At 58.7% G+C, this 132,163-nt stretch overlaps 10 protein-coding genes across 20 annotated transcripts in view; 7 read left to right on the top strand and 3 right to left on the bottom strand.

Moving 5' to 3' along the window:
- The first annotated feature begins 1,739 nt into the window (after positions 1-1,739).
- PLCD4 (phospholipase C delta 4) lies at positions 1,740-8,058 on the top strand. Its single transcript, XM_062004842.1, has 15 exons — positions 1,740-1,784; positions 2,072-2,246; positions 2,668-2,896; positions 3,093-3,222; positions 3,518-3,749; positions 4,137-4,338; positions 4,645-4,789; positions 5,248-5,400; positions 5,722-5,862; positions 6,224-6,380; positions 6,726-6,842; positions 7,118-7,296; positions 7,463-7,598; positions 7,682-7,831; positions 7,952-8,058. Exons 1-15 carry the CDS (start codon positions 1,740-1,742, stop codon positions 8,056-8,058), a joined length of 2,298 nt encoding a protein of 765 aa, XP_061860826.1.
- A 632-nt stretch (positions 8,059-8,690) lies between these two features.
- On the bottom strand, positions 8,691-19,036 carry ZNF142 (zinc finger protein 142). 2 transcript variants are annotated; one of them, XM_062005097.1, is made up of 8 exons: positions 18,352-19,036; positions 17,172-17,786; positions 16,649-16,909; positions 15,386-16,198; positions 14,965-15,142; positions 10,591-13,810; positions 9,631-9,736; positions 8,691-9,284 (listed from the first exon to the last, which is right to left on the bottom strand). In XM_062005097.1, the coding sequence occupies exons 1-8, from the start codon at positions 18,632-18,634 to the stop codon at positions 8,785-8,787; spliced, it is 5,976 nt and encodes a 1,991-aa protein (XP_061861081.1). In that variant the 5' UTR covers positions 18,635-19,036; the 3' UTR covers positions 8,691-8,784. The 2 variants fall into 2 exon arrangements, with proteins under 2 accessions (XP_061861081.1, XP_061861080.1); XM_062005096.1 differs by having other exon boundaries at positions 16,649-16,912.
- A 274-nt stretch (positions 19,037-19,310) lies between these two features.
- Positions 19,311-31,234, top strand: LOC104550580 (mitochondrial chaperone BCS1). Of its 2 annotated transcripts, XR_009819451.1 has the most exons (9): positions 19,311-19,393; positions 20,280-20,656; positions 21,475-21,614; positions 21,705-21,899; positions 22,233-22,296; positions 22,540-22,709; positions 23,186-23,303; positions 24,225-24,697; positions 31,217-31,234. XR_009819451.1 is itself a non-coding variant. In XM_062004765.1 (8 exons), exons 2-8 carry the CDS (start codon positions 20,337-20,339, stop codon positions 24,475-24,477), a joined length of 1,260 nt encoding a protein of 419 aa, XP_061860749.1. In that variant the 5' UTR covers positions 19,311-19,393; positions 20,280-20,336; the 3' UTR covers positions 24,478-24,863. The 2 variants fall into 2 exon arrangements, 1 of the variants encoding a protein (XP_061860749.1); XM_062004765.1 differs by lacking the exon at positions 31,217-31,234 and having other exon boundaries at positions 24,225-24,863.
- Positions 26,011-33,130, bottom strand: RNF25 (ring finger protein 25). The gene is made up of 10 exons (XM_062004763.1): positions 33,083-33,130; positions 32,902-32,976; positions 32,704-32,806; positions 32,548-32,615; positions 31,760-31,829; positions 31,577-31,648; positions 30,777-30,917; positions 29,925-30,014; positions 29,130-29,264; positions 26,011-29,013 (listed from the first exon to the last, which is right to left on the bottom strand). Exons 1-10 carry the CDS (start codon positions 33,118-33,120, stop codon positions 28,321-28,323), a joined length of 1,485 nt encoding a protein of 494 aa, XP_061860747.1. The 5' UTR covers positions 33,121-33,130; the 3' UTR covers positions 26,011-28,320.
- A 137-nt stretch (positions 33,131-33,267) lies between these two features.
- On the top strand, positions 33,268-46,274 carry STK36 (serine/threonine kinase 36). 4 transcript variants are annotated; one of them, XM_062004665.1, is made up of 26 exons: positions 33,268-33,540; positions 34,363-34,503; positions 35,141-35,218; positions 35,610-35,740; positions 35,973-36,222; positions 36,610-36,703; positions 36,967-37,136; positions 37,270-37,469; positions 37,548-37,674; positions 37,784-37,927; positions 38,193-38,372; positions 38,587-38,687; positions 38,984-39,089; positions 39,476-39,617; positions 39,902-40,029; positions 40,624-40,728; positions 40,959-41,057; positions 41,259-41,353; positions 41,660-41,723; positions 41,905-42,012; positions 42,145-42,214; positions 43,254-43,430; positions 43,829-43,976; positions 44,612-44,771; positions 45,027-45,773; positions 45,861-46,274. In XM_062004665.1, the coding sequence occupies exons 1-26, from the start codon at positions 33,457-33,459 to the stop codon at positions 46,065-46,067; spliced, it is 4,056 nt and encodes a 1,351-aa protein (XP_061860649.1). In that variant the 5' UTR covers positions 33,268-33,456; the 3' UTR covers positions 46,068-46,274. The 4 variants fall into 4 exon arrangements, with proteins under 4 accessions (XP_061860649.1, XP_061860650.1, XP_061860651.1 ...); XM_062004666.1 differs by lacking the exon at positions 40,959-41,057; XM_062004667.1 differs by lacking the exons at positions 40,624-40,728; positions 40,959-41,057.
- Positions 46,275-46,364: 90 nt separating this feature from the next.
- TTLL4 (tubulin tyrosine ligase like 4) lies at positions 46,365-75,792 on the top strand. Of its 5 annotated transcripts, none has more exons than XM_062004637.1 (19): positions 46,365-46,440; positions 56,594-57,856; positions 58,463-58,572; positions 58,980-59,043; positions 61,238-61,362; positions 61,746-61,856; positions 62,813-62,889; positions 63,478-63,672; positions 63,754-63,836; positions 64,892-65,020; positions 65,414-65,536; positions 66,966-67,064; positions 67,596-67,730; positions 68,378-68,515; positions 70,318-70,420; positions 70,972-71,182; positions 73,401-73,471; positions 74,053-74,135; positions 74,890-75,792. In XM_062004637.1, exons 2-19 carry the CDS (start codon positions 56,616-56,618, stop codon positions 75,053-75,055), a joined length of 3,264 nt encoding a protein of 1,087 aa, XP_061860621.1. In that variant the 5' UTR covers positions 46,365-46,440; positions 56,594-56,615; the 3' UTR covers positions 75,056-75,792. The 5 variants fall into 5 exon arrangements, with proteins under 5 accessions (XP_061860621.1, XP_061860620.1, XP_061860622.1 ...); XM_062004636.1 differs by lacking the exon at positions 46,365-46,440 and adding an exon at positions 46,786-52,376; XM_062004638.1 differs by lacking the exon at positions 46,365-46,440 and adding an exon at positions 46,786-52,376 and having other exon boundaries at positions 74,914-75,792.
- A 1,375-nt stretch (positions 75,793-77,167) lies between these two features.
- Positions 77,168-81,875, top strand: PRKAG3 (protein kinase AMP-activated non-catalytic subunit gamma 3). Of its 2 annotated transcripts, XM_062004704.1 has the most exons (13): positions 77,168-77,200; positions 78,051-78,090; positions 78,378-78,622; positions 78,706-78,787; positions 78,873-78,931; positions 79,194-79,239; positions 79,343-79,397; positions 79,495-79,621; positions 79,713-79,878; positions 80,051-80,088; positions 80,306-80,452; positions 80,539-80,708; positions 81,836-81,875. In XM_062004704.1, the coding sequence occupies exons 1-12, from the start codon at positions 77,168-77,170 to the stop codon at positions 80,653-80,655; spliced, it is 1,155 nt and encodes a 384-aa protein (XP_061860688.1). In that variant the 3' UTR covers positions 80,656-80,708; positions 81,836-81,875. The 2 variants fall into 2 exon arrangements, with proteins under 2 accessions (XP_061860688.1, XP_061860689.1); XM_062004705.1 differs by lacking the exons at positions 77,168-77,200; positions 78,051-78,090 and having other exon boundaries at positions 78,512-78,622; positions 80,539-80,632; positions 81,836-81,858.
- Positions 81,876-83,249: 1,374 nt separating this feature from the next.
- LOC104560122 (sterol 26-hydroxylase, mitochondrial) lies at positions 83,250-88,604 on the bottom strand. The gene is made up of 9 exons (XM_062004789.1): positions 88,368-88,604; positions 86,132-86,322; positions 85,600-85,799; positions 85,317-85,514; positions 85,016-85,176; positions 84,569-84,735; positions 84,208-84,289; positions 83,917-84,117; positions 83,250-83,814 (listed from the first exon to the last, which is right to left on the bottom strand). The coding sequence occupies exons 1-9, from the start codon at positions 88,602-88,604 to the stop codon at positions 83,653-83,655; spliced, it is 1,599 nt and encodes a 532-aa protein (XP_061860773.1). The 3' UTR covers positions 83,250-83,652.
- An 8,936-nt stretch (positions 88,605-97,540) lies between these two features.
- On the top strand, positions 97,541-110,703 carry WNT6 (Wnt family member 6). The gene is made up of 4 exons (XM_062004911.1): positions 97,541-97,617; positions 105,933-106,153; positions 109,095-109,396; positions 110,242-110,703. The coding sequence occupies exons 1-4, from the start codon at positions 97,541-97,543 to the stop codon at positions 110,701-110,703; spliced, it is 1,062 nt and encodes a 353-aa protein (XP_061860895.1).
- Positions 110,704-121,938: 11,235 nt separating this feature from the next.
- The window catches only part of WNT10A (Wnt family member 10A), a 16,145-nt gene continuing 5,920 nt past the window's right edge, over positions 121,939-132,163 (top strand). The window contains exons 1-2 of the mRNA XM_062004834.1: positions 121,939-121,997; positions 124,583-124,845. Coding sequence (XP_061860818.1) covers positions 121,939-121,997; positions 124,583-124,845 — 322 coding nt within the window. The remainder of the gene's footprint in view (positions 121,998-124,582; positions 124,846-132,163) is intronic.

A 132,163-nucleotide genomic window follows, 5' to 3' on the forward strand; every position in this document is an offset into this window, starting at 1 on the left:
AGCCGTGTCCTTGCATCCACACTTCTAGGATCCTCCCTGCCCTGGGAGGGATCCTCTCTGCTTTGCTGCGTGTGTGGGGAACCTACAGCTCCATGGCTGGGGCAGGGCTGGGCACACCTGGGCTGTGCTGGGGACTCAGTGGGCTTGAACCAGCAGAGAGTTTAGCTGCAAAATCTCAGTGTGGTTACAGGCCTGGGGGCTGCAAGCATCTCTCTTGCTTGTTGCCACCTTTCATACATGTATGGCAAGGTGCAGAGAGGATGGACCTAATGGTGGTACTGAGCCCATCTCTGTCCCAGACCAATGTCTCTCCATGCTTCTCCAGCCTCTGTGGCTTGCCCTTCCTTCTGGCATCTCCAGACCATCCCCACCTCCATCCCTTTGCCTTTTGCTGTAGAGGAGCCACAGGGCAGGTGCGCACCTGGAGCTGTGACCCTGTGAAGTGTCTGTTCTGGGTTGGGTGCTGCCAGGAGGCAGGAGGCTGCAGACAGACAGGTGTCTGGGGTTGCCCTCTCAGTTTCCTGCAGGCTATGGGGTGCAGGGGGCTGAAAGCACGCTGGGGGAGTGCAGGGCACCCCTGGGGCTGTGCAAGCAAACACATGGGTATCAGGGAACACACGCTGCAGGGCACTGCTGGGAGGCAGCTGGGATGGTACCCCAGCTACTCCCTGTCTCCAGCAACACATGAGGTCTCCAAAAGCATGGATGGACAGTCCCCACGTGCTCTGGGGACAGCTGAACAGCCACTGCCAGCCCCACACCTGACGTGTCCCCAGGAGTGGGGGCCACAGGGGATCTGCCCTGCTGTCCTCACACCGAGCAGGGGACAGCCACAGAGCCCACGAGGCTCTGGCAGTCGGGCTGGGCAGCTGCCTGCACGCTGACGGCACCGGCTATTCCCGGCCCCCGCATGGTCACTGGCTGTGCTGAGTCAGGGGCCTGGGGTACAGCTGCTACTCCTGTGCCCCGGCACAGAGCCCTTTGGCCCCATGGATCCCCGAGTCCCCTCCTGCACACAAATCCCACCCTGCTGGCTGTGGCATCTTCTCCTCGAGGGTTCTGCTGCAGTGCTCAGGTGACAGGCACATCCAGCGATTTGTCAGTCTAATTAAAGCCTCGAGAGCCTAATCAAAACGTATTGTCAGTCCAGTTGTATTTATAGTGCCACTCATGGCAGTGTGCTTCCCGCACGGCTGCCGCTGCCGCCGCGGCCTCGGGGTGCTGATGTTCCCCAGGGAGGAGGAGCTGAGGGTCACGGCTCTGCTCCCTTTCCTTGCTCTCACAGCCTTGCCTTTCCCTTGCTTCTAAATTTGCCGGTGGGGAGCCATTTCCCAGGCAGCGAGAGCTGTTCTTGAGCACTCCCATGGCCGTTTCTCCTGGGAGCAGCGACCTGGGAGCAGCAGAGCTCCGCTGCCCGCCGGGCTGGCAGGATGGCCGCGCTCCCAAGTTTTTCTGTTTTCCTCTGACACCTTTTGAGCTCCGGCTTCCTGGTAATGCAGATGAATATTTCATGAGCACAGCGGGGTGAACTCGACACTTAAGGAAAGCAATGACCCAGCAGGAGCAGGCGCAGGTGCGCTCGCACACGGGCAGGGGCACACGCGCCTCGCACACGCGTGGGCACGGCCGGAGCCCGCCCGGCAGGACGTGGGCGCAGCTGGGGGCTCTGTCCCGGCTCCCCCCCAGCCGCCCCTCTCTCTTCTCTCCCCAGCAGCCGCCAGCGCGGAGGAGGCAGAGCCATGGCATCGCTGCTGTGCAACGCCCGTGAGTGCCCCGGCGGAGGGGTGGTGCAGTGCAGGGCACCGGGCGAGCCGGATTTACGCCAGGGCAAATCTGGCCCGAGGGCTGAGCTCACCTTTGCCGCGCTCGGGAGCATTCCTGCCCTCCCCGCGCCTGTCGGGACTGGGCTTGCCAGCGCCCAGGGCGGGTGGGAAGGGTGCATGAGGAATTTCCTTCTACTCCTCTTGTGGCAAAGGGAGTTTGTTTGGGATCTGTCCCTCCTCTGTCCCAAATGGGAGCAAGGTACCGGGGCACAGTGCCTGGATACCCCTGCCTACCCTCAGTGATGCAGCCCACGCTGTCCCCAGGCATCCAGCTCACAGACACCCTGGAGCAGATGCAGCAAGGGACGCTGATGCGCAAAGTCAAGTCCAAGAGCTGGAAGAAGCAGCGTTACTTCAAGCTGCAGGATGACTGCATGACCATCTGGTACCAGTCCAAGAGGACAGGCAAAACCGAGTCTGCCTGTGAGTACTGGCTGTTGTGTGTTGGCCGTGGCACCATCAGTAGGGTTCAGAGAGAACAGGGGTGTGAATGTATGGAGATTCTTGGAGCCATGTTTGCAAAGGGTGCTGGGGCATTTGAGAGAGGCTTTGTGTGCATTTGGGGACTCTTCTCACCCACACCTCTCCATGAAGCATCCAGCTGCCAGTAGGGTCCATGGGCCACAAGTAGAAATTGCAGCTGATAGAAGTGGAAGCTCTGACATGCTGTCAAAGGAGTAGGCAGACAAAGAGGTGCAGATGGATGGATGGATGGATGGCTCAATGGTTCGATGGGTGAATGACTGGAGAAAGGAACGGCTGGAAGGACAGATGTCTGTGGGCAGTGCCCCCTGCCCTGTGGTCCTTGTCCCCCACAGACAGGTCTCCCCTCCCTCTGCCCCAGTCTCCATCAGCGATGTGGAGACCGTGCGGGAAGGGCACCAGTCGGAGGTGCTGCAGAGCCTGGCTGAGGAGTTTCCCCCTGAGCGCTGCTTCACCATTGTCTTCTATGGGCGCCGGGGCAACCTGGACCTCATTGCTGGCTCAGCGGAGGAAGCGCAGTGCTGGGTCCAGGGCTTGCGCCAGCTCATTGAGGTGGTCACCAGCATGGATCAAAGGGAGAAGATAGACCAATATCCTTCTTATGGGCACCACTCTCCCCTACTTCTTCCCCAATCTCGAGCTTTGTCCCAGCATGTGCTTGGTTCTTCTGGGTCTCACCATCTGCATTAGGGCACAGAGAAGGAAAAAGAGGCCTTCTGATGCTCCCCAGCTCCATCTCTCTTAACCAAAGTAATTTCCCTTAACACCTGCCCTGGTTTCTTGCACGTGGATTCGTGACTGGTTCCAGAAAGCTGACAAGAATAAGGATGGGCGCATGAACTTCAAGGAGGTGCAGCGTCTCCTCAAGATGATGAATGTAGATATGAATGAGGATCATGCCCTGCGGCTCTTCCAGGTAAGCACCGTACCTGAGGGCCTTGAGGAGCTTTCAAAAGCTGGGGACATTCAAAACCCACCTGGATGAGTTCGTGTGTGACCTACTCTAGGTGGTCCTGCTGTGGCAGGGGGGGTGGACTGGATGATATTTCGAGGTCCCTTCCTACCCTTAAGATTCTGTGATTCTGTGTGATGCTCACCACTGCTGCTCGTGTGGAGTCTCTGTGCCCTCTACTAGGGGTGGGAGAATATCCCCCCCAGCCCCGTGGGGTGGCCAGGACATTGCCCCAGCTGCTGAATGAGCTCCCTTGCAGGCTGCTGACAAGTCTGAGTCGGGGACGCTGGAAGGGGAGGAGTTTGTGCTGTTCTACAAGGCCCTCACACAGCGTGAGGAGGTGCTGAGCCTCTTCCAGGACTTCTCTGAGGATGGGAAGAAGCTGACGCTGCTGGAGCTGGTGGATTTCCTGCAGCAGGAACAGCTGGAGGATGAGGGCACAGAGGAGCTGGCCATGGAGCTCATTGACAAGTACGAGCCATCGGAGACAGGTGAGAGCCCAGACCTGGCTGTGCTGTGCACGGGGGAAGGAGGGGTGTGGGTGGGCACAGGGGGAGGAAGGGGTGTGGGTGGGCACAGGGGGAAGGCTCACCATGATGTGACCTGGGTGCAGTTCCCCTTTCTTTGGTGCATCCCTGGACCATTTTGAGGTAGAAGGTTGACCAGCCAAGGGGTGCAAGCTCCAGCTGTGGGGTCTGCTGCCCACTTTCCCATGGCTGCTACCCTGAAATATGCCTATTTCTTCTCTGTGCCCCAACTTCTGCCAGCAGCTGTGCCCACCAGGCTGGGGATGCCAAGAGCCCCCAGCAGCCCCGTTTGCCCCCATCCCATGCCCTCCACGTCCCCAGCTGTCACTGAGCCTCCTGCTCTGCCTGCAGTCCGTGCTCTCCATGCGCTGAGTGCCGATGGCTTCCTCATGTACCTCTGCTCCCCGGAGGGCTCCATCTTCAACCCCCAGCACCGGGCGCTGTGGCAGGACATGAACCAGCCCCTCTGCCACTACTTCATCTCCTCCTCCCACAACACGTACCTGATAGAGGACCAGATCCGAGGCCACAGCAGCATCGAGGGCTACATCAGGTAAAGAGGTAAAGGGGCTGCTCCCTCCCGGCTGCCCCCTAGCACCCTCCTACCCCAGTGCTGTTCCCCAAGCAGCTCCATGGGGGAAATATAGAAGCCCCTTTGCCTCCTCTATGGTCCAGCACCCCTGGGTGGTGCTCAGCAAGGTGGACACTGAGCCCAGTGCTGCCTGCCCTCCATGCAGCAGCATCCTCAAACTTGGTGGCCGTCCTCTGGTCCCTGTAAGGGGTGACACGCACACGGGCAGAGGGGAGGACAAGGGGCTGGTGCCCTAGCTGGGTCTCAGGGGCGACAATGCAACCTTAGGGCTCTGAAACGGGGCTGCCGGTGCCTGGAGGTGGATTGCTGGGACGGGCCAAATGGGGAGCCCATGGTGTACCACGGCCACACTTTCACCTCCAAGATCCCCTTCCGGGAGGTGGTGAGCACCCTGGGGAAGTACGCCTTCAAGGTAGGGCACCCTGCCTCGGGTGCGGGGTGTCGTGGGTGGCCCTTGACGGGTGGAGGAGGAGACATGGCTGTAATTAGGGATGGTGCTGGGTTTCTGGAGTGGTGCTGGGGCTCATATATCTGGTGCTACTGCCAGCTCTGCCCACACCATGGATGAGGAGGGTGGCTGGGCGCCTTCCTGGGGTGGGTAATACTGAGGGGTCTGGCTCACAGCCCTGTGCTGGGCCATGCCAGGGGATAGGGGGTCACACAGGCACGGTCTGATAGGGGTGTAGGGTTGACATGGTGCCTGGGGCTTGTGGGGCTGAGGTAGGTGTGGGAAAACGCTGAAGGGTTGTCAAGGTCTCAGGGGGATGGATACAAGTGGGCACAATGGGCTCCTTCCTGGCACTGCCCGGAGGGGAGAGGGCTCCCCAACCCCACCGAGACTTATCTCCAGCCCCGCACACTGCTCCCCAGACCTCGGACTACCCAGTGATCCTGTCCCTGGAGAACCACTGCAGCATGGAGCAGCAGGAGGTGCTGGCCCAGCAGCTCAAGACCATCCTGGGGGAGCAGCTCCTCACCTCCACCACCGATGGGCGCATCCCCACCCAGCTCCCGTCCCCAGAGGTAGGGACAGAGCACAGCCACGCTGGGCACCGCTCTCCTGCCTGGCAGTAGTGGTGGCTCTGCTCTCCAGAGAAAGGCCACTCCTGTCCCAACATTATCCTGCTTTGCCGGAGCACTTGGGGACCCTGGAGATACTGCTCCTCATGTTCAAAGCTGTTCCCAGTGTTGTCCTCCCCTGCTCGGATAGCAGACTGGAGCTGTCCCACTCTGTCCCCTCCTGGGTGCTGGAGGGAGCTGGTGGTGCTGGCCCCCAGCAGTGCGGGGTTGCAGGGCACAGCAAATCACCCTGAGGTGCCTACCTCTCTATCCCCAACCCTGCAGGAGCTGAAGCACAAGATCCTGCTGAAGGGGAAGAAGATCGGGCGGCTGGAGGACACGCTGGATGGGCCGGAGGACGAGGCGCCTGACGTGTCTGATGATGACAACGGGGCTGAGGCAGAGGAGGAGAGGAGGAGGGCGAAGGTGGGTGGATTGAGCTGGGGACCAGCTGGGAGTGCTAAGCCCCCAGTCACAGCTATGGGCAGTGGTGACATCCCAGTGCTGAGAGGCAGAGGTTGCAGGGACATCCCCGGGCAGGGGAATAGCCCTTTCTGCCTCTGGCCATGCCATCCCCCTCTCTGCACAGCATACCTGTGGTGGCACCATGTTGGGGGTCTCTTGCTTGCTCTGCTCCTGGCAGGAAGGCTGCCCATGGCGGGGAGGCTGCCGTCCCCAGCACAACCCTGGCTGCTCTTGGCTGCCCCTGCTCTACAGTCCCTCTGCTGGTTGAGCGCTGGGGACAACGCTCCTGTCAGGAGGGACCCAGCCTGGCTCTGCCTTGCAGAAGGACAAGGAGAGTCTGGCGCAGGAGTTGTCTGACTGTGTCATCTACTGCAAGAACGTGTCCTTCCGAGGCTTCCAGGAGGCCCGCAGCCACTCCCGGCCCTCTGAGATCTCCTCCCTCTCCGAGGCCAAGGCCAGGAAGCTCATCCGGGACGCAGGTGAGATGGAGGGGACAGAGGCACCGGGGCATCAGGCCAGGGTGGAGGGAGCAGGTGGCTTCCTCACATATAGATCTAGAACTTCAAGACAGCAGAGTTCCCTCCCTATCTGTGGGGAATGGGGTCCAGCAGGGCTCTACCCTGGTTTTAGGCTCTGGTAGGTGAGGGGGGTTTAGTGGCTTAGAAAGCGAGGCAGGATGCCTGGTTTCCATGGAGGGGAGAGCGACAAGGATTGGTGGGCGGGTGTGTGGATGAGTACACAGGATGGATGGATGGACAGACAGGCAGCACATGAGGGTGATTGTAGGAATGACCCCAGCAGTGCCCCTCACATTCCATCCCCAGGGAACGAGTTTGTCCGCCACAACGCCTGGCAGCTGACTCGCATCTACCCCAGCGGGATGCGGACTGACTCCTCCAACTACAGCCCCCAGGAGATGTGGAACGTGGGGTGCCAGATCGGTATGGCTGGGGGCATCAGGGCGGTGGGCTGGGGAGATAAAGGCCCTGGGTCCTAGAACAAATGGCACCATCAACACTCATGTTTGTGCCAGCTACAACCCCAGCTAGAACCAGGTCTGGCTGCAGGCTCTTGCTGTGCCCTGAGGAGCCCAGTGCCTTGTCCCTCTGTGCAGAACCACAACTCTCTGGCCTCAGGGACAGGCTGGTTCTCAGCTCCAAGCAGGGCACAGTGTCCCTCAGCTGCCCTGAACCCTTTCCCTGTCACCTTCCTGCAGTGGCCCTGAACTTCCAGACAGCTGGCATGGAGATGGACCTGTGTGATGGGCTTTTCAGCCAGAACGGCCGCTGTGGCTACGTGCTCAAACCACCCTTCATGAGAGACGAGGAGACGCTCTTCAACCCCAGCGACCTCAGCAGCCCGGAGGGCCCCGGCCCCATCACCCTGACGATCCAGGTACCGGGCCAAGGAGAGGCCCTGGGGAGCCATCACCGTGTCCTGGGGTTCTGTTGGTCCCTGGTGGCTGGGGACATAGACAAGCAGTGTACTGGGGCCCAGCAGCCTCCCCACAGCTGGCTTCAGCTGCTCCCTGGTTCATGGGATACCTTACCCTTTCCTACAGGTGATCAGTGGGCAGCAGCTGCCCAAAGTGGCCAACAGCAAGGAGGGAGCCATCATCGACCCGCTGGTGCGCGTGGAGATCCACGGGGTCCCCGCAGACCAGGCACACCAGGAGACCAAGTACATTGAGAACAATGGTGAGTCCCAGGGTAGTGGCAAGGCCCTGCTGCCCCAGGTGCTGCCCTCCCCAGCCCTTCTAGCATCTGGTCACCCTTCCCAGGCTTTAACCCTCGCTGGGACGAGACGCTCCAGTTCCAGCTCCATGTGCCTGAGCTCGCCCTCGTCCGCTTCGTGGTGGAAGATTATGACAAGACCTCCAGGAATGACTTTGTGGGCCAGTTCACCCTCGCCTTTGCCAACATCAAACCAGGTGAGCAGCTGCTTGCTCAGTGGTGGGAGGATGGGCACCCAGGGCAGCCTCACAAGAGTGTCTGGGACTCAGTGGTGTGGGGTCTGTCAGTCAGCCAGAGCCTCCCTCTCCCCCCTCCAGGCTACCGCCACATCCATCTCCTCTCCAAGGACGGCACGGGCATCCCACCCTCGTCGCTCTTCGTGCACATCCGCATCACCCATCCGCCTGGCCCAGAGCAGGACTGAGCCCCTGCGGCGAGCAGGACTTGGATAGAAGCCATAGGGCCGGCTCCCAGCAGCTGGGGCTGCAGAGCCAACCCCTCACCTTCTTGTTGAGCTGTGTTGTCCTCGTGTTGTTGTCGCTGCTGTGCCCCTGTAGCCACCAAGGGCTGGGAAAAAGCACTGACCTCTCCTTCCCAGGGTTGGGATGCTGCCTCCCACGCATGAGCGTGGGGTCTGTGCTGGTGCAGCCTCCTGCACTCTCGCTGTGGATCTTGCCTTGACCCAGTTGGCCTCAGGGAGGAGGAAAAATGGTGCATGACCCCGGCTCTGCCACAGGGGCTGGTCCCCCCTGGGCCGGGAAGCGAGGCTGAAGCTGAGCAAAGCCCAAAGTTGGGCAGAGCTGGCCGAGGAGTCGGTCCTCATGCCCCCCCAGCATAGCCCTTCCTAACCCTTCTCTGTGTCCCCTCTCTGTAAGCCACCCAATAAATTGTTGAGTGACAGGCAGTTGAGGTCGGGGTGCAGTGGTGCTGGGGACTCAAGGAGCTGGGCTTATGCTCTTTCCCTGTGAGCACTAGGCCCACACATCACCCAGGGCTCCCAACAGCTCCAAGAACCGACAGTAAAAGGAGCTGAGAGATTCCTTTTATACAGCTGCCTATTTTACAACCCATATACATATATGCCTGTACACACACAGACAGCTCTGCAGCAGGCCTGTCACTGGCGCTTTAAAGCAGTCAGGATCTGGCCTCACTGTGAGGTGCCATCCTTCTCCCCGGGCCCCCCTCCTTCCCGCTCCATCCCAGGGAGCCCCTCTGCCCGGCTCTCCCTCTGCACGGCGTGGAGGTGGACAGTGGGTGTGCTGGGGTCCTTGCCTACCCCCTGGCTGGGGTCGCCGGCCCCGCTCTCGGGGTGATGCCTCTGGATGTGTTTGATGACCTGAAATTTCTGCTTGGCCTTGTAAGGGCAGTATCGGCAGAAGAAGGGGTGCTCGTTGGTGTGGGTCAGGTAGTGGTGGCGCAGGCCGGCCGCCCAGCGGAAAGCCCGCCCGCAGGCGTTGCACACGTAGGGCTTCTCCTCGCTGTGCTTCTTCAGGTGGGTCTTGAGGAGGAAGCGGGTCTTGAAGGCCTTGCCACACTGCTCGCAGATGAAGGAGCGGGCCTCCCGGTGCCGCGTCTCCTTGTGCACGCGCAGGGCGTCCGCGCGGTTGGTGCGGTACTCACACTCGTCACAGCAGTACGGCTTCAGGCCTGGGGCAGCGGGCAAGGGGATGGCACCGGGCTGAGGGGACGGTGTCCAGCACCCTACAGGTCTCGCACCAGTCCCCAGGGACTCCCCACTACACCCCATCATAGCAGCAGGTACCCCAAGACCTCCCATTTCCAAGGCACCGCGGGGTATCTGCAGTCCATACCACCCCCAGGGCACTGTCCATAACCCACCAGCACATCAGAATGTGCTGTTCTTCAAGTGCTGGAAGTCCTCCCTGCTTCCAGCTAGGCCACCGGTAGCAAAGGAAGCACAGAGCTGGGGTCCCCACAGCCCCGACACCCTCCCTGGTGCCCCACAGCCCTGTCCCCAGCAGAGAGCACTCACCCGTGTGCTTCGTCATGTGGTACTTGAGCTGGTTCACCCACTTGCACTTGTAGCCACAGTCAGGGCAGAGGTATTTCCGCTCCTCCTTGTGGATCCGCATGTGGTACTGGGCATAGGGCAAGAGGGCAGGGTGAGGCTGTGTCCCATGCCCTGAGAATGTGCAGGGCATTGGGGTGCCAGCAAGGGGCTCAAAGACAGTTCTGCCCTCTCAAACTGTGTGGGGCAAGGAGGGCTGTCTGCTTTCCCGACACACTATGAGCAGGGGGAAACCACAGTGGGGTCAGTATGGCACAGGCTTTTCTCTCCAGTTTGGTATTTAGGGCAGAGTCCTGGTTAAAGCCCAGCCCAGCAGAGCTGGGCCTGAGCTAACCACGTGGCACAGCCTCACCCAGGTGGCCCCAGAGGGCTCCAGCTCAGCCTGGCCATTAAAAAAGTCGATATTTCTTCTAGTAAAACCAAACCATTTTCCCCTCCATTTACCCCACGCCTGGCCCTCCTGTTCTAGGAAAGGCCCTTTACCACACATGAGGATGCTAATCACCTACAGAAACGAGGGCAGGCTCTGGCTGTGCTTGCAGGGAAGCTGAGGTTTCCCCACACTGTGTCTCACTGGTGCCACAGAGCACTCTGTGATCCTGCGGGCAGCCAAGCTCAGCTTTGAGTGGTGTGAGGCTGTATCCAGAGCACCCCAGAGAAGTTAGCGGGAAGAGGAGGAGACTTGGACAGCTGCCCACCTTCTTGCTTTGCTACAAATCCCCCCTTCCCCTTAACATGCAACAGCAGGGAGAGGGGAAGAAACATTGCACCCACCCCAGTTTTATCTGCTCGCCTGTGTAACGGCCACTGAAGAGGACAGAGGACAAAAGCTTCGAGTTTCTTCTTCCCCACACCCCTGAGTCTGGCTGATCCCCTCCTACCCTGTGCAGAAGCAGCGGGACATTACCCAAGCAGGGCTCTCACCTTGAGACGCGAGGGGTCGGCACAGGCGTATTGGCAGAGGTGGCACTTGTAGGGCTTCTCGCCAGTGTGGATGCGGATGTGCCACGTGATCTTCTGCCTGTTCTTGGTGGTGTACTCACAGTCGGAGCACTTGTACATGCGGGTGCTGCCGTGGCCCTTCATGTGCTGGTCGAAGACGAGCTGGTGGCGGCAGGTGAAGTCGCAGAAGGGGCACTGCAGGGGCCTGTCCTGGGGGGCGGCCGGCTCGTGGCTCTCCACGTAGTGCAGCACCAGCTGCTGCCGCTCCTTGGCCGCGAAGCTGCACAGCTCGCAGCGGTGGCTGAAGTGCTGCCTCCTGTGCTCCTCTAGAGCCTCCCGGGTGGCGAAGGTCTCCTTGCAGGTGCCGCACTCCAGGTGCGGGTGCTGCTTCTGCACGTGGCACTTGAGGGTGGCCTCGCTGTGGCACACGAAGCTGCAGCGCGGGCAGCCGTAGGACACCTTCTCCTCATGCCGCCGCAGGACGTGCTGCTTGAGGGCCGTCTCGGAGCTGAAGCGAGCCTCGCAGCGGGAGCAGCCGAAGTTGAGCTCACCGTGGTGGCAGCTGTTGACGTGGCGGGTGATGTCATTCTGCAGGTAGCTGCTGTAGTCGCAGAGTGGGCAGAAGTGGGTGGGCGTCTTCTCGTGCACCCGCAGGCGGTGGATGCGGAGCTTGGAGTTGGTACCAAAGGTCTGGCCACAGACGCCACAGGCGATGCGCCCCACGCCAGTGTGCAGGGACTGGTGGGCTTCCAGGCGGTAGCGCCGCGTCGTGCTGAACTCGCAGTAGCGGCACTTGTGCGGCTTCACCCCCTCGTGCTTGATGCGGATGTGCTGCCGCAGGCAGCGGGCCTGCTTGCAGGTAAACTCGCACTGGCGGCACTGCAGCTGCGGCCGCTTGCTGTAGTGCTTGCGGTGCAGCTTGCGGTGCAGCCGCAGGGCTTTGGCCACCTTGGAGGTGAAGGGGCAGGAGGCGCAGCGGAATTCGCCCAGCACCACGCAGCCCCTCTTCTTGTGCGTCTTCATGGCCCGCTCCTGGTGGCAGGTGAAGGGGCAGGTGGGGCAACAGAAACGTCTTCTCTTGGGCAGGGATGCCTTTGGGGGAGCTGCGTCCAGTGGGAACTCATGGGGCTGGCCTGTCTCGACACAGCCTGGGTCCCCCGCAGGGAGTTTGGTGCTTTGGGGTCCATCTTCCTTGGGATGCGTGACGTGCTTCTCGGCACAGTGGCTCCTGAGGGCCCGCTGGGAGCGGAAGGCTTCAGGGCACAGGGCACACCAGAATTGTTCCAGGCTCCGGCACCCATCCTCCACATGAGAGGTGATGGTGGAGAGGCGTGAGCACACGAAGGAGCAGGAGTTGCAGTGCAGCTTTCCCCCCTCCAGCCGGTATTTCTCTGAGGGTTTCCCAGGCTGGGAGGGACAAGCAGCTCCACTTGCCTCAGCTCCATCTGCTTGCTGCGGAGACACTTCTGCCACCTCTGTGCTGTTGCCTGGCTGGGATTTCTCAGGGGCAGGACAGCCCAGTTGCCCAGCCAAAGGACTGCCTGCTGCCTGCACTTTATCAGGGAGCAGCTCAGCTTCCCAAGGGCCCTCCATGTCTCCAGACTCCTCTGAGACTCCATTCTCCCTCTCTGCTGGTTCTGTACCACTATCACCAGGCTGGTCAGCAGGTTGGCACAACCCACGTGGCTCCTGACCAGCTGGTTTGAGGATCTTGTTCTTCTTCAGGAGGATGGGGCACTTCTTGATGAGGTGGGTGTTGAGCCCTCTTTGCTGCTTAAAGCTGGCGCCGCAGTCGCGGCACACGAGTGGGGCCCGGCGGCTCTGGCAGCTGCCTTTGGAGTGCAGGGACAGCGACTTCTCCTTCCGCGTGACATACGAGCACTTCTCACACTTAAACACCTGGCTCTCTGACTGCACCACCAGCATCTGCACCCTGCCCTCCAGCACCAGTGTCTCTGCCTGCTCCTTGTCCTGCTTCCGCAGAGCCTTCAGTACTGATTCTGAGCCACCCCTGGCATCCTCACCCGAGGTGGCCACATCCCCTGGGCCTAGCGGCTGGCTCTGCTCAGCCACCTTCAGCACGCTGAGCCAGGCCTCCGGCAGCTCGGCTTGGCAAGGCTCCCTCAGCTCTGTGTGTGACACCACCTTGTGGTGCTCCGAACATGACCCCTCATGGTGGGCCGTGCCCTGCCTCAGGGAGTCTTTTCCCTGCCTGTCTCCTGCCACTACATCACCCTCCAGCCTCACCGCCTCATCATCCTCCCGTACATCTGTTTCCTCTTCCTCAAAGTCTTGGATGTCTTCGAGTGTATTATCATTGTCCTCCAAGCCAAGGTCATCCCGGGAGCTCAGCATCTCATAGGCTGCTGAAGGCTCTTTGCAGGGCAGCATTTCCACTCTCTCTGGCTGTGCCACGCAGCCTTCTCCAGTCAAATGCTCCAGGAGGGGGTCAGATGAGACATTCAGCTCCTCCAAGTGCAAGGTGCAGCTCTCAGCCACATTCCCAGAAGCAGTGAGCTGTGCTGAGCCTGTAGCAATGTCTTCTGGCATGTGGTCATGTCCAGGGGCATCCTCAGCAGCAGGATGGCGCTGATCCCCCTCACCCACATCCTTCTCTGCCTCACTGCTGCTCTCCAGTGGTGCAGTGTCCTGCCCGACCAAGGGCACCTCTACAGCTTTCTGGGGGCCCTCTTCCCCCTCAGATGGCTTTGCCTTTGCCCGCTGCTCCTTGCTAGCGAGGGGGAAGCTAGCATCGACACGCAGGGCTGTGCCGAGCTCATAGCCAAAGAGGGCCTCGGATGAGCTGATCTCCAGCTCCCTGCTGGCATAGTTTTCCAGCCAGTCCTTGTCACCAGGGACATAACCGTGAGTCTTGCGCTTGTGGAAGAAGAGGCTGGTGTTGCTGAAGGTGCAGTAGGAACAGAGGGCACAGCGAAACTCCTTCTGCTTGGTGTGCTTGCAGTTCTCGTGGTTCAGCAGTGCCTGCTTGTACTTGGTCTGGTAGGTGCAGTACTGGCACTGGAAAACAGGCACCTGGTAGTTCTGCAAGTGCTTTGCCTGCATGTGCTTCTGCAGCTCATGCTTGCGCTTGCAGGCGAAGCCACACACCTCGCAGATCAGGCTCTTGCCCTGGTGCCGCAGCTTGTGGCTGCTCAGCTGGTCAGCGCGGTGGCAGCGGTACGAGCACTGGTTGCACTGGTACCTGTGGGGAGAGCAGAATTGGGCAGGCAGTGTGAGGAACCAGGGCCTTATTCAGACACGCTGAGCTCTGCTCCCTGCCCCAGACAGAGCAGGGGCATTGTTCAGTTAGACAGATCTGACCTTTGCCGTCCAGGCAGCTCTTACCACAGGCAATTCCTCCCTGCCACAGCCATCGGCACTGCTAGTGCTTTACACCTCCAGACCCTCAACATGTCACACAAGCAGCACCTTCAGCAGCCCTGGAGGCTGTACTCAGTGCTGGTGATGCCACACTGAGAGTACTGCGTTCAGTTCTGTGCCTGTCACTACAAGAGGGACATTGAGGTCCTGGAGTGTGTCCAGAGACAGGCAATGAAGCTGGTGAAGGGTCTGGAGCACAAGTCTAATGAGAAGCAGCTGAGGGAGCTGGGGGTGTTTAGTCTGAAGAAGAGGCTGAAAGGAGACATGATCACTCTCTACAACTACCTGACAGGAGGCTGTAGTGAGGTAGGGGTCAGTGTCTTCTCTCTAGTAATAGATGATAGGAAATGTGCTATCCTTAAGCTGTGCCAGAGGAGGTTTAGATTGTAGATTAGGAAGAACATTTTCACTGAGGGGGTTATTAAGCACTGGCACAGGCTGCCCAGGGAGGTGGTGGAGTCATCACCCCTGGAGATATTTAAAAGATGCATAGATGAGGTACTGAGGGACACGGGCTAGTGGTGGGCTTGGCAGTGTGAGGTAAGTGGTTGGACTTGATGATCTTAAAAGTCTCTTCCAACCAAAATGACTCCATGGTTCTATGAGACAGGCTAGGCCCAAAGGAAGTGATAATACACAGGTGAAAAACATGTTTTGCCAGAGTCCTGCACATGCCTGAGTTGATCTTGGCCCCACAAACATCAGCAGAGCCCATGAACCCCAGCTCAGAGCTGCGCTGATGTGGTAATGCACCTTCTTGGTGGCACAGAGACATCAAAAACATCTTTGTATCCCCAGCACCATGCTGGTGACAACCCACAAAGCCCAAAGGCTGCACGTCTAACATGCCAGATAGAGCAGGCTGCAGCCAACCCCCCAAGCACAAGAGAGTGTGGCACACGGTGCAGCCTGGAGCAGCGGGCCCCTGCAGATGGCTCTGGGGAGCTGGCAGGCCAGCAGTGCCGAGGCTCATACCGGAGGTCTCCAGTGTGCTTGCGCATGTGGACGTTCAGGTAGTGCTTCCACTTGGTGATGTACCCGCACTCAGTGCACATGAAGTTCTTGTCATTGGAGTGCGTCAGCATGTGCTTGGACAGGTAGCTCACATCCCGGCATGTGAAGTCGCAGAGCTCACACTTGTGAGGTTTCTCTCCTACACACAACACAGGAATGCCCTCAGATAAAGCCTCCCTCCATGAGGAAACCAGCTCAGCAAGAGCTGGGGTGACAGCAGAGATAGGGGCCATGCCACGACTTCAGCCAAGTGACGCTAGGGTGGCAGAGCTGGTGATGGGACCCAGGGGCCCTCACCCAGCCCTCCTTGCCCACCCATAGCCAGGACAGGACCCTTCCCAACCCCAGCTGGGCTCTCAGGCCCCCCACAGTGGGCACCCACCAGTGTGCAGCAGCATGTGCCGGATGAGGACCCTCTTGTGCGCGGTGGCAAAGGCACACTCGGTGCACTTGTGGATCTTCTCATTGGCGTGCATCTTGCCCACGTGGTCGTGAAACTCCACGGGGTTGAAGGTGGCGTAGGGGCAGAAGCTGCACTGGAGCTGCTCGCTGCCTGGGTGGCCCTGCTTCTTGTGCTTGCGGAAGACGTGCTTGTTGGAGCAGATGAAGTCACACTGCTGGCAGTGGAAGGCGTAGTGGGTTTTCCGGTGAGCCTCCATGGCCTCAGCCGTGCCAAAGAGCAGAGAGCAGGCGTGGTACTTGCACTCCACCGCCTTGATGCTGTGAGCATCCTTCAGATGACGGACAAACTCCTTCCGGTCCTCCGCGCAGTAGTCGCAGCCACCCTGGAAGCAGCTCAGCCTCTTGGGCTCGGCTTTGTGAGTCTTCAAGTGCTCTTTGAGGGCCTGGCTGAGCCGAAACTTCTCGTTGCAGACGGGGCAGGAGTAAACGTCAGAGTAGAAGTTGGAGATGTCCTCGTGCATGCTGGCCATGTGGCGGTTGAGGGCGTTCTTCTCCACCGAGCTGTAGTGGCAGAGCGGGCAGCGATGGGCCTTCTCGCCTGTCTCTCGCATCATGTGGATTTTCAGCTTGCTTTTGCTGGTGAAGTACTTGTGGCAGTTGGGGCACTGCAGGCTGGGATCAGGGAAGTGCAGGTGAAGGTGTTCCACCAGGTGTGTCCGCTTCTTGAAGCACCGCTTGCACTCGGGGCACATGTGGGTCTTGTAGAGGTACTCGGAGCCCTCTGCGACATCCCCTTGTGAAAGCAGGAGGGGAAGCCATCAGCAGGGAAGAGACAAGAGAGCACAGACAGATCCATCTGTGCCAGGGTGAGGGCTTATACACACATGCAGTCATGCAGAAGCTATCTACTCAGAGGGACTGTCCCTACATGGTTCAGGTCAGCTCTTTCCAGCTCAATGCTGGCAAAACGAAGCCTCAATCAGGCCTGTCTGTGCACTCCCGATCCCCAAAGCCAGGCAGACTTTTGCCTGAGCCTGGTAGTAGTTGTGGATGGGCAAAAGAAGGGATGTGTTTGCTCAAGTAGAGGGCAAGGGCAACAGCACACTGGTATGTGAAGGAGATGCGGGGCTGCTGGAGGGCACGGGACCCCCAGGCCCCACCAGCCTGGACCACATCTCCCCTTCTGTGCTGCTTGTTCGTAATCAAAGGCCTGAGCAGCTCACAGAAGGGCCCTGTGTCCTACCTTTGAAGTGCTGTGCTTGTGGCACTCTGGCTTTCTTGGGAGTCACCTTCCCATTCTCTTTGGCCTTGCCTTCGCAGGTGCTCTCGCCATCCTCCTCTGGCGACTCCTCCCCACCACTGCCCGAGTCCTCTTCTCCAGCTGATGCTCTCTGCCCCTCCAAGATGCTCTCCCCAGTGGCTGTGGGCTTCGCTGGCCTGGCTTCTGCCATGGTGGCTTCCCAGCCAGGGTGGCAACTCCCCACCTCCTCCTGTCCTTCCGTTGCTGCTTTAGTAGGGAAAGACAGAGATCATCATTCTTCAGACAAGAGAAGGCCAGCCCCTCTCACCCACACATGTGCAAAAAAACCCTCCTGGCTGAGATGGGGGGCAAAAACTGTTGCACAGGGAGAATGGAACACAGAGCTCCCTGGCCCTTCAGTGGTACGGCCTCACTTGCTACACCTACCAGTTTTAACTGGGATGCAGGGACACACTCAACCCCTGCAGCACCCAGAGGCCCTGGCCCTCCCCTGGCCCATCCATACCGGCTGGTGGGATGCAGCGCTGCTCCAAGGTGCGGGTGCCCGAGCCAGGGGAGCCGTCTTTGCCGGGTGCCTCAGCGGTGTGGCCCTTCCTGTGCTGCCAGAAGAGCTTGGCATTGGCTGTGACGAAGTCGCAGCGGCCGCAGTGGAAGGGGAAGTGTGTGCGGTGATGCCGCTGCATGGCCGGGCGGCTGGGGAAGAGCAGCGGGCAGGCGCGGCAGGCGCAGGGCACGGGGGATGCCCCATGCAGCCGGCGCAGGTGGCCGCGCAGCTGCTTGCGGTCCTCTGTGGCGAAGGAGCAGCCTTCCTCGGGGCAGGGCAGGGCTCCCGGTGGGCCACGGTGAGTCTTGAAGTGCTCCTTGAGCTCCCCAGGCTGCACAAATGGCTCCTGGCAGACGGGGCACAGCAGGCGCTCGGGAATGGAGCCTTCCTGTGTGCTGGCTCTGGGCAGCTCCGAGCCCCTTGGCTCACTGGCAGAAGTCAGCAGTGCCCCTGGCAGCTCCAGATGACGCGGGGGGGCCAGCAGCAGGCAGTGGTGCTGGGACAGCAGGGAGGCCTCTGAGAAGCTCTGTCCGCACCTCTCACAGAAATACAGCTCCACCACTTTGACCAGCACCTCTGCAGAGAGCGAGGGGTGAGCATTAGAAAGGGCTTTTGCCAGTCCCAGAGCTTGGGACTTGTGGTTCAGGTCCAGCTGCAGGTGAGAAGGACAAATCCCTGTTGCCCCATAGTACAGTTTGGAGAACCACAGCCCCTGGGTATCCCAGGACACCTGCCATAAAAGAAGGAACACCACCAGCACCTGGGTGACCACAATGACCGAGTCTATCCCGTGGCACCTTTGAGGCATGCAGAGATACGAGGCCTGTTCCTGGCAGGCTATGCCCACACTGGGTGCAAGTGACAAGTATGCTGGGGTCGGTAGTCTGGGATGGAACTCTCCATCTGGTCCATACTGACAGCCCGGAGCAAACCCCTCACCGGCACACAATTTCCACAGCCAGCCCTCCCCATCCACACACTCAGCTCTTGCCAGGTCTGTGCTGAATGGTGGCACCAGACTCATGATGCATAGGGGTTACAGACACCAGGGCACTGTGGTGTCCCCAGGCTGGCCTTGGTCAGACCTCTCTCCCTCCATCAAGTGCTACAGGGCCCACACTGCCCACCCTGCACCCCGTACCTGTGGCATTGGCTGCGTTGCTCAGTGTCACATTGCCAGCCACTGCTTCGATGAATATTTCCACGTTGCTTCCTTCAGCGTGAGCCCCTTCCCCAGGTATTGATGCCTCTGCCAGCAGCAAGTCCTGGCTGGTGGTCAGCGGGGGAGCCCCAGCCAGGCTGGTGCTGGCCACACCGGGGCTTCCCACGGCTCCTGCCTCTGCCGGTGCTGGCAGGAGCAGCTCCGAGCACAGGGCCTCCATCTCCCTGCTGCCACCCTCAGACACAGCCCGTTCTGCGCTCATTACTACCGGGTGCTGGTTTGGTGTTGGGCAGGAGGGCCTCTCACCCCAGAACAGAAGAAAGTGCTTTGAACGAGGGAAAGCCCAGAGGTCCTGCAGGGTTTTGAGGGGCAGCCTGCGGCGCCGGTCCCCGGGCAGGGATGTGAAGCGGGGGGAATTTCACAACCGGCTCCTTCCTGCTGGCCAAGCCCACTGCCAGAGAGGAGGCGGGGGCGCAAGGACCCCTGAACTCTCCCCAGAGCGGCCCGGGGGCAGTCTCTCCCTGATCCCAACAGCCAGTGCCGCCTCCTCACACCCAGGCGGGCCCAGACCCGGGCCCAGGCCCGAGCCCAACCCCCAGACCCGGGCCCAACCTCCAGCGAGGAGGAGCCCACCGAAAGCCCCAGGCCCCTTCGCCGCGCAGCCCCGCCCTGTCCCCGCCACCGCGGGCCGGACCGGGGCGGCCGGCTCAAGCGGGGCCCCGGCGCCTGCGGCCCCGGCACATCTCGGCGGTGCGCACCGGGCGGGAGAGAGGCCGCGTCGCCCTGTGTGCAACTCCGGCCCCGGCCCCGGCCGCTCGGCCCGGCCCTGCCGCCGCCCCGGCCCGTCTCTATGGTGCCCGCCGGCCGGAAGCCACGCGCGGCGGAAGTGGGGCGGGGACAGCGCGAGCGGCGCGGCGGGGCCCGGGCGGTGAGGGGCGGCGCGGCGGGGCCCGGGCGGGGGAGAGCGGCCGAGTCGAGCTCTGCGCCAGGCCGGTTGGGGCCGGGCTGGCCGGAGGGGCAGGTGGGCTCCTGGCGCGGGGCTGAGGCGGGGCGGGGGGCAGGGACCCTGCCGCGGGCTCCAGGCCTTCCTCTGGGGCGAGGGCATGCTCTGCCCTGGGAAGGAGCCTTGCTGTGGGGTCAGACTTTGTTCTGGGGAGGTGGATACTGCTTGAGCGAGGAGAGCGTGTCTGTGTGTTTTGAGGGAGGCTCCCGCTTATCCGCTACATCTGACAGGCAGCTGATGAGGGAACTGGGCAAATCCAAGCCCTCTGAGCGTCTGGCTGGTGCCCATTATCCAGACGTGGAGATGCTGCTTTCACCACAGTCGTGTGCCCATTTCCAGCAGCAAAGAATGGGCTCTCAGCTGAGCTTGGGGATGCCCTTCAGCTCCTTCACAGAATCGTAGAATGGTTGGGGTTGAAAGGGACCTCTAGAGATCACCCAGTCCAAGGCCCTGCTAAAGCAGGTTCCCCTCGATGAAGTCACACAGGAGCGTGCCCAGGTGGGTTTTGAAAACCCCCAGAGAAGGAGACTCCACACCCTCCTTGGGCAGCAGGTGCCAGGGCTCCCTCACCTGCCTTGTGTTTCAGTGGAACTTCCTGTATTCCAGCGTATGCCCATTACCCCATGTCCCATTACTGGAAAAAAGTGTTACCCCATGCTCCTGACATCCACCCTTTAGGTATTTGTAATGCTTGTAATGTAGGTTCTGTAAATGAGGTATTGATTCCTTATTTTACAGTTAATTTTTTAGCTTATCTGACCGAGGCCAGAGATGGGCTAGAGACACCTGTTTGCCTTCCATTTTCTATCCTTTATGTTTCTTCCTCTAGCCATGGCAGTATCCTTTTGTCTTTTGTGGTTTTCCTTTCAGCTCTGGCACATTTAGCCCTTCTCTTTCCACGCAGGTTTGTTTCCAGAGCACAGAGACAATGCTGAGGAAAGGAGCTGCTTAACCTCTCACAATGCCCTTTTCTGACTTTGTCTTGGCACTGAAGGACAACCCGTACTTTGGGGCTGGCTTTGGCCTCGTTGGGGTGGGCACAGCCCTGGCACTGGCCCGGAAGGGGGCTCAGTTTGGGCTGGTGGCCTTCAGGCGCCATTATATGATCACCTTGGAGGTGCCCAGCAAGGATAAGAGCTACCAGTGGCTGCTGAACTGGATCTCCCACCATGCCAAGCACACACAGCACCTCAGCGTTGAGACATCATACCTGCAGCATGAAAGCGGGCGCATCAGCACCAAGTTTGACTTTGTCCCCAGCCCTGGGAACCATTTCATTTGGTAAGGGAGGGCAGGGGAAAGCGGTCTGGGGGCTGACTCTCATTTTGGCAAGGAAACTCCAACCTAGGGGGCTTGTGGAGGCAGCAGAAAGGAACCTGCTGTCTCCTTAGGTCTGGGTTAGGGTGGGAGATGGAGAGTAGCAAGAGGAGTCAGTATTCACCGGTGTGAGATGATATCTTTATCTGAGATGAATCACAGAGAGGTCGGGGTTGGAAGGGACCTCTAGAGATCCTCCAGTCCACTCCCCCTGCCAAAGCAGGTTCATCTCAGTCAGATCATACAGGAATGTGTCCAGACAGCTTTTAAAAGCCTCCAAAGAAGGAGACTCAATGCCCTCCCTGGCAGCCTGTGCCAGGGCTCCCTCACCTGAAAAGGAAAGAAGTTTTTGTTTGTGTTCAAGTTTGCGTTGCAGCTTATGCCCATTACCCCTTGTCCTGTTGCTGGACACTACAGAAAAAAGTGTTGCCCTGTGCTCCTGACATCCACTCTTTAGGTACTTATAAGTGTTGATGAGGTCTCCCCTCAGTCTTCTCCAAGCTTAACAGCCCCAGGTCTCTCAGCCTTTCCTCGTAAGAAAGATGCTCCAGTCCCCTGATCATCTTGGTGGCCCTCCACTGGACTCTCTCCAGCAGTTTCCTGTCCCTCTTGAGCTGAGGAGCCCAGAACTGGACACAGGACTCCAGATGAGGCCTCACCCGGGCAGAGTAGAGGAGGAGGAGAACCTCCATCAACCTGCTACCCACACTCTTCACCTTGATGCATGGGTGCAGCTGAGTGGTGCTGGACCATCCTCCCCCAACCCTGTCTTCCCGCTCCAGGTATCACAGGAAGTGGATTCGCATTGAGCGCAACAGGGAGAAGCAGATGATGGACCTGCACACAGGGACCCCCTGGGAGTCTGTCACCTTCACTGCCCTGGGCACCAACCGTGAGATCTTCTTCAATATCCTCCAGGAAGGTGTGTGGAGCAGCTGCATGGGGTCCCGCTGGGAACAGCCTACTCCCTGGAGACACCCGTGGCCTCACGGGAGACCCTTTGCCTCCGCAGCCCGGGAGCTGGCGCTGCAGCAGCAGGAAGGGAGGACCATCATGTACACGGCCATGGGAGCAGAGTGGCGGCAGTTTGGCTTCCCTCGCCGCCGGCGGCCGCTCAGCTCCGTGGTGCTGGAGGAAGGTGTGGCGGAGAGGCTGCTCCAGGACGTGAAGGAGTTCATCGACAACCCCAAGTGGTACAGCGAGAGAGGCAAGGCTCGAGTGGGGCATCCTCTGTAACGTGCCCAGCTGGGCTTCTTGCCCTGCCACGACACTGGGCACGGCCTGGAGATGAGTGAGCACAGGGGCTGAGGTCAGGTCTGGGTCTGCCAAGGGACAAACTCCCCTTAGTTCACTCCCAGCCACAGAGTTCATGGCTCCTGTGACGCTCCTGTGGTGTGGGGCAGGATGCCTCAGGAGACTTTTCGCTATTGCCTGCCTTCCCCTGGTGTGTCCCCTATGTGTGCTCAGCACAGCCCCACAGCTCTGAGGGAGAGAACTCAGAGCAGCCCAGCTAGTCTGTAAAAGGATATTGTCTTCCTAGGGATCCCCTACCGAAGAGGCTACCTGCTGTATGGCCCTCCTGGCTGTGGGAAAAGCAGCTTCATGTGAGTATTACCAACTGGCTCACAGCAGTTTTCTGGCAGCTGCTTGCTCTGGGGCACATCAGTCTCTGATGAGAGGGTGTGGGTGAGCCTGGTGGGCTGAGCTGGGCCTCCCACTCACCCCCTGTATCTGATCCCCACCCAGGGAGCATCCCTGTGCCCTGCTACTGGGATGGGAGATCTGCTGCTTCCTCTGCTCTGGGCTTCCTCGCTGTGATTCACCCCTGTGGTTTGCATCCTTCCTAGCACAGCCCTAGCTGGGGAGCTGCAGTACAGTATCTGCCTACTGAGCCTCAGTGACCGCAGCCTCTCCGATGACCGGCTGAACCACCTGCTGAGCGTGGCACCGCAGCAGAGCATCATCCTGCTGGAGGATGTGGACGCAGCCTTCGTCAGCCGGGACCTTGCTGCTGAGAGTGAGCAGTGCCCTGTGCCTGGGAAGGAGGGAGGGAGGGAGGGAAGGAGGGAGAGGGGTCTGCTGGCTGTGCTGGGGAAGGGTTTGGACTCTGGGTTGTTCTGCAGCACTAGAGACCAGCAGTGGGCAGCTCTCTAGGGCTTCAGTGCCCAAGCTGGATCCCACCTGGTTTTGGCTAGGCTATACAAAGGGAAATTTGGGTCCTTTATCTTCAGGCAAAGACACTTCTTTTGCCCAGTTATTTTCATCTTGAGGGAGGGGGATGGCTTTTCACTCTCATTCTTGTTATGGGTTCCCAGGGGTGGGGGTGAGCAGAGGAGATGAATGTGCTGTCAGTCAGTGAGAGGCAGAGGGTCATACTTGGGACAAGGAGAGGGCAGAGAGCCTGGCTTAAGCCTCGAGTGAAAGGGAGATGGCCGTCAAAACTGTGTGGGGTGAGTGACCGCTGGATATGATCTCAGACCCCTCTGTCCCCAGACCCAGCTGTGTACCAAGGCATGGGGCGCCTGACCTTCAGCGGCCTCCTCAATGCACTGGATGGTGTGGCCTCCACAGAGGCCAGGATTGTCTTCATGACCACCAACTACGTGGACAGGTCAGAGCCGCCCTCCGGGAGGGAACAAGGAGGGGAGCATGGGAAAACCTCGCTCTCTTTTGAAGGGCTTTTGGGAGGGCTATTTGCGTCCTCCAGACTGAAGACTGACATTCAGGTTTCCCAAATCCTCCCTTGGGATGCAAATCCCTTGACTGCTAATTAGGGTTCTTTTTGCTGGAGCCTCAGATGCTTCCTTGCTCTTCAGACCATGGTTTTGCTCTTCAGGAGCTGTACCAGCTATCCTGTCTGTAGGGATCTACAGGTTTTGAGGTTGTGGCCACGCTGCAAGTAAAACACTGGCCCCACGTGCAGCCTGGGCTTACAGCACCTGGCCAAACCCTTCCCTGTGGCAGACTTGGCTCACTCCAGACCTGCCCTTGAGGGTTGTTCAGAGGTTGCTTATCCAGTTTGTATCTACTGATGGGACAAGGGGTAATGGAAAGAAGCTTAAACTTAAACATAAGGCAAAACTTCTTTCCTGTTCAGGTAAGGGAGCCCTGGCACAGGCTGCCCAGGGAGGGTGTGAAGTCTCCTTCTCTGGAGGTTTCCAAACCCACCTGGACACGTTCCTGTGAGACCTGCTAGGTGAACCTGCTTTGGCAGGGGGGTTGGCCTGGATGACCTCTAAAGGTCCCTTCCAACCCCAACCATTCTGCGATTCGTGGGACAGAGATGGGAAGAGCTGTTTCTCAGGACACAGTCCTCCAAAGCCAGCCCTTTCCCAGGTCTCTCACTTCAGGGTTGATTTCCTCCCTCAGCCCCACCGGGGACAAACCTTTTCCCCACTTTTCCCCTCCCCCAGTGCAGAGCACGTTGCAGCCAGGGCAGCGGCTGTGCTAGCATGGAGGGGGGCTTCCAGCAGGACCACCCTGCAGAGCCCCTTGGATGAGGTGTCCAAGGCACCTGTGTGTCTGTTGACAGGCTGGACCCAGCGCTGGTGCGGCCGGGCCGCGTGGACCTGAAGCAGTTTGTGGGGCATTGCTCGCGCTGGCAGCTCTCCTGCATGTTCCAGCGCTTCTACCCTGCGCAGCCCCCAGCAGACGCCCAGCGCTTTGCAGAGCAGGCTCTGTCCGTCTCCAGCCAGCTCAGTGCTGCCCAGGTGCAAGGACACTTCATGCTCTACAAGACGGACCCTGAAGGTGCCATTTCAAACGTCCGCTCCATCCTGCTGTGACCAGGGGCCGGCTTTCCCTTGTCACACTGAGAGGACTGGGACAAGGATGTGGAGCTGCCCAGCCACACAGGCCAGGGCTCTGCTCACCTCTCTGCTTTTTATTGAAACCAAGGAAGAGTCAGAGCTGCTTTACAGCAGGGAGAGCGATTGGTTATTGCTGCTCCCCGGACTTGAGTGCTCCAGCCCTGCTTGCCCGCACAGGTCTCCTGCTGAGATCGCTGTAAGTGGGCTGCTAGATGGGAACCCTCTTCCTTGCCCAAGACAGGCACTTCCCTGGGGCAGGCAATTTGAGTGCTGCACTGCTAAAGAGCTGCTGGGCTCTGAAGGGAGAGCACTCTTCACTGGATTATGAGTAACCTCTGTGAAATGCACAATGTGATTCTTGTCTCGCTGGTCCTCTTGCCTGTTAGTTGCCTCACTATCCAGCTCCTGACCAGGGCTCAGCAGAGCCAGTCCTGCAAATCCAGAGTGTTTCATAAAAAAAGCAGCTCCCAAGAGACAGCTTGTCATCCCTGGGGCTGCAGGCTGGTGCCACAGTTCCTGCCCCACTGGGCTGCAATGCCAAGTCACAGATCTGTGGGGACACGGTTCTTGGGGAGAATGACTGTCCCTCCTGACAGAGGACAAGATGTGGGGCCCTGGAGCTACTGCAGGCCTGCATTTGGGGCAGATGAGAGACTTTGGCTTGTTACAGAATATCTTCCCAAGAGTTCAGTCTTAACCCCAGTGTGAGGTTCCACAGCCAGGCCATCCTGGGGCAAGGTGCAGAAATCCCCATTGGAGGTGGCCACTCCTTCCAACAGACAGAGCCCTTTGTGCCTGAAAGAGGGATTTGGCCTGCTGCTGGCAGTCACCAGCCTTTCCCTGTCACTGGACTCCTTTCCTGTCAGGAACAAAAGTCCTGCATGGGCTGGCAGAGCCACAAGTGCCTGAAATGCACTTGTGCACTTGTGCCTGCGAAGCAGGCAGGGTCAACACCTTCTTCCCACCACCATGGAGGCAGTGGTTGGGCTGTGGGCACTGACCCACAGAAACCAGCCAGAGCCTCTCCCCTCCCCAGCCCCTTTTTCAGAGACCTAAAATCGGCTTTCCCAGAGCCAGCCCCTTGTTGACATCCTTGCTTTGGGGGCTAGGTCACCTTGGTGGGGCTGGGGAAGCTGGTCCAAATCCAAACCCAAGCCATTAGGCTGCTGCTGAGCTGGGAGTGTGGGGACAAGAAGTGGCCTGGACAGTGCCAGCTGGCTGCAGGTCAGTGCCCACAGGTGCTGCTTTGATGCAACCCCAGAGGTGCACAAATATTTCCAGAGTGAAGGGTTGATCCTGTGGCCACAATGAGGGTCTCCAGTGACTCAGGGCAGCTCCCAGAGCAGGGGGCTGTTGTTGGCCTCTCAAGCCAGCCTCATTTCACAAAGCTGGGGGCCCAAACTGTCCAGTGCCTTGTTGCAATGTGGGAGGATGGGGAAGTGGCGATGGAGAGCCAGGGGGACACTGTCCCACACCACAGTGCCACAACACAAGAGCACAGGCACCATCTCTCACTCTGCTTGCCTTTAATAGTGTTAATAGATGCTACAGACACTGCTGGCACCCTTTTGCCCAGCCCAAGTGCTTTTGCCAGTTAAGCCTCACAACAGCCCTGTGAGGTAGGTGGGTGATGCAGGTGGACACCAAGTGAAGAGCCCCAGGGCAGGGTTCTGGCTCCATTCTCCCCTCTGACCCAGAGGTTTGTTTTGTTTGGCCCAAATTCATTTCCATGTGCTGTTGCAAAATGTCCTCTGCTCCAAGCTGACAGTGAGTCAGAAAGGTGAGGGCCTTTCCTAAATCCCTACTTCCAGAAAAAACTCTCTCTGACATGTTTGGCATTTGACTTAAGTTACCCAAGTCCTTGCTCACTCTGATTTCCATGGCTGAATTCCTGTGCTCCAAACACTGAGCACAGCAGCTTTCCTACCAAGGAAGCCTGGCCCTCTGGAGGAAGCCAAGGAGCTTCACCTGCTGCAAGGGCAGAGATCTTTCTGTTTCTTTCAGGACACAACCAAATGCCTTTCTCGGAGCACAGCAATTTCACAAGTGAAGGCAGGAGGCAGCAGAACAAGCACCAATGTCAGAAGAAATGTGGACAGGCCACTCACCCAGAAACCAGCTGGAACAAGGACGGAGTGAGCAGTGAAGAAAAATACAGGTGCTCTTCAGGGAGCAGGGCACAATATCTGGCTTAGATCCTCAGGCCCAGGACAGGTAGTACAGGCTCAGACCAAGGAGGGGCAAAAAAATTGCAATGCTTTTAAAGCATTAGGGATGAAAATAGGCTCACATTGGAAACTGAAGCACAGTTTCCTGGGAAGTGGGTTAAACCAACCCTTTCAGACAAGGCCAGGTGTGGAGAGAGCAGGGCGGCAGATGAGGAGGATTCACTCAAGAAAGCTTTTGTGCACCCTTGATGTGCCAAAGGATTGTCTGCCAGGCAGATGCAGCACAAACTCCCTCCCTGCTGGCACACAGCCCCTGGTTTCCAAGGGCTCTCACCCAAAGCTCTGACAAGTCCAATGTGGCATGGCCATTTCTGCACTCAGCAGGAGAAGGAAGACAGAAACAACCCATGTGTGGCCAAAAGAGAGGTGGGGGCACAAGGCACAAACAAGTGCTGTCTGTGTGAGCCAGACAGCTCCCAGTGAGACAGGCAAAGCAAGGACTGGGGAGCCCTCCTTCCACCCACGAGTGCCAGGGTGAAGGCCTCTGCCCCAGCCCTGGGTGGAAAGAGCAGGGAGGGGAGTGAGCAATACCAGAGACCAAAACCTTTGCTCCAGACAGCAACAAACAGGAACAAAAGGGCAGAGAAAACTCAGGGAGCAGGCTCTGGAGAAGACCCAACAAATTAATTCAATGGCAGTGTCCCACTTCAGAGGCTTGGGATTGCCTGTCATGACTCTGGAGCGGGATACTTTAAATCTGTGAAGCAGCAACAGAAGGAACTGCACCAAGTTAGTTTATACAGCAAATCCTCATTTCTTTGAAGCAAGATCAGCTTGAAGACAAAAGGAGGGTAAGAGTATCCAAAGGATTGGGGCATGTCTTCACCCCGGGCTGTTGAAAGCTCCAGGAGACAGCCTGGCCTTAGAGGGAGACCCCCAACAGATGCAGGTTGCAAGGCAGAATGCTCTTCTCAAGTCTCTCCTGTCAGCTTTTGCTGCCACAAGAGCAGCTGAAGGACAGGGTAGGAGCTCCAGCTAAACCTGGGCGTCCTGGGGAAGCAAGAGCTAACCCACAGCCTCAGCCGCCAGACAGCCCTTCCCTGGCTGGGACTGGAAGTGTCCAGTCATCCAAGGGACCTGCCTGGCAGAGCCCATTGGCTGAACAGTGGTAAGGGCTGCAGGAGTAGTGTTCCAAGGAATAGGGACAGGAGTTGAGAAGGTGCTCAGAAGGAATGGGGGACACAGCCAGCTGAGCTCCAGGCTGCTCCTCACTTGGCACCACCATGGTTCTGCTGGGATGCTGGCTTCCAGGGAAGGTCCTGCCACAACTCTGCCTCTGCCAGGGCACCGTGCTGGGCTCAGTTCATTTGCCCTGCAGGAGTGCAGGTTTCTTGGCAGCTCACAGAGATGATGGCTGCAGGTGACTGGCCAAGGCTTCCTCTGTCCCCTGGATCCTCTGAGGCTAATGCTGATGCGATCTTCAAGAAATCAGATACTCCAGCACTGGTGATAGGATGCTTCACTCTGGCACATGCCCATTGCCTCCTCCCTCCAAATGGGCAGTGTCTGCTTGCTACTGTTTCAGCAGAACCTCCACTGTTCTCCCCAGAAACACCCCTCCCTCCCTCTGCCCAGCCCCTCGCCACCACTGCTAGGAGCCGCTCTCCTTCTCAAGATGGGCTTCTTGATGTCCGCTGGGTCTGAGTGCCCCTCGCCCTCTTGGTGCTCTGGGGTAGGAACCACGCTCTTGGGCCCTGGACCTCCCCCACCTCCCACAAACCCAGGGCCTGTGGTGGCCCTGCCAGCCGGGAGGTGCCCTGTGATCGCTGCGGTTCAACACCAGGTTTTCCTTTTCCCTACCATGGGCCTCGGCCCCCTCCTCTGGGCTCCATCTCTCCACATTGCGGTGTTCCTCTTTCAAGTCCAGCGCCTCTGTCACTGGGGAGGGGTCTTCAGGGCACAGCTCCTTTCTTTCAGCCAAGGCAGCAGCTCTGCTTCTGCTGTGAGGCTTTGGAAACTCCGGGCCGTGCCTCCCACCAGGTCTCCGCTCCGATCTCTGACCGAAGCCCCTGGGCCCCCTGGAGCCACGGAGAGGATAACAGGCTTCATCTGCTGCTTCCTGCAAGCCACTGCACGACTGCCTGCCTCTGGGGCCTGGCCTCTCCCCTCTGTGCCTCTCCCTCTTGCTCTGGTGCTCTGTGGGCACAGAAGGCACCTGGGGCTCTGCCCTGGCTGGCTCTGGAGCCGAAGCTTGGCTGGCTGCCTGGGAAACCTCCACGGTGCCTGTGCTCACCGGCAGCTCAGAGGCAGCGCCTGCTTGGCCTGGATCGACAGCAGCTGGAGGCTGAAAGAAAGAAGCCACCAGTGAAGAAAGGGACAGGGAAGTCCCACAGCAGATGACAGCGCTTGGTCCTGCAGGCCAGGGCCCCCCTCGCCAGCTCTCTGCCCCCAGTGCCATACCGCCTGGAGGCTGATGAAGTAACGGTTCCTCTCTGCTTCGGGGTCAATGATGCCCCCTTTCTCTTGCTGTCTCTTGAAAATGGAGCGTAGCTCTTCCTGGTGCTGCAGCATCTTGGCATCCGGCCTGTATGGCTCCTGAGTGGCAGGAAGCAAGTCAGGGTAAAGGGTGCTCTCAACATCCAGCATGAACAAGCAGCTGGTGGTGCCAAGAGCTACTCCCCAAACCCTCCCTGGACTGCACAAGGCCCAGGAAGTCTGCTTCCCTCTGCCACATTTGACGAGGCCTACAGATGCATGTGACATCTCTAGACAGAGGCGGAGCATGCCACTGCAGACCCACTGCTGCCACAGTCACCTTGGGATGTCCTGCTGTGGGGCAAGATGCAGAGCAGCTACAATGAGGTCACTCCTGACTCTAATTATTTCCCATTGAGTACAAGGGCATGTCCCACGGCAGAGTCACCTCTCTCTTAGCACATCTGCTCAGGACTCTAGGCTATACAACTAAACCTGCTCTTTCTGGACACATCAGTCAGGAGACACACCGCTAGGTTCTGTGAACTGCCCTCTGAACAGGACAAAATGGCCCGAGAGCATGCATCCATTCACCCAGAGCTGCTCTAACAGCCCAGATGAAGGCCTCCAGCCAGTGAGCACCCCAGGCAGGTGAGCCCCAGCCCTTATTAGTGGGCACCCCAGGCAGGTGAGCCCCAGCCCTCACCAGCAGGCACCCCAGGCAGGTGAGTCCCAGCCCTCACCTGCAGACATCCCAGACAAGTGAGCCCCAGCCCTTACCAGTGGCTGCTCTGGGGGTGGTGCTGCCTTCAGAGCAGAGAGGTCGTAGACCAGCGACTCCCGGCAGACAGGGCACTGCACAGTGGCTGCCTGTGGAGAGGCAAGAGATAATGCCAAACCCAGTTCACATGCTGCTGGACTGCCCCAGCTGGAAGTGACACAGGGTGGTTTTCTTCACTCATCTGCCAGGGGAGGGAAACCCAGGAGCAGCAGGAAAGCAGCCTGTTGTCTCAACAACTGCTACAGAAGGTGTCTCCACCATGAGGCATGGTGGGATTTGTGCTCCAGCAGCTGACAGGTGTAGAAACCTCTTTCAGCACATATGGCTTCAGTCCTCCTTAGCCTAGGATCTGTTTTTCTCCACTGCAAAGTGGAGCATGTCATCTAGGCTTCACCTCTTTGAAAGGGTTTTGCAGGAAGGAGCCTTTGACTTGTTTCCCACTCAGCCATGCTGTTTGCTCTGCAGCTGACAACTGTTCTTGCATCTGCTTGGGCACCTTTCATCACTCCAGAACCTGGGTGATCATGTTTATGCTGCTGCAAACCCCTGCAGTTCGACTAGGGAAGTCTAACTTGTGTGGTTCTAGAAGTCCAAATATGCAACTCCCCTGCCCCCTCACATGGCAGATGCTGACCCAGAGATCCAATAACCAACTGCTAAAGCACTAAAAACGGACAGGGTGTTTTCGAATGGAAAGGGCCCTTGGTCTGATCACTTGCTCTAATCCCTCCTCTGATTCTCAGTGTGGGCATGGCACTGAGGCTGGCCTTTGCTGCATGTCCTGATAGGGCTAACAGAAGCACTGTGAAGGCCTGTGCAGGGGCCAGGGGAGGGAGCCCAGGGGCCAGTACCTGTCTGGGGGCTGGCTGCAGCTGCTGCTTTCTCTCTTCTTGCTGCATGAGGATCTCCTCCTCCATGTGCTCGGCATAGCGGGCCAGGCAGTGGGAGTGGAAGTAGTGGTAGCACTGAGTCTTTGTGAAGGCCTCTCTCTCCTGGAGAGGAGAAAAGGCAGCTTGAAAGACTTTCTGAGCACATCATTGCATAGTGTCCCCAGCTGAGGTAGGTTTTCACTCCCACATCAGTGTTGGCAGTGGGAAACTGGTGCCATTGCTGGCAGAGCCACATCCTGTCTTCTGCTGGGCTTCATCTCTACCTGCTCAGCTGTCACTGGGACACTGCTCCCTGTTCCAAGTGTGAGAAACACTCCTAATGTCAAGATGCAGTTTTTTGTGACCAATTTCTTGTGTAAGCAGCAATCTTACAACGTGCCATGTTCTTCTCTCCTAGGCAGGCACTGCCTCTCCTCACAATCTAGACAAGGCAAGCTCCCCTGTCCTTGCACAAATGTGTTCCAGGCCCTCCCAACTCCCCTGTGCTGAACTCCAGCTGAGGTTTGACCAATGCAGGGAAGACAAGACGCATCAGCAACTATCCCCAGACCCTGCCCACTCCCTTGGAGATGCTGCAGCACCACTGGCTGCCCTGGGCCCTGTTTCTGCAGCGGTAATCTCACGTTGCTGGGGGAGAGCAGCGTATATTGCCCAAGGAAGGTTCATGCTCTGCAGGATCACCTACAGACCAGGGGGGCTGGCTCCCTGTTGTCTTGCCTCACTTCCCAGCCAGCTTGCAAGGCCAGGAGACTCCTGCCTACCTGGAATCCATAGAGGCAGATCACACACTGGCCGTGAGGAATGTTGTTGTCAGTGAGAATCTCCTTTCCCTTCTGTGGAAGCATTAAAGCAAATGTTTTCCTCGGTAGCCTGCCCACGGACTCAGGGCTGTCCCACCTCTTGGGCACTTAGGGACCAGTGTCTGTGGCTCCCCCAGCTCTCACCTCAATCAGTTCATACAGCACCTCTGTCCCCAGCCTGGCTTCAGCAACACTTCTGAGGGTCTGGGAAATCCTACAGTGAAGAAGCAAAATGCTTAACAGAAACGTAGCCACACCTTTTCACTGTCCCACGTACCTGTCACCCTGCCACAATGACAGGGGGAAGAACTAGAGCGCTGCTCTTCAGGCTTTGCCCGCAGCAGGGGATGGGCACATGTGCATACACATTCACATGCTCTCCCAGCTCCCCACCAGCTGGTGCACAGGAAGCCTTTGTCCTTGGAGGCTTTGCAGCTGCAGGTTTGCTGACTGCCTCAGCTCAAGCTCACCCAGTACCCTTCAGTTTTGGCAAATCTCAGGCTTCCTTTATCTGACGGCAGCCCCTCAGCAAGCCTGGTGGGAGCCACATTACTCCTGTGCAGGTACCGAGGTCTCTCTACACACACTCTGCTGCACCAAGGAGAAGACTACAAAGGCAACAATGGGCTGTCTAGGGCCTGGGATCAGTCCCACCTCTGGCAAAGCAAGACCAACAGCTTCAAAGGCCCAGGGGATATAGATTACACTTTGGTGGGACCCCAGGAGAACAACCACAGGGTGGAGTCCTCAGTGTTAAACTCAGCACTGGTGGCTCCCAGGAGATTTAATAGAAAAGATGATTTAGGGATCCATAAGTATCTGTTAAATAGACGTGGGGAGCCACATGAGTTCCAGAGAAGGCTCTTCCACCAGTCAGCTTCCCAGACCTCCAGGAGAAAGGATCACCCTCTCCCTGCTCTCCTGGCACTCACTTTTGAATTTGCTCATCTGACAGCCCCCGTGGGTTCTTGATCGAGATCTCTGGAGCTTTGCTGGGGTACTAAGGAAACAAAACAAAACAAGAAACACCGAGAGCACAGCAAGGAAGGCGGAGGGAGGAAAGGGGGCGCGGGGGGCCGGCGGCCTACCTGGGGGGGCACGGAGAGCACCAGAGTGAAGCGGACGTACTGGGAGTCCTGGTCCTGGGCCGTGGCGGGGTGCAGGGTGATGCTGATCTCCCAGGGCTCCCACCTGCAGGGCAGGCCGAGGTGAGGGCCGGCGGGCCGGGCCGGGCCGGGCCGGGCCGGGCCGGGGAGGGGAGGGAGGCGTGGGGCCGCGGTACGTACCTGCCGCAGCCCCGCGCCACCCGCAGCTCCTCCAGGTAGATGGACTCCAGCACCTCCACCTCCGGCGGCAGCGCCCTGCGGGGAGGGGGTGCGGGACGGGGTGAGGCGGCGGCGGCGGCGCCCGCGGGGCCCGGCGGGAGCGAGGCGCCGGGAGCGGGGACGGGGCTGTGTGGGGCGTTACCAGTCCGTCGCCTCCGGCTCCTCGGCGGCCGCCGCCATGTTCCCGCGCGGCCCGGAAGCGGAAGGGGCGGCGGGCGCGCGCGCGGGGCGGTTGCCAGGCGACGCGGCGGCGGGCCCGGGCCCGGGGGCAGCGACGGGCGGGCGGCGGGAGCGGAGCGCGGGGGGCGCGACCCAGCCGCGGGGCAGCCGGCGGGACGAGCGCCGGCCCTTCGCGATCGCAGCGGGTGCAGCTCTGCCCTCGCGGCGCTGGCGCTGCCTCGGTCGCCGCCGCAGCCGGGCTGGGTGGCCGGTGACGGGGGGCGAGAGGAGGGGAGAGAGGGCGAAGCGCTTCTCCTCACCGGCCGCGTTGCCTCGGCAGCCCCGCGAGCGGCCGCCATGGAGAAGTACCACGTCCTGGAAATGATCGGCGAGGGCTCCTTCGGACGTGTGTACAAGGGGCGTCGGAAGCACAGCGCCCAGGTGAGGAGGGACGCGGCAGGGCAGAGGGCCCGCGGGTCTGTCTTGAGGCACTGAGGACTGGTTTCTAGTGGCTCTTGGGTTCCAGGGCCCTGCCAGGCCTCTGGGACTCAGCATTCATTCGTTTCTCTGCTGTCACTCCTGGCCAGCTCCCTCTGTTCGAGCAGAGGAGTTCAGTAGTCCATCTCCTGGTCAAAGCAGGGCCTGTGAAACCTCAAGGACAGACACCCCACAACTGGTGCTTGACTGTGCCTAGAGTGGACAGGTTTTTCTTTATATCAAATCGAAGCTTCCCTGTTTCAGTTTCTAATCCCTGTGGCATCCTCCCATGTACTTCAGTCCCCTCACCATCCTGCTGGTCTCTCCTATTCCCACCCCAGCCTATTGATTTCTTTCCAGTCCCAAAACTGGCAACAGTATTGCCAACATGGTCTAAGAAGTTCCAAATGAAGGGCAATAATCACTTCCCTCTAACTCCTGCCTGTTGATACAGCCAAGGGCACTGCTAGTTCCCCTCATTGCCAGGAGAGGCGGCTGGCTCTTGTTAGCCTTGTGGTCCACCAGCATCTCTAGGTTCTGTCCTGTGTTTCTGTCAGTGCTCACTCATGAAGTTTCTTTGCTTTAAACACCAGTGTGCAAAGTACTGTGAGCACCTGTAGGGATGGGCAAGGGCCTGGGGGGAGCCTCAGCTTCAAGGCGTACCTTGAGCAAACATCTCATTTGGTGTGCTCAGCTGGACAATGCTGAGTCCTATGGGGGTTGAATGTGGCCTCTGTCAGGGAGGGTGGGAGCTTGCTCTGATCTCTGCTTTGCCTGCTTTGAAAGGTGGTGGCCCTGAAGTTCATCCCCAAGGTGGGACGATCTGAGAAGGAGCTGAAGAACCTGCAGCGGGAAATTGAGATCATGAGAGGCCTCCATCATCCCAACATCATCCAGATGCTCGACAGCTTTGAGACTGACAAGGAGGTGAGGGGGACTGTTTTGGGCAGATGATTTTGCCTGATTGGGGAGGGACCCTGCTGTCATGGGTACCCCTTTCTCAGGAGATGCTGATGACACTCTCCCAGGGCCTGGTCAGTGTTTTTCAGAGCCCTGCAGTATGAGCTGTGTGGGGACCCAGCACCTGTCTGGGCTGTGTGGGGTGCACTGGGTCACATGCAGAGGTGAAGGAGCTTTGTGGGGCTGTGTGATGCCAGATGAGTGGTTTGGGATCCCATGGTGAGGGTAACCCTTCAGTCACCTCATCAGCCTCTTCAGAGACTGACTTTTCACTGATTTAAACTCTCACAGAGAGAGTATGGTAAGAAAGATCTGAAGACTGTGCTATGGGACACGGGGATGGCATGAAATAAAGTAGTTGAGCAGCAGATTCAAAACAAACTCAGGGGAGTGATTCTATGTGCTGGGCTTGTCCTGTCCTTCCCTCTACTCTGGTTTCTGCTGTCTGTCTGAGGTCTGTAAGTGCCAGGGCAGCCATGGGGACTCTCTGCCAGCCTAGATCTCAGCCCTCAGATTTCCTCCCTGCTTGATGGCAGTCCCCAGGCCAGGGTGGGGATATGGCTGGGTGAATGCCTGGACTCAGCACGCTGCTTTTTCCCTCCAGGTGGTGGTGGTGACTGACTATGCAGAAGGGGAGCTCTTCCAGATCCTGGAGGATGATGGGAGCTTGCCTGAGGAACAGGTGATTGCCATGGCTGTGGCCACAAAGTGTTTGCTGTGGGGTGGAGAGAACAGGATTTGTCTGCCTGCAGGCCAGGAGACACCAGGAGGAAGAGAGTTCCCTCAGGGCAGAGCTTCTGAAAGGGATGGAGATGTAGCCAAGTTGTGCTGGGGGACAGGGGGTTCTGGCAAGGACCTCGGATTCTCTGTTCTCTCTCCAAGGGGCACAGTGCCAGGTTGCTACCTTGCCCATTGCCTACTCCAAGGAGCTGCTGGCCCATGGCTAGGGGTGGTCCCTGCTCCAAACAAGGCAAAGGCAGGAGGGGGCGTACTGGGGGAGCCAGGCGAAAAGGGACCCCATGGTTGTGGCAGCTGGTGGCACCGTGGGACACAGGGCTCCGGTGTCTCCTCAGGTGCAGACCATAGCTGCCCAGCTGATCTCTGCTCTCTACTACCTGCACTCCCACCGCATCCTGCACCGAGACATGAAGCCCCAGAACATCCTGCTGGGCAAAGATGGTTGCGTCAAGCTCTGTGACTTCGGGTGGGTGCTCCAGGGGGACACTTGGCCTTGGGGCAGCCAAGGGGTATCCTGGGTACTGTAGAGGGAGCAATGTGGAAGGGGACCTGGGTTCTGTGTGTGTTTCAAGGTTGACCAGGGAAGGGGGATTTTGGACTCCACAGTGGAGAGGTGTTGGTGAACCTGCAGGGATCTCCCTGGGAGCTGCAATGGATATTTCGGCCTGAACTGGCCATCTGTGCATTGCTCTGAGCAGGTTTGCCCGTGCCATGAGCATCCACACCATGGTGCTGACCTCCATCAAGGGTACCCCGCTGTACATGTCCCCTGAGCTGGTGGAGGAGCGACCGTACGACCACACGGCCGACCTGTGGTCTGTGGGCTGTATCCTATACGAGCTGTTTGTGGGCACCCCTCCCTTCTACACCAGCAGCATCTTCCAGCTCGTCAGCCTCATCGTCAAGGACCCTGTCAAATGGCCCACGGCCATAAGCCCCATCTTCAAGGTGAGGGAGAAGACCTCACGTGTGGGGTGGGAACCATTAGTGCAGTAGCAGCTTTGGCCTCCCCTGCTGACCTGGTGGGTCACTCTTAGGTTTTAAGTCCCCTAACAGGGGTTTCAGAACATAGAGAAGGGATGAGAGCATGGCCCCTTGGGAGGGAGACCCTTATTACTGCTGCCCACAAGCTGTGAAACTGCCCAGAGGAGGGATTTACTGGAGAGGGAAGTGACATCCCATCTGCCCCAAACACTAGGGCCACTTCTTTCCCAGAGCCAGGCAGGGACTGCAGGCCTCTCAGGTGCCCTCACTGGGGGAGACTGGTGGGTACACTGGGCTCACTGGTGGGTGCTCAGCGTGTGTCAGTGACTCTGGTGCTGTGCTGCCCTGTAGAGTTTCCTGCAGGGACTCCTAATGAAGGATCCCCGCCAGCGCCTGTCTTGGCCGGAGCTGCTCTCTCACCCCTTCATTGCTGGACGGGTTACTGGTGAGTACCAGCTCTTTTTCCAGTGCTGGCCGGGTCTGTTTCCTTCTCCTGCAGCCTGGAGATTGAGAGGACCACCCTGCCTTGCTATTTTTACTGCTCTGGTCTTTGCCTCCCTCCTCTCAGCTTTCTCTAAGTCCTGACTCTAGCTCCTATCCTTGTGCTTGTCTCAAGCCCCCAGGATTCCTCTGGGATCCCAGAGCCAATAAACTCTCCCTGTGTCTCAAGGGAGAGCTGCTGCTGAAGTTCTCCCTTTGCTTTCCCAGTGATTGATGACACAGAAGAGCATGGGATCTCAAACCCCTTCACCACCAAGCTGCCCCCAGAGCTGCAGGCCCTGAAGGAGCAGCAAGCCCATTCCATGGCCCCCAGGAGCGGCCAGTCCAGGATTCTGAGAAAGGCCCGGCAGAAGATGGCTGAGGAGGCACAGAGAAAGGTGGAGGGAAATGTGGGATTTCTCCTGACTGTGGGACACAAGATGTGAGGTCCTTGGGGTGGTGGGGCCTAGGGGACTCATCTGTCTGTCTTGAGTAACCTCGCTGTGACCAAACTTCTTTGCCATCTCCCAGGGGCAACTGGAGGCAGGTGATGCATCTAAGAAGGGCTCTGTGAAAGGATGCCCGAGGCACAGAGCCAGAGCAGCTCTGGGGATGGCAGCCCTTGGGGAGGGGCAGCCACCGGCTGTCTCCAATGAGAAGAACCCCAGGGTCCTGCAAGGAAAGAGCAGCAAAGCAGAATGGGTCTTAGAGGAGCCTCCTCCCAAACCACGGTAAGGAAGGGTCGAGGCTGGGGTGGGAGGAGGAGCAGAAGGCCGGGCTGTTCCCTGACTGCTCCATTTCCTTGGCAGGGAACACAGCATCACTCAGGACTACGAGCGGGAGTTTGCCGGAGCAGGTGCCCGTCCACAGCCTGGTGCTGCCAGGGCAGAGCCCCAGGCCACAGGTAGCATTGACACCGTGAACCTGGAGAGTGAGGTAAGAGGATGTCTTGTGGTGAGGAGAGCAGGGCCCAGTCCGCAGGGGCTAGTACTGAGAGCCTGGGGCAGGCAGGACCTGTGGTACATCCTCTCTTCCTCATGGCTAGGAGCTGGAGAGCGACGAGGAGTGGCAGCACCTGGTTGAGGCCACGGAGCCCTCATCCAGGCAGCTGAGTGTGCCCCTGAGCCTCCTGAGGGACCCAGCCTTCCGGCACCGTGTCCAGGCCCGCCTGGCAGCCTCTGCTCAGCAGGTGAGGGATGCTCGCCCAGGCAGCTATGAGAGGGGACACAGATGCCACCTTCTTCTGCAGGACTGGGTCAGGAGCATTGCAAGAGTCCTCAGTCCAGCCAGCAAAAAAGTGCTGTGCTTCTCTAGGAGCTGAAGCTGTCTCCATTTATTTTGCCATCTGCTCCCCTGCTGTCCCCTACCTAAATGGGTGGAAGGACTGCCCCATGGCTGATGGAGAAGCCAAAACTGCTACTGATCATGAATTCATCCGGCTTCTCTGTGTCCAGATGCTGGAAGGGATGCTGGAGGGAGCCTCCCAGCTCCGTCCTGTGCTCCATGTCATGAGCAACCTCCTGGCTACCCAGTGTGACTCTGAGCTGCTGGACCACTTCTGCCGAGAGCTGAATGTGCCTGTGTCCCTGCTGGGTATAGCCAAGCAGATCCTGGAGACTGGGAGCACCAAGCAGGTGGGTGTAAAGCTCCACAGAAATTTGGACGCCTTCTAGGACTGCAGAGTGCTAGTGCTGAGGAGGCTCCCACATCCTGCTGGAGCTGGTTCACAGGACCAGTGCCTCTTCCAGGAGCATTGCAAGAGGTCCTGGTAGGGAAGGATCACACCATAGTGGTGGTAGGATGGTGAGCAGACAATCCCCACTTGCTCTTTCTTTCTGGATCCTGCAGCAGCCCTGGTGTATCGCAGTGCTGACAGACCTCCTCATGGTGACCACAGTTTATTTCAGCAGTGAATGCTGGGGCCTGGAGGAGAGTGGACGAAAAGACAGGTACGGACAAACCTCTGTGCTCTGAGGTATCTTATGACCACTTTGAGGACCTAGCAGTAGGTGGGAGGGTGGTGTTTGTACTCTGTGGTTGGAGCTGTCTCTTAGGAGCACTTTCTGTCAGTGGGCCTAATTAAGGGGGAGGCACAGCTGACCAGCACCTAATTGTGCTGCTGGCTGACAGCAGCTCACATTGCTACTGTGTGCTGCCTGCTCCACTAGTCTCAGCCATATGGGCCTGGCCAGATCCTATCCTCACACCCAGGGCCCATGTTTCCCTGCTCTCCTCTGCCCCACAGCCTGCAGGCCTTCCAGGAGAGTGCTGGCTGCTTCCTGGCCCTGCTGCCAGCACTACTGGCCAAGCCAGCCGACAGTGAAAGGACACTCTGCCAGCAAAGCCTCCTGGTAAGAGTGCCCTTCTCTCCACCACCTTTCCCAAGGGCCAAAGCTGTGGGACTGGGTGTGTGTGGTCAGGGGGACCTGAAGACCTTGCTCCCAGCTGTGGGGTCTGATGCGTTCTTGTCAGGACAAGCTGTCTTATCCACTGGGGCTTTTTAGGGGGATCGTGCAGAAAAGAGGTCTCTGAGGGAGCCCCTTCCCTGGCTGTGCCTTCATATGTACCCCTCTCTCAACCATATGTGGCTCCCAACAGAGGACACATGGAGGTCCCTGAAGCTCGAGCACAGGAGTCCTCCCATCTCTGCTGTATCCCCAGAGCCTCTTCCCCCATCCTCCTTCTCTCTGCTCCCACCCTCAGTCTGTGGTGATGGCAACCCCTGTGTCTCCCTCAGTGCTTCACCCTGCTCTGTGAGAGTCTGGATGCGATGTACCCCTCTGTCTCTGCCCCCTTCTATGCCAGCCTGCGAGAGGAGCATCAGCCCCTGCTGCACAGACTCCTTCAGGAATCCATCTCAGAGCAGCCTGCTCTGCAAGGTAGCAGTGGCAACAGCTTACCACCTCCTTCTGGGGTTTTCCTTCCTGTTCCTGCCCTTGGGCTCTCCCAGAGCACTGACTGCCATTGCAGTGCTGTTGACATGAGGAGGTGGCTGAAGCTTATCTGCCCAAACCCCTGCTAACCAGGGCTCTCCCTCAAACCCAGATCTCGCCCTCCTTGTGTCACAAGCCTGACTTTTCCTCTCTTAGCTTCCAACCCCATCCTGCTGCCCTCAGCATCCCTCACCCTTAGCACATGTCTCCCAAGCTCTGTCCCTGTCCAGGTGCAGCAGTGGAAGCCAAGCCAGCCCATGACCAGAGCCTATGTGTGGCTGACCTCTTCACAGCTGCATTGGCTGCTGCCTGTAGCATCCCCCTGGAGAGGAACAGCAGTCGGGAAGCCAAGCAGCAGGTCAGGCCAGCTCTCTTTGCAGGGCAAGGAGATGTGGTCCCCTCCTTGCCAGGAGAATCTTTTTCAGCGGTAGAGTGGAGGGGCTGGGATACTCTGGCTTTGGTGTCAGCAGGGCTGGCATTTTCAGGCTACTTCTCCCCAGCCAACAGCTGAACTTTGGGAATCTAAGGTTTCCTAAATCAATTAAGAGACTCACACTTAGGATCTGAATTGTGAGATGGGCTAAGAAAAGAACTAGGCAATGCAGAGAAAACATGAAGATTTCTTCTGTGACAGTGATATGAAGTGTAGGGAATCTGAAATTGAGCAGACAATAATAAGGGGAAATACAGATCCACAGATTTACATTTGATCCTTTGACTCAACCCTGAGTCAACAAGGAGGTGAAAGAAAGGAATCTCAGCTTCCTCATCTCAACTCTGGGACTACATCAAAGCCATGCTGGGTCATGGCAGATGGGTATCCCTTTGTGAACACAGGTGTGTTCCTACAGAGGCAGATGCCTTCTTTTATTAATTTGTTGTTAGCATTCAACTTGTTAAGTCTGTGCAGTGCTTCAGGTACCCAGGGTACAAAACAGGCTGATTTCTGCAGATTGCTCTGGAGGTTGCTGAAAAGCTTATGGAGGGAGAGAGACAGCAGCTTGGGAGACTGCTGGGGAGACTGGAGCACCAAGGATGCTCCTTGAACGTGCTGAAGGTAATGGCCCCATCCATTTATCTGTCTGTGCTCAGAGGGAGGTGCCTAGACCTTTAGTCTGGTGTTGGGCTCATGGGGAAGGGGAACCTGTGGGCTTCAATGACTCCAATCTCAGGTGTCAGTTATGTAGTAAATGAGCCCACAGTAGCCATGGAGTGTGAGCAGGATGGGCCTGGTCACTACACCCCCGTCCCCAGGGCTGGTATGCATCTCTCCCCTCTGCCTCCCAGGTCTTCTACGCAGGCTGCCATGCCAGCCTGAGCCTGTGCCAGCACCTGGGAAGAAGCCAAAGCCTGTGGGGTTTCCTCATGCAGCTCTCAAAGGGTGAGGTAGGACTGACCACAGCCCCAGCAGTGGGGTAGGAGTGGGGCCAAACAGAACACATTTCTCTGACCAAGCTGGGGAATGTCTGGGAGGAAGAGTTTGGAGGAGCTTAGTCTGGAGAGCGCAGTCCTCCCCCAGGGCCCAGAAATACCACCTCCTCCCCACTCAGCCTTGACATTCCCCTGTGACTCCTGCTCCCTTGGCAGGTCCCTATGGAGGAGGTAGCCCAGGGAGCAGCTCGTGAGGCCTCTCTGTACCTGCTGGCCTTGCTCACCCTGCAGCTCCAGGCCTCTCCTCCCAGGTAAGCACCCACTTTCATTCGTGGGTGGGAGAGGAACATGCTCTCCCCTGAATAGCCTTCTGTCATGCACTCTGCTCAGAGCTGGGCTCCTGCTCCCACTCATCCCTCTGGTCCAGGCACACCAGCAGGGTGTTGAGCAGTGTGGATGGGTGCTGGGAGTGTGGAGAGGACTCAGTGTGGACAAAGAGGAGCTGTGAAGCAGGACTCACTCCTGCAAGGTGGCTGCTTCCCAGCCCTGCCTGGGGGTATTTGGGTGCTATGAAGCTGTGGGAACATGGTGTCTCTCCCCTGACATCTCTATTTCAGGCTTGAGGAGGTGGTTATCATGGCTGTGGATCTCCTCACCAAGTCTCCTGTTGTCTCCCTTGTGGTAAGTCTGCCCACCCTCCCAGAGCCCTACATGCCCCTTGGGTCTTACTGCTGCTCGCTCACAGTGGGATGGGGGCAGGCACAGCCCGGCTAGCCCTGCCCTGGGCTGAGGGAGCACTGACTCAGCACTGAGCCGGCAGATGGGACAGTCCCAAGGGTGCTGAGCTCTCTGTGTCCCACAGGGTGCTGCAGCATTGCTCCTGACACAGCTCAGTCAGCGTGGGGTGGCCCTGGAGCTTGGAGAAGAGATCCTGCTGGTGGTGACAAATGCACTGAGGGCACCTGCTGAGGTACAGGCTGGGGACATGCTGTCACCCCACTGTGGAAGGGGTCCGAATGTGAGCTCAGGAGGGTGCAGGTGTGGTGCTGCTGCCCTCAGGCCTGGTCCCTAACTCCAGCCTGTCCCCTTCTCTCCCTTACAGCTGCAGGTCCCCCCACCAATGGGTGCTGGTCTCTACGATGGGCTCTTTTTCCTCCTGCTGAAGTTCCTTTCTCAGGTATCAGCAATCTCTGCTCACCTGTTTGCCTGGTCCAAAAGGTGTGGGGGTAAAAAGCCTGAGTGTGAGCCTGATGGAGGCTGAGGCAAACCAGGGAACTGAGCAGCTTTGGCTGAGCTTTGTAACCCCTTTGGGAGTCACCTAATGTCCCTGGGTTGTCTGTGGAGCTCTGGCTGGTTGGAGCGAGAGTGGTGGTCAGGGGAGGATGATTCACAGCCACACTGGAGTGAGAGAGGGCTGACATGCCGTGGGACTGGCACAGTCAGCAGGTGCAGCAGGGCTGCCAGCTGCTTGGTGCCAGAGTTTCCTATAAGGCTTCTGCCAAGTTGGGAGGTTTGGACTGGAGCCCCTTGGAGTCTAGGTGCAGCTGGGTCCAGTCTGAGCCTCCGGCTGTAAAGAAGAGTTCAGACTGTAGGTTCTAGCACAGAGTCAGTTTATTGCAGCTCATGTTGGACTCCCTCTTATGAGAGCAGTCCTGAACACAGAAGTCCTTGGGATTGTTACATCCTCACAATCCAAGTTCCCCTCCCCTCTGGTCACGACTGAACCAGTCGTAATATTTGAGTCTGAGGTGTTCCTTTCTCTGTCTCCAGATGGTTTCTGTTTTCTTTTGGAAGTCACAGAGTACAGATTTTTTAGCTTTTTTAGCTTATCTGTACCTGGGTGTCATCAGTGTCTCCAGGCTTTTGTTATCTTCAGGCAGGACCATTACCTCCCCCTTGTAGTTTATGTTGTTGTTCAGCACCAGATGACTCCCAGTGCTTTATCACTCTGAAGTTCATGGCCTTGAGCCTCAGCACTGTATAGTTGTTCAGCTTTAAAGAATCTCAACTCACCCTGATTTTGCACAATTAAGACTAATATTTTACAGTCAAGTGATTTTGATTTCCAACACTGCCTGGCCCCCTCTCCTTCCCCTGGGCCCTGTCCGTCCAGCCATGACCTCCTGAGGACCATGGGGCTGGCAGAGCCATGGACCAGAACCCTGGGGAGCTATAGGGGACCAGGAAACCATTTGACATCTGCCTCCCCACCTCAGGAGCATGTGGCCATGGAGCAGGGCTTTGCTGCCTCGGAGCTGTGGAGCGTGGTGTGGCATTCTGTTGCTGCGGTGCTTCATGTGGGCAGTGACAGAGCAGCACTGGAGGGAGATTCCCCAGGGGCAGGTGACCCCGTGGCAGAGCCAGACTGGAACCTCCTCTCCCCTCAAGGTAGGAGCTGTGGGATGCCCTCAACCCTGTTCCGTGCCCTGCCCTCAGACTTGCCCACATGTCTGTCTCTGTCCACGTCTGGTCCTTGAGGACAGAGGGCTCAAGGGGCTTCTCTCGAGGATTGCTGTTGTCCCCTGGGGACAGAGAGCTGGGCTGGCCTGTGCTGTGCCCAGTCAGTAGCAGCTCAGCTCAGCTGCCTGTGGAGGCACAAGAAACAGTGTCTGTGCTGCAGGAACATTCGCCCTGGTAGATGTGACCAACCGTGGGTGGAGATTGGTCTGGTTTTGGGCAGGGAAGCACAGAAGCCACCCCAGAGCAGCCCTGAGGCAGTTCAGGCAGACAGGAGCCAGTGCAGCCTTGCCCAGCTTTGCCCCTCTGCTGTGCTGTATCTCCTGCAGGCACTCTGTTCTTCCTCAGCCTGGCCCTCCTTGCCTTCACTCGCGAGTCCCACCGGTGCCTGCCTCAGCTCACCCAGTCCCATGGGGTCCTCATGGTGACACTGAAGAGGCTGCTGTCCCCCCACTTCCTGGCATGCCTGGCACAGACGTGAGTCGTGGGGAGGGCTGAAGCAGGCAGAGCTCGGGTGCTGAATGAACAGGGATTGGTCATGAGCAGGCAAAGGGCCAAGAAGTCCCTGATCTGCCCTTGCAGGGCACAGCTCACCTGCTGAGCCTCTCCTTAGTGCCTGGCATGGGAAGTGCTCTCTGCATCTTGTCCTGATGATCAGGGGACTGGAACATCTTTCATAAGAGGAAAGGCTGCGGGAACTGGGGCTGTTTAGTCTGAAGGAGAGGGAGGGGGGATCTTATTAACAATTACAAATATCTAAAGGGTGGATGTCAGGAGGTTTTGGCAGCACTTTTTTCTGTTGTATCTAGCAACAGGACAAGAGGTGATGGGATGAAGCTGGAACACAAAAAGTTCCACTTAAACATAAGAAAAAACTATTTGACTGTTCAGGTGAGGGAGCCCTGGCACAGGCTGCCCAGAGGGGTTGTGGAGGCTCCTTCCTTGGAGGTCTTCAAGACCTGCCTGGACATGTTCCTATGCGACCTGATCTAGGTGACCCTGCTTCTGCAGGGAGGTTGGACTAGATGATCTCTAAAGGTCCCTTCCAACCCCTACCATTCTATGATTCTATGATGTTTTTATGACCATTTCTGTACTCTTAACAAATTCAGGCAAGCAGGAGAGGATGGGGACCCTGAGCTTGTCCCAGCTGTGGTGATCCAGGCCTGCCAGCTCCTCTGTTTCCCTTTTGCCCTGGATGCGGATAGAGACACCTTAGTGTTGGTGATGGAGGCTGTGAGAGATGCCCTGATCCCTGCCCATCTGCTGCAGGTACCCGTGTCCCTGCATTTCCCTTCCTTCCCACTACTGTGGAGACATCTCCTCACGTTGAAGCTGCTGATGCCTGGCACCACTTCACATTGTGCTGGTGGCTTCTGCTCACCCAGGCCTATTGTTTGGGTGCTGTGAGCCCCTCAGAGCAGCTTGGCTAGCACCTGAGCTCTCCATCAGCCTTCTGGCAGCCTTCAGCTCAGCCCACACATGAGGACAAAGCACTCAGCACCACTCTCTCCCTTCTCTCCTTAGGCCTGCTCTCACCATCTGCCCTTCTCGTACGCCGAGCTCCCCATGAGCCTCTTGTGCCACCTCGTTGTGTCTGACGAGCAGGTCATAGACCAAATGGTGAGGGAAGCTGCTGCCTCAGAGCACATCATTGCCTTCTTGACATCTGCCTTGTCTTCAGGCAGCCTCAAGCTCACAACTGACCTTCTATGTCTCTTGACTCACGTGGCCCGGGCCCATCCGGAGCACCTGCCCTTTCTCCAGAAGATCCTGAGGGGCTCAGATGTAGCCGACCAGCCACTGCCCAGCCTGCTTGGCCACCAGCAATACATAATCCGGGCCAAAACTTGCATCTTGCTGGGCAACCTGCTTCAATATGACCACGGCTTTCCCCAGGCGCTGCAGAGGCAGCCCGGCTTGCTGGAGAGCCTGCTGGGGTGCCTGGCCGACCCGGAGGAGAGCGTGCGCAAGGCTGCGAGCTTTGCGGTGGGCAACGCCGCCTCCCAGGCCTGCTCGCCGGCCGCGCTCCTGGGCAGGGCCGTGCCCCAGCTCACGCGGCTGCTGAGCGACGCGCGGGCCAGGACGCGCTGCAACGCGGCCTCGGCCTTGGGCAACCTGGCCCGGCGCTGGGCGGAGCTGGGCGACCTGCTGATGGAGAGCAGGGCCCCGTCCCTCCTGCTGGAGCTGGCCTGCTGGGACCCCCAGGACAGCGTGCGGGAGGCGGCCCTCGTCGCGCTGCGGGCCCTGGGCCGGCGCCCCGGCGTGCAGCAGGTACCGCACGGGAGGGACCTGAGCTCCTTTGCCGGTGCGGCGGGGCCAGGCTGGCGGGGAACTCCCGTCCCTGTCTTTGCTCCGCAGGTGCTGCTGTCCCTGGGAGCCGCCGAGAAGCTGGCCGCGTTGGCCAGCGCCGGCTCGCAGCCCGCAGCCGGCGGCAGCCCGCGGCCGTCCTCTACCCGGCACTGCCAGAAGCTCCTTCGCCTCCTCACGCCTCAGTGCAGCACCGGCGCTGGAAACGCCGCCGGCCCCCTGGAGCCTGGCGGGGCTGCGGCCCCGCACCAGCGCTGAGGGCCGGCGCCTCGGCACGGGACACAGGGCCGCGGGACGCGCGCGGCTCGCTCGAGGGGACCCTGCCCCTCGGCTTTACCGGGGCGCCCTCCCGCCACCAGCCTTTCCTCGGAGCGCGCCTGTAGGCTGCGAGGAACCACCTCTTTGTAGGCGGCCTCCCGGGCAGCGCCGGGCCCGGCCCCTCGCCGCTCCCTGCCGGGGCCGCCCCGCGGCGGACGCCGGCGCCCAGGCTCCGTGCCCGCCGGGCCGCTAGAGGGCGCCGCGGAGGCGGGCGGCCCGCGGGCGCGCGGGGTGGCGGGAGGCGCGGTCACGTGGCGCGGCGGCGCGCTTCCCTATGGTAACGGCGGGCGGCGGCGCGCGGAGCGGGGCCGCGGTGAGTAGGGCGGCGGCGGCCCGCGCGGGGGTCCCGGCCGAGCGGCGGGCTCTTCTCGTGGCGAGGGCGTCCTCCCCGCACCCCGCTGCCACCCCCGGGCAATGAGGCTCGTGTTCGCCTCCTCCCCCCCTTTTCCCTCTCCCGGCTGCCGTAGCTCCCGGCGGCAGCAGCGTGCCCCGTGCGCTGGCCGGGCTTCCGCCCAGGCCCCGAGGCTGCGCCTTGCCCAAGCGCAGGCCTCCCCGCGGGTCTGGCCGTGGCCCCGCCGCGTGTGCCCGGGCAGCGCGGGGGGGCTGGGGGGCGGCACGGCGGTGCTCTGGGGCGGGACATGCTGGGGCCGGCGTCCTGGCCAGCGCTGCAGGGGCAGGACGGAGCGTCTCGGTAGCACCTTTGGTCTCGTAGAGTTTCACCTGTAGAAATACAAAACAGAGCGTGTTCCCCGGGCCAGCGCAGGGAGGAAGAAGAGTTGGCTCTCCAGCCAGTAACGGCCCGCGCCAGCCTCTCCAATGGCACTTGGGACAATAGCGAGGATGGGGTTGGGGCCGACTGGACCCAAGCTGGGAGCTGGGACAGTCTGTCCCTTAGTCCTTGCACTAGGGACTTGGCTTGGACGCTTTCATATTGTAAAAGGAGCCGATTGGCCTGAAAGGTGAACGGCAGAGCTGACAGAATTGTTGTGACTAGCCTGGAGTGTTTCCTGAATGCTTCCAGGATCCAGGCTGGGAACAGAGGCACAGGAGTGGGGAAGGCCTGCAGCTGTGCCAGCCTGCTGTCTCCCTGTCAGCCAGGATGTGGGAGGCAGAGGTCAGCCCCACATCAAAACCTGCCCCACCACGTACCTTCGCTTTCTCATTGCTGTGTGCACCTCACTGAATGGGCATGTGACATCAGATGCTTCCTAGGCAGTTTCACAGAAATAACAGCAAATTATTGGCCTGATTACAGTTTTATCTAATAACCTTTTCCTTGGCTCTTAGCAGTTGCACCTAGTAGATAGTGGCACTTGTCTGTCCTTGCATTGCTGTCGTGCTGCTGCAGTCCTTAACTTTTATGTTAGGCAAACTTTGGCAGTGACAAATTGTCTCCTCTCTTTGGTCATACCCAGGGCCTTTCTCAGCATAGCAGGGATCACATTGCGAGGAGGACACCAAGGAGGCCAAATGCCACTGTCCTCAGATAATGATGCCTGCGTGGAGATGTCATGTCCCCAGTACAGGTCAGGGGCTTTGGCTGCCATACTGGCCTGGCTGGGTGCCATTCCTTGGCATTTCCCGGGTTCCTCTCGTGCAGCAAATCTGGAAGTATTTGGCAGCTTCTTCCCAACCTGAATCTCTTTCTGCTGTGCTTCTGAGTTTAGAGTGCTGTATGGAATGAGGTGGTTGCAGTGCCTTCAGAGGCATCTTTCCCATCCCAGTCAAGACACAGAAGGGTCCTTATCACATACCTAAGGGCAGACCCACCTGGGAGCTTTTTCTTCCAGTTCTAGATATAGTTCAGAAAAAATACTAAGAAGATGGACAAAGAATGGATGTGTTTTGAACTAATTGGGTAGTTCTTGTCTCCTTGCTATGTGTTGATATTTTATACTCATTATGCTTCACCTAAGCCTCCCACTATTACTTTATTTCTGTGCCAAAGGCTGAGAGTGTGGCCAGGCTACCTAAAAGCAGAGTGAGCTGTGCTGACTGACTGTTGGTTCCTGCACTGCTGGCCAAGCTCTCCCCAGGTCTCACTGCCTAGTTCTCCTGTACCTTTTCTCCTGTTGTGAGCTCAAGGGAGAATGCTGTCCCTTTGGTTTGCTCTCTGCTTGAGTCTGCAAGAAGGTGCTTCAGGCCTCCTCACTGAAAGGCTGTGAAACACCCCATGCTTTACTTGGTTGCTTTTAACCCAACCTCGTTTCCCTGCTCCAGTTTATGCTGTGATACAACTGCTCCCATAGCCTGGCTGATGAGAAACTACGTATCGGGAACGGGAGTCGGGGCAGGGACATCCCAGCTTTGCTGCAGCTGGGGAGGCAGAGCTGCATGGGCTGCTGTTGCTGTGCAGCAGGTTCCTTTTGGCCTAGGGACTCTGTCAGGGTGGAAAAGTCGATATCCTGTGATAGCGATGGGGACTCCACACTCTGCATCTTTCACCCATTGGTGTGGCCCCTGCACTCTGCTCACAGCTGGGTCACCAGTGAGCCAGCCCGTTATTTTAGATGCCCTAGTGAGCTCTCTCCATGGCAAAGCTGCAGCCCTGGATTTTCTGCCTAACCACACCTGGAGTCTGACACTGCTCCAGTGCCCTGAGAGCAGTGAGGAAGACCCCTGTGAACTGGAACACAAGAGCTTTCCCATCATTTAGGGCAGACACGTGCTTCTCATGCCTGCTATGTTCAATGTGGAGCTCAGCACCACAGCCATTGAACTGAAAGCGTCAGCTCCAAGGGCAGGCACAAATGTAATCCTGGGACACAGGAGTAATTTGCTGACACGTCCCTACAGTGGCTGTTTTCTCACTGCTTTTTTTGACCTGAGTGGCCAAGCAAAACCTTGGTGTCCTCATTAGGAGAAACTGGTTGTCATCTTGTGTTGCTGGTTTTGCACCCAAAATGTGTTTCTGCAGGACAAAACTGGAGCTGAGAGGGAACAGTGATGCCTAAGTGCGTGGCAAAGCAGCACACCAGGCTGTTGGTCCCTGTGCCACTGGCATTTCTGTGCTAGTCAAGCTGTCTCTGGGTTTGCTTGTCCTCATGGATTTCTTCTTGTGGCCAGCAGCACCCTCTGCTCTTCATCTTGAACTTGTGGGTGGCCGTGGGTGCTGCCTTGTCTCGGTGTATGACTGCCCTTGGGACCACTTGCTTCCTAGGGCTGATGTAGGTGAGGATTGTTTCTGTGCTGTTGAAACACAAGAGTTTGTCCCCAGCTACCCAGTGTAAAGGCAGCTTTAAGCATTCTTAGTCAGCTCGTTTCAGATAAATGCACCTGTTGAAAGCTTTTTAATTCTTTTTGAAGGGGCCTAAAGCTTTATTTTGAAAGGTATATTGGTTTAAAAACCCGTGTATTTTGTATTGTTGTTGACTTACTTGTTCAAGCCTTAATCAAAAGCCCCAAAGCTGCAAATGAGAAACGTAGTGTCAACTCAGGATCTTATCCTTTCTAATGATAAAGAACAGAAATTGCACCCTGCAATGGCATAGAAAACAACAGCAAATTACAGTTTTCTGACTGCTCCCCCTCGTGACTTCGGGCTGCGTGAGGCTGACAGCACATTATCAGGTCAGCTTGCAGCTCATACATTTGCAGGCACTTGTTATTTTAAGCGTGTCCCCACAGCTTGGTTTAAAATAACCACCCCAGCCACACTCAAGTGAGGGAGAGATGATGTGCACACCCTGGCTCTTGGAGTCTGGCCTTCCCCCTTAGAACCAGGCCTGCGAGGAGCTGCTATTGGGGGAGCACATGGCACAGGGAGCCTGGGGCTGGTGGAAGGGGCTCCCACTGGTACTCAGGGGTGTGTGCAGAGGCTGGAGCACACTGTGTGTGCCACTCATAGAGGCTGTGGCAGCACTCCAGCTGACGTCCTGGAGCTTGTGAGCAGGCTGTGTGATCATAAAAGGTGCCAGCGAAATAATTGTAAGCGAGGGCAGCTGTACAGTCACTCCAACAGTGACAACTTTGGCCTCTCTATTCTATGTCAATAAGTTCAAGCCAAAATCCATTAATGACTAAGAATGATGTTTGGGTTTGACTTCCAGCTCAGCCAGTTCACCCTGGGCTTTTCCCAGCTCATGTTTCTACAATAAAATTTCCAAGCGTATTTTTGTTGCTGTTGTGAGCAGCAGAACAGACTCCTGCTCCTTTGCCGTAGGGCCCAGAACTAGGGATTGCATCAAGCCGTGACCTTCCACCGCCTCAAAACTCTGACTGAGTTAAACGTAAGGGGAAAACTTCCCTGACTAGTAACCAGCGGGGATTTACCTTGGGGCAGGTGACAAGGTTCGTGCCCAAAGGCGCGAGGATGCGGCAGCTGCTGTCCTGCGGTGCACACAGACAAGTATGTGCTTCCATCTCCACCGGTTCTCGTGGATGTTCAGCAGCTGCTTTGCAGAGCTGTCCTTGCCATGAGGCCAGGAGCTGGTTTGCAGGCAGATGTCAGAGGTGGCCGTGCTGGCACATGGGAGGTGGGACTGGGTAGGCAGCATAAGCTGGTGCTGCTAGGCTGGATCCATCATAACCTGCCTGTGTGTCCTGCCACTGTCTCTGAGCTCCCAGGTCTCTGCAGGGAAGCAGCAGTGATCACTAGCCGTCACTTGGCATAGTCCTCACCTGGAGGCTGTACAAAAGGCCCTGTCACTTCCTTCTGTGGCCACTGCTTCCAGCACACCTCTGCCTGGTGCTGACCCGGATGACTCTGTGGCTCCACCGCAAAGGTACTCTGGAGAGAGGCAAGCTCAGTTCATCCACTCTCTGTAGGGAAGGGCTCCAGCCCTGTCTGCTGCTGCCGTTGTCACTTACTCTGGAGGAGGGTCACACAGGGCTTCTGCTGGCATATTCATGCCTGTGTCTAAGCCAGCTGTCCCTTGTTACAGCTTCATTAGGCCAAATAGCTTTTGTTTTTATAGCAGGATGACCCCCTGATAGCTGTAAAGCCAGGCAGGGATGAGGCACAGGTGGCTTTCCCTGCAGGCTGGTTCCATGAGGTCAATCACAGCCGGGTGAGAGTGCAGGCAGTGGCGGAGCTGGCAGCGTGTGTGGTGATGCTGCAGGGACAGTCCCCTCTGGGCAGGGACACTGGGGACACTTTCCTTCATCTCCTTTGTTTTTGATTTTTCTGTTTCACAGCTGCATTTGGTGGTGTGCTCAGGTGGCTTTGTGGTTCAAGCATGCTTGTGACGTGGGTGCATCTGGGGGGACAACGTGTGGAAGCCAAGCTCCGCTCGCTTATTTACTGGGGGGAAACTTGAGCCGGGCAGGTGGTGGCATCTGAGCCACAGCCTCTTGGCTCTGTGCTAATCGCTGTGAATGTCACAACACCGCCGGGTGTGCTGCTGGGCACGGATCGGGTAACAATCGGGTCACGCGGTACAGCTCGGGTGAGGGCAGCTCGTGGGGTTCCCTTCCCCAGGGCTCGCAGCCTTTCTGGGCTGCAGCCTACGGAGGGTCAAAGCCATCCTGTCCTCATCAAGAAGGCTCAGCCTGACCAATGAGCAGTGCAGACAGGGCCGTGGAGTGGATCTGACCCCTTCCTTGTGGAGCCTGGCAGGGCAGCAGCTCTCCGTGAGGATGTATAGCTCTTATGGGATCCTGCGTAGGACGTTCCTACCTAGCATAGGCACCCCCACATTGTTGGGATGCTGCTGAGCTGATGTGTGCTGGAGACTGAGGCCTGTTTCGCAGGTTGAGGAGGTCTGTGCCGGGTGTCAGTCTGTCTGACCCAGCCCTGCGGTGGGTGGGAGCTGATGGCAGGGAGCTGCAGAGTACCCCCAGGGTCTCCTGGCTGCACTGTTACTGCTGCAGCCAAGGCTTCATTTTCAGGTGGGAAAGGAGCACATAGGTGTATTGCAAGAAAACCAAGAGTGTCAGTTGATGCTCTGCTTACTCTTCTATTTATACTTTTTGGGCTTTTTTTTAACTTGCAAGTTTGTGAGAGCTGGAAAGTGGAAGAGCAAAGCAGCCAGCCTGCTTGGGATACAGCTTCCTATCACAGCTGTATCCAGGGCCCCTCCGGGCATGTGTTAAAGCAAGACAAATACCTGACAAGTTTTCTCTTTCCCTTCTCTCCAGACAAGAGGATCTTACCTGCATGGTGCAATCATTAATTTTAGGAGGATTTAGGAGACATATGTCAGCAGCTCTCTGATCTGCCAGTTTCTCCTTTCAAGACACTTTTCTGTAGGACTGCAGTGGGGAGGAAGAACATGTGTGTGATACTGCCAGTCTCTGCTGGGAACTGAGGTGTTGATCTTTGACCAGCCCTGTGTTTGCTCCTTGCTGCCTTCTCAGTCCTGAGCTCTTTAGGATGCCCTCAGCCCTCACTGAGCTTTTCCATGGGGTTACAAAAATGAGAAATATATTATTTTTAAAGGCAAGTGCTGAAGCTTTTGCCTAGTTGTGTGACCTTTGGAGCTGAGGCTTTAAAGAGTGGGGAGAAAAAAGAAGCAGATGTTTTGGGACTTGCAGTGGAGTTGGGAGAGCTGGTGATGGAGCAAAGGGAGCAAAGGGCTCCAACCGTTTAGTCCTATGGGGGAACAAAAGACCACGATTAGCCTCAAGTACCGAAGAGGCTGAGAATTGCGCAGGGGCAGGGAGAGCTTAATTGCTGCATAAGTTTCAGGACAAAACAGACCAGGCTACTTGGCTTGGGGAAGAAAACAGAAGATAATTCAATGCAACATCAACTAAAACATAACCTTAAAACCCCAAAACATAACCAAAATAAAACATTACAGATTGGTACAATGATGAAGAGTCCGGCCAGCCCTTTAAGAACACCTTCTCCCCACCTCTCTCCTTTTCCCGGGCTCAGAGCCCTAATCCCGGTGTTTTTACCTCCTTCCCCCCCTTGAATGGCCCAGGGGGGCAGGGAGTGTGGGTTTCAGTCTATTCCTGATGGCTTCTACTGTTTGTCTCTCCTCAGGGCAGGTGGGCTCCACACCCGTCCTCCCTGAAAGTCCATGAGGTACCTCACACACCCAGCACTCACACACCCAGCAGCCCTGTACGGATGTGCATTTGTCCCCAAAGCTGCAGCTCCTCTCTGCCTCTCATGCGGGGCTGCTCTGGGGCCCGCAGGCTCTCCAGCACGGCCTGCACCATGGCTGCCTCCTCACACAGTCTCTCGCCCATTTGGGTGCACTCACACGGAGCTGCTGGTGGCTCTCAGTCCTACCATTGCCCTGCATGGGTTGCAGGGGCACAGCTGCATTCTCACCATGGCTTGCAGAGGAGTCTCTGGTCTGGTGCTCCTCCTTCCTTCCTCCTTCTCTGACTGTAGGGTCTGCATGGTCACCTCCGTCTTGTATCACTCTTACACCTCCTGCCAGCGCTTCAAATTCCCATCCCTAATTAGTGATGGCAGAGGCACCAGATTGGCCCAGCCAGGCAGGAGGTGGGTGTGAACCCAGGAGCGAGTCCACAAACTCTTTACTGGGTCTTCACTGCAACCCACTCCCCCTGTTACCAAGTAAAAGCTGCTCCTTGCTAAACCAGGATAACGGTGCAGTTTGGACCGATGGGAGTGGGCTCTGGCTGCCGTGCCAGCTCCAAGGAAGGCGTCCTCTCCTTATACCTGGGGCTGTTGTGCTGGGGCTGCTGCCCCTTGGGCCTGGTTGGTGGGCAGGCACCTGTCTGTGTCTGCAGGGTGTGAGCTTTCCTGCAGACAATACTTTTCCTAGAATCACAGAATGGTCAGTGTTGGAAGGGATCTCTAAAGATCATCCAGTCCAACATCCCTGCTCAAGCAGGTTCACCTAGGTCAGATCACACAGGAACGTGTCCAGGTGGGTTTGGAAACCTCCAGAGAAGGAGACTCCACACGCTCCCTGGGCAGCCTGTGCCAGGGCTCCCTCACAGGAAAGGAGTTTTGCCATGTGTTCTAAGTGGAACTTTTTGGCTTATGCCCATCACCCCTAGTCCTGTTGCTTGGCACTACAGAAAAAAAAGTATCACCCCATCCTCCTGACATCCACCTTTTAAATACTTTTAAGTATTAATGAGATCCCTTCTCACTCTCCTCTGCTCCAGGCTGAACAACCCCAGATGCTGCAGCCTTTCCTATGAAAAATGCTGCAGTCCCCTGATCATCTTGGTGTCTCTCTTGAGCTGGGGGGCCCAGAACTGGACACAGGACTCCAGATGAGGGCAGAGAAAAATCCAGGGCAGAGTAAAGGGGGAGCAGAATCTCCCTCGACCTGCTGACCACACTCTTCTTGAGGCATCCCAGGATGCCATCGGCCTTCTTGGCCACGAGGACATGTTGCTGGCTCATGGTTAGTTTATTATCAATCAGGACTCCCAGCTCTGCAGAGCTGCTCTCCAGCAGGTCAATCCCCAGCCTGTACTGGTGCATGCGGGTTGATCCTCCCCAGATTCAGGACTCTGCTCTTGTCCTTGTTGAACCTCATGAGGTTCCTCTCTGCCCAACTCTCAAGCCGGTCGAGATCCCACTGAATGGCAGCACAGCCTTCTGGGGAATCAGCCAGTGCTCCCAGTTTGGTGTCATCAGTGAACTTGCTGAGGGTACACTCTGTCCCCTTATCCAGGTTGTTGATGAAGATGTTGAACAAGACTGGCCCCAGAACCGATCCCTGTGGAACTCCACTGTCCACAGGCCTCCAACTTGATTCTGTGCCATTGATCACCACCCTCTGGGCTCTGTCATTCAGCCAGCTCTTGATCCACCTCACTGTCCACTCATCCAAGCCACACTGGCTGAGCCTTCTGATGAGGATGTTATGGGAGACAGTGTCAAAAGCCTTGCTGAAGTCAAGGTAGATGACATCTGCTGCTCTCCCCTCATCTAGCCAGCCAGTTATGCACTCATAGAAGGCTATCAGGTTGGTCAAACAGTATTTCCCCTTGGTGAAGCCATGCTGACTCCCCCTAATAACCATCAGTGTTCAACGATAACATTCGGGATGAGTTGTTCCATCACTTTTCCAGGGATGGAGGTGAAGCTGACCGGCCTGTAGTTTCCTGGGTCATTCTTCTTGCCCTTTTTGAAGACTGGCGTGACATTGGCCTTTCTCCAGTCCTCAGGCACCTCGCCTGTCCTCCATGATTGTTAAAAAATGATGGAGAGTGGCTTAGCAATAACATCAGCCAGTTCCCTCAACACTTGTGGTTGCATCCCATCAGGTCCCATAGATGTATGGGTGTCCAGCTTGCCCAGCAGCTCTCTAACCCCATCTTCATCCATCAAGGGAAAGCCTTCCATTCTCTAGACTATCCTGCTATCCTCCTGGGACTGGGCTTCCCGAGGGCTGGCCTTGGCAGTAAAGACTGAGGCAAAGAAGGCATTCAGTAGCTCTGCTTTCTCTGCATCCTCTGTCACCAGGGCACCCTCCTTCTTCATCAGCAGGTTCACATTCTCCCTAATATTCCTTTTGCTGCTGATGGCTTTGAAGAAGCCCTTCTCCTTTACCTCCTTTGCCAAGTTTATTTCCAAAAAGGTTTTGGCGTTTCTGGTTTTGTCCCTGCATACTCTGGTGATGTTCCTGTACTCTTCCCAAGCAAACAGGCCCTTTATCCACTTTACATACATTTCTTGCTTCTCCTTGAGTAGTCCTAGTAGTTCTTTTTTTCATCCATGCAGGCCTCTTGCTTCCTCTTCCTGATTTTCTACTTGTGGGGACACACTGATCTTGGATTTGGAGGAAGTGGTGCTTGAAGATCAACCAACTCTCTTGGGCACTTCTACCATCTAGAATCCTGTCCCATGAGATCCCTCCAAGCAGGTCTTTGAAGAGGCCAAAGTCAGCTCACCTGAAACCCAGGGTCACAACCTGGATCGGTGTCCTGCTTCTTCCACAGAGGATCTTAAACTCCACCATTTCATGGTCACTGCAGCCAAGGCTGCCTCCAACCTTCACATCCCCAACCAGACCTTCTTTATTTGTCAGCACGAGGTCCAGCAGCACACCTTTCCGTGTTGGCTCCTTGACCACTTGTGACAGTAAGTTGCCATCAGCACTCTGCAGGACCATCCTGGCCTGTGTGTGCTTGGCTATGTGGCTTTGCCAGCAAATATCAGGGTGGTTGAAGTCTCCCATGAGGACCAGGGATTGTGACTGTGAGGCAGCTCTCAGCTGTTTTTCAGAAGGCCTCATCCACTTCCTCTTGCTGGTCAGGTGGCCTATAGTAAACTGCCACAGTAGTATCACCCACACTACCCTGCCCCTTAATTCTCACCCGTAAGCATTCAAAGGCCTGCTCTAAGTTGGCCCCATAAGCATTCTAGGGTCTGTTCTAAGTTGTCCTTCGTGTCCTCTGATTTCATGCAGGATGCCAGCTCTTCCTCTGCCTTGGTCCCAGGAGGTTCTCAGGGAGCTCAGCAGATGGAGATGTGGTTTTCATCATGCTGGGAAAGCAGTTTGCCCTGCTCCCCTCCTGGAGCACTGGATGCTTTGCTGTGCTGGGGTAACAGTGCCTTACACACTGTCATCTTGTTCCAGGCCAGCAAGGATGCTGCTGTAGATGACTGACTCACTTGTGCCTCATGTGCAATGGCTCTACATGGCCTCTGCAGGACTAGAACGTGCTAATCTGGGCCCCGAACAGGAGAAGAGCATCGGGCTGGAGTCAGGCACCCTCCTGGCAGTGGGAGCTCAGCCACACTGGGCCTGGCACCTCGCTCAGCAGCAGGCGAAACCCATCTGCAATTTGGAGAAGTATGTGAGTGCTCTCCAGAGTGGCAGCCCATTGCCCTCAGGGATCCCTCTGCAGCAGTCCTGCTGCCTGCACTCACCCTCACTATGCCAGGCAGCCCCTGCTGAGGATGTGGCCCCAGGTGGGAGCTCGCTGCCCTGCCAGCGCCCCTGCCTCAGACTCAAGCCCCCTGTAGACTTTCCTTTCCAAAGCCCTCCGCAGCCCGGCTCTGCCATGGGAAAGATGATGTCTTCCTTTCTGATGGAGCCCTGCCTGCTGCCTGTGCTGGTGGAGGAGCGCTCTGGGACTGGGCTCAAAGGCTCTGCCATCAGCTCAGATCGGGAGGCTTCCAGCTCCTACAGAACAATGCTCAATAACAACTCCTTTCTACAGCCAAGCAGTGCTCAAGTGCCTTTGCTGCAGTCACTGGAGATCAAGAAGGTGACAAACACTCCCAGTTCCCCTACTGCCTCATGGCCCCACTCCAGGGACACTGGAGACAGCTGCCCTGGGAGCTTGGTCACTGAGGTGGTAAAAAGCAGGGATCTGGTGTTGGAGCAAACCGCAGTCCCCTCCCTGACCCCCGCGCCCAGCAGTGTGATCCTCGGGAAGGAGCAGTGCTCGTGGGAGGATGCTGAGAGGACACATAGCTTAAGAGAGCAGGAGCTGGCGGTCAGGCTGACAGAGGCTGTGCAGCAGCCAGCCAGCCAGACTGCCTCATGTGCCGGATTTGCACGCCCAGTCCACAGCTCTGGCTTTGGGAACGTGGGCAGCCCGTGCCTCTGGGAGGGCGAGTGGGGACAGCACAGGGTGGCACAGCTCGCCCCGAAAGGAGCTGTGGCTCTGCTGAACCTGGAGCCGGGCAGCCCTGGCCTTCACAGCCACTTGAGCCTTACGGACACCAGTGCTGCCGGTGTCTGCACCGAGCACGTCTCAGACTCTGCCCACTGCTCACCCGTGGCAGAGCCCCCACACCTCGCTGCTGTGTCTGAAGTGGTGACTCGGATGTCCACCATCCGACTGGAGAAAGAGGAGACGTGGGCCCAGGCTGCACTGCCGGGAAAGCTGTGGTGAGTGGAGGTGGGAGGAGGAGGGAGGCTGTGACGGGACGGGCTGGGCATTGTGTCTGTGTGTGTGGGCAGAGGGTGTGCTGTGGGCACTATGGGGGTGGCTGTAAGGGTAACCATGGGCTGTGTCCCTGAACAAAACCCACCTCTGGCATTACAAGGAGTGCTTTCCTGCCAGCCCCAACTCGACACAGGCACTTGAGGTGGCTCCAAGCCCTTCCACCTTCTCCCTCAGCTGCTGTGTGGTATTTCTGGCTTGCTCCCCACATGGTCACTGGGCCATGCCTGCTGTGGCAGGCTCTACACGTGTGTTGGGTGAAGCCTGCTGGCGAGCCAGGTCCAGCAAGGCTTTCCTGGGCAGAGACATGGGTTCCTGGAGGAATGTGGAGCTGATGCTGGACAAAGAGAATTGAAAATGTTCCCTGTCAGAGTGTCCTGGGGCATCCCCATCTTACCAGCTGGGGATGAGTGCTCATGCATCAGCATCAGGGAAGGCAGTGCTGTCACTCTCCTGTCCACCTTATGTCATGCCGCCTCATGGGCTTCTGGGTCTTTTGGCCTTGCAAACACGTGCCACTCCTTCTGATGTGATGATGTCCTTTGTGTCAGTGTCACTGCTGAGCAATTGCCACTGGAGCTGAGCCATCCTCAGGATGAAGTGGAAGAAGAGCTTCTTGATGGCCTGGATGAGAGCTGCAGTCAGGAGGAGGACGAGGACAGTGAGTGCTGGTTCCCTGGGTGGGGGGCTGTGCTCTGTTCAATGAGACGATGGGGTACAAGGGCCATCTGGGAGCTGAGCATTAGCCCAGCAGCCCTCCTGTCTTGTATTCATGCTGTTATTTCAGGATGACTTAGAGATTGTGCTGAACCCAAAACTGATGTAGGAGGAATTGCATGGGTTCCTCTGAGGAGCAGGCTAGGGTTCACCACTGCTTCACCTCCCCCCTGTGCAGGGCTGTCAGCTCCAGCCCTTCTCCGCCTTTTGTGCTACTAGTTAGTGGGCAAAACCCAGGATTCAAGGCAACTATGAAGTGTCTGGCTTCTGGAGCATTTGTTTTCCCTCTTCCTAACTCTTTGTGCATTTACTCCCAATGGAGATAAAACTTGAGTCTGTCCCCTCCTGCAGGTGACTTGGATGCTTCCTCTGTGGCCGGCATCTCATCCAGAGGCTCCCTGGCTCTTGTGTCCAGGTCAGTACCTGTGAATAGTGCATTGAACTTGACGTCTTTGTCCAAACTTGTCTGGTTTTGCCCTCCTTGGTGATGGAGGAGAGCTGTAGCATGTGGGAGAACGGAGTGAAGGTACCAACAGGATTCCCAACCAAAATGAGCTGCTTTGCTACTTGGCAGACCAAAGCTGCCTCTCTTGCTACAGACAACAGCCTGGCAAGTGCTGAGGGTACATCCATTGCAGCACAACAGGGGTCTTAACTTCACTGCCAGTTGCTGGGCTAGGTTTACTGGCTTTGATTGTGTCATTGACTTGCAGATGAAGCAGAGTGGAGGTGTCCTGGGCCAGAGACTGCAAAAGCTCCTTGGGGTCTTGTGTTTCACCTTTGCATCCTGGAGCCAAACCTGGAGCCTGAGTTTTTCTTTAGCTTTTGGAAGGAGGTTTCTCTAGGGGATATTGATCAGCCTGTGGTCATCTGAGCCCTGCCTCTGTGACTGCTGGCAGACCTTTGTGGGACCTGTTCTTGCCCATCCACAATGGGAGCTGGTCCTTGGCGGCTGTGGTGCCCCTTGCACCAGTGCCACCTTGGGCTTTGCTGCCTGCCTGACAGCTTGCTGCTTTCCATTGTGCTATAACTCAACTGGGAGCTGAGGAGGGCTTTCTGTCAGCAAGTGTGGAACCTCAGGCTGCTGCCAGGGCTCTGCCTGTGCACGCATGGTTGTGAAAGTCCTGCTAGGGGGACAGAAATTGGAATAGCAGCTGTTTCTTGCAGGATGTGGCTGGTTGGCCTCTGGGGGCAGGGCATTGATGGCAATGCTTGAGCCAAAGGCCTCCTGTGGTAGAGGCATTTTGGCCAATTCTCTGTGTGGGCTATGTAGTAGGTTGGCCCTGAAGCCTTTGCAGCTGTTTCCTGCCTTCAGGCTGTTGTGGGCAAAACCAGGTTTGTGCCAGGGAATGTTAACCAATATAATTTATTGCCAATTAACAAATTTTTAATTATTGGTTCAGGTAGTGAGAAAAAAAGAGAAGTATCTATACAAGGGCTTAGGGAAAACCCCTTCCCCTGTCCTGGCCTCAGATCTCCTTGACACAGGCTACACTCAGTCCCTTCAGCAAGGTGAGGGGTGGTCTGGGAGATTCGGGTCCATGTGTTGTGTTTCATTTTCTTTGCTGCTGTTTGTTTCTTAGTGGACTGTCATCGTTTGGCTTCTTTCACTGGCTGCAGTGGCATGTATTTGAATACATGTTCACTATAAAGTCTACTTTTAGCATCATCACAACCTGAATATTTGCTGCCCTACCTCCCAGATATTAGGGATTGCTGTGGTTGTGAGACCGCATCTGGAATACTGTGTCCAGTTCTGGGCCCCTCAGTTCAAGGACAGGGAGCTGCTGGATAGAGTTCAGCACAGGGCCACAAAGATAATGGAGTAGAGCATCTCCCTTATGATGAAAGGCTGAGGAAGCTGGGGCTCTTTAGCTTGGAGAAGGGGAGACTGAGGGGTGACCTCATTAGTGTTTACAAATATGTAAAGGAAAGGTGTCAGGAGGATGGAGCCAGGCTGTTCTTAGTGATGGCCAATGATAGGACAAGGGGCAGTGGGTACAAGCTGGAATATAAGAGGTTCCAAAGAAATACAAGGAAGTATTTCTTCACTGTTCAGGTGAGGGAGCACTGGAACAGGCTGCCCAGACGGGTTGTTGAGTCTCCTTCTCTGAGGACATTCCAAACCCACCTGGATGAGTTCCTGTGTGACCTACTCTAGGTGGTGCTGCTCTGGCAGGGGGGTTGGACTGGATGATCTTTCGAGGTCCCTTCCAAACCTTAAGATTTGGGATTCTGTGTACATACAGCTGGTAAAACTCCAGCCTTCTTCCCTGCAACACAGTAAAACCAAGACAATTCCAACAGCTGAATCAGATATGCATTACAACCTCCATCCTGGTTCTCCTGAAGTAGGTTGTAGGCTTTGTCATGTAACAAGCTCTACCCCTTACTCTGGCAAAATGCAAAACCCACAGGGATTACAGCACTTGACTTGTGCATTCATGGCAAGCTTGCTGCCTCATTGCTGTGGAGTGGGCTACTGACTTGCACCTCATTGCAGTGATGCAAATTCTCAGTATCAGGGCCAAGGCTCCTTCTGGCTTCTCCCTTCCTCCTTGTGCTACTTTTCAGCTTTAGCCAACTGCCTGTCGCTTCATCTCTCTTAGGAACTGCATCAAGTGCCCAGCCCAGCCCGATGAGGCTCAGGAGAAAGTGCTCAAACCAGCTCTTGTCTGCAGTTTATTCCCTAATGTGCCTCCAACCATCTACTTCAGTACACGTGATGAGAGAGGTGAGCTGGGCCCTGTGCTGGTGCAGGGTGGGAGCAGCCAGCCCATTACTAGCAAGCAGCTAATAACAGGCTGGGTGGCAGCAGCTCCCTTTCACCCTTCCTGTGACAAGGCCCAGCAATGCTGTGTGATCCAAAGGGCTAGAGTAAAATGGTGGCTTCCTCCCACAGGCTGGAGCATGAGTCAAGCTGCCACCAAATGTTTCTGCATCTCCCCTAGCCGTGGAGTCTTCTGCTCCATGCTATTTGTGCAGAAGGGGCTATGCACCCTCCTCTGCAGGCCTGGTGGTTGTGCATCAAACCATAAGAATTTCCCTGAGTGCAGCTCTAGAAAATCCAGGTTTTGTGTTTGTTTTCTTTCCATCCTTATCTTTTTGCCTTCCTAGTGGAAAAGCTGCCTTGGGAGCAGAGGAAGCTGCTGCGATGGAAAATGTGTGCAGTCACACCGAACATAGTGAAGCAAACTGTTGGCAGGTCTCACTTCAGAGTCAGCACAAGTAAGTTGTGGGAGGCTCAGAGTATCTGACACGTCTTGCCCTCCCTCTCCTGCAGCCTGTGGGCATGAGAAGGCAAAGTGCCTGCACAGAACAGAGCAGGAGCAATACAGGCTTAGCTCTGCAGGACACTGGGTTCCCATTTCTGCCCATCTGACTCGCAGTATCTGAGCTCTGTGGGTCCTGGCAGGGCCTGATCTCCCTCTTACCTTGTCCCTAGCATTGAGTACAAGGACTTCCTCCTGGGCTGTCAGGAGCTGAGGGATAGCAGAGCTGTGGTCTGGCTTTTTTGAGCTGTGCCTCTAGATGGTGCTGCTACTCTTAAGGAGGCTGGCACTTACCTCACTCCAACCTCAGTACCCCTGTTCCTTGCCCCCACAGGCTGAGGAAGAAGCCAGAGTTCTCAGAGTTGGGATCTTGTTGCTGAGGAGATGTGTGGGAGAGGGCTGGGGCAGCACTGAGCATTTGCAGCTATGATCCATACCCTGGCATGTGGTGTCCCAGCAGTATGTATGGGGCTCCTGTGTGTAACAGGAGAGCTCTGCACAAGCCATTTTGGGGCTATAAGGGGACACACAGCACAGAGCAAGTTGTGGAAAGTCTTACAATCCTATATGTCCCTCTGCAGTGCAGTGCTGATGAGGCAACTGTTTCATTGACCTGTTGTAAAGCAGGGAAGTCAGGGTGCTGGGGGATTAAAGCCATTCCTTTGGCCCTATGTCTGCCCAGTTCCCTGCAACAATCTTGTTTGCAGAGATATGACCCACCTGATTAACTGGATCTCACTCACAGCTTTTGGTTTGGCAGCTTTGCAGTAGTCAGTATGAGTGCTTTGTGCCATTTCTGTGCAGCATCCCTGGCACACTTCTGCTAGCCCCGGGAGGTAGAACGCTGCTGAGTTGAGAGGGCTTTGTGAGTAGCAGGGTACCTGGTCATAGGCTTTTCTGGGTTTCCTGCAGAAAGCAATGACTGGCTGGGTTGCTGGGGCCACCACATGAAATCCTCCAGCTTCAGAGCCATCAAGGAGCACCAGAAGGTAGGAGATGCTTTGGGCTGACCTCCTTTGTGAGCTTGAAGGGCGTGTTGGGAGCAGTTTGGGTGCCCCTCTCTTCTGGGCCAGTTTTTTGCTGGGCAAGCTGCCCTTGTAGCATCGCTTTCAGAGCATGGGAGCTGGTGTGGGAGATGGACCCAAGGGGCCCACGCAGCTGGGTGAGCAGCCCCACTGTGAGGGGGGCTGTGCTACAGACTGAGGCCATAGCCAAGCTGTGGTCACTCATCTAAATTCTGGCACACAATTTAGAAGCAAGTGGGAAACCCCTAGAGTGGAGGATACTGCCAGAGGAGGCTCAAAGGCTGAAAGTTAGTGCCCTGCAACTGCTCAGATACCAGAAGGATGGGGTGGCAGCTGCTGGCTTTGTAGCTGGTGTGAGTCACTGTGCAGGTGGTTGTCTCTGCAAAGCTTCAGGAGCAGGTGGGTCCTGTCTTGATGCAATCCTGGGAAGGGGAGCAAAGAGTGTAACCCTCTGTGTTCAGAAGGGCTGTGTCCTCTGGCCAGGGAGGAGCAAGGGGTGGGCAGGAAAGTGGGGAAGCAGGGAGACCTCACGGCATCCGGGTTCCTTTCCAGCTAAACCACTTCCCCGGTTCATTTCAAATCGGGAGAAAGGACCGTCTGTGGCGCAACCTGTTGAAGATGCAGGCTCGCTGTGGCAAGAAGGAGTTCAACTTCTTCCCCCAGTCCTTCATCCTGCCCCAGGACATCAAATTACTCAAGAAAGCATGGGAGGAAGGAGCTAGCCGCCAGAAATGGATTGTGAAACCCGTAAGCACAAAGCAGAGCTCAGTCTTCTGCCTCATTGTAGTTGCAGGGAGAAGATCTGAGCCCTTCTTCTTTGTTTTGCAGCCAGCATCAGCAAGAGGCATTGGTATCCAGGTCATCCACAAATGGAGTCAGCTCCCCAAAAGGAGACCGCTGCTGGTACAGAGGTGAGTGAAGACAAGCAAGATGACATACAGCCTGGGACTTCAGAGTGTCTGGTCTGTCTGGCCAGGTCTGGGCTGCTGCAGCTACATGGCAAAGCAGGAAATGTCTGATTCGCATCTGGAAACTCAGCTGCCTGGAAAGCTGGCTGGAAGGCTGGCTCTGGCAGCAGCAGCTGGGCTTGCTGGAGTGCTGCTGCCTCTGTGTGAGGTACAAATGGGCTCTGTGGGCTTTCTGGAGCTTCTGTCTGGCAGGTGATCAGCCTCAGCTCTGCTGTGATCTTGCTCCCACTGCATTGTACACTGGGGTTTGGCATCTTTGGAAGCAAACAAACCTTATCCGGTGCCTGCTGCAGTAGGAAGAGAGATCCCAGGGAAGAGGTGGCAATTGCCAAAGATTTGTACTGAACCTAGTTAGAATAGGTCAGTAAGGGCCTCTGTGGGTATGGATGCTGGTCAAAGGGTTTTCCTGAAATAACAGGAGTTTCAATATCTGCTTCCCCTTTGGCAAAAAAAAAAAGAAGTAGCTCATCTTGGTTTGGGGCTGTGATTCTGTGAGGCTGCTTTCTGGGAAGGTTTTTATGCTGTATTCTCTCTCTGTTCTCCCTGTCTGCTTCTCATGCAAAGTGATAATCTTTCCTGTGGAAAAGCATTAACTTCTAGGGTGAATAATCAAATGATTTGGATGAAAATTTCCAACTGTTTGTGCTCGCTGAAGCAAACCATCTGTGTGGCTCCCTGCGTGTCTTAGATGTTCCTGAATATTGTGATCAATCTTGTGGGTGTGGAAAAGCTACTGTGCCTTAGAGACAGGGAAAATCTGTTCAAAATTGAGCTGAGTGGAAGGGAACGCTGCTCCTGTGCTGCAGGAGCTCTCTCTGCACGGCAGAGCTCTTTTTTTTCCCCCTCTCATTTTGACTGTGATGCATTAACTTGGAAATGCTGTGCAAAATGGCTTCTGCATTGATCCCTGGTTTTGCCAAGGCTTCTGAGGTGGGGGCTAGAGATGTTCTTGCACTGAAATCATAACCCTCCCTCCCTGTACTTGCTCCCCTCTGCAGGTATCTGCACAAACCCTACCTCATTGGAGGGAAGAAGTTTGACCTGAGGATCTATGTTTACGTCCCTTGCTACGATCCCCTCAGGGTGTACCTGTTCCAGGATGGATTGGTTCGCTTTGCCAGCTGCAAGTGGGTGCTGCAGGAGATCCCTACTAGCGGGCTGCTGCAGTGCTGAGATATCAGGGGGGCTGTGGTACCTGATGCTGAGGGACTGTTTCTTTCCAGAAACAGACTGGAAATACACAGGGTCACTGCAGGTGACAATGTTGAAAGGGAATGTGAGAGGATCCTCTTGTTTATCCACCGTCCCCAAGGCAAGATCAGCTCAGTTTAAAGCAGTTCTTGAAGTACACTGTGTTTCATGCTGCATAAGAGCTGGCACAATAGCAACCGAGATTTTTGTCTGCTCTTGACTGTATTGCCTTGAGCTGCTGCAGTCCTGTCGGTGCTTTTGCTCACCAATGCTCTGCTCTTTTCTTAAGGACATGCTCAGACTGCTTATGCTCCTGTTGCCTCCTCCAGGTACTCCTCCTCAATGAAGAGCCTCAGCAACAAGTTCGTGCACTTGACCAACTACAGCGTGAACAAGAAGAACGCAGAGTACAAGTCCAATTCAGATGAGACTGCTTGTCAGGGACACAAATGGTAGGTGCTGCTCTTAGGCCACAGGACAGCACCTTCTTTTCCCTTTTTTGTGTGTTCCTACCTAAAACTTGAAGGCAGTTCCTGTAGAGTCTGCTCCTGCTTGGGGAAACTGGAGGAGCAGAGTGATTTTAGCATGAGCTAGTTTCTATGGAATCTGGACAGTCTCTCTGGTTTGTGACTCATCCTGTTTGCTGCTACTTGGGCCGTGCCTTTGGTTCATCCTGCCTGTGTCTGTGCCCGTCCTGCTTCCAACACGGCTCTCGTCTCTGCTCACTTGTCCCCTTGCCCTATTGCAGGGGTGATGGGAGGTGGTTAAAGCAGAATCTGATTTTTTTGCTGTTAGAACTTGAATGGGTAATTGTGATGCTTAAATTGGCTAGATGGGAACTTCTGCCCATTTCACTCTTGACTTCCCGTGGAGGCAGAGAAAGGGATGATCCTGTGTGCAAAACTGATACCTGATGTGCTGCTCAGGGTGAGCAGGAGCAGCAGTGCCATTTGTAGGCATTTGGGAGCAGGTCTACAGTCTTGCAGGAGTTCCTGTTCCCTGCTCTCCCATGGGTGGACTGATCCAAGGCCTCAGGCACTTGTCTCTGATTCCACAGCGGTGTTTGAACTCTTTTAAAAATAGTGCAAGATAGAGTTCCGTGGGCCTGAGCAGGGCTCCTTCTCTTCAAAGGGAGCTGCAGAAGGTGGTTTGCTGCAGTAGAATTGCTTTCTCAGACCTGCACCTGTCCATGCAGTGGTCTGTTCCTCCACTGGGACTTTGAGAAGGGTCTGCTTTCCCCTAGCAGTTGGAATCCCATGAGGGTGGGATTGTGTGGGTGTTCAGTATGGCCGTGCGCGTCCAAGCTGGCTGCTCCCGCGCTCGAGAGGAGAGCGGCTGTGATCCTCTGCACCTCGCCTGCAGGAGGCCTGACCTTTGAATTCCTGGCCAGGAGCCACATGGTCTCGCTTGAGCAACATCTGAGCATCCTTGGCTTGGGCTCAGGGCAGCTCACAGTGCTCACTGTGCTGTGGGAAACACCTTAAAAAGCAGAGAGGCTCCCTCCTCCTGGCTCCTTCTCCACGTTTTTCAGACGTTTTCCTCCAGCCCCGAAGCCTTGGTGAAGTGGCTGTAGCTGCGAGATTTACGGGGGCCTTGCTGGGTTCCTGCTGAGCTGCTTTGCAGTGCTGTGGGGGAAGGCCTGCAGGAAGGGCAGGTTTGCTGAGGATGTGGAGGAGGAGGGAAGAGAAGATCTGGCCCTGACTTACCTTGTTCCTGTGCTAATTTAGGACTGGAACAAATCTATGACACATTTACATTCCTGGCAGCTTGGGCCTACAAGAAAAATGGCTGTGCTGGGGCTTTGTTAAGGCTCTTCTCTGCTTTCACTCTCCTAGCAAGGCTGGGCAGCGAGAGTGACCTTCTTTGCTTTCTGTCTCCCAGGGCACTCAAAGCTCTCTGGAGTTACCTGACCCAGAAGGGAGTTAATAGCGAGGCCATCTGGGAGAAGATTAAGGACATCGTTATCAAAACCATCATCGCGTGAGTCCTGGCAGCCCTTGCTCTATGCCCAGCCGTGGGGTGCACCCTGGCCCCCCTGGCTTTCCAGTCACAGCCCTTTTGCTCTTCATGTAAGTGCTACCAACCACTGCTACTGGCTTCAGTATTTCCTTTCTTTCACCCTGGTGCTTGTGCTCTTTCTGCAAAGGGTAAATACACCTTACATTCCCTGGGTCTGCCTGCAGTGCAGGGAGAGGGGACAGGGGAGTGCGGTGTACCCGACACTGCCCAGCTTGCCGCTCCTGTGCTCAAGAGGAAAGATCCCCTGGTGCAGGATGGATCTGATGTTGAGAGGTGTGTTCTGCCTGCCAGGATGCGATGCTGGCTCCACAGGCAGCACAGCAACAGCAGCAGCAGCAGCAGCAGCTCCCAGCCCCGTGCCTGTCTCTCAGCCCACCCGCTCCCTCAGCACGTGGCTGCATGCGCTCAGCCCCAGCGGCACGTGCTGGGGGCAGGCAGAGCTCTGCTGGCTGACGGCTGGAAGCCAGCAGTGTTCTGTTCCTCACCTTGCAGATCCGAGCCCTACGTCAACAGCTTGCTGAAGATGTACGTGCGGCGGCCGTACTGTTGCCATGAGCTGTTTGGGTTTGATATCATGCTGGATGAAAACCTCAAACCCTGGATCTTAGAGGTCAACATTTCCCCAAGGTAAAGCAGATCCTGAGCCACACCAGAGTGAATAATGGCCTTTCTTTTACCACAGAGTCAATTTGGCTTGTGATGCACTCTGTGCTGAAAGACTGTGGGCTTTGAAGCCTCCCTCTCTAGATTGCTGGAATCAAAGTCCTCCCTCTCTGTGAAAGCGACATCCATCCGCAGCTCAGAAAGCTTTGCTGGGCATGCTCCAGCTAGAGCCAGGGACGTGTATGTTAAAAACGGAAGGCTGGGGAAGGATGTGTTGTGTAGGGAATGGTGATGGCAGAGATTTCTTCTCTGTGTGGGCAGGAGCCATCGGCGGCTACGCTGCCTCCGGCGCCATTCCCTGCTTGCTGCCAGCACCCAGCACGCAGCAGGTGTGAGCTGGGCATGGGGGTATGGCCCCACACAGGGCTCTGGGAACGGGTTTGCTGGTGTGCAGCAAATTTGGGCAGAGGTGGAGAAATGGTGGGGAGTTCCCATCAGGAATCCTGTTGTCAGGATTTTTGTCTCCGTGAGTCAGGGCTGGCTGTGAAAAGGTGAGGCTCAGCATGGGCTTTGTATCCCGGTCAGTATTAGCCCAGGGAGTGATTTCAGGGCCATGGGGATTGGCACCTCTGTTCTAGCACTCAGACTGCTGGGATGCTTCCTCCCCACAGCCTCCACTCCAGCTCCCCACTGGACGTGAGCATCAAGGGCCATATGATCCGGGACCTCCTCAACCTCGCCGGCTTCGTTCTGCCCAGCACAGCCAGCGTGGCCTCAGGGTTGCAGACACAGAATGGTTCTACCTGCAGGTCAGCCCCCTTCTCTGTCAGAGACACACTTTTCTCTAGAGGATTTTCATCTGAGGGCTGCTTTCAGTCCAGCAAATGCTGTTTTTTATGCTGTTGAGAACCTGCACTTGCTGGTCCTTCAGCTGTGGGTTTGAGAGACTTGCATCACTGCCTGGGTATCTGGTTCCTGTGTTCTCTTCAAGGCAGAAGGATTTATGTCCTCTCTGCAGGCCCATAGTTGGAAGTGAGGCCAGTGCATTTGTGCTTGCTCTGCAGTTAGTCAAGTTGTGCTCTCCCCTCCTTCCCCCTGCCAGAACTAACCTGATGCTGAGCTGCACTGCCTCTCTGTTTTCTTGGAGGGCTGACTGGCTGTGTTTGGGCTGGATCTACTTACCCTCTACCCCCAGGGCTGACGTGCTGCTGCTGCCTTGAGCATGAGCAAGAGGAGCACCTGTTATTTTGCAGAGGCTGGAGCGGTCTGTTCCTTAGGCAGAACTGCAGGTGTCAGAGGCTCTAGCCCTACGGGTGGGCACATGCACAGTCTTACTTTGCAGCTTATGTGACTGTTTTTTGCATAAGGCTAATTCCTGGCTGTGTGTCTACCCAGGCCCCTGCTCCTTCTGTGTTTCCCCACTTGCACTGGTTTCAGACCTGACAGTGTGGAGAAAGCAGTCACATTCCCTGCAGCAGAGCAGCCACAGGCCACATGTCACTGAGGGAGAAGCTTCCTGGGATGAGCACCAGCACCCTGGGATGTGTGGGCATGCTGAGAGACAGGGCTCTTACCCTCTGCCTGCCCTATGCCTCCAGCAAAGGGAGAAGGTTGGAGCATGGGCCCCTTCCAGCCAGCGAGCTCTCACCAGCTAATCTGCAGCACGTTGATCACAGGCTCATTTGTGGCTGTGACAGAGTTGCTGAAGGGCAGGTGTCCCCAGAGGGACCTACAGGGGATTAAGCAGATCCTTAACATGCTTTGGATGATGCATTACCAGAGTTCCTGCATCCAGGGGCAAGCTTGCTTAACCATATCTCCTGCCTTGGGAAGGATATGAAGGGTTTTTATTGCATATGGGCATAATTCCAGTAGATCTGTATGTTCCCCAGGCACTATGCAGCACAGCCTCTGCTCTCCCTGTTTGGATCCACACACAACTATTTTTGCACGAGCAAAACAAATTAGCTGTGTTGATATAAGGGTTAAAAGGTGTTGGATAAGTATCTCACAGACTCTGGCATTCACAAATGGTTCAATTGAGTGCTTAGAATAGTTTAGATAGTTACTGGCCAGATCACACAAAAGGCCAGGATTTCCCACGGCATGTGGAGCTGGTGGATGTTACAGGAGGAAGTTTTTAATCTGAGAGTTCCCTCCTTCCTTACACAGTACCAGCAACAAGTACTCATACCCCCAGGCCTGTGGTTCCAGTTAGGAAGCCACATTCCAGGCAGGATGTAAACATGAGATCCCACCAGCCTTCAAATGCTGCGTCTCAGTCTTTGGCCCTCTTGCATCCCATGTGGGTGTGAGTGAGGCCATGGTTCACCTTTTGGGTGAAGGAAGGTTGAAATGCCTCAGTGAGGAGCTGGCAGGGCCCTTCCAGTTCCTCTGCTCAAGTCCTTCCTGGGTCCGGTGCTGATGCACAAGGCTATGGGTACATTGCTGATCTTGGAGCTAGTGAAACCCTTGAAGATAGTGTTCTCTCCTCCATGGCACCTTCCTGAGTGTGTCACTGCTCTCACAGAAGTTGCTGTGAGCAGCTTTGCCAGGACAGGACTTTGTCTTCTCTGCTTAAGTTTTCTGCTGCCTCTTTTTGTGCCCTCAGTCTGGGCAGTGCTTTGAAGGAGAAGCCCAAGCCAGCATCTGAGCATTTCATAGCAGAGAAGATGAAGAAGGCCTATTACTTAACGCAGAAGATACCTGACCAGGTATGACACAGCCTCCTCTGATACTCGCCCCATCCTGCCAGGCCACTGTCCCAACCAGTCCCATGGGTCTGTCCCTTGCCCCTCTCCAGACTGTGTCCCTCTGTGGGGACAGTCAGGTGATAGGCAGCACTTGGCCTCCAGCAGGTTATAAGAAGACTGGTCAGAAATAAATTGGGTTTGCTTACACCACTGCTGCACTGGCTCAGCGTGACATGAACACGGGCACATGCTGAGGGGCACGTTACCCACCAGTCCTCGGGCAGGGCCTGAGCACTGCCCGTTCCTCCTTGGGTCTCTGCACAGCTCTGGTAGCCTTCCCCTGCTGTCTCCATGCAGATGAGCAGGGATATGTGCCTTGTCCACCACCTGGCCTTGGGGATCCCTTGGCTTTGTGCAGCACCTGTGCCACTGCTCAGCCTCTTCCCACGTCGCGGAGATCCCCCGCACGCGGACACCTCTGCAGAGAGACCTGGAGAAGCAGGGAGGTGGGAAAGAGGACAGACAAAATGTAGTTCCTGTCTCCCCTAACCCCAGCTTGCTCTCATCTGCAGGATTTTTATTCTTCTGTGTTGGACACGCTGACCCCAGGCGACGTCCGTGTCCTGGTGGAGACGGAGGACGAGTACTCGCGGCGCGGGCAGTTCGAGCGGGTGTTCCCCAGCCACGGCTCCATGCGCTACCTGCGCTTCTTTGAGCAGCCCCGATACTTCAACATCCTGCTCACCCAGTGGGAGCTCAAGTACTGCTCGAACAAACAGAAAGGTAAAGTGCCAACCGAGAGCCTGGCACGCTCACCCGAGCCAGGCCGGCTGCCCGCCGCTGCTCGTGGGAGGCTTTTGAGCTGGGCACATCGAGGAGGGGCTGCTTGCCTGCCCGCTAGCTGGAGGAGGAGATGTGGCACCCTCCCAGACTGCTTCAAATACCACAAAAAGCTTATTCAGAGTTGGTGAGAGGTGTTGACTGCTCTGGTAAATGCAGCAGCAGCACTTCTAGATGCCCTGGGGCTGAAGCAGACTGGGATGCTGCCTTCAACCTTTAGTTCTGGCCTTTTAGTGCGTTCCTCTGCCGCCTTTTGAGGGAGAAACAGCTGGAGTCACTGAGCTTTACCCCTTACACGAGGTCTGTGAAGTAAGGGGAAAATTTGGCCCATTCCCTGGTCTCCTGCTGCTGTCCAATTGATGAAAACCTGTCAGTGTGCACACAGAGGAATTTTTCCTAAACTCTAGAAACCTAGCTATCATTTCCACCTTTCCAGGACACAACTCAGGATTTTAATGAAAACCATCCTTTAATGAGGCATAGCTGGGCAGGACCAACTCCTTCACACTCAGAACTGTCTCTATCAGAGCACCATTAGAGGCTATTTAGGAGAGAGTACCAATGAGGTCTAGTGTGAAAAGTTAGAGAGCTTGAAAAAGAAAGAGGCTGTGGCTCGGGGCTCTCCATCCAGCACCTGATCTAGCTGGAGAGGCTTCTGCAGGAGCTGGCTCTGCACTGAGGTGACTATGTGTGCTCCTAGTTGGGCTGTCATGCAGAGAAGGCAGAGAAAAAAAGCTTTTGTCATTTTTCTCTGGTGTTAAAGCAAATATCAAAGGGGTCGATAAGTCTTTCACAGAGAGACAGTAACCTCATAGCCCTCTCCGGCTGCACTGTCAGCATGTGTCATCCTTTGCCTTGCAAATACCTTTGCTGGACGCTCTCCTGTCAGCTGGAGGAAAGATCCTGTCATCATTCCTGCTCAAGTGCTGCCCTGAACTTTGCTGCTCAGGCAGGGGTTCTGGTTCAGTGCTACAGCTTCCCTGAAGCAGCCTGACAAGTGGATTTGTTCTGCACCTCTGAGCAAAAGCCCAGCCTCCTCCGATCCCTTCCCCATTCCCTCGTGTCCCACACAGCCCTTCTCTCTCCCTGGCCAGCAAAGTGCAAAGCCCAGGCTGGGGCACAGAGCTGGGACAGGGCTGCTGAGTTGCCCATCTCTTCTCAGCCCCCAGTATGTGGGTTTGGTTTTTTTTTTCTCCAAGGTCCTGGGGTTGCTGAAAGGTCACTGAGGAGCAGAGTTTGGACAGCAAGGATTCCTCCTATAGCCAGGGCTGGTATCGTATAGCAAACCACAGTAACTCCATCTGGACAGCATCAAGTTCTTGGCCATTGCTCTGCTGGTTCTTAAATCTCAAGGCAACTTAGTTTGTTCTGTGGCTCTAGGGCTCTTACAAAAGCAGGAAGAGAGCAGACCCGGATTTCTCAGTATTTCTGGGTTACCAGAGAGCAGGGAACTTGGCTGTAGTGGGGACAGCTAGCAGGAGGCCTTGCAGGAAGTGGAACCTGTTCAGCACAGTGGGACACATGGCTCCGCTTCAAGGTGACCTCCCTGTGCTCTGGAGCAGCAGTTGTGTGCGTGGCTGGAGGTTGCTGCTGGCCTCCTCCAGTGGCAGGGATGGAGGCCGGGTGCCAGCCCCACATGGACCCGTGCAGGGAGGAGAGCACGCTCTGGGATGCTGCAGCTGGTGGGTGCTGTGCAGGAGGAGGTTGCCCGAGCTGCCCTCCTCTGGGAAAGGGGCTGCTGACAGCAGAGCTGCTCTACATTTGCACTGCAGCAGCCTGCACTGGTGCAGCCCAAATCAGGTGCTGCTGTTGGCAGGTGCTAGGCTCAGGGGAGCAGCCAGCCTGGTCTAATTTGGCAAATCCTGCATTGCCCCAGTTTCCCTGCTCAGCTGAGCCTGCTGCACGGCGTGCCTGGCTCCCTGGGAGGAAGGTAGGCGCTCAGCAGCCCACGTGCTGGCACTCCTTGCTGTTTGCTCCTACACAGGGTGAATGCCCGTGGTTTACCCCATGTTTGCTGGGGCTCAGGCACGTGTTCAAGCAGTTGCTGCATAGCAGGTACTGCACGGGCAGCATGTGTGTGTGCCTCAAGCTGGGAAAGCTTTAACTCCCTGCAAACTTGGTCGTTCCTTCTCACTTCTTTGTCTTTTCTGCAACATCCCAGGTCTGGAGCTGCTGAAGAACTGGTGTGTCAAAGGGTACCATGCTGGGGCAGGGACAGAGTCAGCCCAGATGGTACGTGTGGCTGTGGGTGAGCTGGGGAGAGGTGGTTGTTTGCCTGGGTGGGCACAGAGCCTGCTTGTTCTGCTCCCTGCAGCTCCTGCCCTCCTTGTTTGCCCTCTTTCCTCTCTGCCAAGGCCTCCAGGAGTCTGGAAAACCCCCACGCTTCTCTATCTCCTACCAACACTAAGTCCACCCAGTATATCAGATCTGCAAGTACTTTGCATCTGAATACCCTTGGGAGCTCTGAGCACAGCCCTGCATATTTGGCCCCTGGCCTGCCCTTTCTTCCCCTCGAGAGAGACATCTCTGTCTGTCACTCCTGCTCCTTAATGTCAGGCTGATCCACTGAAAGAAACACACTCTTTTTGACCTCAAGATGCTGTGCTCCCACTTGCAGCAGAAGGATTCATTAAGCAGAGAGCAAAGAGTGCTCTGTTTGCTATTCTGGGAGCAGTGTGGTGGCAGTGCCGACATACAGCAGTGTGAGGCGGCTCAGGCTGAAGCGCACTGGGACAGCCTATGGCAGAGTGCAGCAGGCTTGACTGGGCTTTGCCACTGCTTAAATAGCCCTTTGGTTGTCTTTTCTTCTGCAGTGGTCGTTGCCAAAGTCTTTCTTACTCCAGAAGAGTGATGTTCCATCAAATAGCTTCAGCAAACTGGAACTGGGCAAACTGGGGTGAGTTTGAGCCTGCTGTGATGCGTATGGTATTCATAGTGTGGCTTTAGGGTATCCTGAGAGACAACTGGCAGCAGGGAAAGCAGCTTTGTTGGAGGGGAGAAGAAGAGGTTGGCTTGCAGGCTCTGAAACCAACCTCAGCTCTCCAGAGAGCCAACTGGTGGGGCTGGCATGATGTCTCTGCCTGCCTCCTTGGCACCATACACCCAGCTCTGATGGGAGCGGGGCCCATAGCAGCCAGACTGGGTGATGTTTGGGGTTGTTATGATCAGGACATGCTGCCAAGATGTTCCCCACGGAGAGCTGATGTGTCCAGCAGTTAGCAGAGGCCCCCAGCTGCAGCGTGGGGCTTCGGGAACAGTGAGGCCTCTGGGTCGTCTGCACCCTGTCAGCTTCCCTGAGCAAAACTGAGCTGTGAAATGGGGGCTACTGGCCTCAACACCTTCCTGCAGAGAGGTGGAGAGCTGAGGTTCATCTGGGTGAGCCCAAGTGACAGGCAGGCACAGTGATGTGAAGGGAAAGGGCATTCCTGCTCCTGTGCCCAGGCCAGGGTGGAGCTGGGTTTAGCTGCAGGCAGAGGCCAGGCTGACCCAAAGGTCCCATCAGTGTCTTGGGTGTCTGTTGTGCTGAGTGGTGCTGCCGGGGATTAGAGAATGAGTAGGTGAGCCTGGCAGCCCTGTCTCTGTGTGTAATGATACTGCAGAGGAATGTTGCACCATGGCCCTTCTGATCCCTCCTTGCTGTCCCTAAGCAGCACGGGCTCTCCTCTCTCCTGCAGCGCGCTCCTCCCTGCCGCGGCTGAGGACCTCGGGCGCTGCCGGGAGCCCGGCCCCGCTCACAACTTACCTCTCAACAAGTGCACTGCTGGAGCCGGCCAGAAACCCACGGGCTGCCTCTCGGACGCTGCCCTGGTGCTGTGAGCAGGCAGGGGCCGGCCCTCCCCGGCCGAGGGACTCCTCAACCTACCTCAAGGACAGAGACGGGAGCGGTGAGCGGAGCGCGAGGGCGGCGGCAGCTCCCCGTGCCGCACGCTGGTTTGTGGGGCTGTTTTTAGAGGGGTGTTTCAGTGGGCAAAGAGGAGTGCTGTGCAACTTCCAATTCTGAAACAAATGGCAAAGCCTGGGGCCAAGGGTTTTGTCTGGCTTTTGTCCCAGGCCACTCTTAACGCCTGACTAGTGGTGGTGGTGGTTTCTTTGCCATGTGGGAGCAGACTGAGCTCGGAGCCAGTGCAGCCTTCCCCAGTGAGCCCTCACTTGCCCCTGTCTCTGTGTCCCGAGTTGCTGGGAGCTGGGTCTGCTCCTGCCACTGGAGAAAAATCCCTGGCCACCATCCCTCTTGTCTGGAAGGAGTGGGGTTTGGGACTTCAGCTGACCTGGTTCCTGCTTTCTGAATGCTTGTGCCACCATCCAGCCCTTCCCTGGCCTCAGGACTGTGGGAGGACCTTGGGCTTGCACAAAGAGAGATGATGGGTACCAGCAGAGCTTGGGTTGGGTGTGGGGCTGCCCAGGAGGGAGCATCCTCTCTAGGCCATCAGCTCTCCTGGGTGACACACATCATGTGTGTGGGGACTGCAGGCTGGTGCTCTTCTCCTGGGCTCTGCTCTCTGTTTTCCTTTTGTTTCTCAAGGATTTCTATTAAAGTTTATTATTCAGCTGCTCTCCTGGCCTCTGTCTGCCTCCATTTCACTGACTTCTTTGGGTCTGTGGCGTGGCGTCAGCTCTCCCCATGCTTCACCGAGCTCTGGTACAGGAAGGGTTTGTGCTACCACCCTCCTGTTCCCCTGACCTTCCCAGAAATGGGGTTCATCCTTGCAGCCTCAGGCAGGTAAGCATGTCGCCCCCGCCTCAGGGAGCAGCTCCTAGCACAGCTGTTGGGGTCGGGGGTCTGCCTTATGTCCCCCCCACCATTAACTGAAGGGACTGGAGCAGCCCAGCCTTGCAGCAGAGGAGGGAGGGATTGTGTCCCCTGAGCTGTCCCTTGCTGGGGACACATCCCTGCTGCCTGGCTTGGGCAGGACAGTGTCCCCTGTGACTTGAGCTGGTTGCTTGGGGCTTAGGGAGGTGCTGAGCTCCGTGCATGGACCCTGGGGCTTGCAGAGAGCCCTTCCCACTGCCCCGAGCTGGGCCCTGTTTCTCCGGTCTCCTTGGTTACAATCTCATCGCTCCTCGGCTTCTCTCCAGCACCTGAAAATAGCCCCTGCAAGTGGAGCTGCCTGCTACCTTCCTGCTGCCAGCACCCAGCGGGGGCCGGGCTGGAGCCAGGCTGCCTGCCTCCGCGCAGCTGTAGGGGCCCGGCCCCAGCGTGTCCTGTCACCAGCACCGAGCCTCCCTGCCTTGGGCTGGCACCGGGGCGCAGTCCCTCTGCCCCTTGCCCCCCACCGTAGGCCAGGGTCCAGCTGTCAGCCAAAGCCACTTTGTCCCCTGGGCCCAGCAGCCACCAGCCCACAGCTGCTCCCGGTTATTTGAACCTTCCTGAAATAGAAATGGAGGCGGGAGCGGGCGGCGGGTGAGCAGGAGGGGTTGGCTCTGGGGGTGAGAAAGGAGGGTCCCCGGTTCCCTGGCTGCCCCCCTGCTGGCAGAGCCGCAGCAGGACCCCCAGGGCTGGGGCAACGCACAGGGTCCCTGACTGCTTTGGCGGCTGCCCAGCCCGGGGACAGTCCCAGCCCTCCTCCTGCATCCCCAAGGGGCGTGAGGGATGCTGTGCCCCCACCCGTGGAGGGGTGAGCAGCACCTGGGGGGCAGGGCCGCATCCTGGCAGGGATGGACAGGGAGACACACAGGTTTTCTGCCGCCAGACATCTCTCCCTCCCTTGCATCCCCAGGGCCAACGCTGGCCCCGGGGCCATCCGCTCCAGCCCGGTGCGATGGCTGTGGGTGCTGCACGGTGGCGGCAGCAGTGTCCCCGTCCCCCCCCTCTCCGGTTCCCCCCTCCTCTCGCTGGCGGGGGCATGGCTGGCATTGCTCGCTGACACCCTATCTGCCAGGGCCCCGCCAGCCGCGGGCCCAGAATAGCAGCGCTGCCCCGCAGTCGGCATGGAGCGGCTCCCCGGCCCCGCCGCGCCCCAGGTACGGCTGGTGGGGGGGGAACGTCCCGATAGCTCCACACTTGGGGACAGGCCCCCCCGGGGTGGGGGGATGTGGGGAGCTGGCGGTTCCCTTCCCACCGCCTTGCCAACAAGGACCAGGAGCGCAGGCTGGCTCGCCCTGCCTGCCCCGGCTGTCCCCAGCCCCTGGGGAGGCGTTGGGGAACGGTAGTGCAGGGTCGCCTCTGTCCCAGCCTCGGCTCTGGGCTCTTCAGACAGCAGTCCCTGCGCCCTCGTTATTGCAGGGCCGTAAACGCTGCTCTCTGCCCGCGGGTCCTAGCTCTGGGGTTGCTCGTCCCGCTCCGGGTGCCCCGGGGCAGCGGGGGCAGCGGGTCAGCCGGCGGGCTGGGCTCACCTCCCGCCCGCCCCGGGCTGCCCCCTTCTTACTGTAGGATCTCCCGGGGCGGAGCTGGTCCCGAGGCGCAGGTGGGGCTGGCGGGGCTCCCGGCACGGCGGGAAGCAGGGCTGGGATTTACACCTTGGGCCTGGGAGAGGATGGGAGCGGAGCCGCCGCGGGACGCGCTCGCCTCTGGCAGCCGGGAGGGGAGCCGGGGGGACCCGCCACCTCCTGCCCCGACCCGGGGACCGCCCCCACTGCCAACCCCTGAGCACGGGGACAAGCTGGGGGTCCCGGACTGGAGCCACCAAGGAGGCAGGGGCACACCTGGGGGGCTGAACGCAGCCCGCATCCTCAAAAGACCGACCCGTCTGCCCGGCTTGAGGGGGACAGGGCAGCCGGCTGGGTGCAGGCAGCAGCCAGGAGCGGGTCAGGGGCCGGGTTGGCTCCTGCTGACCGCCCTCCCCACCACTGCCCGCGCTGTATGTCCCCTCAGGTGGCGATGCTGGATGCTGCTGCCCGCCCCGAGGAGGAAGGTGGGTGACAGACAGCTCTCGGGTCGGCCCGAGGTGGGGCTGGCTCACGCATGCAATGAGCCCATCGGTCCTCTGCCCACCCTGCCCTGCTCCTCAGCGGCTCCCAGTGCCACCCCCCCGCCCCAGACTAGAGGGATGCAGGGCTGTATGCTGTGGAGTGGGGAATGGGAGGTGGTGTCTGTGGGCAGCATCACCTCCAACAGCATCCACCTGCTTCCCGAGGCAGGAGGGTGCTGAGACTTGGCAGCTCAGCTCACTGGCCAGGGCTGGGCTGGCTTTGCCTGCAGGGTTCCCAGAGGCTCCATGCCCCAGGGAAGGGGCAGAGGAGGAGGAAGAGGAGAAGGAAGAGGATAGGTGGAGGAACCCAAGACCTGTCACCTTCACACTGGGGAATGAGGTGCTGGGGTTGGGCCCGGAGAACGAGTTTCAGAGCCCTGATGCCGAGGTCTATATGCACTTCATGAGGAGCCACTGCTGCTACGACGCCGTCCCCACCAGCTGCAAGCTCGTTGTCTTCGACATCTCCCTGGAGGTGACAAAGCAGGCGGTGGGTGGGGACAGACCGAGGGGAGCAGGCTTGAGGACTCGCTGACCCCCTCCCTACTCCACCAGCAGATCAAGAAAGCCTTCGTGGCACTGGTGGCCAACGGGCTGCGTGCCGCCCCGCTCTGGGACAGCAAGACACAGAGCTTTGTGGGTGAGTGCCGGCGGTGCCACCTGGCCCCTGCCCTGCCTGGCAGCGAGGCTGTGGGCGGCACTGCCAGCCCCGTGTGTCTCCGCAGGCATGCTCACCATCACCGACTTCATCAACATCCTCCACCGCTACTACCGCTCACCCCTGGTGAGTGTGGCAAGGAGGTCACAGAGGGGCTGGGGTGGGCCGTCCCCACCTCTCCCGGTTCCCTCTTCTCCGTCCTGGTCCCCTCTTCATCACTAAACTATGACCGGGGGATGCTGTGGGTCAGCCCAGAATCTGCTTGGTGCCTCTCTGCCCGAGATGTGACCCCTGCATTTAGGGTGATGGGGTTGGGATGCCTGGGGAAGGGGACAGTGCCCCAGAGTTCTGTCAGTCCCCTGTGACCTGGGCATCTTCTCGCCCTCAGGTTCAGATCTACGAGGTGGAGGAGCACAAGATTGAGACCTGGAGAGGTAAAAAACAGGGGACGATTGGGACAGCTGGGCTGGAGATCTGATACATCCCCAGGATGGGGCTGGAGGACTCTCTTCCTCTCCCACCTCTCTCCCTTGGCAGAGGTGTACCTGCAGGGCTCCTTCAAGCCGCTGGTCCACATCTCCCCGAGCCATAGGTGAGCGCCTGCCTGCTGAGGGAGAGCCCCTCCTCCCCCCGACCCAGGGGTGTGCCCGGGATGCAGCCCTCCCACTCCCGTGTCCCGTCACTCGCAGCCTCTTCGACGCTGTCTACTCCCTGATCAAGCACAAGATCCACCGCCTGCCCGTCATCGAGCCCGTCTCAGGCAACGTCCTGCACATCCTGACACATAAGCGCATCCTCAAATTCCTCCACATCTTTGTGAGTGCCAGGGCTGCGTGGGCACAAGCCTGGGTGTGTTGTGGCTCGTGTAGGTGCCAGCCCTGCCCTGCCCTGCCCCACCCCACCGCAGGGCTCCACCATCCCCAAGCCGCGCTTCCTGAAGAAAACGGTGCAGGAGCTGTGCATCGGCACCTTCCGCGACGTGGCCGTTGTGCCCGAAACCGCCCCCGTCTACACGGCCCTGGAGATCTTTGTGGACCGCCGCGTCTCTGCCCTGCCCGTCATCAACGATGCCGGTACCTGGGGAGGGGACCAGCAACTTCCCCGTCTCCCTCTGCCGACAGCTTCAGCCCCGTCCCCATCCAAAACCGCTCTCCAGGCCCGCGGGGTGCCCCTTGGGGTGCAGGGGGAGCACAGTGGCGGTCCCCAGGGCACCCTCCCCAGCGCCTGCACTGTCTCTCCTTGCAGGGCAAGTGGTTGGTCTCTACTCCCGGTTCGATGTCATTGTGAGTACTCTGTGTGTTTGCACAACCGGGCATGGGTGAGGCCCCTTACACATCACCCGTGGGGTGCCCAGACCTGCCTGTGCCCGTGCAAACCCACCCCACGTGCAGTGACACGCACACGCTGGTGCAGATCTGCCCCACACATCCCCCACCGCGCGTCGGTGTCGGGCTACAGGGGCACACGCTGGGGCACTGAGCGGGGCCGCCTCTCCCGCAGCACCTGGCAGCCCAGAAGACCTACAACAACCTGGACATCAGCGTGCGGGAAGCGCTGCGGCAGCGCAGCATCTGCCTGGAGGGGGTCCTCACCTGCTACCCCCATGAAAGCATGGAGGACGTCATCGACCGCATGGCCGAGGAGCAAGTGAGCGGCCGGGGCACCTCGCGCCAGGGCCAGCCCCCGCTTCCCACCGCCTGACCCGCCTGTGATGGCTCTGCCTGTGCCCACAGGTCCATCGCCTGGTTCTGGTGGATGAGAACCGGTACCCTCTGGGCATCGTCTCCCTCTCTGATGTCCTCCAGGCCCTTGTGCTCACTCCCGCAGGTATCGATGCTCTTAACTCTTAGCCCGCGACGCTCCGTCTTTCTCCACTCGCACACTCCATTTCTCTCCACTTCAGGTAGGCGCCGTCCCCCTGCCCCTGCCTGCCTGCCACCCACCCCTTGTCACCCCCCTGCTCGGGCCACTCACCTCCCCCTCAGCCAAAGCGGCTCTGGGGGACCGAAGTGACTGGGGCTGGGGGTTGGCAGTGCTGGGTGCCCAGGTGGGGATGACTGGACTTAGATACTGTGTGTCCTTGGGGCCACAAGGATCACGGGGGAATCCCTTCTGGGGTCCTGATCCCTGGTGTCTGTTTAACAAGGATGGAGGCACCTGCCACAGAGACACCCCCCACTCCTATCCAGGCAGCGTGTGGGGTGCAGCTTTTGCAGGGCTTTGGGCTGGATGAGACTTTTCGGGTGTGATGCACTCCAAGACAAAAGCCCTTTTTTTGACCTTGCCTTAAACCCCCCTGAGACCTGAGCCACTCGAGTGCCATTTCTGGGGGACACAAAGGGGATAGACTTCCACTCACTCACTCACTCCAGACATGCTGCCCACCACTAGCCACGTGCACAGCCTGGCCAAGCTACGAGCCATGGCTGCCACAGCCCTCCATCCGCTCACCTGTGGTGGTCCCAAAACTGCTTGTTCAGGGACAGGGCTCACTCCTGGGCTGCTCTGGGTGGCCACCAGCACCAGGCTCTGCTTGGCATTGCCTGGTGAGTCCTTGCTGGCGATGGGTGGGCAGAGCACCAACACCCACTGTGGCACCTATTTAGGGGCGAACTGGGGAGAGAGGAGCTGGCCCTGGTGCCCAGTTGCTTCCCAAAGGTAATGACGCTTTTTTTGGGGAGGTGGTGGGCAACAGGCTTAGGACAGCCCTATGCCCATCAGTGCCCCCAGCAGAAAAGGACTGGGAGTGGTGTGTTAACCACACTGAATGTGGGACACTCCCCCCACCTCATTTCCCCCTCACAGGGCCTTCACTCACTCTATCCCTGGTGCCCACGGGGATGACTGTCAGGAGCCACAGGGGGCCATGGGGATGGCCTTCTCTGGGCCAGGCCCCCTCCCACCCCAGGGCTTACATCCAAGCCAGGGATGGGGTCAAGCCCCCGCTGTGGGCTGGGGCAGGTTGGAGGGCTGTGGCCAGCGCCAGTGCCTACTGGGGATTATGGCCTTACACTCTCTCTCACCCCACAGGCATCGACCGATCCTCCCTCTGAAGACATCAGAGAAGTGCCACTGCCTAGTCTGACTTGGGGGCTTCTCGCATGGCCCTGGGGCAGTGGGAGGAGGCTTGGGCCACAGAGGCTCTCCAAGGGGAAGACTTGCCCGCCCATTCTGGTCCTGGGGCTCGTCTTGAGTCCAGGGCCGAATCCTGTTGGCTGCAGGGAGCTGGGGAAAGGGGGCCTGGGGGTGCCTCCTGCCAGCGAGCATGTGGTGACGCTCGATGGGCACCAGGCCGAAGCAGCCGTGCCAAGTCTGCAGCTGGGCATGGGGACCTGCGTGGCCCTGCACAGCCCCAGAGCACTTGACCACCCTGCTCCCATCCCGCTGCTGGATCCAGGCGCCTCGGCCAGGACTGTCAGCCCCATGGGCTGTGCCCGCTGCCTGCTACCATGGGCTCAGCTGCACACACGGCCTCGTTTGTTGTAGGGTCACGCAGGGCTGGAGCTCCCTGGCAGAGGCACAGCTTGTGCCAGAGCTGGCACCAGGACAGGCACTTGCACTGGGTACCTGTGCACGTTTTGGGGGGTGGGTGGGGGGTATTTATTTATTTGCTGGTCTGTTCATCCTTGTTGTAATAAAGCAGCCCACGCCAGGAACTGCTACCTTGCCTTTCTGGGGTGCAGCTGGGCCTGGCTCCTCAGGGGAGAGCCAAGCTGGGAAGGGGGTGTCGGCTGCTCAGCAGGGCTGGGAGACTGAGCCTGAGATGCCAGTGAGGGCAAAGTGGGCACATGGTGGCACATCTGCCCCTGTGGTGACAGCAACACCATGGTGGTGGTGTGCAGGTCCTCTCGAGGACACCCCAGGGACAGGAAGCAGCCTTAGAGCCAGTAACGTTTCTGCCTGCTGCTTCCATCAGGATCCCCAAGGCAAGGGGGGTACACTGTTAGGGTGTCCCATAATCCAGTCCTCCAGGAAGTGACAATGCATCCCTTGCCTGGGGCTGCTGCCAGCTTTGAACTCCTGTGATGGCCCCAGATATCAGCCCCATGTCCTGACCTGGGGATGGGGGAACTTGAGTCCATCTTTCCCTGTAGCAGCATCTCAGTGAAATAATGGCTGACAGTGAAAGACCCTGGGTGCTGCACACCCCTCCCGTGCTGGCTGTCCCTGACATGGTGCCCTGGGTGCTGCACACCCCTCCCGTGCTGGCTGTCCCTGACATGGTGCCCTGGGTGCCGCACACCCCTCACGTGCTGGCTGTCCCTGACACGGTGCCAGTGGTGAGTGGTGACAGGTCTCCTCCCCATCGTGGGGGACGTGCTGAGCTATTGCCCTGCTTGCCCAGGGCCAGGGCTTGCTCCATCCCAGGCACCAGCCCCACCCCCCGCCGGCGTTCGACCGTCCCTTGGGCGACAGGGGGGAAACTGAGGCACAGAGAAGCTGCTGAGGCCAAGGTCAGCTGTTCAGAGAGGACCCGGGTGTCCTGGCTCCAGGCACAGATCCACGCGCAGCTACACAAGGACCAGATGAAGGAGACACTGAATGGCTGCAAGCCCCCTCCCCGCTTCCCAACCACCCCGGCAGAGCTCCCGGCTCCCTGACCGGGCACAGGAAGGGGGTACATGACCCCTCGCGGCGTGTGAAAGGCACAGCAGTTCCCCAAGCCTCCTGCTGATTTGGGGTAGGGGGATACTAGTGCCCCAGGGGCTATTTGGGAGCATCCTTCACCTCCCTCCACCACATCTTCCCCACAGTGGGGCTGGCAGCCCCCCAGCTCAAGCGGAGCGGGGAGTGGGTGCTGGGATGGGTTTGCCTTCCCGCCCCTATCCATGGGGCAGCGAGGATCCCTACTGGGCACCCTGGGCAAGGGGGGTGTGTGCGCAGTCAGGGGTCCCCGGGCGAGCGATGAACTCCAGGTTGATGGGCTTATCGGCCACCAGGACGATGCGGGACACGGACGTCACTTCTACACCGCGGGGGTCCGGCCGCACCTCGAACGCCTGGATGATCTGCGGGGAGAAGGGGAGGTGGCAGTGCCCCGGGGATCCCCTGGAGCCCCCAGCCCAGCTCGTGACGAGTTACCCGGAGTGGGGGTGGGGGTCTCCGCTCACCCTGGCCAGGGCCAGGTGCATCTCCAGCTCGGCGATGCGGCGGCCGACGCAGGCGCGAACCCCGTAGCCGAAGGGGATGGAGCTGAAAGGGTGGTGGGGGGAGCCATAGCCCCGGAGCCAGCGCTGGGGCAGGAACCGCTCGGGCTCGGGGAAGTAGGTCTCGTCGTGGGACATGGCGTAGTGTGCCAGGACGAAGAGGGTCTGCGGGGAAGAAGCGGGGTGGGGGGTTAATGAACCCCGCTGAGCCCCACTGAGCACAGTGGAGGTCCCCACGGCACGGCTCCCACTCACGTTCTTGGGGAAGAGGTAGTCTCCGATGACAATGTCCTTCTCATAGAAGACTCTGGCATTGGTGGGCACCACGGGGTAGACCCTGGGATGTGAAGAGAGTTAGTGAGGGAGTACGACCCAGCTGAGGACCCCAGAGCTACACCAGGACGAAGGAGAGCATCTCCGGCTCCCTAGCAGCTCCGCCCCCCTCCCCAGGGAGGAGGGGGACGGATGTGGTCCTGAGGAACTGGAATCCAGTCCTGCACCCTGCCTGCCTGGTGCATCCCCCAAGGAGGGGGGGGGGGGGGGGGGCAGAAAGGGCTGCCCTTGGGGAACAGGCTGGTGAATGTGACCCTGGGGCAGCAGCAAGGCTGGGCTGTACCTCAGGGTCTCCTTGATAACTGCCCGAAGCATTGGCATCTTGGGGATATCTTCAGCACCGGGAAACCGGTCAGCGGGCACGACGGCTTTCAGCTCCTGGTACATGGTCTCCTGGATTCCCGGGTCCCGGGAGAGGTGGTACAGGGCCCAGGACAGTGTGTTGGAGGTCTGAGGGAGCAGAGAGCACCGAGGAGAGTGAGGAAGATGGGGCTAGTACCTGAGCAGCCTTGTGCTGCACCAGCATAGCTGCATCAGCATAGCACCAGATAGCTCACAGACAAGAGTGAGGGGCAGCAAGTGCAAGGGAAACTGAGGCAGGGTGCGAGGCAGGGAGCAAAGGACAGGTTCTGTACTGACTGATTCCTGAGGGTATGTCCCTGTGGGGCAGCAGCCCAGAACTCAGAAGGGAACGTGGCTGTGTGTGTCCCCATGGCTTCCCCCCTCTCACCGTGTCCACGCCGGCCAGCAGCAGCTCGGCCACGCTGCCATAGACCTCATCCAGGCTGAGCCTGCCGCTGGCCAGCAAGTAGCTCAGGTAGCCAGACACCTCCTTGCCCCGCTCCACCTGCCCCTCCAGCTCCTCCATCTTTCGGTCAATCAAGGTCTTGCCTGCAGGGACAGAGAGCAGGACCCAGCGCTGACAGAGCGAGGGCGGCCAAAATGGCACGTGGCCGGGGACTGCCCCACTTTTGAGGGTCCTTAGGGAGTTTGATTCCCCCCCACACTGGGCCCCCATCATCACCACTCACCAAAGGCAAAAATGGTGTCCCAGCTGTTCAGGTAGCGGTCCCAGAAGGGCAGCACCTTGCGACTCCATCTAGGCAGGACAGTGGCAAAGATGGAGTTCTTGAACATGAGGTTGATGGAGTCGATGAAGTGCTGGGTCTCAGCAGGGACTTGCTGTTTCAGGCATCCGATTCGAGTCTCAAAGAGGATGTAGGAGATCCCTGGGGGGAAGGGGGAAAGGCCTCATCCGGATCTCTGTGGCAACGCGAAGAGCAGAGGAGGGCAGGGGCGAGGGGCAGGACCTACCTTCCAGGGCGAAGCGGTACAGCAGGTTGGCCACATCCCCCACCAGCACCCCCGAGGGGCTGCGGCTCCGCTCGTCCCGCAGCCGCACCATCAGGTCCGACACCACCTCCCCGATGGCGTCGGCGTAGAGCACCGCCTCCGAGGGCTTCAGCAGCCTCTTGTTGAGGACCTGGCGCAGGCGGTACCAGCGCTCTCCTTCCCTGCGCGGGGACGGGGCTCAGCGCCGGGGGCACGGCCGGGCAGAGGGTCCTGGCTGGCAGCAGTTTCCCAAGCCCCGGGTACATCCTTCTCATACAGGGCGGGAACCAACCCGGGGGTCTTTCCACCCACCATGGTCATGTCCTTCTGTTTGGGGGCGGGGTGTAGGGGGTGTGTGGGGTATGTATTACGGGGGGGGGTGTGTGTGTCTGGAGGTGCGTGTGTCACAGTGTTTGCTGGCGAGGAAACTGAGAGCTGCCACCCGGGCCCTACACCTGAGGAAGGGACCGGAGCCACCTACCACCCCGCAGAGCACAGCCCGGGCAGGACTCACTCGGTGAAGGGTCCGTAGGGCAGGCGCCGGGTGTCCCGGTGCTCCTTCCACAGGGCCATGTCACTCCTCATGGGGTACTTGCCCTCCTGCCGTAGCAGCTGCTCCAGTACCACTGGGCTCCCGATGTTGATGTTCTCGTAATGCCCAAAGGTTGACTTCCAGATAGGGCCATAAATGCGCCGGGACATCACCTGTTGTGTACCAGAGCATGGCTCAGTGAACCGGACAGGGCCAGCACTGGGGCTGGATCAGTCCCTCCCTGATGCTTTGCACCCATCCCAGGGACCCCTCAGCACTGGCTGGGCCCATGCACCCATCTCTGACTCCCCCAAACTGGCACCATCCTTGAAGTGCTCTGCAGACGGCTTGGGCTGGTGTCTCTAGGCACATGTCCTCTGCCATCAATTACCATAGCAGGCACTGACCCCTGGCACAGGCTGGCACATCTGTCACCCACTCCAGAGATGTACGAGGAGCCTAGTGGGTCTTTTAGGGAAGTGAGGCCAAGAGGGGATAAGGGGGGACACGGACAACTGCCAGGCACAGAGTCCTGCTGAGGTGCAGGACCATTGCAGTGGCTGTTTGCAGCTCCAAGCGCTGCTGCTTCCAGCTTGGCCCCAGCTCTGCTCATCCTGGGGCCAACGATCCCCGTGTGGGTCCTTGAACCTGCCACCCGATAAGGATGGTTAATGATCAGTGGTGGGAGGGCAGTGCCAGGCTGGGGCAGGATTGAGTTGCTTCCAGGACATGCTGCCACCTCAAGGATATGGTCCTAGCGGCTGTGGGCTCACAAGCCAGCTGGGGAACACCAGCCCCATCCTGGGCTCTGATGGCCGCACCTCCCCTCTGCTCTGCCGCACCCACGGGTGCCATGCCTGCCTCCCTGCTGGGGAGCACCTGACCACCAAGTGCATCCCTCGGGGGCAGTTGGGCACCCATTTGCACGCGGCTCCATCCAAGGGATGCTTTCCACCCCACCCAGGCACTGCCAGAGTACCTGTGGAGAGTGAACAAGCCCTGGGGCTGCAGGGACCTAGCTGGGAAGCCCAGGTGCCCATTCCCCGAGGCTGCGGGGATGCACGTGGTACAATCTCCCTTGGTGACTGACTGCATCGCAGCCCGCGCCCGGATTCAGCTGGATTCGTCACCGCGGGGAGACGTTCCTCTGTGGTGGCAGAAGAAGGAGGAGGGAGGGATGGCTGCCCCGCTGTTGCAGGCGGCTCACGGGATGAACACGCTGTAAGGGGCCGTGGGCAGCCGTGGCCCAGGCTGAAGCGTGCCCGCTGGCATCTGCTGCCAGCCAGGACGCGACACGGCACAGGCCTTGGAGAGCAGGGCTGAGAGAAGCTGGAACTGACAGAATCTCGGAAAAGGCACATCTGGAGCAAGAAGGCATCTGTCCGCAAAGCCGGGCCGTGCTTGGTGCTCCAAGGGCAGAAGGGAGCAGCGGGGAGCTCTCGTGCCCGCTCTCCAAGCCCTCCCTGCCCTGCGACAGTCCCTTCTCCCAACAGCAGTGCCCGGTGCTCTGCGGTGCCGGGGAGGCCTGATCTTACTCGCTCCTCCGGCCGGTCAGAGCTCCGTGGCGCTGGGAGATGCTGCCTGGCTTTGGGCCAGCCGAGCCAATCGCTTGCTTCATCCGATGTATGAGGAAGTGTTGACAAAAGAAAACAAACACCCCTGCCTTTCCCTCCTCTGCCTGCCCAGATACCATCTGCCCAAACACCTGCCTCGCTGCCTGCTTCACAAACCTCGGCCCCTCCAGCTTGTCGCGACAGGGGCAGCTCGGGCCGCCTGGGATGCCAATACCCTGTGAGCCGCCCCCGAACCTTTGCCCTCGGCGGTCTCACCGTCTTACGGATCTCGGAGCAGCGGGACCCTCCTCCCGGGGCCATCCACTTCTGCACCGGCCCCTCTCCGCGCTGCTGGCCCCAGCATCACCCCAGGGCGCAGGGCTGCTCCCCCCCGCCCACTCCTCCTCTCTCTGGCCCCGCCGCCCCCGCCCAGCTCCCCGCCATCACTCGGAGGTTTCTGCCCCGAGCCCTGGAGCCCATCTGCCCCTGCCCAAAGCACAAACCTACTCTCGTCTCCTTGCAAAGCTGCCCCCTCGCCTCCGCACACGGCATCCTTCCCGTAGCCCACCCGAGAGACCCGCCACCCCCCGCCCCCCTCCCAGCGCCCCCCACCCCCCGCCCCCGCGCATCCCCGCAGCCCCCAAGGCCGGGCTGCCCCGGCGCACCTGGAGCCGGTGCGTGTGCAGCAGGTAGCCCCGCAGGAAAAGCCAGACGAAAGTCCGGAGCAACCCCGGCCCAGGTAGCTCCTCCGGTCCCTTCAGCCGCGCCGGCCCCGCCGCCGCCGCCGCCGAGCCCCCGGTCCTGCGCGGCGGCCCGGGGTTGTTGAGCGGCGGCGGCGGCGGGCGGGGGCGGAGGAGCAACGGCAGCAGCGGCCGCCGGGCCCCGCCGCTCGGGCCCGCCATGCTCCGTCGGCAGCGCACGGGACGGGGCGGGGCCGGGAGGCACCGGGGGCGGTGTGGGGGGGAAGGGGGGGCGGCACCGGGGGCGGTGCGCGGGGCGGCGCGGGGGCGGCAACCGGGCACCGGGTACCGGGAACCGAGGGAGCATCGCGCACCGGGTGCTGCTGCGCCTTGGGTGCCGGCCCCGGTGCTGGCGACTGTGCGGTGGGTCCTCGGGGGAACTGGCTGCTGCCCGGCGGGGACCGGGCAGTGCTCACCGGACACCTTGTGCCAGCTGCTGCGCACCTGCTACCGGGCCCTGGATACGGGCTGCAGTGTACTGGGTACCGGTTAGGGCACAGTGGGTGCAAGATGCCGTGTTACCGGGTGCCATACGCCAAGTCCTGTACACCAGACGCTGCTCAGTGGCATCACAGCCCATATACCAGGTGCTCAGTACCAGGAACCGGTATCAGCAGTACCCGGTGCCACGTACCAGGTGCCACACACTGTGCACCACACACTGTCACTGTGCACCAGGCAGCTGGCAGCCAGCACTGGCATGGGAACAGCAGGTGCAGCATCCTGGGCATCAGGGTAGCATGTGGCACTGCAACCAGCACCAGAGTCATTGCACATGGGCATGGGGGCTGCTCACCAGGCACCGGCACTGGCACTGGGCACTGCAGCAGGCACTGCTGGTAGGCCCTGCACACCACACAGAAGCACCAGGCTCACCCCTGGGCCAGCTCTTCAGGGCTCCTGGCCTAAGCCCTCCTGCCCTGGCTCCATCCCCTGCCTGGCATGCCCCTCTCCCTGTCCCATCACACTGCAGTGCGGGATGGTGCCCTGGGGACCGGGATCCAGGTGGTTCCAGGGCCTCTCTCTGCTCTTCCTGAAGCCCAGATGAAGAGACCTTGGCCCACTGCTTGTGGCTGCTGGCAGGCCAAACAAAGGTTTTTCTTCAGGCCAGGTTTGTCTTCAGGCCAGGGAGAGCATGGCATCTGCTCAGAGTGCAGGCCAAGCTGTCCAGTCCACAAGCAGGTCTCTGCTGTGGCAATATTTGGGACCATGTGTGCAGGACGTATCCCCTCTGGCCAGCGTGGCACTGCCACTGGATCCTGAGGCTGTGGGGCAGGGCACTGCTTTGCCCAGGTGTCGCTCCTGGGGCAGGCAGCACCATGCCACTGGCCAGGACATCCCACCACTGATCATTAACCACCCTTGTCCAGTGGTGGGTTCAAGGTCCTGGAAGGGGACGTTTTGTCCTCACACTGGACACGCATCTGAGCCCTGTGAGTTGCTGTTGTCCCCTCGGTCCTGCCTGTACTGGAGGACAAGGGATATCCCAGACTGAGTTCCAGAGTGGTTCCTGCTGTGTTTCCTGCCAGCGGTGCAGGGGTTGGCCGCGCAGGATTTGGACACCTTGTGCCTGCAGACACTGCTGAGGCACCTCAGCCTGGGAGAGCCAAGCCTGAGTGCCTGTCGCCATCTCATGGCTGTTCCCAGCCAGCCCTGCAGCTCACTCTGCCTCAGCCCAGCCCAGAGTCATCTCTTTTGGCTGAAAACTGTGGCCCCTTGGAAAAACTACAGGCTCTGGTAAAACAAACAAACAAACAAACAAACAAACAAACCTCTATCCATCTTTCTTATAAACCCTTTTATGTATTGGAAGACTGATATAAAGTCTCCTGAAGCCTTCTCTTCTCCAGGTTGAACAACTCCAACTCAGCTTTTCTTCATGGAAGAGATATTCTAGCTCTTTGATAATTTTGGGGGACCCTCCTCTGGATCCATTCCAGCAGATTCATGTCCCTCGTACTGAAGACCCCAGACTTGGATGCAATACCCAGGTGAGGTCTCACTAGGGTGGCATGGAGGCGGAGCATCACCTCCCTTTCCCTGCCTTGTGTTGCAGCCCCAGGTCTGATTGGCTTTCCAGGCTGCAAGTGCACATTGCCACCCTAGTTTTAATCCACCAGTATCTCCAAGTCCTTCTCCATCCTTCCTTCCACCCATCCATCCATCCATCCACCCACCCATCCACCCATCCATCCATCCATCCCCTAGTCTACACTGGGGGCTTGCTCCGACCCGGGTGCAGGACTCCACACTTGATTTTGTGTCAGGACAGGCTTTATTTTGGCAGCCCGGCTGGGGAGGGGGGGCAGGGGGCGGCACCAGCAGCCCAGCCCCTTCCAGCTCCCGCCGCTAGGCTGTGCTGCCCGCCCTTGCACAGACGGCGGGCGGGCAGCGGCGGGAGGGCGGCCCGGGACAGCGGCGGGGGAACCGTCCGTGGCCCCCTCGAGGCTGGCTGCCAGGGCTGGGGGGAGGCCGTGCAGGAAGCGGAGGTGGTGGAGTGAGTCAGTCCCCCCCCAGAATCGCCTGGCGGGGACTTCGGAAGGGAAGCGGCTGGGCCGTGACACATCGGACACCGGAGGGTGCCGCGAGGAGCTCGGGGCATCGCCAGCTCCCGGGAAGTTCCCGAGAGCTGGGCCAGCCCCGGTCCCAGATTGGTGACAAGCAGGGCAGAGGCGGGAGAGCAACACCATGGGGATGTGGAGCTGGCAGTGTCAGGTCCCATCTTGTGCCTGCCTCTGCCTCAGGGATGATGCAACTCTGCTCATCTCACAGTCATCTCATCAGGTACAACCTCACCTCAGCAGTGGGACCCACCGTGGGACACCCTTGATGCTCTGCTCCTCAGCCCATCCACCACACACTGCTCATGGAGTGCTGCCACCAACAAGGAGGGTCCTGACTGCTGGGACAGTGACAGCTTCTTTATGTGACTTATGCAGTGTCACCTAGGAGCTGGAAACTTTTCCCAGGGCTGCATCCACCAACCCCCATTTGCTCTCTCACAGCTGAGGGGAAAGCGGGGTGTCCCTGGGGAGGACATCCCCTGACTCACCCCCCAGGAAGGCCCAGACTGTGAGAAGCCTGAGCCCGGGGTCTTGGGGACAGTAAATAACTCAGAGCATTTAACTGGAGATGGCCTATCACGCCAGCTGTGTGTCACCACACTGTCACTGCCTGAGTCATGAGCCGTGCTGGTGCCGGTGGGACTGCACAGGGGGGGACATGGGGAGATCTGGAGTGATGGGGACAGATCCCAGGCCCGGAGACAGCTGCTCTTCTCTAACATAGAGGGTTCAAGTGGGACTCTTTTGTCCTTCTCACAAAGGTCCCCATCTCCTCTGTCTCATCCTTGGGCCTGGGCAGGGGCTTGGGGACAGTACAAAGCTTTCGAAACAAGAGATAAATCAATCAATATGATGGTGTCCAGCCCCCCTGCCACCACGGAGTGCTCAGCACCCTCAGCAGTGAGCTCTGCTCTGGGCTTCCCCCCCCAGTTTGTGCCCCATGGGACCCCAGGGGGCCAGGACCTTTCCCCAAGGACACAGGAGCGGGAGACTGGAGCGAGCCTGGGGCTGGCGGCCTGTTATCGTGGGAGACGGGAGGCAGCCCCGGGCTGCTCTCAAGTGGTCCCGGCTGATTAGTGACTTCAAGTGCCTACGGAGTTATTCTAAGTCAAGTAGGCACGAAGGGAGACAAGCTGGGACCAGCCAGGCCAGCACTGGCTTCTGCTGGGTTGTCCCCCATCCCTTCTGATCCCCACCAAGTCCTTTGAGGCAGGGAAGTGTCCTCCGACTCCAGCCACTCTCCCTGTCCCTTACTCCTCCAAAATGCTGTTTGCTCCAGCCCAAAGCAAACGCGATTTTATCTCCCGGATCCAGTTCCCTTGGCTGTGGGCCACAGCCGGTGCCTCCCACGCAGAACTTGTGAAGCCCATTCGGGGACCAGCACACAGAGTGGGCTGTGTACACTGCCACATGACATCATGTTTACAGCCTGCGGGGGCCCAAGGACACCCCCTCGCAGTGGCATTGCTCCCAGCCCCTGCAGTGTGTGTTCTTCCCAGGGCCGGACAGATGGGTGTGTAGGGAGCTGCAGGGAGCAGGGCTGGCCGCAGCACCATATCTGCCTGCAGAACAATGGTGTCAGCTTTGCTTCATGGCAAGCCAGTCCTCCCTGGCCTCAGTTTCTCCTCTGGCCAGCAGAGAGCAGATCCTGTGCTAGCAGCAAGGGTGCACTGCTGCAGTGACACATGGTCAGGCCCTTGGGATGCTGAGCAAAAACAAAGGCAATTTTTTTCCCCTTAGGATGTGGATGTTCCCTTCTCTGCCAGGACAGGCCTGGGCCTTTACCGCTGCTGTGTGAAACTGGGGGTGTTGGGAAAGTGCAACAATATCCAGAGGCATGGAAGCTCACTAAGTAGTGCTAGGGCCATCCTTTCTCCCATCCATCCACACACCCATCCACACTTGCATGCAGCCATCACAGTCATCCCTTCATCCATCTCCTGAGCTGCCTGTGCATTCACCCATCCATCATCCATCAACAAACATGTGCATCACTCTTCCCACCCATCTCTGCATCTACCTGCCCATCCACTGTCCATCCAACTAGCCATCCACCTATCCATCTGTCCATCCTGCCATTCACTCCTCTCTCCCTCGCTTTCCTGTCAGTGCCTGAGTGCTGCCCAGCTGCTGAACAGTCCTCCTGGGGGGGTATGGTGTGTGCCCACACACACGTGTGTGTGTGTGTGTGTGTGTGTGTGTGTGTATGTGTGTGTAAGACAATGGCCACACAAAGCACCAGGCTGTGTCTGCCCATGGGGCAGGGGCCATGAGCACCATCCAGAGGCAGACAGGAGACCCATCTAATTTAAGAACAGGCCCCACGCTCGCTGTCAGCACCGGGCAGCTCTGATCTGGGGACAGGTCCTCGTCAGCTCCGCTCTCCACCCTCCAGTCTGACATGAAAGGGCCCTGCGCCCCGATAAGGCCTCAGATGCTCAGCCTCGGAGGCTGGCAGCACTGCTGCTGAGCCTGGGGGACCTCTGAGTATTGACCCCTGACATGACTGTCCCCAAATTCACCCTCACCCCAGCACCACAGGGCTTGTGCGTTTGCATCGGTTGAGGAGCTCAGCCCTGGGGGCTACCCTCTGCTTTGGTCACCCTATCGTGTCCTGGGCTACCCGTGGTTCCCAGTGGTGATACAGCCCCAGGGAGGGATCTGTCCTCAGTGTCCCTCGGGCTGCCACTGGCCGCTCCGCTGCCCGTTGCCCCGCGCCAGAGTCCCCCCGGCCGTGAGCGGCTGCGGACGGGGACCGTGTTGTTTTAATAAGATCATTCTCCTCCTGCCGTGAGGTCGCAACCCCAGGCTTATGACATCACAGCGCGCTGCCATGGAGCTGCTGGGATGTCACAAACACAGCTCGATGACCTCACTGCAGGAGTGGGAGATGGGGCCAACCTGGGTTTGATCGCCAATGTCCTCGGGAATAAAGGAGGGGAGGGACGCTGGGAAAGTATGCGGCTGCTGAGCGCCGGGGTGTTTGGGTTGGAAGTGGCCACGCTTTCCCCACAGCGGGAAAGGCTCGTTCCTTCCTCCCCCCCCCATCTGCTCCCTCCCGGCTGTCACAGCCCCCCCCCAAGCTGCAAGAAGAGCGGGAGGAGAGGGGCACCCCCAGCCCTGCCCTTGGGGCCGTGCAGTGGGGAGTGAGAGCCAGAGCTCGGCACCAGCCTAAGGGCAGAGAGGGGTTGGGTGGGGGAGCTGTGTCCCCCTGCAGGATGGGACAATCTGGGGGTGCCTTGTCGCAGAAGCAGGAGAGGGACCACTATAGAGATGCTGTCACATGGGGCAGGGTGGGTTGGTGTCTGGGGAAGGTCTCCTCTTCCCCAGTGGAAGCCCAAGGCTGTGCTACTGCACAGGGATATGAATTCCCATCACAGCACCCTGCAGCTAGACCTGAAAGCACCCCTTGTCCCTGCCCAGCCACCCAACAACCATCCCCTCCTCAGCCCAGAGCCAGCAGCATCTCCTGGGGACCAGTCCCAACTGAGCTACCACTCTTCCTTGCTGCAGCCCAGTCCTCCATCCTCCTCACTCAGACATTCCCCCAGTGGGGAACTTGCAGCTGTGGGGGTGCCCACTCTCCCCCTGCAGCCCCCCGTCATTAATTTCCATCAGTGGCCTAAGCGGGGCTGGGGCTGCCCGGGGGTGGCCGAGGAACACGGCGCTTTCCCCTGATAGCAAAAATAAATACATTAAAATTCTTGCAGGAGGCAGAAGAATGCGGGACGGCAGGAAAAAATTGTTTTATAATTTGTAATAACACAAAAGCCAGGGGGTGGGTGGGGGGGGCTGAGCTGAGAGAGCGAGGGAAGGCAGAGACAAAGGATCAGCCACGGCAGAGGAGGCTGCTTCGGGGTGCTGGTGACATCCCTGTCACCCGTAGTCCTGGCTCGGTGTCACCACCGTGGCCTCATCCCCTGGAGGATGTGACCCGTCGGGTCTTGCTGCAGAAGAGGGGATGAGCAGGCTCCTGGGGCTGGGGAAGCAGGCAATCACTCCCTACTTGTCTGGGAAGGTCTCAGCGTCTTCATACCTCAATTTCTTCCTCACTAAAGGGAGATTTTAATGCAATTAGGAGAAAAGCAGGGAGGCAGGGACACCTCTGATCCCAGCCCCCTGGTCCAGGCACAAGGCAAGAAACCTACCTTTGCCCATCCCGCCCCACCAGCCCCTCTTCTGCGGTTTCAGCAGCAGACTCAGGCAATGAGGCCAGTTCCCACATATGCACTGGGGCCATCACAACCCCCTCGCCCCCCTCCAGCCTGGCACAGAGCTGGGACATGATAAGGAGAGTCGCTGTGCGCCAGCCGCACCTGCTCGCCGGGACGGGCCTCCCCCCCTCCTCCCGCTCCCCTCTTCAGGGCAAAATCAAAGGGATTTTTCTGCCCTTAGGAAATCAGATAAAGGCTTCTCACCTGCCCTGTGCTGCTGCTGCGAGGAGGCTGGGCGCTTGGGGCAGGGGGACAACAGGCACTTTCAACAAGCCGGCAGATGAGCTGGGAGCCGCAGTGAGCCGCTGCTGAGCTCTGCCCACAGGCAGTGGGGCCCTGGGCACGGTGTCAGACCTGTCCCTGGCCTTGACAGGGATGTCCCCTCCTCAAAGCTGCCTGCTGCTGACTTCTCCCCTAGGTTTGAGGTGATGGGGTTCCCGTAGGACAGGAAGGATGGGCGCTGGTGGGGACTGGACATAGTGCAGCAGCCCAGAGATAGAATCCAGCTCAGTGAAGGTCCCTGTATCCCTGTGCTGGGGCCAGGACGGCTCAAGCCTTGGAGTGCAGTCCCTGTGTGGGAGGGCAGGAAAGGAGCAGGTGGGAAACCTCCAGAGGTGATGGTAGTCTTTTTCCTCCTGTGCCCAGGAGGGAGAGGAGAACCCTGCCAAGCCGCAGAGAAAACCTGAGTCATTCACCACCAAGCGCTGCTGGTGGGGAGCAAATGGGTCTGAGTGAAGGGGAGAAACTGCTGGTGATGGAGGCAAGGGAAGTAGTGATGGGCAAGTCAGGGGTTAGAGATAGACAGGGAGTGGGGGATGTAACCCTTTCAGAAAAGGGGACAAAGCCCAGTCCACTGCTGGAGGAAGAATTGAGCTCACCAGCAGTGAGGCTGCTCTGTTTTGCACACCGCTGGTGGCAGTCACCCCATTTCCCTGGAGGTAGCCTGGTGGACCGGCTGAGTGCTAAGAGAAGTTGGGTACAGAGATGGATCAGGGCTTGCCAGGGCTGCTGTCCCAATCACAGGATCCATGACTTTGGGGTTGCAGAGCTGGGAGCTGTAACCTCAACCTCTGCTGTGAGTCATGGATGGTGCAAGAGACCCAAGGCCCTGAGAAAGCATTCCTGAGCCTGCTTAAGGTGGGGGAAAACTGGGGTAGCAGCCTACAGACACTATCTCCTGTCCCCAACTACCCAGCCCTGGTAAGGCCCCCCACTGCTTCCCAGGCCCCTCAGCTTCCTCTTGCCCCAGGCAGCTCCTGCTGTAATCTAGTGCTGGAGGTTGCCTCCCTCCTGGGACTCCTGAGATAACCATAAACAAGTTATCCCTCCCCACACTATTCTCCCTGTTTCTTTTCTCCTGGGGCTTTCTCCTGTCATCCACTTGCATGTCCCTCTCCCCTGGGTGGGGCTACCCAGAGGAAGAGAAGTGAATTGTTGGGAGATGCTTAGGGGCAGCGTCACTCCTTCACCATCTCCAGGAAGGACAGGCTGGGCCCAGGGCAGGCAGGGCCATAGGGCCAGGCTTGGACCAGACGGACCCAGTGCAGGGCCATGGGCCAGGCAGGACTGTGCTGGGGGCAGGGGGGGGGGGGGGGGCAACACAGGGCTGCCGAGGTTTGGCAAGGCCGTGCCAGGGGTATCAGGATTGGGTAGGAGAGTGATGGGCAGATGCCAGGGAGGACCTCAAGTCTAGGTCGAGTTTGGCAGGACCCTGCCAAGACCTTGATGAGAGCCAGGCTGGGCTGTGCTAGGCAGGCTCCCGCAAGGGCTGCGGGCTGAGCCAGGCTGTGCCAGGTGGGGCTGTGCCCGGGCCAGGTCCCCGGAGTGACGAGGGACTGCGCTATGCCAGCCAGAGCCCTTCACAGGGGCCGCACGCCCAGGCGCAGTGGCGAGCCGGGAGGGCTGTGGCCATCGTCCCGCTGCCGGAGGGTGCCCGTGGCCCCGCCATGGTCGCGTCTGCGTGCCGGGAGCCCAGCTTGGCACCCAGGAGTCCACCCCGCGCCCGGCCCGCCCTGTCCGTCCCCCCGGGCTCCGGTTTCCCTGTCGGAGGCAGATGCTTTCGCAGCCCCGTCCCTCCTCCTCCTCCTCCTCCTCCTCCTTCTCCGGAGCAGCCTCCGCGCCGCACTCCAGCCGCCCGGAGGTGCCTGCCCAGCCCAGCCCAGCCCCGCCAGCCCAGCCCGGCCCCGCCGGCCTGGCGGAGGGAGGGGAGGGAGGGAGGCAGCGGGCACCCACCCGCCGGGGCCCCGGCAGGACCCTCGGGGCCAGCCCGGCTGCCCGGCTCAGCGGAGGGGGCTCAGCGCTGCCCCTCAGCCGTGGCAGGATGCTGCCTTCCTCCCGGACCCAGTTGGGGCTCTTCTTCATCCTCCTCTGCCCCGCCAACATCATCGGGCTCTGGTGGTGAGTAGGACAGCCCGGGGTGGGGGCCGGGAGGGCGCGCAGGGTCCTTCGTTCTGCAGGGTTGGTCCCCGCACCTCAGCTTGGGGACAACAAAGTCCCCTACGCCAGAACACCCTTTACAGACACACACACACAGAGAACTGCTCGCCGGTCAGGTGGATCCAGACCTCGGGCACCCCCCTATTGAGGGGTTCGGACACACGAGAGCGTCGGGGATAGCGGGCTGGGGGACCCATAAGGGTGGGGGCACACTGGTCCCGCAGAGAGAGCTCCAGTCTGCTCCTGCGCACCCCGAGCCCACAGCCTGCGAGAGCGTATGCCTGCGGGGTGGGGAGGGAGGGGGGTAGGGGCCTCCAGACCCCTCCAATAAGTCAACTTTAATTAAAAGCCCGAGGGTCCCTATGGTGTCCCCTCCCAAGCAGTGGCCTGAACACGGCGGGGACAAAACCCCTGTTTGTAATGGTGCCTTCATCAAAGGCAGAGACGGTGCTTTGCAGGATACCGGAGGGGGTGGGGGATTCATTACAGGCGCAGAGCTGGGACCCAGCCTTGGAAAGCCCAGGTATCTGTCGAAACATGAACTATTTAAATCTATTAAGAATTTCACCCAGCCTGTCTTTATCCGGTTTTAAGTGCTTAGATTCCAGCTCCCCGGCGTGCCGTCCGGGCTATCATTCATTATCTAAGGCTATTCGTCTCCACATTGTCACACTCTTTTGACCCCTAAAATAAAGCTCTCCGTAAGCCTTTCCTCTCCCGGTCCCCTGCCTGCCCGCCGGTGATTTACTCCGCGGCTCAATCCCTTTCGCTAGCCCTGGCTCCAGGGGTGCGGGGCAAAAGAGGGGGGGCTCGGTAGGTACCGATGGTGATGTTGAAGTCAGTAGTTTACCAGCGGAGAGTTTGCCCCCGGAGCCCAAGCTCTGTGCTTCTTGATGGGGAAGGGGTTAACGCCGGTCTGAGAAGGACTTGCAGTGGATTTTTCTGTTTTTGCTAGAGGAGTGGAGAGAGAGGGGATGCTAGCCCTGGCCGGGGCAGGCTGCGTGTGGAGGCATCCCCTGCTCCTCGCCGTCCGCCTCGGAGTGGTTGTGCCATCCCGAGGCACCATCTCCCCTGCTCGAGATCTGCCGTTTTGCCCTGACTCATTCTCAGCCTGCTGCTCCGCACTCTTGCCGTCCCTTCAGTTCCTCTCCGTTTTTTTGCCCCATCCTCATCTATACTCACCCTTTGAGCCTTCACCCCCAAGCTCATGCCCTGCCCTCCATCTCTGGGGACATCGGTGCCATCCTGCTCGGGACTGGAGCGGGTAGGGGTGAAGCGGGACCTCTCTTTGCCTACAGTCTGTGGGCAGGCAGACGGCACAGGCGAGGGCAGGGTGTTGGGGTACCGCTGCCACCTCCCCCCCGCCCCCGGCCCCGGCTGCTCAGAGTCACGTCTCGTCACGGAGCCTGGGTCCCGCTGGTGCTGTGACCATGCCGTGCGTGCGCTGGCAGCGCCGGCGTGGGGAGATTAATAGGATTTGGCAGAGGAGGACAAGGGGTCAAATTTGTTTTTTCTTCTCGTCAAGAAAGAAGAAGAAAAGGAACCTTTAATTTAATAGCAATAACGCAGCTGCACGCAGCGTGGCCGCAGGCGGCGGGCAGCGCAGTAGCCGCGGGGGATGACAGCACGCACGCTGCTTCGCTCCCGAGCCCCGGGCAGGAGAGTCGGGAGGCGGTGAGGTGGGGATGAGGCCACCAGCACCACCAAACGGACATGCCAGGCTTCCCAAGACGGGGCACCGGAGCAGCCGACTGATTCACGAGCTGCTTCCCCCCGAGCTTGGGATCTCCGGCCCCCGGCTGAGATCATTCCTTATTTCCAGGGAGCTCTTCCGTGCGGGGGAGAGAGGTCCGGGCGCTACCCAGCCCTTTGAGCCAGCTCAAGACAGACGTCTTCCCACGCGCCCGGCCCTGGTACCCATCCCCTCTCCCAGGTCTGGGTCGCACTGGTGTCTGTGGGTTTTGCTTTTGGTGCGGAGGGGTTGAGGGATGCAGCCGTGTGTTATGCCAGGGCTCCTGGAAGCCCCAGGGCTGGTGGCATTGATAGAGCTGTTCCTTGCCATCCCTGTCACTGATGCATAGGAACTTGGGTGGTGTGCCTTTGCGTGTGCATCTCTGGGCACCCATGGGTGCTTAGCCAAGGGGGCATGTTCCCCTGGGCAGGAAGGGAAGGTCTTTACTGATCCCCCATCCTAGCCCTGGGTGCATTGGCTGTACAGTGACGGGGGCTGCCTGTTGGAGACAGGTTTTTTTTTTTCTTTCCTGTGCTGGCAACAAGCTGATTTGTGAGAGTGGCACAGTGGGGTGCAGCAGGACTGAGTCTTGGGTGGCACTGTCCCCAGTTCAGGCACACAGCCAGGCCTGGCCACTCACGAGCAGTGCCTGTGCCTGTAGGGATCCTGGCAGATGGCTGTGTCTGCCAGGAACGGGTTTGGGTGTGATGTGTGAGCAGTGACACCGTGCTGATGACATCGTAGCCTGAGAAAGAGCATCCTCATGGTGGTGGGACGTCCCCAGAGGGCTTGCTGAAGATACAGTCACCCTTGTGACCCCTGTGACTGCGGCAGAGGGACAGGGGGACAGCCAGACACACAGACCTTTCCATGGCAGAGGGCAGCAGGTTACAGTTGCTGCCAATTGGAAGAGGTGTCATTTAAGTGCTGCTGGTCTCTTGGTTAGTGCCAGGCTGCAGGGAATAGACTCCCCTTGTAAAATTTTTCCTCCTTCCTCTTTTCATGTTTCTCACACTTCTCCTTGCGCAACAGTGATTCCTCCCTGGGCAGGACAGACAGTGACTGCCTTGGGTCCTTGGGTTCTTGGACTGGCCCAGAGGATGCAGGTACAGGGGCAGGCAGGTCTGGTGTCTCAGGAGCCCTGGGCAAGTCCAAGGCAGGATTTCAGCCGAGCCAGTTTGTGGTTGAGCTGTGCTCAAAAGGACAGAGGCACTGTGGGAATGGGGGTAGGCAGAACCAGGCTTCCCCAATGCCCATTGCCCCTCTTTGCACCCAGCTCAGAGCACTTGGGAAGTGGAAGAGAGAGCGAGTGAGAAAACTAACCCAGGTGAGATATGTTCTGCTCCTGCTGTGGGGCTGAGGAGACCTGGAGGGAAGGACATCTACCCCGGGTCCCTTTCACATGCATACTCGTGGGCAGTGCATCCAGGCTGTCATGGGGATCCTTCAGAGGAGCTCAGGAAGGACTCATCCACTGGTACTCATGGCCGCATCCTTGCTTGAGGGGGTCCCAGCCTCACGTCCCCTAAGGCCATGGACCCCTGAAGCCTGGGTGGGTTTCATGTGCTGATGGCCTTCCCTTCTCCTTGGCCACCCCAGCCAGCATCCACAGTGGGCAGAGCCTGCAAGGGCAGGCTATTTGGTGCAGGGCCCTGCCTGCCTGCTTTGGGGTAAGTGTGGTGAGTCACCCTGGGCCTGCTGACCCACACTTGCCACTCCACAGCCCACAGCCCCCCATGGTGTCTGGCAGACTTGGCTGCCCAGCTGTCCTGGGCATGCCCTTGCCCCCAGAGCAGTGCTGTGCCAACAGCAAAACATGTCCCCGTGTAGGACCATCAGTGCCATCTTCCTGTGCACCTCTGGGGCAGCTGGGTGCTGAAAGTATTTCCCTTGTGCTCTTTAAGATCACACCAGCTCCAGAATTGGGCTATTTTTGTCCTCCCTTGAAGATATCTGAGCTTTACCCCATGCCATCCCTACTCCTGGTCACCTCCCCTCCATAGTGACAGTGTCCCAAGCTAGAAGGCTCAGTTGGGCTTTGCTTTAGAGGCTTGGCTCCTAATCTCCTTCATGCAGAAGGGTGCTCTGCAGAGCTGGACACATCTCACTATCTGCTCAGGACATATAGGGTCTTCCTACCACGCGTGGCATCCATATTTAGACATACTAGCCCAGCCCTCCTGCCTCCATGAGCACCTAGAGAAGGGATGCAGTGACCAGTAGTGGGTGCAGCCCTATCTTCTTATCCCAGGTCCTCCAGTCCCTGGACATAGCTTTGGTACCACTGCCTCTGTGTGACTGTGCTCCCTCCATCCCGCCGCACCCACAGCACAAGCTCAGGCAGCTCCTGCCTGTGAGTGTCCAGCCTTGGCATGACCCTGCAGCTGGCAGGTCCAGGGACTGACACCATACCACGTCAAAGCCTCTTCCCTTTGGGTGGCATCACAGCTATTTGCACCCCATCTTTGCCAAGGAGGTGAGAGGTAGAGGGCAGGGAATGGGATCTCTCTGCTCTCTCTGAGCCATCAGAATCTCCTGCGCTGCCCCAGGTGCTGTTTGGCAGCCGAGCCCTGGCTGTGCCACCCCCTCGGGCAGTGACTTGCCGCTTACTCACCGTGCCGTGCGCCTCCTGCTCCGCTTTCCACGCCCGGCTGCCCCTGTTAGTGGCAGCACCCACGCATCGCCCTGGGTGAGGGGCTGGGTACCTGCCACACACCTGTGTGGGATGAAGGCAAAGCTGGATGGGGGAAAATTCGTGTTTGTTCCCCACTCCTCACCCTGTTTGTACAGCTTGGAAAGAGGCAGTCTCCTGTCAGGCCCCATGTCTTGTCACAGCGTGGCACCGCTGGGTGGGGTGCAGGGTCACCTGTCTACCCAGGGATGGAGCTCGGCTCTCCAGGGCTGGCATCCTTGCTTCTCCAAGCAGCTGGAGAAGTGCCTGTGGACTTGGGGAGATGGGCTGGGTAACCTGGCACCCTGCACTGCCCTCCTGAAGGCATCCAGGGACTGGGATGGAGAGTTGGATGTGAGGCAAGCCATGACCTCAGTAGCACACAGCGAGGACCCCTTGCCAGACAGGAATGCCCAGGCAGCAGTGCTCAACGGCTGCAGACCTGACCAGTCCTACGTGGAGCTGGCATAGTGCAACCGCTGCTCTCCCTTGGGGTTTCAAGGCTGACAGGACCAGAGGAGACATTTTTGTACCCAAGATGCCGGTGCTGTTTGTGAAGACTGACTGTTCCCTTGTCACACAGCTCTGACAGCCCCTCTCCATCAGCTCCTTGCAAACCAGGACCCCACTGGCTCCCCTCAATCATGATCCACTGGCAGGGGCCAGAAGAAACCCTGCTCCACACCATCCTCATGTCCATGGGGAAGATGGGGACACATGCCAGGCTCCTTCATCCGTGATTTTGGCTGGGAAACAGACTGTGATGTGCTGAAGCACATCATCTGACCGTGAGCAGAGTCAGAAAAGCTGGTGATTATGGCTCCTAGGAGCCCCTGGCAAGGACAGCAGCCAGAGTACAGGGGTTGCAGCAGAAGCTCCAGTGACTCCTGTTTCCCTTGTGTCACTGGCACTGAGGTCAGGCTGTGTCTGTGGCAGCACAGGGGGTGACAGCAACAGGTTGGCAGCAGGCTGCAGCTTCTCTTCCGCGTCTCAGTTCCCTCTTTCAGTGACGGGAGTTGTTTCACTTACAGAGGGGTGCTGACAGTCAGGTGGGAAAGCGGGGCTCGTGGTCCCGGCTCCTTTCGGGGTGAGGCGGCAGACATCCGGCAGCAGTTTCGACAGCAGGCGAGGGGTGCAGGGGGCAGGCAGGAGCAGGGGAAGGAGAGAGGGAAGGAGGCGGGATGCTGCCGAGGCACTGAGCCTGGCCGGGGGGCTGCCGGCTGGGAGGCAGTGGGGGGCCAGGATGCCCCAGGCAGGTTTGGGGGAGCCGGGCTGGCGACCCAGTTCCTTCACCAGGGCAGGAGGAGGAGTGCCCGGCGGCAGAGGTGGGGCACCTTAATTGTAGATGCGGGAGGCCTTGGAGCAGGACAAGCTCAGGCAGATCTGGGCCCCGCGCCGGAGTCCTTGCCAAAGCGGTAGCAGTTTGGCAGCATTTTTCTTGCCCTTGTCTCCCTCTCACACACCCCCCACCCCCCCACTCCAACCCCTCCAAAGCAAAACAGCTCTCGGGCTCCCGGCAGCCTCCCCGCGCCAGAAAGCGAGGCCCAGCGGAAATTAACATCACGTTGGACTTAGGCAGCCCAGCCCACGCCATGCCACGCCACGCCACCCCACGCCTCGTGGGCACGCTCCCACCGGCCCTGTATGGGGACCCCTGCCGTGGCAGTGAGCCACTCGCCGCCCCCCGGCCCCGCGGGGCTGAGCTCCTCTTCCCGGCCTGATCCGGCGGGCTGGGGTGAGCCACAGTTCAGCATTTGATCTGACGGCCCCAGGGGGGCTGGCGCATTGGTTTTATGTGAGTACAAAGAGTCATCTCTTAATGAAAGTCCCATCCCGGCTTTCCTTCTTCCCCACCCCGACAGAGCCAAACTGTTGGGGGATGTCAGGAGCCCACAATCCCCAAGGAGGGTGAGTTCAGAGCCTGACATGGAGGCTTGAATCCCCCTCCATGTGGTCATCCAGGGAAGGTACTAGACAGGCTAACTGGTGACTTTCCACGTGAGCCTCAGTTTTCTCAGCCATGGGGGACCCGCACCAGTGCAGCCTGTGATGCTTCCCCAGCTGCCCCATCCCTTTGCAGAGGTACCCGTGCTTCACACAGCAAAGGGAAGCCAAGCTGTCAGGAGCAAAGAGAGATGGTTGCTCCCCAGCCGCAGTGTGAGCTTGCCTCAGTTTCCCTATTGCAGGTCACTCTTCCAGGCTGTGCCTCTCAGTTGTGCTGTTTAACCCCTTAAACCTCCAGCCAAAGCATAAGGGCTCATTTTCCTGGCTGTATGAGAGGGCATGTCCTCCCCAAACCCAGGAAATGTGGGCAACTTGGGAGCCTGATACAGGGCAGGAGGACAGACCCTGGCAGGACTTTAAACTTCAAACAAGGGGCTCAGAAGGGTTTTGCAGTGGGAGGCAGGATGGCAGGCGAAGTGCTGCAGTCTGATGTCCCAAACACAGCCCCCCAGCTGCATGAGAGCGAAAAGGAAACCCAGAAGATAGTTAAACACCAAGATTCAGCTTGTGATTTTTGAGCCCTTGGGGCTTGGCCAGACTATAAAGGTCTGGGTTTGAAAGCTGCAGCGCAGCTGGTGCTCCCCAGTGAGCGGGGCTGCCGCTGCTCCTCAGGAGACCCCAGGGCACGTGGCCTCGCAGTCTTCGGGCAGCCCAAAGCAAGGGGGGATGCTGAGTCTATCCCTGTGGTCCTGTGGGCATTCCCAGCCAGGAAAACCACATTATGGAGCGGGATGTGCCCTGAGCCCACGGGAGCAGCGCTGGAGGCGCTGGAGGGGCCCGTGTTTCAGGTGTGGCTCATGGCCACGAGGTCTCTGTGCCACGGGCCGGGCAGTGAGGGCAGGAGGCTGCCAGTCAGCATGGCATGGTTGCCCTCTGCCTGCTGTGGCTCCAGCGTTGCCCTCGGCGGAGCTGGAGCATTGCCCGCCCCGGCACGGGGCATGCTGCCGGCGGGCTGTGCAGCTGCACGAGCCGTGACACCCAGGGCACTCCAGGCCAATGTGTGGGGAAAGTACAGGAGTTTATGTAGCCAGCGGCGTGCCGGGGAGCGTGGCGTCGTGCTCAGGCTTTGCCGCCCAGCCCAGAGAGCCAGGCACCAGCTCCAGCTGTGCTGGCAAGGAGGAGCTGCCTCTGCCATGGGGCCCAGCTGAGACTTGCCCTCCTGCGCTGGCAGCAGTGGGGCTGGCGATGCCACCTGCATCCCTCCCTCGTGCGCCCACGGCTCCACTTCCCCCAGGCCAACGCTGGGTTAAGGGGAGGCAAGCTTGGGAGCCTGGCTAGCAGCCAAGGGGCTTTATCACTGGCAAGGTCACTCGGCTGGGCTTGGCTCCCACGGGGTAGAGCAGTGAGCCCCCCCCAGAGAGGTAGAGGCACATGAAGAGCGCTGGCTGGGCTGCTTGCCATACCCGTGGGGCTCTGGGAGCTGCAGCTGCACCGGGCATCGGTCACATCACGATACCAGGGCTGCGGTGGGTCAGCATCAAGCCAAAAGGGCAAATGCTGAGCAGCACAGTGTCTGCCATTTCCCACTGGACACACCACCATCAGCCTCAGGGATGTCCCCAAGGGCTTTGGGGTGTGGAATAGCACGTGCCAGAACCACTCTACAGCCAGTCCCATCACTTGGGATCTCCTCTGTTCCCCAATTGTTTGGGCAGGGCATGGTATCCCTCGGGTGCTGGCATCTCTACCTTTTGTCCTGCCCTCCCTGCACACCTGTCTCTGCCTCCTTGTCACCTAGACTCTGTGCAGAGCCAGCACTGCCTTGCAGCCCTGCTCTGCCCCCGTGAGCACATCTGGCCGTGCTCCATCCCCACCCTGTTCCCCTGGGCTGGGGTGCTGCTTTTGCTCTGCTCACTATCCCTCCTGCAGGGCAGTGGGCAGCCCCCTGGTCATGGACCCCAACAGCATCTGCCGCAAGACGAAGCGGCTGGCGGGGAAGCAGGCAGAACTGTGCCAGCTGGAGCCGGAGATCGTGCAGGAGGTGGCCAAGGGCACCAAGCTGGGCATCCGGGAGTGCCAGTACCAGTTCCGCTTTCGCCGCTGGAACTGCACCAGCCACAGCAAATACTTCGGCAAGATCCTGCAGCAGGGTAAGGCCAGCGTTTTCCTCGGCCTCGCATCTCCCAGTAAGCCACCAGCCACCCGGTCACACGCCTCCCCGGGACTCCTGGGGCAGAGTCTGGGCATGCACAGCTCTGTGTGTGTGTGTGCAGAGCAGGGGAGGTTGCTCGGTGCTCCCCGCTGCAGTCACGCTGAGGTTTTACTGCCGGGACATGTCTCCCCGTGTTGTAATGAAGCAATTACGGATGCTCCCAGACAGCGTGGGGCTTCACAAAGCCCAAGAATGCACCCTCGTCTGGCAGTGATTTACTGCTCCTCTGGGACCCTGGGGTGTGCTGGGGGAAGGGGCCCGGGTGGGAGGCAGCACGCAGGCGCTGGGAGCTACCCCTTGCCCTATGGGTGCCCTGCAGATCCCTCCTTTGGCCTTGTAGAGAAGAGGAATGCTTGTCCCACCCCCATGTCCCTGAGTGGGCACCCCGATGTCACCCCGAGGAACAGGGGCAGCGTGGCAGGGAGGGATAGGCAAGTCCCAGCCAGGCGGATGCAGTGATCCAAACCAGCTCAGCTGCATCAAAGCCAGAGAAGGGGCAGAGTGAGGGGGCACACATGAGTCTGTAAGGGATAGCTAGCTGGTTGACTGGCTGGATCGATGTGAAAGCCCTGCCATGCTGCCCAGGGAGAGAGGCTAGGGGGTGGACAGGGAAGGAGGAGATGCTCCAAGCATTGGGCTGGTAAGGCCGCTTAGTGGGTGATGAGTTTAGTCCCGGCCCTGCTCTCGCATTGATCCCTGTGCCAGAGTGGGTGAAGATGCTGGAGTGAGCCCCAGTCTATTTGACCATCACATCTGCTTGTTGATCCACTGGGCCAAGGCAGAGTGGGTATGTCCCTGGGCCTTGCAGGGGATCAGAATGGCCTCCCTGGGCACATTGGCAGGAGCAGAGTGCCCTGGACACCTGGCAGCTGTGGATACCCGTGACAGGGCAGAGCTGAGGCCCCAAGAAAGACACTGGCCTGTGTACCTGGGGGGAGGCTTAAGAAGCTGATATGCAAGTGTGAGTTCCCCCTCACACAGGGAGATGTGTTCAGTCGAGAGGCAGAGAGCCAGGAGAGATGCGGGACACTCTGGAGTCACCTATTTTCACACTGACCTGGCAGCAAGGCAGGTGGGATCTGTGCCAGGCTGGGCTCCAGGGTGGAAATGGGATGGTGCCAGGATGCCAGGGCCTGATCAGGTGGCAAGTAGATGATGTTTGTGGATGAGCTGTTGGGTAGCCGGGGGCAGCTTGAGTTGAAGGAGATGCAGGTGCACAAGGCATGAAGATGCTAAAGGGGCCACTACACTCTGTTTGGCCCAGCTTCACTGCTGGGCTGGTGGAGATGAGCAATGTCCTGGGGACAGTGGTGTGTTTGGGAGCCCCTGGTGTGCTGAGGTTGTAGGTCATCCCATCTAGAGGCTTGCAGGTCCCAAAGCCTGTGTCACAGCCAGCAGACAGCTTGCCCTGCACTGAGGGATGTCTTCCCATAAGCTTCAGAGACTGCATAAACCATCCCAGCATTTTGGGACGTTCCCAGCTGCTCTTGGTTGGGCACCTCCCCTCCCACAGGCTTTTCTTTCCAATGGTGCTGCAGTGGTCTGTGGTTCCCAGACATGGCCTCCCCAGTGCTGTTGCAGCTGTGCCCCTTCCCTCCACGTTGCCGGTGCCAGGCACAGCGTGCCAGGGCAGGCCAGCCTGGGGACAGCCACATGCCTGGGGGAGCTGCCAGAGGACCAGCATCCCCCCAGGGCCCCAGCTGGCAGGGTGGCACCGGGAGATCTGCCAGCTGCAGGCTGCCTGCCAAGGGCTCTGCCAGCCCCAGGAGGGATGAAGCGGGTGATCATGGGGCTTAGAAGGGACAGGGCAGGGGGCACCCTGTCGCTGGGATGGCACTGCTGGAAGGGCACTGGTGTGTCCAGTTCCTACCAACACTGGTGGGAATCAGGTGCTGTGTGGGTTTGTGGAGGAACTGCTCTTGTTGAGCCATTGACCAGGGATCCCTCTTTTCACAGCTCCCCCAAGTCAGAGTGCTGGAGGTAGAGGGATGAGTCACCCTCCAAAACACACCTTCCCCTCTGTCCCCTTGCCCCAGGCACCCTGTGCATGTCACCACCCGGGGCCAGCCCTGTCCTGGCATTTGGGTGGGCAGGGGTTGGCCTGGCATGGGGCAAGGGGAGGCGGGGAGTCCCCTGAACAGGGAGGGTGCCACTCCTCTGCTGCCAGAATCCCCCGCTGGCTGCGGCTGCGGCTGTGAGCGGCAGGTCCGGGCAGGGGAAAGATGCTTGGAATTCGTGTCCTGGAGCAGAGAGAGACAGCAGCAAATACTAATAATAAATAATCCTGCAGGGTGGAGGCTGTGCCGGCTGAGAGAGGGGGGCAGGCAGTGCCCCTTGGCAAAGCAGGTATCGGGGAAGAGAGGGCAGCACAGCTTTGTCACTGTGGCCCTGAAGAGGGCCAAGTGGCACTCACGATGTCCCTTGCAGCTCCTCTCTCCCAGTGCCAGCTTGCAGCTGGGGATGAGATTTTTACTGCTTGAAGTGACATTGCAGGTTACTGTGAGGAAGCTGTGGGTACCACCTGGTCACCCAGGGCCACCCATGATCTCTGAGCTCCCCTCTTTCCTATGGGGCACACTCATCCTTGCAAGGACAGGCAGGAGGTTTGTTACCCCTAGCACCCTACAGCAGGGGTGGAGGAATGCTGGCAAGGCCTGGCCATCTCCCAAATTCTGCATATCTGCTTGCAAGAGACATCTCCTGCCCCAGGCAGCCTGCTCCAGAGTGGGTGCATCACCCAGGGAACAGCACCCAGTACAGACAAAAGGGGAGAAGGAGAGCTCCGAGACCCCACAAAGTGTCAGCAGGGGAGGACACTTTGCTTGCAGAGCCTTTGCCAGAGCTGACCCCACATCCTGGCCCCATCTGTCCTCCTGCAGATATCCGGGAGACAGCGTTTGTGTACGCCATCACAGCAGCCGGGGTGAGCCACGCTATCACGCAGGCCTGCAGCATGGGCGAGCTGCTGCAGTGCGGCTGTGAGCTGACCCGCAGCCGGGCGCCCCCCTCGCCCACGGCTGGCCCAGGCACCGAGGGCACAGCCTGGGAGTGGGGGGGCTGCGGGGACGACGTGCAGTTTGGCTACGAGAAGTCCCAGCAGTTCATGGATGCCAAGAGCAAGAAAGGCAAAAATGACATCCGAGCCCTTATCGACCTACACAACAATGAAGCGGGACGCTTGGTAAGGCCCTCGTGCTCCCCCGTGTCTCCATCCACCTCACCCTCCACCTTTATCTCTCCCAAACCATGTGCCTGTACCAATTTTGGGTGAACTATGGACCCAATATCTTTCAGGTGGTCTTTGCAGGTACTTTGAAAACCCCCCCGTTCCTCCCCCTTGGCTCCTCAGCACCCTCTCTTGTGTCAGGGCAGGGTTTAGACAGGGGGTGCTGGCCAGGGAGGCAGGAGACATTACGCCACATTCTGGAGTGTATTAAGAAAAGTGTGGCCAGCAGGTCAAGGGAAGTTCTCTCCCCCCTCTACTCTGCCTTGCTGAGGCTTCTTCAACAGTCCTGTGTCCAGTTCTGAGCTTCCCAGCTCAAGAGGGACAGGGAACTGCTGGAGAGAGTCCAGTGAAGGGCTACTAAGATGATCAGGGAGGGGAATGGAGCACCTCTCTTGTGAGGAAAGGCTGAGAAACCTGGGGCTGGTTAGCCTGGAGAAGACTAAGTGGGGTCTTACAGGTACTTAAAGAATGGATGTCAGGAAATTTTTCTGTAGTGTCCAGTGACAGGACTAGGGATAACAGACAAACTGGAACACAAAAAGTTCCACTTAAACACAAGGAGAAACTTCTTTGGTGTTGAGGTGAGGGAGCCTTGTCACAGGCTGCCCAGGGAGGGTGTGGAGTCTCCTTCTCTGGAGGTTTCCAAACCCACCAGGGCCCACCTGAGTGACACGATGGAGGTGAACCTGCTTTATCAGGGGTTTGGGCTGGATGATCTCTAGAGGTCCCTTCCAACCCTGACCATTCTGTGATTCTATGATTCCACGGCCGAGGGCTGAGCATCGCTGTCTCTTCTACAGGCAGTGCGCAGCTACATGAGGACAGAGTGCAAATGCCACGGGCTGTCGGGCTCCTGCACGCTGCGGACCTGCTGGCGGAAGATGCCGCATTTCCGCGAGGTGGGGGACCGCCTGCTCGAGCGCTTCAACGGCGCCTTCAAGGTGATGGGAGGCAACGACGGGAAAACCCTCATCCCCGTGGGCGACAACATCAAGCCTCCTGACAAGCAGGACCTCATCTACTCGGCTGACTCGCCCGATTTCTGCTCGGCTAACCGTAAGACGGGCTCGCTGGGCACCCGGGGCCGCGTCTGCAACAGCACAGCCATGGACACGAGCGGGTGCGACCTGCTGTGCTGCGGGCGAGGGCACCGGGACGAGACGGTGGTGCTGGAGGAGAACTGCCTTTGCCGCTTCCACTGGTGCTGCGTGGTGCAGTGCCGCAAGTGCTCCGTCCGTCAGGAGCTCAGCCTCTGCGTCTGACGGACCGGCCTCGGGCGAGGAGGACAATTTAGGGCGCAGTCCCCAGGCTCACGCTGTGGCCGTCCCCAGGACAGAGACAGGCTGAGGCAGCGGTAGGGACGATGTGAGTGAGCCCGGCTCTGCCCCCCGGGGAGTGCCGGCTGCCCCAGGGAACACCGTGGGGCTGCCTGGCACACCCACGGCCCCGCGGTGGGGGCTGCGGGCACGGAGCTTCCACTAATAAAGCTATTTAAAGCCGGTGTGCCACGGAGCTTCCTGGGGAGGGCTGGGAAGCGCTCATCGCCGTACCGGGACGGGACCGCCCCCAGAGCTGTCCTGTCCTGCCCTGGCCGTGAGTACGGATCAGCCCGCCCCCCACCAGCCTCCTGTTCTTGCTGGTCGTGATACTGCCTCAGTTTTTTATCCACTCTCAGATTTTCTTTTCTATCCACTCTGCTTTTCTCCGTGGCTGTACAGCCAGAACACGGATGTGGATTAGAGCAAGTGCCCTGCTCTGCAGCTTCCTGGCTGGTTGGCTGATCTCCCATCATCCATGGCCACTGTCACTTGCGGATGCCAGTTTGTGTACTGCCACCATCTGATCTGGAGTGTTTGTGGTGACCTCCAGTCCATGATCCCCTCCTGCAGGAGGTACAGCTACCTGTCCTGATGCTGTGGTGGTGCACTGTGAGTTTCTGGAAGGTATTCTTTTCACTCTGTCTTCAGGCACCGCCGTTGCAGCCCCCACCACAGGGCTTGGCATGGAGAAGCCCTGCTCGGCACAGACACTTGGTGGCATGCGAGGCATCTGCTTGGCATGCCGTGGGGCCACGTGCAGCCTCACCTGACTGGCATGGTGCCAGGTATGTCTTGGTAACCTGAACAGTTTGTGCCCCTCATTGGGCAAACACAGGGCAAGGAACAGCCCGCCTGGCTGCCATCTCACTGCTCCAGAGGCTCCAGGGTCTCCAAGTGGGTCCCTGCCATGCTGCAAGGAGCTCACGGGAGCTGGTTTCTCTGCTTTGCACAATGTAAGGGTTTGGTAATTGCAGAGGGGAGTATCTGCATGTGGTGCTCACTCGGCTGGCAATGCCACACTGGGCAGAGGAGCCCAGAGGGATGTAAGCAGAGCTGAAGGCTGGGCAGAGGAGTCCACGCTCCTGTGCCTGCCCTCCACTCTATAGCAACACAGGGCACAAAGCAATGCCTTTGCCCTCCAGGCAGGGCAGGAATTAAGCTCACACTCTGCAGAGCTGGGGGAGCTGCAGTGCGGTGCCCACAATGCCCCCTAGCTGAGCCCTCCTCCTCTGCCCCCAGGCAGCAGTGGGGAGGGCAGGGGCAGCAGGGTGCTGGTGAACCTTGGCCCATTGAGTGCTGAGGCAGGAACCTCTGCATCTGTGCTGAAGCTTTGCAGCTGGAAATTCCCTCCTGGCTTGCCCACAGCAGCGCTGGGAGAGGGGAGGCACACAGGGCTCCCAGGAACTCCTGTGGGAATACACGGGAGGGTTGTGAGCAGGTTGTGAGGTGGGTGCCTGTGCCTACAAGCACCTCGGTGTGCCTGCATGTGCGTGCACAGCTAACACATCTCTGCATGTTCACAGCCATGTGTGTGTGTGTGAGCTCGTGTGTACACCCAGTGCCGCGTGTCAGCCCCTCATGGGTGTGCACACCCAGTGCTGTGTGTCAATCCCTCATAGATGTTCACACCTAGCGCTGTGTGTCAACCCCTCATGGATGTGCAAACACAGTGGGCCCCGTGTCTGCACACACAACAGTGAGCAGACAGCAACTTGCCAGAGTGTGTGTGTGCCGGTGACACCAGCCCTGTGGGTGCATGTGTGTGAGTGTGTGTGTTTGCAAGAGTCTCAGGGTGTTTGTGCAGGTATGTCTGGGTCAGGGGAGACAAGCATGGGTGCAGGAGACCCCTTCAGGAAGAGAGATGCAGAGGTGCAGGGTCTGTGCTGGGGGCTTTGACGACCCATTTCACAGTTCAATGAGGTCCCTTTGAGCTAGAAACATGGGAGCACACCTCAAGCGTTTGACTGCCCACCAGACCTCAGCTTAGGCAGGTCCTGTGAACCTTTGGGTGACCTCTACCCCGCCCTGGAGCCATTCCAGGCTGAGGCTAGTTATACTGGGGGATTCTCAATCTCTCTGTGAGGTTTCAGAGTCCTGACTCTGACCTTCAGCAAGCTCCTTCTCAGGAATTTGCCTCAGTTTCCCTACAATAGGCTGCTTTCATGCTCCTGGCTACATGCACATGGCTCTGGAGGTCTGGGTCATGGATGAACCCTGGGGAAGACAGGTAGTTCTTTTAAGTAAGGGATCTGACCTGTGGCCTCTGCCATTGTCCCAAATCACAGCTCCTGAAGGCAGGAGACCACAAAAGCTAAAAATGTAGAGGGGAAAGAAGATGGAAAATGGAGTTAGCAAGAGGGCAAGTGGTTCTCACTTGGAGAGAGGCACATGGACATTGATTGTGGGGTGACTCCTTTGTATCCTCAGGATATCTCCAAGTGCTCTGCCCACTGGGAAGGAGAGTTATCTCTTGTGGGGGCTGTCAACTCCCTCCCACTATTCCCCTCTGTCCCTGGGCTGACAGAGCCAAATCCATTGCCTTGGCAGCCAGGAGAGACCATGGCATAGGCAAGTGATGCCAGCAGTCAGGCAGGGACAGGACCTGCTCTAGGGAGGACGGACCAGCTGGCAGAGCCCCTTAGCAATCTCTCAGCTTCCCAGACCCCTATCAGCCTGTCTGGCTACCAAAACCTCCAGAGGCTCCACGAATCTTCCACTAGGCCCCCAGATCAGACCCCTAGAAGCACTCCAGCAGTCCCTAGGGGTCCCTCATCCCCTAACTCACTCCCCAGAACTGCCTCCCTCCTGTATTCGTAAAGATTCTCCAGATCCCAATCAGCCTGTTGAAGAGCCTCAGGACCCCGCAGCCCCCAGCTCGGGGCAGGGAGAGGGCGGTGTGCAGCATCCCGGCTGTCGCCTCGGCAACCCGGGATGCGGGGCGGGGCCGCGGCGGCGCGGCGGGGCCGCCAGGGGGCGCTGCCGCACGGTGCGTCACGGCGGAGTGTCCCGGGGGCACCGGGGGAGCGGGGGCACGTGGGGAGTGGGCACGGGGGGGCACCGGGGGAGCGGGGGGATGTGGGAAGTGGGCACGGGGGGGATGGAGGGGAGAGGGGGACGTGGGGAGTGGGCACGGGGGATGAAGGGGAGAGGGGGGCGTGGGGAGGGAGTAAGAGGGGTACGGGGGGAATAGGGGGACGTGGGGAGTGGGCACAGGAGGAGGATGAGGGGTAGCGAGAGGACATGGGGAGTGGGCATGGGGGGTGGAGGGGTGCTTGGAGAACATGAGGAGTAGGCACAGTGGGGTATGAAGGCCATGGAGGGGTGCGGGGTGCCATGGACATTAGGCACGGGAGGATAGAGAGGTGCATGGCAACATGGGGAGTAGGCACAGGGAAGCAACCTGGAGGGGAGCAATGGGAACAGGAGAGGTGGGTATGGGGCAGTGGAGGGATATGTGGGGAACATGGGGAGTAGGCACAGGGGGATATGGAGCTGGGCTTGGGATGTTTGGGAGAGGGGCATGAGGGAGTACATGGAGGGGTGCACGGGGGTGTCCGGGGAGTTTGTGTGGGGGGGTGTGTATGGGAGAGCACGGAGAGGGGAGTGTGCAGAAGTGGGAGTGGGAACATGAATGGGGCTGCATGAATGTGGGTGTGCACGGGGCTTCGGGGGGTTCATGGGGGTCTGCAGGGGGCTGTGCTTGGGGAGCTGCACATGGGGACTTGTGTGCATTAGGGTGTACATGTACGGATGTGTGTAGGATTGTTATCAAGAGAAAGTGCATGTGAGTATGCATCAGCCCCCCAATTCCCTCCCAAACTCTAGTCCCCACGTTTTTAAGGGGCAATGCTCAGGTGGGACCCAGCTCTGAGGGAGCTGGTGTGAGCCAAGGGTGGCTGTGGGGGTGCCACGTGGAGCTGGGGAGTCTGGGGAGGGGGTGCTGTAGTTGTACATGTGTGTGTGTGTAGCCCAGATCCCTGGTGCTGGGCAGTTTACATTGGAAAACTCACAAGATCTTCCCAAGGGAAAAAGAGGAAGTTTATAACATTTGGGTTAAAAAAAAAAACCAACTTAAACCTCTGCAGCATTAGTGGCTTCATTTCATTTTATTTTTTCAAATGGGAAGAGCACAACTTTCCCTTCAATTGCCCAAGTTGAAAACAGCTGGACAGATTAATTCAATCAAACTTGGGGAAAAAAAATCCCTCTGGACTGAGACCAAAACTAAAATGGTTTTGCCAAAAAAGAAGCTTTTTAGGAAAGTTTGGAGTAAGGCAGACAGGCCTGTGAGGGGGAGGATGAGAAACCCAGAGAGCAGCTCAGCTGAGGGAAGGCTGGGACTGCAGCACCCAAAACCTCTGACAAACTCTCGTGGTCGTGGTCCCTCTGCTGGGTGCTGGAGAGAGGGAAGGCTGCGGCCAGCAGAGCTACGGCCTGGCCAAGGCTTCTGCCTGCCCAGCCCTCCTGCCCCGGAGCTCTCTAACTCTCTCCTTCTCCAGGCTCTGCTGCTCCCTCCTGAGCGCTCTCAGAGACGTCAGCCACGCAGCCAAAGGCACACACCCACCCGGACCTCCACAGGAGGGTCGCTGCCCGACACAGGGGCTCTGCTGACCCATCTCACCTCTTGTCCTGGCTCTGCTTTCTTCTGGATGCCCTGGCATCTGGGGTCACCAGCTCTGGCAGGGAGGAGATGGGTGCCTGGAAAGTGTCCAGGCCAGCCCTCCTGCAGCATCTCCAAGCACCCAGGCAAGGGGATGTGCAGGAAGCCAGGGCACTGAAAACAGGATGCAGACAGCAGGTATGAGGTGCATAAGGATGCATAAGATAGGGTGCATAAGGAGCCTCAGACCTCTTGTTTGGGGACACTGTGAGGGTGTGGGGTCTGTTTCCTTCCTTTTCCTTGACCCTCTCTGTCACTGCTGTCTGGGCCCTGCTCTGTCCATACAGCCCCAGCACCCTGAGGCCACCAGTGCTGGTTGCCATGGAGGTGAGGCCTGGGCTTGTGGCAGTCATCCTGCAGGGCAGGACTTGACTTCAACATCATTTACAAGAATTAGAGGTGTTCACTAATTCAGAAAATTCCACACTGCCAGGTTTACCTGTGAGCAAAGAGCTCTCAAGAGAGGCTTAAGCCATGGGCATGGCACATGCTAAGCAGCATCTGTAATGCTGGTGGGCTCTGAGGGGCTGGCAGGGAGCTGTTCTCCCTGCCCTGGCACCCCTCAGTCACCCCAGCAGAAAGGCAGGGCAGCCTCCCTCCTACTCCTGGGTCCTGTTTCTGATTGCCAACATCTCACATCCAAATTCCTTCTGCTCTCGCGGCCTGATACTTACCCTGTAACAAAGGCAGCGGCCACCCTCCATCTCCTCTCATCTTGCACGGGGACCAGCACCCTCCACCCATCCCCGGGGCCATGCACCCATCCCCACAGGAGAGAAGGACTCAGGGCAGTGCTGCACGGACGTGCTTGGGCAGTCCCAGCCCTTTGGCGATGTGTTCCTCTTGCTAGAGGCAGTGCAAGGGCTGGGACCCCTCATCCCGGTCATACCAGTACCCCAACCAGCTCGGAGGCTGCTCTCTGCCAGGGGAGTGTTTCGCTGCACAGCCAGTCCTCGCAGCGTGGGGGAGGGAAGAGGACGGGGAGCGAAGGTCTGCCTGCCCTCAAGGATGCTGCCGGGGGCAGCTGGGTCCCTCCGCTTCGGCCCTGACGCGAGGAGCAGCGTGGCGCAGCGACGATGCTGTGGCTGTCCCCCGGCGCTGCCAGCGCCCCAGCCGCGGGCTGTCAGGCGGACTGGCCGGGCCGGCCGGGTGGCCGTGCGCTTGGCTGGCTCCCGAGTCGCGGTCGGTTGGCTCCTGAGTCACGGCGAGCAGACTCGGGCAGGTCGCGGGGCGTGAGCCGGCGGAGGGCTGCGCTGCTGGGGGCTGCGGGGCTGCCGGGCTGGGGCAGCTCGGCACGGTGACTAACGCTGCTGCAAAAGGCAGGGTCGGCCCGACCCCACGCCCAGTCCTGACTCACGCAGCCGCCGCTCCGGTCCCGCTGGTGCTGCTGGGCACGGGAGCGAGGAGAATTATGCTGCAGGACGGCGAAGGCTGGCTGCATGGGCTCCTGGCAAACCCCTCTTTCCTCCTCCTCCCCCTCCTCCTCCTCCAAAATGGCTTGTTTCCCCCTGCACCCCCTCCACTCCATTCTCTGATGGCAGAGCTGCTCCATTCTCCCACACCTGCACACAAACTGTCTGGACCTGGCGGTCCCAGGGGCCATCAGCCCCTCCAAGGCTATGGCTTGGCCAGGACTGTGCTTGGCTGGAGCTGGCTGGTCTCTCCTTGTGCTGCTCTCTGGTCCTATCCTGCAGCCAGCCCTTAAGATCAAGTGGGAGCACTATGATACAGCACACAGGTCTCAACTCCTTCCTTTCACTGACATGGGTCTCTAGGACATCCCAAAGAGATGCCAGACACTCTCCACCCAGTGCCTATGAAAACCACTGCATGATTCCAGGGCACAGCACTTGGAAGTTGCTTATCCCAAAGGAAGTTGCTTATCCTTTATGCTAAAGGAGAGCACCGGCCAGAAAGAGAGTACAGGAGGCAGTGAACCACAGGCTGCATGTAGGGGTGCTGGGAAGGGGTCCTGATGGAGATGACAACAGAGGAGCCAGCCCCATTCTCCTGAGGATGTGGAGTCTGTGTCATGGGGTGCTGGCAGGATCTGCTGCTGCATGAGGGAAGGGGAAAAGAATGGGGAAAGTGGGAGCTGGGCAGGAAGATGTGAGGTGTAGAGATGGAGGGATGGCAAGAGGGATGAAGGGGCAGAGACACAGTAGCAAGCATGGAGGGACAGAAGGATAGAGGGAAGGAAGGATGGAGAAAAAGAGGGATGGATGCTTCCCCAGTCCCCTGCACAAAGCACATGCTGGGGCACCATGTAATCTGCTCAGGGAACCACCACCTGGGTGCTTTGGCTTGGGCAGGGGAGATCCAAGGGATATTCCCACAGTGTCCTGTGCAAAAGACCTCTCCATCACCTTTCCTATCCTGGCTCAAGAGCAACACCCTTCATGCTGGCTCGCTCTGAGGGCTTCCCACATCCCTGCCTGGCCTCTGTAGAGTGTGAGGCTTGTGAGGAGTGCTGGAGATAGAAGAGAAGCTGGGAGTTCCCATGGCCTTGTGTCCCGAACCAGGGGACAGATGTGGTGCTCACAGAAGGCCCAGATTTTGCCCTTAGCTTTGATGTTTACATCAGGACCAAAGCACCCTCTCACTAGCCTCACCTGCCTGTCTGCACCTACTCCTGCTTGAAGGGGCCAGATCCTGCCCCATAAGTCCCTGGTCTCTGGGCCACATCAGATGTTTAACCTTGTGCTTAAGGGCTTTGCTGGTGTGACACAGAAGAAAGGCTGGAGCACAAGGCTTACCCAGCTTTTCTTCAGCCCTGGGATGTTGCTGGGACACGAGGAAACAGGTTTCCTGTTGCCTGCCCCTTCTGTGAGAGCCGAGGCAGTGGCACAGAGCAGCTGTCCTCCTCCCCAAGGCAGCAGGAGCGTGCAACCGAGACACCCGCTTTTGGAAGCCATTATGTCATTAAGGGCTGGAGGAGGATGAAAGCATTTCCCCTCTGATTTGCCTTGGCATTCATTTGAGTGCAGGATCCTAATGAGCACACAAACATCTGCGCTCCCTGAGCCTTGGTCTTGGGGGTTCCTGGAGCCATGGGAGTTGTCCTCTGGTGAGAAGGAGCCTTGTTTTCACTGGGAGACCCCCAGAAAGAGCCTCCAAAGCATTCTCTGGTGGTCCAGGCCAAGGGCAAGTGTAACCCCTGGGCTGGCCTTAGAAAGCTGGGGGTAGTGAGGATCTGCTGGTGACGCTTGAGACAGGGTGCTCTCCACACCTCCCTCCTCCAAAGGGGGTCCAGTCAGTTGGTACTAGAGTGCAAAGGGGAAATGGAGTATAGAAGTCATATCTTGGGTGGGAGGAGGTGGGGAGTGCAGAAGCAATGGACTCTATGATGGGGTCCAGTGTGTTACCCCTGTAAGTCCCCTGGTGTGTTCTGCCCAGCCCTGATAATACATCTATCAATTGAAGTCTGTAGCAAAGGGACAGGAACCCTTTGCCCCCTTCATTGGCAGGGTGGCTGAGAGGGGAGTCCTGCCAGCACTACCAACCTCCTGTGGGACACCCCACATTGCTCACTGGGTGCCAGGGGGATCCAGGACAGTGGCAACATGGAGCAAGAGGGATAGATGTTGGGATGATGCTGTGTTGGGAACCTCTCTGTGCACTCAGGGTACTGCCCAAGGGACCGAAGGGTCTGTAACCCCCCTCCTGCCAAGCTGCATGGACAAGGAAGATAGAGTGTAGATGCCTTCCCCACATCCATTTTCCCACCTGCTCACAGGCTCAGCCCACTTGGAAGCAGAGCTGGAGGCAAGAGAACCGTCAGCACCTCCAGGCAAGGGACCTCAGCAGGGATGCCACCCCCTGCAGCCCAGGAGGCACTGCACAGCCCCAGATTGCAACTCATTTCCCAAAGGAAATGTATTTTCCTCGCCTATGCAAACAGGAACCGACACGTTGTGCTGCCGGCAGCCCCCGCTGGCACTGCCATGCGTGGTGCCCGCCTGGAGGGGAGAGCACTCTGCCAGCTGCCAACCAGCTGCCTACAGCATGGGCACCGGCACAGTGTGGGCTGCAGGGGCTGGGGACACTGAGGAGCTGTGGCTGCATTGCCTGCCACCCTCCAGCCACCAGAGCCCAAAAGGAGCCCCCTTAGTTGTCCCCCAAATTCAGGGGACACCAAGTATCCCCACTGACCAGGAAGGGGCTGTGCAGAGTCAGATGGTCCAGACTGAGAGCCTGGTTAGCCTGGGCTTTCCCAGGGCCGTCCCTCCTGTCCCCAAGGAGTAGCAGGAGGACGCAGAGACAGCCTGCAAGGCCACCAGTTGGGACATCCCCTGCCCAGCAGGACCCTGGGAAGGTAAGAGGTGCCTGAGTGTTGGGGTGATAGTGCCAAGGAGATGGGCACAAACTTGGCTGCCCAGTCCAGGAGGGCTCACGGGGAAACCGAAGCAGAGAACCCTTGGTGGCCTAGTTGAAGGAAGCCAGAGCCACCTCTGCAGCTCCACCAAAGGCCTCGGCTGTGCAGCACTGCTTCCCTGGCACTGGGCTGGGGAAGCCCAGAACAGGGCTGGCATCTCCACTGGCCATGCTCTGTGCCCACGCATACAGAGCCCCAGCCTGTGTTGCTCATGCTTGCACCCCTCGCGCTGGCAGACAGACCTCCCTGCATGCCTGCAGCTGCTGCCACTCTCCTCCAGCTCCTGTGGGCACACCCCGATACCTCTGTGCACCCCCAGCATCCTGTACACATCCCACACCATGAGCACACTCATCTCTGCTCCTCACATATCCCACACCGTGCACACTGTTTCCCTCTGCACACTCACTCCATGCCCCATGGATTTCCTCTCTGCCACGCACACTCTCTCCATACCTCATGCACACCTCTCACCTCACACCCTGCACACTCACCCTGTGCCCCAACCACACTCAGTCCTTGCTGCCTACACTCACCCATGCTGCACTCACCCCATGCACACACCCCCTGCACCCACAGAACACGCACACCAGGCTGTGCACGGTCACCCTACACTCCATTCATTCTCACTCTTGCTCACACTTCTTCCGTACTCCAGGCACAAGCACCCTGCTATGCTCACATGGCATGTCATACACCCATACCCAGCGAGCACTCAATCACACCAGGCACACTCACCCGTGTCCTATGCACACTAACCCCACACCATACACACTCACATGCTCACTCATGCAGTGCATGCTCACTCTGCATTACACTCCCCTATGCTCATGCCTGCTGTGCACACACCCCCGTGTCCCATACACACTCATCCACAGCATGCACACTCACCTCACACCCCATACACAGTCTGTCACGCTGTGCACACTTATCCCCAGACCACATGCACTCCTCTCTAGCCATGCTCGATCCACACACCCCGTGCCACACACCCCACGCTACGCATGTCCCCCCCACCGTGCACACCGACCCTACTCCCTGTGCACACTCCTCTGCGCTGAGTATACCCACCCCACACACTTCTCCACGCTGAGCACGCTGACCCCGCACAGTTTGCGCTGTGCACACGCACCCCACACACTTTTCCATGCTGTGCACACCCACCCCACACACTTCGCGCTGTGTGCGCTTACTCCGCACGCCGTGCCCACTCCCCCACGCCACCTCTACTTCCCCGCGCCGTGCCCACTCCCCCCGGCACCACACATCGCCTCTACTCCCCGTGCAAACTCCCCCGCGCCGTGCCCACTCCAGGCCGCCCCCTCCCCGCGCCCACTCCCCCGCGGCCGTGCCCGCTCCCCCGCGGCCGCGCTCGCCCCCCCCCGCCGCCCGCTCCCTCCCCGGCAGGCTGCGTGCGACACGCCGGCTCCCCGCCCCGCTGCCACCCTCTGCCCCGTCCTTCCCCCGCGGGCTCCTGTCTGGACGTGTCGGGACTCGGGCTCCGGGCGCTGAGTAATGCTCGGCGCAGCGCGATCCCAGGCAGAGCCGCCGCCGCCGCCGCTCCGCGCCCAGCGCTCCCGGGGCGCTCCGGCCGCGACCCTGCCCGCTCCGCCGGCGGCCCGGCGACACCGGCGGCGGGGGGCGGCGGAGGGGGCGGGGAGCCGAGGCTCCCCATGTGCCTGCGGGCCCCGCGGGAGCCGCAGCGCCGCTGGCCCGGCGAGCCCTGCCCACGCCCGCCGCGGCCCCGGAGCCCCGGGGCGCCCTGGGGAGCGGCGGGGGAGCGCGCCCCGAGGGCCGAGAGCCCCCTCGGGCCCCCGGAGCGTCCCGCCATGGGGGGCTGAGCCGGGGGGCTGAGCGCGGCCGGGCGGCGGCGGGCAGGGCGGGGGGCGCGCAGCCCTCGCCGGGCTCGGCGGGCGCCGGGGCGGCGGGAGGCGGGGGGGGCATCCCGGGAGGATGGCAGAGCCGCCCCGGCGAGCCGAGCCCCGGCGCGCAGGGAGCCAGTGAGAGGGAGGAGAGGGGAAAACACAAACAAGCAAACAACCCACAACAAACAAAGCGGGCAGAGAGCAGCGCCGAGCCCCGCCGCCCCTGCCCCAAAGGCGCCCGCCCGCCCGCAGCCCGCACAGCCGCTGCCCCAGCGAAGATGCGCCCGGCCCTGGCACACGGACTCTGCTCGCTGCTGCTCAGCCTCTGGGTACCCAGGTAGGAGATACCTCCCCCCGCTCCCTCCACTGTCCGCAGCCCGTCCGCCGCAGCCCAGCGCCCCGGCCCCGCTGGGAGGGCTCCGGGAAGCCGCCGCGCCCAGCCCCGCACCGGGGGCGGGCTGCCCGGGAGGCTCCGGGAGAGTCCCGCCGCCCCGGTCCGGCCCCGCACGGCTGCGGCCACCCGCTCTTGACGCTGTCAGGGCCGCTGCGGGCCAGCTCCGTCCCCTGTCCCCTCCGCCTTCCCCCCGGCCCGTCGGAATGCGCGGCTCTGTCTCCTCCGGGAGGTTGTCCCCTTTCCTCCCCGGCCGGAGCCGCCCCTGCGCCCGCCCTGCCTGCCTCAGTTTCCCCGCTCTCCCCAGGCGGAGGACGGGCCTTGCTGCCGGGGCCCTTTGAAGAGGCTGGGGGGATACCGGCGGGGATGCCGCTGTCGTGGGGTTCGGTGCCCACGGGATGGGTGCTTAAGGGCTGCACACCCCTGGGGCAGGCATCGAAGCAGGGCATCCACCTGCGTCTGCTCCCCGGCTCTGCCGGTCCTAAAAGTCACGAGGGTAAGAGGTGTCCTTACAGAAAACGGCCCCCCAACACTCACCACCCGTGTCCATGTCTGTCTCCATCTCCCCCGGGTGGCTGGCAGCTCCCCTCCGCCTGCTCCTAAACTTGTGCGCTGCAGACAGCCAGGGGTTAACCCTAGTGCTGGTGTGAGTTGGGGGGGGGGGTCCCCCGCCCTTCCCCCTCCCTCCAGCCCCTTCAAATATAATTTGTTAACGTTGGGACTTGTATTAATTAAAGCAGCAGCCGCTGCAGCCTGTGACCTGGGGGCTTGTCACCGTGAAATCAAGTTTAAATCCAGATTTCAAGGGGGAAGAGAGCTGGGAGGAGTGCTGTGTCCTCCTAGGGAGGGTGACAGTGACAGCTCCTTGCCGGTCCCTGCCTCACCGCCCCCCCCTTCCTTCTCCCCTCCCTCCCCCTCCAGCCCTGGGTGGAGCAAGAAGCAGGAGGACCTGCTCTCTGCTCTCTGGAGCCCTAGATGAGGACCCCTGTCTGAGTTTCCCTACTCTACAATGAGGAGAAGAAACATAATTTCCATCCCACAGTGCCCTGAGATTTCCTGGGAGAAGGTGACAGGTGCTGTGGCTGGCTCAGGAGAGGCAGGGGACAAGGTCCTTGTGGTGCTTGGGGCAGGAGCGACTGGGCTTGGGGATGAGGGTGGCTGCAGACCTGCTTTGCATCTCATGTCAGTCAGGGCTTGCTTTGGCAGAGTGAATGAGCTGAGCAGAGGATTTCCCCTCCTGTGTAGGAGCTTTGGAGGGATGCACCTACTTGTACTTTCCTCTCCCCTTTCCCCCCAGTGACTTTCCCTGTTGGAGTCACTGTGGATTTGCACTGGGGCAGACCCACACATCACCCATGGAAGCATCCTTCTCCAAGTCTCATCTCTGTAGTCAAGATTCAAAGGGCTCCAAGCTCCTTGTTCCTCCCAGGGACCCAGCTCTTGGCTATCCGGAGGAAAAGGAAACCCTGCCCAGAGAGCTGTCCTTAGGAAGCTGAGCTCATGGTGGGCCCTGCTGCAAGGTGCAGGATGCTGCTGGGCATCCTGCTGCCTGCTGCTTGCTTTACAGGTCCTCTGCTTGAACACTCTGGATCCCAGGGTCCTTCAAGCCATTTCCTGGAGCTGGACAAACAGTTCCCTTTCCATCTCCCTCTTCACATCCATCTGTCCTGTGTACCACTATCCTAGCACCAGGCACTTATCTCTGGCCATGCTTTGTCTATCTCCCCACATTCCATCTACCTCTCTATTTCCTCAGGGAGCATCTCTACTGCTGTGCTGCCACCACAAGCTGTATGCCTCTTGCACCCATCTGTCTGCTGGTCTCTGGGCTTCTCTGGTGACAGGCATCAGGTCCAGCAGGGCTGGGATGTGATGGTAGATTTGGGATTGTTGCTGGGAGCTTGGGAATGTTTGGCAGGGTGCTTGGCTCTGAATTTCCCAGATGAGCTGGCAAAAAAAGGCTGGTCCCTCTGATTACCTCCCTTGTACTTACCAGCAGTGCCAGGGAGACACAGGAGATGCAGCGAGGGGATCAGCTAGCAACAGGGATGGATCTGGACCGGGAATAGGTCTTCAGCTCTGAGGTCTCTGGATTCTCCCAGAAGGTAGCCCATGCTGTCTGAAGAAGGTGGTCCAAAACAGTCCATTGCCAAGGGTCTGCACTGCATGGCCAGGGCTGGAGGTCCCTGGGGGAGCATGCAGAGAGGGTGCAACCCTGAGGGATGCTGGGCTCTAGAGGCAGGAGGGACAAATTCACCATCTACTTGGCACAGCCTGCCATGGTGTCTGGACTGTGCTGGTACTGCTGGAGAGGACTGCAGCCCCGGTGCTGCTGGGGCATCTCTGCTGGGCTGAGCTGCCCTTGTACCCAGAGCTTTCCCAGCCTTGTCTATCGACAGCGGGCACAGTGCACTGAAGATCATCTCACCTCACCTCATGTCCCCCTGCTTAAGTTCTTCCTCATCCTTGAAGGGCAAGCAAGGTTGGCAAATTGCTCAGTCCGAGCTCACGGCTTTCTCTTTCCCTCTCAGCTCCTGCTCCAATGAGATCCTGGGCCTGAAGCTGCCCTCAGAGCCGGTGCTGAACGCCAACACGGTGTGCCTGACACTGCCCGGGCTGACACGGCGGCAGCTGGAGGTCTGTGTGCGGCACCCAGATGTCACTGCCTCGGCCATCCAGGGCATCCAGATCGCCATCCATGAGTGCCAGCACCAGTTCCGGGACCAGCGCTGGAACTGCTCCAGCCTCGAGACCAAGAACAAGATCCCCTACGAGAGCATCATCTTCAGCAGAGGTAAGGGCTCTTTCTCTGCCAAGACCCAGCTCCTGGGAGCTCTCGTGAGCTCCCCACGTTCCCTGCACGGCTCTTGCCTGGCCCAGGGGAACAGGCCAGCTCTTCAGCATCCCTGTGGATGAAGGCAGACGCAGCCTGAGAAGCCTCAGAGTCTGCCAGCGCTTTGAACCTTTGTGCCTAGACTGGCCCTTGTCCTGAGCTGCTCCTGCCTTCCCAGCCACAGCTGCTCCCAAGGCCTCTTCCAGGCCCCACTGTTTTCTGGCATCCTCCCCCCATGCAGTGTGGGCTGGTGTTTGGAGTGGTGCCGTGGCTTTGCAGCACACTTGGTGGGTCATGAAGGTGGCTGCTGTGCTCTGGGATTCAGTTTGGGGGATATGGTGAGTGTCTTGGCTCATTCCTGCTCTGGGGATGTTTCAGTGCATCATGGTGAGCCCCAGCTCACGGGACACAGTTCTGTCAGCCCAGTTGTCCTGCCTTTGTGTTGGCCTCCCAGTGCAGAGAGCTGAGGGCTCTCTGTTTTGAAGGACCCTAGAGCATTGTGGCATTGGGAGGCAGGGAAACAGACTGTCCTGGGAGCTCACCTGCCTACAGAACCCTCACTGGGAATTAGCCAGCTGGGAGAGCTCTCCTAGCCCTCCATGGTCTACTGGGCCCCTCTGCCAGCACCTCCTCATCTCTCTCATGGCATGGACGGCTCTATTTGTGTCAGATTCTCCCTGGTTGATAGTCTTTCCCTAAGGAGGGGACTCTGGGGGTGCAGAGGGGCTACCCAGCATGGTCCAGATCAGGATTGTAGCCTGATGGGACCTTCTGTAGGACTTGAACATACCTTCTCACTTAAGTGCCCTTGAAGCCTGGGCTTCAGCATATTTCTGAGCACCTCTTGCCCCAGACCATGGGCAAGAGAGGACAATATGGTGCCAGTGGCAAGCAGGCAGGGTGCTGAGGGCAGGCAAAGTGCCCAGCAAACACATCACTCCTGTAGCTCCCAAGGAAGGCAAAAACTACTAAAGATACTGGTCTTGGGCCCTTTGGTAACCTCCTATCCTGGTGCCAGCAGAGGCATGTCTGTCCCTCTTTCCCCGAACATCCTTCCACATCCTACAACATCATCTTTCCCTGAGACTTTAAGGAATCTCAGAGAGGAGAGGTTGGCAGCTTGAGGCATACACGTCTTGGAGGGGATGCAGTGCCAGAAGCCCCCAGGCACCTGTATCAGGCTGGGGTATGGCTGGAGATGGGAGCACAAAGCATTTTGGTGCCAGGAGGTCCCTTGTGTCCAGGGCAGATGGGCAAAGCCTCTCTGGAAGGGACACTACCTTGAAACTCGTGTGCTTCCAGGGTTGGAACAGCTGTGGTCCCTCTCAACGTGCTGGTTCCTGGAGACAGGCAAGAACTCTTCCCTCCTGAGCAGCACCCAGGTTAGGGCCTGGCAGGGAGGGTGGGGACCGTCAGCCCTGATAAGCATCGAGTTATTTCCAGGTCCTCTGAGGAATGTGGTTCACTTCTAGTCTCCTCAGGCAGCAAGAGACACCGACTTGCTGGCTCAAGTTGCTCACACACCCAGGTGAGCTGCCCTGCTTTGGGTCCCATCAGGCTGGGGGAGAGGCTCCAGCAGCAACAGCAGAGGAGAGCATTGACCTTCTGCATCCCTCCTCAGTCCACAAGGTTTGTCAGCTCAGGTGTGTCTCAGGTGCTGCTGCAGCCTGTGCTGCTGTCAGGGCTGTGCCCTATGGGCATGGGGACTCCCGCAGGCCCTGGACTCTTTCCCCAGTCCTGAACTCTTGGGTATGGCTCAGCTCAGTCTCCCAGCCCTGGTGGGATCCCATCCCTAAGGCTGGAGATCCAGCACCCGGCACCAGGGAAGGATGGAGGTAGGGCTGCAGCAGCAGAGCAGATGGGCACCTCATGGCACTCCTGTTTTGGCAGCAGAGGGTGCAGGGTGAGCCCTGAGCACTCAGGCCATCCCATGAGGTTGCTTAGAGCCATTCTAGTGTGGAGCAAAACCTTGAGGCTTGTGCCCTGACCCGCTTCCAGCACACTCGTGTCCCTTAGTAACTAAGCTGGGGCTCTGAGCTGCTGCTTGCAGCTGTTACTGGCACAGCCATCAGAGCAGGGATGCTGGGTGCATCTCCCGAGCCTGGCGCTGCAGGAGAGGGGAGGGCTGGAAGTGAGGGGTGCAAGCTCCATGCTGCAGGCATTAATGCATCTCACCCCGGGGGACCAGGTCTCTGCCCCATCTTTGCTGTGCCTGGGAATGCAGCGTGCTCATAGGATCATTGTTTGTAACCCGAAGTGACAGACCCCTTTAATCTTTCATTCCTTTTCCCACTTCTTCTGCCATCAGCTCAGCCGTGCGTGAATCTCACTTTAAATTATTTGTAGCTGGCTTCTCCCTCCTGCTCTCCCCGTTTGGCTCCTCTCCCCACCTCCATCCCGGCCTCTTGCTTCTCTCCATCTTGCCCAGTGTGGTGTGAGCTGTCTGGGGTGCGGTGCCAGTGCCTGTTCCACACTCTGCTTGGCATCTGGGCACTCAGAGAAGTCAGGGGGGCTCATCCCCTTGGGACAGAACAAGAGATAGTGGCAAATGAGGGTCTTGTCGTCCTGTCCCACTGATCTAATCCCAGAAGTTTAAGTGTAAGCCCCGGGGAGCCAGGAAGCAGCAGGGAGTCTTCAAATCAGATAGGAAAGGGAGTCTGGTGGCTTCTGGGCAGCATAGCTGGGGATGGGGACACTGACAGCATCCTGGGCAGAGCACAGACGTGCTGGAGGTGGCAGGGAAGTGCAGCCATCCCTGGGATGCGGGGCACAGCATCTGTGAGGCACATCGACAGATGAGCGGAGGGCAAGCAGAGACAGGGCCCAGAGATTTACCATCCCTGCTCCCACAAAACCTCTGTTTGGGTTTTTCTTTTGAGACATCCCTATGGGATGTGAGCTTTTTAGATTTGGTCTTTTGATGCTACACCCTTGGGGTGTGGGGTGTCCCTTCTACCCCATGCTGAGCCTCCAGTGCCATCTGCACCCCTTCATCTTCGTTGGTCCATGTCCCCTCCATGTCCATCCAGGCTCAGCATTGCCATTGCAAATCCTCCCCCCACCTTCCCTGGCCCCTCAACTGTCTGCCTATGTCCTCACCACCCTCCTGCTCATTCCCTGGCAATATCACCCCTGCCAGCACCCTCCAGTCTTGTCCTTGGTCCCATCACTCTCTGCTGTCCCTCCCTCTCCCTCCATGTGCTGGCCTGGCTGGCAGATACATCCTCCCCTGGCCTCAGGGGCAGATGCAGAGGATGGAGCAATGAGGTGGAGGCAGGTGGCTATATCTGTACCAGCCATGGAGACAGGTCCCCTGCTCCTGTGAAGAGCACCATTATGTCCATCTTACTTACTCCATCCCACTGGAGACAGTGGGCTTGTTGCCCTAGGTACCTTGCACCCCCATGGCATCTGTGAGCTGCTGGGCATTGTGTGGCCTCGCTGGGCTGAACCTGCCAGAAACAAAGCTGTGGATGGTGATGGGTCAATAAGCCTTTGTCCTTGCCTGGGACCTGTGTACCCAGTGTACGCAGTGGGTGCAATGCTAGCAAGGCTGGGACTGTCTGGCTGCTGAGCAGGGGCTGTCTGAGGTGTGCTAAGGGATCCCTCTGCTCTGAGTTTTCCCCTTTGCTCATCTTAGCCCCATCTATATGGAGCTCTGGAAGAAACGGGACCCCCATGGGGGAGCTGGGTGTCCTTGAAGTCCCCTGAGGGTGTGTGGCTGGACGGGACATGGCTCTGGACTGCAGTAACCCGTAGTTCCTTCTGCAGCCTTCGGAGGGGCAGGTGATGCTTGCATGCCATGTGCTCTCCTTAGAAGCGCCCCCTGATGCCAAAGGGTCTGTGTGGCCACAGCCAAACCTTGATTTCTTCCAGCGAGGAGGTGGGAACTCCCTGCAAGGCTGGAAACACCAGGTGCTGGGGCCCAGCCAGCTGCGAAGCGGAGCTTGCGGAGGCTTCGCCATGCGCTGAGGGAGGCAGGTGCTGTTACGGCTACCAAGGGAGGTGCTGCCGAGCTCAGGACCCCGGCGCACAGCCCTGCAGATCCCCAGCCAAGCTCCGGTGCCCGCAGACCGCAGGGCCTGGCCCGGCACAGCTGCAGCTGGGCTGCTGGCGGGGTTTTTGGTACCCGCAGGCGAGCCACGGGCTTTGCCCACCTGGCCCCGAAGCACGCGTGGGTGCTTCGGATGCTTGGCCGCATCCCCACGGGTGCCCCCCGTCCCCCGGGCCTTGCCCCGTCCCCCGGGTGCGTGCGGGGCCGGGGCAGCGTCCGCGAGGCGCGGGGCCCTGCCCGGCTCCCTGCAGCCCGCGGAGCCGAGCCAGCCGGCCCCGAGCGCCGTGGGCGGACCCGAGCCAGGGCTGCGGGCTGTCCCTGGCACGCTCGCCGAGGTGCGGGGAGGCAAGTCGGGATCTGCAGGGAGGCGTTTAGCGCCTGGCGTGCGGCCAGACCCTGGCAGGTTCACCTGCAGTTTAATTAGGGAGAGGGGAGGGAGCGGGGCTGGGGGAGAGGCGGCGTGTCAGGACTGGCCGTCTCCGCGGGAGCAGCTCTTCGACTCGCTAGCTAGCAGGGCTGGGACGATGCTCCTGGCAGCTGCCCCCCCCCGCTCCTGGAGGGTGCTGTCCGTGGAGGGGGCAGCTCAGCATCGCTGGGGTACCCCAGGGTGTGCCTGGACCTGGCTGTCCTGCCTGCTCTCTTGATGCCACCCAGGCCCTGGGGTGATGGGTGACAGGAGAGCATCGCTGCCAGGCTGCAACGGGGAGCTGTGGCCATGACTCCAGCTCTCTCTGGGCCCCACAGCTGTGCCCCAGCCAGACCTGTTGCCTACATCCCACATCCACTTGAAAGATGGAGAAGCTGCAGCATCTGTGACAGAGCCAACGCCAGCTGGGGCTTGAGGTCCTGCTAAATGGCTCCCCATCTCCTAGATGCATCTTTACAGGGAAAATTTTCCCCTGCAAAGAAAACTGCTTTGGGATCTGACCTGGGACCAAGATTTCAAACCCGCCCCCCTTGCCCAGCACAGTCCTTTAAGTACCCAGCAAGCTGGGTGCCAGCGGTAGTGTCAGGGTGGTGTCCTCCATTCCCTCTTCCCCTCAGGATGCAATACTTCTCCTCACACCTCCCACGGCTACAACCTCTTCTGCGGTCTTGGAAAAGATCTGGTGACTCAGACATCACCACTGAGGTCTTAGGTGGCTGGGGTAGCCAGAGAGCCTCCCTCCAAAGGCTGTGGTTCCTGGAAGCTCCCACCCTTGCCGAGCCCACGAGGCCGGTGGTTGTCGCCTGCAGCCACGTTGCTCGCTGCTTTGCTGCAATCCTCTGGGCTCTGGTGTGGAGCAAGGAATGTAAACTGAAGCTCCAAGCAGAACCATGCTGGCATGGCTGCTGTGGTTCTGGTGCTACCTTGGTCTCCTTCTCCCCATTGCTCACAGCTTCTCATCAACATGGGGCAAGGGAAGGAGGTGAGAAGACAGGGAGGAGAGCTGGGGTGAGGCAGAGTGATACTGAGCAGGACACTGACCACAGTGAAGTGGGGACAAGGCTCCTAGAGCTCCTAGAGCACTAGGATGTCAAATCCTGGGGACTAGTGTGTCCTCTGCCCGCACCCTGGGGGATGGCAGCTCCAAGGACAAGGACCCACGTCTCATCCATTAGCTTGTGCATGAATGGCAAGCAGTGGAGGAAGGAGGACAGCTGGGGCTTGACCCCAAGGATTTCCCAGCCGTGGAGGGCACCAAACAAACCCAGCCTCTTGTGAGGAGACGGGCTTGTGAGATGTACTGGGTGGGGTAGAGCTTCTGTCTGGGCTCCAGAATTGATTTTTAAGGAGATGCTGCAAGGGGAATTATTTGTTAGGCTGGTGAAATGTGTGAGGAAGAGGCTAATGGAAAGGGAGAGCCAAGAGGAGAGTGTGGTACTGAGTGGAGGGTTTCCTGCTGCTGTCCCCAGACATCAGCTGTGTAAAGAGCTGGGGATGCCAAGAGAGATGGCAGCGACAGATCCCCACTTTTGGTCTGTGCCCAGCCTTGGCTCATGAAAGGCTAGGGGTGGTTCAGATTGTGAAGACTGAGATCTGATGGAAAAGGGGTTCAATTTGGGGATCTTGGAGACCTTCCAGTGCTGGTTCCCCATCCCATGTCGCTCACCTAGGAGCTGAGGTTGCTGGGTTAGGGCTGTCCTGCTGTGAGAGCGATGTGGGTGTGTTGCAGGCGCTGCCTGCCAGCGCTCTCCCTGGGGAGGCTGCGCAGCGTACGCACCAGCAGCCCCATTACCTGCCCGCTGAAAAATGTTGTTCAACTTGTGCATGGAAAGAGGCAGGCTGAGAGCAAGCTTGTCCCACACCGAGGGGAAGCTGGGAGAGGCTCCCGCTGGCTTTTAAGCAGCGCCTCGTTAATTTTTTAAATGCACCAGTGTCAAATTAACACACAAAAGAGCAGCGTGACTTTAAATGCAGGTTTCCGAGCTGCCTTTCATTTCCCTTTAATAAGATCACAACGTTTGCTGGGCGGGTGGCAGCGAGCCACAGAGATGATGGGGATGATGGGGAGCATCGCCTGGGATGGGTGGCGACGGTGGGGAGTGGCTCTGTTCTCACCTCTCATCACTCTGCAGAGGTTGCAGAGGTGCAGAGGGGAGCTGGCAGAGCCCCTGCTCAGGATCTGTGCTCATCCAAGCTCCCCCTTCAATGGCAAAAGCTCTTGTCTGTTCAGCCATAGCAAAGCCAGGGTTGGTCAAGCTGCTGTTGCAAGTGGAGGGAGAGAGGCTCACAAACTCCTTATTTGTTCACGTGTGAAGCCACAACACAAAATCTGTCTCTCCCTCCTTCTCCTCCTCATGCTGGGGCCAGTTGCTGTGTACTGAGGCAAAAGGGCACTGCAGGTCCCTGCTTGGCTCGGCAACCACACATAAAAGTATGATTTTGCCTTTAGAATAAAATCAAAGTTCGCAGGTAGGGGAAGCTCTGCAGCCACCTGCAGCAAAGCCAAGTGACCTCAGGCAGCCCCTGCTGGCAGCCCCACAGAGCCCCTGCCACGGGACTCATCCCTGTCTCCATCCACCCCATCCCCAGCTATTGACACTTGTGGCCACCTGCACTTCCCCATGTTTAACAGCAACCAGCTGCTGGCCCTGGCAGTGTGGTGTGGGCGCAGCACAAACTGACCAACCAGGGATGCTCAAGTTTTCCAGCATGGTAACACACTTTTTGCTTCTTGTGGGAGCTGGTGAGGCTCACGGAAGGAAGGAGCATGGGCAGATGGATGTGGCTGGACAGACAGT

This window comes from Colius striatus, chromosome 11 (assembly GCF_028858725.1).
Source record: "Colius striatus isolate bColStr4 chromosome 11, bColStr4.1.hap1, whole genome shotgun sequence".
NCBI lineage: Eukaryota > Metazoa > Chordata > Aves > Coliiformes > Coliidae > Colius > Colius striatus.

What these genes read in the sequence shown, in the direction of transcription:
- PLCD4 (XM_062004842.1), top strand. Translation starts at nt 1,740, where the DNA reads ATGGCATCGCTGCTGTGCAACGCCCGTGAGTGCCCCGGCGGAGGG. An exon ending in GTGAGTGCCCCGGCGGAGGG is followed by an intron (nt 1,785 to 2,071) that starts GTGGTGCAGTGC and finishes TCAGTGATGCAG; the next exon opens with CCCACGCTGTCCCCAGGCAT. An exon ending in GTACGAGCCATCGGAGACAG is followed by an intron (nt 3,750 to 4,136) that starts GTGAGAGCCCAG and finishes CTCTGCCTGCAG; the next exon opens with TCCGTGCTCTCCATGCGCTG.
- ZNF142 (XM_062005096.1), bottom strand. Translation starts at nt 18,634, where the DNA reads ATGAGCGCAGAACGGGCTGTGTCTGAGGGTGGCAGCAGGGAGATGGAG. An exon ending in CAACGCAGCCAATGCCACAG is followed by an intron (nt 17,787 to 18,351) that starts GTACGGGGTGCA and finishes CGCTCTCTGCAG; the next exon opens with AGGTGCTGGTCAAAGTGGTG. An exon ending in AAGCACACTGGAGACCTCCG is followed by an intron (nt 13,811 to 14,964) that starts GTATGAGCCTCG and finishes CTCTCCCCACAG; the next exon opens with GTACCAGTGCAACCAGTGCT.
- LOC104550580 (XM_062004765.1), top strand. Translation starts at nt 20,337, where the DNA reads ATGCCCTTTTCTGACTTTGTCTTGGCACTGAAGGACAACCCGTACTTT. An exon ending in CAAGTGGTACAGCGAGAGAG is followed by an intron (nt 21,900 to 22,232) that starts GCAAGGCTCGAG and finishes TTGTCTTCCTAG; the next exon opens with GGATCCCCTACCGAAGAGGC. An exon ending in ACCACCAACTACGTGGACAG is followed by an intron (nt 23,304 to 24,224) that starts GTCAGAGCCGCC and finishes GTCTGTTGACAG; the next exon opens with GCTGGACCCAGCGCTGGTGC.
- RNF25 (XM_062004763.1), bottom strand. Translation starts at nt 33,120, where the DNA reads ATGGCGGCGGCCGCCGAGGAGCCGGAGGCGACGGACTG. An exon ending in TGCTCTCCGTGCCCCCCCAG is followed by an intron (nt 32,616 to 32,703) that starts GTAGGCCGCCGG and finishes TTGTTTCCTTAG; the next exon opens with TACCCCAGCAAAGCTCCAGA. An exon ending in ACTTCATCAGCCTCCAGGCG is followed by an intron (nt 29,014 to 29,129) that starts GTATGGCACTGG and finishes TCTTTCTTTCAG; the next exon opens with CCTCCAGCTGCTGTCGATCC.
- STK36 (XM_062004665.1), top strand. Translation starts at nt 33,457, where the DNA reads ATGGAGAAGTACCACGTCCTGGAAATGATCGGCGAGGGCTCCTTCGGA. An exon ending in CCGTGAACCTGGAGAGTGAG is followed by an intron (nt 37,675 to 37,783) that starts GTAAGAGGATGT and finishes CCTCATGGCTAG; the next exon opens with GAGCTGGAGAGCGACGAGGA. An exon ending in AGACTGGGAGCACCAAGCAG is followed by an intron (nt 38,373 to 38,586) that starts GTGGGTGTAAAG and finishes TGGATCCTGCAG; the next exon opens with CAGCCCTGGTGTATCGCAGT.
- TTLL4 (XM_062004637.1), top strand. Translation starts at nt 56,616, where the DNA reads ATGACTGACTCACTTGTGCCTCATGTGCAATGGCTCTACATGGCCTCT. An exon ending in CCATCAAGGAGCACCAGAAG is followed by an intron (nt 62,890 to 63,477) that starts GTAGGAGATGCT and finishes GTTCCTTTCCAG; the next exon opens with CTAAACCACTTCCCCGGTTC. An exon ending in GTTATCAAAACCATCATCGC is followed by an intron (nt 67,065 to 67,595) that starts GTGAGTCCTGGC and finishes CTCACCTTGCAG; the next exon opens with ATCCGAGCCCTACGTCAACA.
- PRKAG3 (XM_062004704.1), top strand. Translation starts at nt 77,168, where the DNA reads ATGGAGCGGCTCCCCGGCCCCGCCGCGCCCCAG. An exon ending in TCTTCGACATCTCCCTGGAG is followed by an intron (nt 78,623 to 78,705) that starts GTGACAAAGCAG and finishes CTCCACCAGCAG; the next exon opens with ATCAAGAAAGCCTTCGTGGC. An exon ending in GCTACTACCGCTCACCCCTG is followed by an intron (nt 78,932 to 79,193) that starts GTGAGTGTGGCA and finishes TCTCGCCCTCAG; the next exon opens with GTTCAGATCTACGAGGTGGA.
- LOC104560122 (XM_062004789.1), bottom strand. Translation starts at nt 88,604, where the DNA reads ATGGCGGGCCCGAGCGGCGGGGCCCGGCGGCCGCTGCTGCCGTTGCTC. An exon ending in CCCTACGGACCCTTCACCGA is followed by an intron (nt 85,800 to 86,131) that starts GTGAGTCCTGCC and finishes GTCCCCGCGCAG; the next exon opens with GGAAGGAGAGCGCTGGTACC. An exon ending in TGCACCTGGCCCTGGCCAGG is followed by an intron (nt 83,815 to 83,916) that starts GTGAGCGGAGAC and finishes TTCTCCCCGCAG; the next exon opens with ATCATCCAGGCGTTCGAGGT.
- WNT6 (XM_062004911.1), top strand. Translation starts at nt 97,541, where the DNA reads ATGCTGCCTTCCTCCCGGACCCAGTTGGGGCTCTTCTTCATCCTCCTC. An exon ending in AACATCATCGGGCTCTGGTG is followed by an intron (nt 97,618 to 105,932) that starts GTGAGTAGGACA and finishes TCCCTCCTGCAG; the next exon opens with GGCAGTGGGCAGCCCCCTGG. An exon ending in CGGCAAGATCCTGCAGCAGG is followed by an intron (nt 106,154 to 109,094) that starts GTAAGGCCAGCG and finishes GTCCTCCTGCAG; the next exon opens with ATATCCGGGAGACAGCGTTT.